We start from the raw sequence: 144,179 nt of genomic DNA, 5'->3' as shown, positions 1-144,179 counted from the left end.
AAGTTTAATTTTACACAAACACTGTAAATGACACAAAACGTCTTTTCCCTGCTCAATTCTTGGTTTTCTCAGTGTGTATTTGCACTCTTCATTGTCTTTAAGCAAAGTGACAGTTCTGCAGTTCAACCAGGTTTATCAGTCAAGAAGTACTGCAAATGAGACAAAAAGACTTGTTCTGACTGATTTACAACATTTCCCACTTAGTTCTTGCAAGTTTCAAACTGTTTTCTTACACTGACACTCTTGCAGCAAAAAAGACTTTCTACCTGTTCAAAAGACGTCTCTTGCTGAGATAAGCGTTTTAGTGCAAGGCTTTACTCCAAATGAATGTTTTACACACGAAAAAGCTTCCTTTCACACAAACACTGTAAATGACACAGAAAGTCTTTTCCCTGCTCAATTCTTGTTTTCCTAATTGTGTATTTGCACTTTTCATTGTCTTTAAGCAAAGTGAAAGTTCTGCAGTTCAAAGAAGTTTATTAGTCAAGAAGTACTGCAAATGACAGAAAAAGACTTGTTTTGACTGATTTACAACATTTTCCACTTAGTTCTTGCAAGTTTCAAGCTGTTTTCTTACACTGACACTCTTGCAGCAAAAAAGACTTTCTACCTGTTCAAACGACCTTTCTCGCTGAGATAAGCGTTTTAGTGCAAGGCTTTACTCCAAATGAATGTTTTACACACAAAACAAGTTTCCTTTCACACAAACACTTTAAAATGAAACAAATACTCTTTTTTCCTCTACAATTCTTTGTTTTTTCATTGTGTATTTGCACTTTTCATTGTCTTTAAGCAAAGTGAAAGTTCTGCAGTTCAAAGAAGTTTATCAGTCAAGAAGTACTGCAAATGAGACAAAAAGACTGGTTCTGACTGATTTACAACATTTCCCACTTAGTTCTTGCAAGTTTCAAGCTGTTTTCTTACACTGACACTCCTTTAGCAAAAAAGACTTTCTACCTGTTCAAAAGACATTTCTCACTGAGATAAGCGTTTTAGTGCAAGGCCTTAATCCAATTGAATGTTTTACACAAAAAACAAGTTTAATTATACACAAACACTGTAAATGACACAAAACGTCTTTTCCCTGCACAATTCTTGGTTTTCTCAGTGTGTATTTGCACTTTTCATTGTCTTTAAGCAAAGTGAAAGTTCTGCAGTTCAAATAGGTTTTTTAGTCAAGAAGCACTGCAAATGAGACAAAAAGATTTGTTCTGACTGATTTACAACATTTCCCACGTACTTCTTGCAAGTTTCCAACTTTTCTCTTAAACTGACACTCTTGCAGCAAAAAAGACTTTCTGCCTGTTCAAAAGACCTTTCTCGCTGAGATAAGCGTTTTAGTGCAAGGCTTTACTCCAAATGAATGTTTTACACACAAAACAAGTTTCCTTTCACACAAACACTGTAAAATGAAACAAATATTATTTTTTCCTCTACAATTCTTTGTTTTCTCATTGTGTATTTGCACTTTTCATTGTCTTTAAGCAAAATGAAAGTTTTGCAGTTCAAACAAGTTTATTAGTCAAGAAGCACTGCAAATGAGACAAAAAGACTTGTTCTGACTGATTTACAACATTTCCCACTTAGTTCTTGAAAGTTTCAAACTGTTTTCTTACACTGACACTCTTGCAGCAAAAAAGATTTTCTACCTGTTGAAAAGACGTTTCTCACTGAGATAAGCGTTTTAGTGCAAGCCCTTAATCCAATTGAATGTTTTACATAAAAAAGCAAGTTTAATTTTACACAAACACTGTAAATGACACAAAACGTCTTTTCCCTGCTCAATTCTTGGTTTTCTCAGTGTGTATTTGCACTTTTCATTGTCTTTAAGCAAAGTGAAAGTTCTGCAGTTCAACCAGGTTTATCAGTCAAGAAGCACTGCAAATGAGACAAAAAGACTTGTTCTGACTGATTTACAACATTTCCCACTTAGTTCTTGAAAGTTTCAAACTGTTTTCTTACACTGACACTCTTGCAGCAAAAAAGACTTTCTACCTGTTCAAAAGACGTCTCTTACTGAGATAAGCGTTTTAGTGCAAGGCGTTACTCCAAATGAACGTTTTACACACGAAAAAGCTTCCTTTCACACAAACACTGTAAATGACACAGAAAGTCTTTTCCCTGCTCAATTCTTGTTTTCCTAATTGTGTATTTGCACTTTTCATTGTCTTTAAGCAAAGTGAAAGTTCTGCAGTTCAAAGAAGTTTATTAGTCAAGAAGTACTGCAAATGACAGAAAAAGAATTGTTTTGACTAATTTACAACATTTTCCACTTAGTTCTTGCAAGTTTCAAGCTGTTTTCTTACACTGACACTCTTGCAGCAAAAAAGACTTTCTGCCTGTTGAAACGGCGTTTCTCGCTGAGATAAGCGTGTTAGTGCAAGGCTTTACTCCAAATGAATGTTTTACACACAAAACAAGTTTAATTTTACACAAACACTGTAAATGACACAAAACGTCTTTTCCCTGCTCAATTCTTGGTTTTCTCAGTGTGTATTTGCACTCTTCATTGTCTTTAAGCAAAGTGACAGTTCTGCAGTTCAACCAGGTTTATCAGTCAAGAAGTACTGCAAATGAGACAAAAAGACTTGTTCTGACTGATTTACAACATTTCCCACTTAGTTCTTGAAAGTTTCAAACTGTTTTCTTACACTGACACTCTTGCAGCAAAAAAGACTTTCTACCTGTTCAAAAGACGTCTCTTGCTGAGATAAGCGTTTTAGTGCAAGGCGTTACTCCAAATGAACGTTTTACACACGAAAAAGCTTCCTTTCACACAAACACTGTAAATGACACAGAAAGTCTTTTCCCTGCTCAATTCTTGTTTTCCTAATTGTGTATTTGCACTTTTCATTGTCTTTAAGCAAAGTGAAAGTTCTGCAGTTCAACCAGGTTTATCAGTCAAGAAGTACTGCAAATGACAGAAAAAGACTTGTTTTGACTGATTTACAACATTTTCCACTTAGTTCTTGCAAGTTTCAAGCTGTTTTCTTACACTGACACTCTTGCAGCAAAAAAGACTTTCTACCTGTTCAAAAGACCTTTCTCGCTGAGATAAGTGTTTTAGTTCAAGGCTTTAATCCAAACGAATGTTTTACACACGGAACAAGTTTCCTTTCACACAAACACTGTAAATGACACAGAAAGTCTTCTCCCTGCTCAATTCTTGTTTTCCTAATTGTGTATTTGCACTTTTCATTGTCTTTAAGCAAAGTGAAAGTTCTGCAGTTCAAAGAAGTTTATTAGTCAAGAAGTACTGCAAATGACAGAAAAAACACTTGTTTTGACTCATTTACAACATTTTCCACTTAGTTCTTGCAAGTTTCAAGCTGTTTTCTTACACTGACACTCTTGCAGCAAAAAAGACTTTCTGCCTGTTCAAACGACCTTTCTCGCTGAGATAAGCGTTTTAGTGCAAGGCTTTACTCCAAATGAATGTTTTACACACAAAACAAGTTTCCTTTCACACAAACACTTTAAAATGAAACAAATACTCTTTTTTCCTCTACAATTCTTTGTTTTTTCATTGTGTATTTGCACTTTTCATTGTCTTTAAGCAAAGTGAAAGTTCTGCAGTTCAAAGAAGTTTATCAGTCAAGAAGCACTGCAAATGAGACAAAAAGACTTGTTCTGACTGATTTACAACATTTCCCACTTAGTTCTTGCAAGTTTCAAGCTGTTTTCTTACACTGACACTCTTGCAGCAAAAAAGATTTTCTACCTGTTCAAAAGACATTTCTCACTGAGATAAGCGTTTTAGTGCAAGGCCTTAATCCAATTGAATGTTTTACACAAAAAAACAAGTTTAATTTTACACAAACACTGTAAATGACACAAAACGTCTTTTCCCTGCACAATTCTTGGTTTTCTCAGTGTGTATTTGCACTTTTCATTGTCTTTAAGCAAAGTGAAAGTTCTGCAGTTCAAATAGGTTTTTTAGTCAAGAAGCACTGCAAATGAGACAAAAAGATTTGTTCTGACTGATTTACAACATTTCCCACGTACTTCTTGCAAGTTTCAAACTTTTCTCTTACACTGACACTCTTGCAGCAAAAAAGATTTTCTGACTGTTCAAAAGACCTTTCTCGCTGAGATAAGTGTTTTAGTTCAAGGCTTTAATCCAAACGAATGTTTAACACACGGAACAAGTTTCCTTTCACACAAACACTGTAAATAACACAGAAAGTCTTTTCCCTGCTGAATTCTTGTTTTCCTAATTGTGTATTTTGGACTTTTCATTGTCTTTAAGCAAAGTGAAAGTTCTGCAGTTCAAACAAGTTTATTAGTCAACAAGCACTGCAAATGAGACAAAAAGATTTGTTCTGACTGATTTACAACATTTCCCACGTAGTTCTTGCAAGTTTCCAACTTTTCTCTTACACTGACACTCTTGCAGCAAAAAAGACTTTCTGCCTGTTCAAAAGACCTTTCTCGCTGAGATAAGTGTTTAGTCCAAGGCTTTAATCCAAACGAATGTTTTACACACGGAACAAGTTTCCTTTCACACAAGCACTGTAAATGACACAAAACGTCTTTTCCCTGCTTAATTCTTGGTTTTCTGACTGTGTTTTTGCACTTTTCATTGTCTTTAAGCAAAGTGAAAGTTCTGCAGTTCAAATAGGTTTTTTAGTCAAGAAGCACTGCAAATGACACAAAAAGATATGTTCTGACTGATTTACAACATTTCCCACTTAGTTCTTGCAAGTTTCCAACTTTTCTCTTACACTGACACCCTTGCAGCAAAAAAGACTTTCTACCTGCTTAAAAGACGTTTCTCGCTGAGATAAGCGTTTTAGTGCAAGGCCTTACTCGAAATGAATGTTTTACACACAAAACAAGTTTCCTTTCACACAAACACTTTAAACGACACAAAAAGTCTTTTCCCTGCTCAATTCTTGGTTTTCTTAGTGTGTATTTGCACTTTTCATTGGCTGTGTCTGAAATAGCGTACTACATACCACTCGCATACTAATTTTGACGTAAACGTATTAAGTAGTATGCAATACGTTAAAAATAAAAATTTTGTAGTACACGACAGTTACCCGGATGATGTAGTATTCTGGCGAAAAATTGCAGTATACATTCAGAGCTCACTTCGTCGGGTACTGCATCCCATGAAGCAACGCGGTGATTTTCAACTGTCAAAAAAAGTTTAAAAACATCGCGGACAGCAACAGAAGTGGCTTCAACTTCAACTGCAGCTGCAGTTCCGAATATAAATGTATCAGTTGCATATTTTGGTGTAATAAGTCTTCATACGCTTTCTTATAGGGCTACTTTTGATAGATATTTGTTGTGGTCGTGTGTTGTTCGATTTTAACAGAACAGATAGCCCAACTGATGGCAAAGGTGTAGTACACTACACGAAAGTTCTCATAATTGCATACCATACTGTATACTAGCGTGTGGAGTAGTGTGCAGTATACAGTGTATACTAGGCTAGTATGCAGTATGCAGTATGCTAGTATGCCATTTCAGACCCAGCCATTGTCTTTAAGCAAAGTGAAAGTTCTGCAGTTCAAACAAGTTTATTAGTACAGAAGCACTGCAAATGAGACAAAAACATTTGTTCTGACTGATTTACAACATTTCAAGAGACGTTTCTCGCTGAGATAAGCGTTTTAGTGCAAGGTTTTACTCCAAATGAATGTTTTACACACGGAACAAGTTTCCTTTCACACAAACACTGTAAATGACACAACACGTCTTTTCCCTGCTTAATTCTTGGTTTATTGAGTGTGTTTTTGCACTTTTCATTGTCTTTAAGCACAAGTTTTGTGCTTAACAAGTTTTCTTTAACAGAAATTTTGTAAATGACATTAAAAGTGATTTGCTTGCTGACGCTCATAAAACATCGAATTCATCAGCAGAAACTCTTTCTATATGATTTGCAACATTTCTTTTGAAAATAAACTTGTTTGGCATTTAAGAGATTAATTTGGTGTAAAGTACTGCTCAAAAACCCTTTTTAATGAAGAGTTGTTTTAACTGTAAAACCCTCAGTTTGCCTAAAAACATTAAAACTTGCAAACTTGTTTCTGTGATACAATTACAATTCACAATTTGGTATTTCACAGATGATTTTCAACCAAAGCAATATACAATTAGTGTATCAATCAGGTTTAGCTAAATACCTCATGACCAAAATATCGCACACTGCAAAAAAAACACAAAAGAAAAACAAACAAACAAAAAAAAGATTTGATAAAATACAAGAAATGAGCACTGAATTTGAGGGGAAAATGACTTATTTATGGTGAAATTGTCTGTCTATGAAGCAAACTAGTTTCAGTTGAGAAGACATATTAAAATAATTTGGTTCAGTCTAGAAATAATTAGGCTCTGATAAGTGTTCAAAGGTTTGATATAGAAAATGCTGGTTTTTAGATCCAATTACTTCAGATCAGACCTGCTACAGCACAGTAGTAGGTGAAATACACTGAATATTAGCAAATAATCCTTAATTCATTTTTTTTCATTCTTAATTTTATCACACTGAAAAAATGAAGGCCAAGGAACAAGAAAATAAATCACTAATTGAAGTGGAAATGACTTAATACTAGTGGAGTACGATTATACTGTAACTTGAAACAAATTGGCATATCTTGAAATAGGTAGGCCTAAACCCATATTTAATTTAAAACTAGTCCTTAATTTCAGAGCATACATCTTAAAACAGGAAATTAATTTTACTGCAGTCACAACTACAACTGCAAATGAAATTTCTGTCAACATTTATTGACACTTTTTGTACAAGGGGGAGAGACAGAGAGAGAAAGAGAGAGAGAGAGCGCGAGAGAGAACGAGAGAGAGAGCGAGAGACAGGAGAGTGAGAGAGAGACCAGGAGAGAGATGACATTGGACCACTGATGAACAAAAAAAGCTTATGCTGTTTGAACATCACAGAGAAAAATATTTCGGAATGAAATAAAGCTATACCCTATAACAGGGAATGGAAAAACCTCAGCAGAGTAAACTTAAGAAAACTGGATGTCGTAGCTAGCCAAGTCAGGTACCAGTGTATGACAACAAATGACTGAAAGGCAGTGCAAACAGAAAGATAAGCGCACTAATAACAGACCTGAAATTCTATGCATTTATACTTGTATGCACTATCTGTTTCTCAGTGAATGATTTCCTCTCAGTGTTTGCTTTCTAGGGCGGCACGGTAGCGCTGTTGCCTCACAGCAAGAAGGTCTCAGGTTTGATTCCCGGCCGGGCGGCCAGGGTCCTTTCTGTGTGGAGTTTACATGTTCTCCCTGTGTCTGCGTGGGTTTCCTCTGGGAGCTCCAGTTTCCTCCCACAGTCCAAAGACATGCAGGTTAGGTGAATTGGAGACACTAAATGCCCCTAGGTATGATTGTGTGTGTGAGTGTGTTTGTCTGTGTGTCTGCCCTGCGATGGACTGGCGACCTGTCCAGGGTGTTTCCCCGCCTTTCGCCCTATGACCGCTGGTCATAGGCTCCAGCACCCTCCGCGACCCTAATCAGGATAAGCGGTTTAGATAGTGAGTGAGTGAATGTTTGCTTTCTTATATGAGCTTGTGGCAAATTGATCATGGATGACATCATCTAGTACCTCTGTTTGAAAGACTGAACGAATTTGAATGCCAGGTGCAAAGTGTAGTAGTACGGCATTAACATTAACATTCCGTCAAAGAAATCCTCCTTTGGTATAGTGCTCACAGGTATGTTTCCCACAGCGAGGATGCAGCCGTTCTGTCGAAGAGTAACACCTGGCTAGAGAGAGGCCACTTCTCTAAGAAAAGTGATGGATCCTCCCTGTTATGACCCTGAGTCATAAATGTGTATTGTTTTGTGTGCTGCTGTTTTTTTTCCCCCTGCCTGTGTGTGGTGCTGTTTCCTCCCCTGTCTGGTGTGTTTTCCCCGTGTGTCTCTGTCCCTTTTAATGTGTTCATTTGCAGGTGGCGGTCGGGGATTGGCCCACAGCTTGACGGCGCCGGTTTTAAAAAGACGCTACATCCAGATGCCGGTTGCCCCCGCTTTTCCTGGCCAATTTGACCTTGTCTTTTCGTTGTGCTTTTTGCTAACTCGTTGTGTGTGTCTTTCGGAGAAATATTCGTTGTATAGATTGTAAATCTTTATTTGTGTGTTTGTAATTTTCGTTGTGTTAGGTTCTGGTAGATGTTCGTTGTACATATTGTAAATAATTCTCATATGAACAGTCCAGGTAGTTGTAGGGGGTGTTAATTTTTGTTCGTTCTTCTTTTCTCCTGTTTTTCATTAGGGAGTTAGGGAAGAATTCTGTATTTTCTTTTTCTTTTTTTGGGGGGGTAGTTTAGTTAGCTTGGAAATTATAGATTGTTTTGTTTGTTGTTTTGGCCACGCTCACCCCCGAAGCTTTTTACGACCACCTTTGTAAATAAATCACTTTTGGATTGTATTCCCTGCCACGGGTCATCACTGGGAATAGGGAAAGGGGAGTCACTTTTGTTATGCTCGGAAGCTCCTAGGCTGGGCATAACACTCCCTTGGCTAGAATTGAATGACAAGGACAAACAGTTCAATGTGGATTAGAAAAGTTTCAAGAGAACACCAGTAAGGTAGTAAATGTAAGGACACATTGCAGTGCAGTGCACAAAGATGGTCCTTCAAAAATAAGAAATAAAATAATTCATACAAGGTGTTTTTTGCTAGTAATAGGTGAAAAAATCTGCCAGTGGAACCAGTGAAAATACACTTGTTAAAATTTCTTGATTAAGGTGTTATAGTTAAGCATTTCTTAGATAAAAGATCTTAAAGTTAGCTGGAAAACTAAATTTGAGCCATTTTTAAAGTGATAGTAGGAAGTGTTTTGGTCATACTAAGCCTGTATTTCTCAAATGTAGCATTTTTTTCCCACTATTCTTCTCATCCTCTTCATTTCAATTCAAGATTACTTAACTTACTGTAAGCTCTGTAACAAGAATACTGTTCTAGATTTGAGACCATAACCTTCTTGAAATAAGATTAAAAAAATCAAACAAACACAACAAAAAACAAACAAAAAAAACAATAAAAAAAAAAAAAAAGTCAGACAATGGCATTCAACCAACTTTATTCTCTGAAGTCAACCAACTGCCAGAAGCCAAGAACACTAACAATTACATTTGCATTAAAATTTGTGACCATTGTTTTTGCTGTCCAACAAAAGCCTTCCAATCAGCAATGGCTTTTTTGTAGGAGCTTGTGAAATCTTGGTCATGAATAGTATCCAAGAGGACCTCAGTCTGAATTATGGACAGTAGTGTTGCTACTGCAATTTTGGGTAAGTGAGAAGGAGAGCATAGCAATATGCCATCAGGTATAAAGCACCCTTGTGGAGCATCTCTTTTGGGAATGTTGTTATTGGTTGTTATCTCCAAGAGCCAGGAGGCAATCTGAAATACTCAAGATTAACACTAGACAGGGGAGAGGACGTTTCTGCAGGAAAGTCCTGGGATCTTCTTTTACTTTAAGGAAAAAGGGAAGTAGTGTTACAATAATGAACCATATTATACAGACACCCTTCTTTCGGGGTAATGCACTTTTGGAAAACATACATTTTTACATATCTCACCTCAAGGACCTCAAGGAACCAGAGCCTCGTTTGCATCTCTTAGCCTCTTTGGAGGAGCAGATTTAGAGGGGAACAGTGATGGCAGTGCACGCAGTATCCTGACGGCCTGCTGAACTGTTAAGGAGAAGATCCATTACTTTTACCTTTTACATATAGACAAAATGCATTTAAGAGGTCAAATCTGATCAGCAGATAACACCATCCTTTAAAAAACAACATTATATATACTATAGCATATGGTGAACAAAGGAGAAGAAGAAAAGCACACCAGATACTAGCACATGAACTTGACAATTAATATGCCCTGATGTCCACCCTTATCACTAATAATACACGATAAAAACAACATTGTTTATCTTTGTCCATTCCCATTTTAAAAATCTTCTTCCATACCTCATAAAACTGGACCTTCTGGCAAAATTCGGCCCATCTTCCTTTTACTACATCAATGTACTGGCAGTTATCCCTGTCCAAAATCCGTTGAAGCTCATCCATCACCTATGAAATGCCAAATTTACACATAAGACATTTAAATGCATGGCTAAAAAGGGAGAAATTGTTATATACAGCATTTTTTCTCCATGGTACTATGTTTTGAATTATGCTTACTGTTGTGAATTCTTAGCAACATCCACTTAAGTGCACACAACTGTAACAAAAACAGTATGCACTTGTTGCAAAGTAAACACACAGGCCTCACAGAGAGAGATTTAAACATATACCTCTCTGCCATTCACTGTTGAACTGCCTGTTTTCTGAGTCAACTTTTCATTTCAAATGTAGAAAGAGACATTTTGTCTAACTAACCAGGCTAACGTGTTAGCAAGAACAGGACCACAGGCGCCGAGAAGAGAGTGTGGAGATGCAAAAGTGGAGAGCAGCGTGTGCGTCAGTTAGGTATGATTCATTTTTTTTTTTTAGTATTGATAGGTCAGGGACAAACAGGGATAATTGTGACACTGTGGCGGGACAAATGGGATGGGAAATAACTGTGACACAGGATCATACAAAAATTATAAACTTCAGTTATTTACTTATTTTTTAACTAATTACATTTTTTAGAGCAATAAATGGCCTACTCAAAGTGCCAATACAAATCGCCTCGCGGGCTGGCCCAGGGCCACCGTTTGAATATTCTGGCTATAAAGCATTCTTAAAAGTGGTCTGAGAGTTTTCTGGCTTGTTGTTGAACTTTGTGAGCATTTTAAGGTCTGTTGCGGTGTGGGGATCGTGCGAGAAAGGCCAGGATCATCTTGCTCGACGTGAAGTCAATGCACCTGTGTGACCGTAAGTGATAGAACTTGTGTGATTTGAGTGACAGAACCTATGTGACAGAGAGGGGCAGAACCTGTGTGACAGTGAGGGGCAGATGTTGTTCTTCTAGTGGGAACCAGCATTCTGATTCCCACCAGGCACTTTTGTCAGATTATGCTATCTTACTGGGGATTTACTAGTCCCTAGAAAGATACCAATACACACACACACACACACACACACACGCGCCCATTCATGACTTTTTCTCCACATTTCCTGCTTTCTGCAGCTTCCTGATAGTACAGAGTAATGTTTTCAATATTTCAATAGTTTCATCTGTCTGCTCATAGACTGAACGTGAGATCTACATAATCACCTCTAAAATGATAAAATGACAATGGGGGAGGGAGTTTGGTATGTAAAATTCATATCATTATTCTCCTGTCCAAATGCCCAATAACCCAACTTCATAGTGTGAAAGCTGTCAATGATATGCCTTTCTAACAAAGTTGTACATATTTATTATTTTCTGTTAAGGGCCATTTTTATGCCTTTTGCCATACTGATAGCTCGGCTGAAACATTTAGCTAGACTCAGTAAATATGAACATGTCTTGTACACACTCAGTGATCCACTATTGGCAAAGGTAATTTTTACAAGAAAATTTCCATACTCCTGCGATGGACTGGCAACTCGTCCAGGGTGTTTCCCTGCCTTTTGCCCAATGGGTGCTGGGATAGGCTCCAACACCCCTGCAATCCTAATTAGGATAAGCAGCTTAAAAATGAATGAATGAATGAATGAATGAATGAATGAATGAATCTCCATTCTCTTGTTCATTTGGGCTGAACAGAACTTCTCTCTCTTAGAGTTAGACCCTTAAGTGTGCAATCACATTTTTTCAATGTTTATGTCCCAATGTTTCTTGTTGTAAAGAGGAATTTTGGTATGTCGAGTGTGTGTAATAATAGAAGTGTTTTTTTCTGGTAAGTGTGTGATTAAGTTTTCACATCAAGTTTATTCCTCAGCTGCTAGCTATTTAAAATCCTACACTGCCCTCCAGTGCCTGGACACAGAATTTCAGGTTTAGTTTGCATGCATTATTTTGTATTATTACAGTGGCTAACAGCCAAGATTCAAGTTCACAACTTTCATAGTTTGAGTTTGCAGCTGAGTGACCTTAGCCATCTTAGATCATGAGTCACTGCACTCTCAGAGCAGGACTGTGAGATACTGGGGAATTACAGGGACACCTGGACGGAGAACTCATCACGCATCAAAGAGACCCGCTCCACTGGGGTTAGCGGACTGTATTTCTGCTGTTACAGTAACAGATGGCATTCACAGATAAAATCTACTGGCTTGGTATTAACCATGCCAGGGGTTCATTCTAATATTAGAATAACATCTATTGTTTTAGTAACAGAGGCTAACATTAAGGCATAGACAAAGTCTTATTTCATTGGCAATTTTGGTTTATAGAGAACTATTGAACTTTATGTTTCCTTTATGTTTCCCTTAATCCATTAATTCCATGTACCCCCTAACAGTAGCCTGTATATGTTATAATGTTAATACATGTTATAAATTGATAAGGTCACACATGACCCAAGGAAGTGTCAGACAGAATCCAGAATCTGTTCTTTCACACTTTCATCTGTTCTATCTTTTTGTTCAGAGTGTGGCTGGGAAATGAACAGTCTTGAATGTACATTTTGTGTATTACAGTAATCTGGCAGCTGGTGATCTTTAACACCCTCCAACAATAAGAAATATAATTGACCAAGTTCAGAAAAGTGGGTGAGACAGCATTAGTTTTAGTGAACTGCTGCTTCACAAGCTCAAGTTCAAGCTTAATTAGTGATATTGGACACTAAATAAAGTGGGCTTTACATGCCCACAACAAACGAAACAGGATGGCACCCCCTGACTTAATCCTCATAGTAAGCAAGAACCCCCCCCCCCCAAAAAACCCAGGTGTAACAGGAAAAAAACTGAAGAAATCTTGAGAAGGACCACAGAGAGTGGAGACTCCTTCCTTCCTCCTTTAGTAGCACTGTACCACCAAATAGTCTATAGCTCAGCTAGAACAGCTCTTTATAGATATATTTTCTTCTTTTTTTTATGTCCATTGTTTTGTGACGTAGCTTAACTCTGAATGTTAAGTTAACATATAGAAAAACTCACTGATTTTTTCCTGCTAATGCTGATGTTACCCCAGAGTTCAGAGGTCTCAAAAATTGACCAATACATCATCATATTTCTTCTTTATAATAGTTGTATGAGAAAAAGAAAGAGTATTTAGGGGAAAAAAATCAGCCTCTCTGCCCCCCCCCCTTCTCTCTCTCTCTTTCTCTCTCTCTCTCTCTCTCTCTCTCTGGTTAGTGTGAGACTGTGTCTGTGTAGCCCAGCTGAATGTGCTCTTCAGTGCCTAATGGAGGCAGCGCCTGTAACAAATTCATTCCCTCACCATCTGCTTCCCCTATTACCATGTAAAGACATTGTGGGTGGGGCCAAGTCCAGCTTCTTCGATTAATGCTCCCTCAGAAAAAAAAATATCATCAGTTAGAGGGAGGGGGATAAGCCAGTATTTGTCTTTTACAAGATTGTATCGATGTCTGTGTGCCCATGCAGAAAATGAAGTGTCACGCATGCAGGCGGTCACATAATGAAGGCCATTAATACATGTGGACAGAAAATGGACTTGCACACTATCAGTGCGCGTGCACACACACACACATACACACACACACACACACACACAGGCCTCCATTTTCAGGGAAATGAGTGGGCCTGTATTTGTGTGTGAAAGGGACTTGTTAAGAGGATTTTAAGAGGCTAGGGACCTGCCTATCAGTGGAGTGGCTTCAGATGGCTGACTGTAATAAAGCCAACAATCATTGCCCCTATTCAGAATGCATTAGAGCATCAGAACATCAGGGTCCAACAAGCCAATCACAACTACTGTTTACAGTGCAACCAATCAAAAGCACTGTTTGCAATGTAACCAATCAGTGCTGTTTTCACACCTCAGTTATGCCTCAGGGAACATTTAGGTATATACATCAGAGAAGAAGAATATAAAAGAGTACATTTTTTTTAAAGCTTTTCTGAACAATTAAACTTTGGCAGGGACCTGAGAGGAGGCGCAACGTTGGTTACTCAAGAGACAGACACACACACACACACACACACACACACCACTCTACAGTAGTAAAGCTTCGCCCATCTGTCCTTCTAAGTCTGGAGTCCATGACTTTGCCTGTGGGCCACAGTGCAGGCAGTTTTAGAGCAATCTGGAGGAAGAAGATTACATCAACTGGCCTCATGTTAGAAACAAGATAGAGAGAGGGAGGAGTAGATGGGTAGTTAGAGATAGAGAGAGATACAGAGAGAGAGAGAGAGAGAGAGAGAGAGAGAGAGAGAGAGAGAGACTGCATCCAGCAGGGTGGTTACAACCAGCCACACCACACTGCCAGATGAGCTGAACGAGTTCTATGCTCACTTCGAGGCCCTCAACACGGATCAACAGAGAGAGGCCATGACCACGGAGAGCACACATAACTCATCACTCACCGTGTAAGCGGCAGATGTGCATAAAGCTCTGAGGAGGATAAACCCATGGAAGGCACCTGGCCCAGACAACATGCACTAAGGGTTTGCTCTGGCTGATATGTTTACAGACATATTCAATCTGTCTCTTGAGCAAGCTTCCGTGCCTTCCTGCTTCAAGTCCACCACCATTGTGCCCCTCCCAAAGAAAAGCACCGTGACCTGCCTGAATGACTATTGCCCTGTGGTACTCACTCCAGTTGTGATGAAATGTTTTGAAAGGATAGCCATGTCTCACATCCAGGAGATCATCCCAGACATTTTAGACCCTCTGCAGTTTGCTTACCGACAGTCCACTGATGATGCAGTCAACACTGCCATACACACATCTCTCACACACCTAGAGGGCAAGGACACGTATGTTAGAATGCTGTTTATCAACTACAGCTCAGCATTTAATAAGGTCATCCCCCACAAACTCTCTGAAAAGTTCCTCACCCTTGGACTGACACCAATTCTCTCTAACCTGGTACTAAACTTTCTAACAGACAGACCCGAGTCAATCAGAGTTGGCAGCTGCACATCTAGCACAAGAACTGTAAGCACTGGAACCCCCCAGGGCTGTGTGCTGAGCCCCCTGCTGTACACACTCTTCACACACGACTGCTTGGCCTCCCAGAACAACACCAGCGGCATCAAGTTTGCTGAGGACACAACAGTCACTGACTGATCACTGATCACTGGAGGGGACGAGACGGCGTACAGGAGGGAGGTGGCAGGTCTGGTGGCCTGGTGTCATGACAACAATCTCTCCCTTAATGCAGACAAGACTAAGGAAATATTGTTGCCCCAAGGAGAAGGGAGGAGCTGCACACACCACTGTACATAGGTGAGACAGAGGTGGAGAGGGTGAAAACCTTCAAATTCCTCTGCGTTCACATTAGTGAGGATCTCACCTGGTCTTACAACACACAGCACATCATCAGGAAGTCCAAGCAACAACTGTACTTTCTAAGAAGGTTGAGGAAATTTGGCATGCCAGCCAAAATTCTTGGCAACTTCTATAGGAGTACGATCAAGAGTGTCCTTACCAGCTCCATCACAGTCTGGTATGGAAACTGCACTGCTCAGGACAGTAAGGCTCTCGAGCGTGATTAAAACTGCACAGTCCACTTTAGGAGCAGCCTCCTCCCGGCTGCAGGACGCTTACAACACCAGGGTCATCAGGAGGGTTCACAACATCATCAGGGACAGTACATACCCCCTACATAACCTCTTCACACTTCTACCCTCAGGCAAGCGCTACAGAAGTGTGAAGTCCAGGACATCAAGACTGACAAACAGCTTCTATCCACAGGCAATCAGGCTTGTAAATGATTCTTTCATTCATGGCCCCTTCCAACCTCTTTGACTGGAGGATCATTGACTGACACACACACATTACATAACGAACACTACTCAACTCCTCACACACAACACAGTTACTGCTGTCCCACTACTGTCACCTTGCAATAATGCACAAGTGCACTTTATGACCGCTGCTCTCTGCCCCTTTGCACACACTGCACATGTAACTGCGACATTGTACAGTGTACCTGCCTGTTTTGCTGTGCACATGACAATAAAACTCTTGAATCTTGAATTTGAATCATACTGTGTTAAAAAGCAGAAATGTAAGACTCAGTATCATTGGATCTTACAGCAGTATCAACTGCTCCTTCTCTCCAGACCTTTTCTCTTTCAGGCCGCTGTTTTCCTCAGGAGTATATGCTTTGTGTGCTAGTCATGTACTGCGTGCAAATTTCAGGTTATGTATGCATGTAGCAGTGTTTGTTTCAGAGTGCTGTTATGTAACAGAGCCATTCTACCCAGCATCCCAGCATCACTTCAGAGAAGACTTACTATTTGTCATGTGTTCTGAGAAGGGGACCATAAATTGTTAATTAGGGGGGAAAAAAAACACAGTCAGATGGACTCTATGAGGAATATTCTCTACCGCACATGAGAGTTCAGGGCTAATACTGCTTGTCCTGTTCAATGAAATATCTATTTGATCTGAGATGCAGTTTTGGTTTGATCTGAGACATAATGTCGTTTTGGTTTGTTCTGAGACATGATGTGGTTGTCGTTTGGTCTGAGACATGATGTGGTTTTGGTTTGGAGTGAGACAGAATGTGGTTTTGGTTTGGTCTGAGAAATTATGTGGTTTTGGCTTGATCTGAGATGTTATGTTGTTTCGGTGTTGTCTGAAACAATCACATCTATTGTACACTGAGTTTCCACATATCAACTGTACACTGAGTCTCCACATATACACTGTACTCTGGGTTTCCTCATATCAACTGTACACTGAGTCTCCACATATACACTGTACTCTGCGTTTCCTCATATCAACTGTACACTGAGTTTCCACATATCCACTGTACACTGAGTCTCCACATATCCACTGTACTCTGGGTTTCCGCATATCCACTGTACTCTGGTTTTCCTCATATCCACTGTACACTGAGTTTACACATATCCACTGTACACTGAGTTTACACATATCCATTGTACTCTGGGTTTCCACATATCCACTGTACGCTGGATATCCTCATATTCACTGTACTCTGGGTTTCCTCATATCAACTGTGCACTGAGTTGACCCATATCCACTGTACTCTGGGTTTCCTCGTATCCACTACACACAGAGTTTCCTCATATCCACTATACTCAGGGTTTCCTCATATCCACTGTACACTGAGTCTCCACATATCCACTGTACACTGAGTTTCCTCATACTCGCTGTACACTGAGTTTCCACTGATACACTGCACACCGAGTTTCCTCATATTTACTGTAATCTGGCTTTCCTCATATCAACTGTAAACTGAGTTTACACATACCCACTGTACACTGAGTCTCCACATATCCAATGTACACTGAGCTTCCTCATATCCACTGTACACTGAGTTTCCTCATATCCACTGTACTCTGGGTTTCCGCATATCCACTGTACACTGAGCTTCCTCAGATCCACTGTTCACTCAGTCTTCTCATGTCCACCGTACACTGAGTTTCCTCATATCCATTGTACACCGAGTTTCCTCAGATCCCCTGTGCACTGAGTTGACCCATATCCACTGTACTCTGGGTTTCCTCATATCCACTGTGCACTGAGTTTCCTCAGATCCACTGTTCACTCAGTCTTTTTATAGTTAGATGCAGTTCTTCCAATGGAATAGGATTACCTAATTCTTCAGATTCTAGTTGGCTTAGTTTGTGGAGGTCAGCTGTGTCCAAAAACGAATTGCATTCCTCCATTTCAAAAGTTATAGCAGAAGAGTATAAATCTTGATAAAAATGTTTAAACGCAAGATATTCTTTGGATCAAACAATAAGGGTCCTACTGTGGTGTAGTGTGTTGCAGTGTGGTGTAGTGTGGTGCAGTGTGTTGCAGAGTGGTACAGTGTGGTACAGTAAAGAGTAGTGTAGTCCAGTGTGGTACAGTGTGGTACAGTGTGGTATAGTGTGGTACAATGTGGTACAGTGTGGCACAATGTGTAATGTGGTACAGTGTGGCACAATGTGGTACAGTGTGGGGTAGTGTGGTACAGTGTTGAACAGTATGGTGTAGTGTGGTGCAGTGTGGTGTGCTGTGGTACGGTGTAGTGTAGTGTGGTATACTGTGGTACAGTGTGGTACAGTGTGGTATAGTGTTGTGTAGTGTGGTGTAGTCTGGTACAGTGTGGTCCAGTGTGGTGTAGTGTCGTGCAGTGTGGTACAGTGTGGTGTATTGTGGTACAGTGTGGTATAGTGTGGTGTAGTCTGGTACAGTGTGGTGTAGTGTAGTACAATGTGGTAAAGTGTGGTACAATGTGGTGTAGTGTGGTACAATGTGGTGTAGTGTGGTATAGTGTGTTACCGTGTGGTATAATGTGGTACAGAGTGGTCTAGTGTGCTACAGTGTGGTGTAGTGTGGTGTAGTGTGGTACAGTGTTGTGCAGCCATGGTATAGTGTGGTCCAGTGTGGTACAGTGTGGTTTAGTTTGGTACTAAGTTGTGTAGTGTGGTGTAGTCTGGTGTAGTGTGGTACAGTGTGGCGAAGTGTGGTACAATGTGGTAAAGTGTGGTGCAGTGTGGTATAGTGTGGTGTAGTGTGGTGTAGTGTGGTGTGGTGTGGTATAGTGTGGTACAGTGTTGTGTAGTGTGGTGTAGTGTGTTGCAGTGTGGCACAGTGTGGTATTATGTGGTGTACACTGCGTGAAAAGTGGTGTTTTCGGAAATGTCTGGACAAAGTAAACTTCCGCTAAACCTGCTGTTTTCTGGAGGTATTCGGATGCCCGCAGAACTTTGTCTTGCGGACCTGAAAACTCCCGCAAATGTCCGAATACAGCTGTTAGACGGCAGTTTTCGGGCATCCGTGTGACCACAGTCGTTAGCTGATGGCTTGGTCTTTCAAATGCTAATAACAGTCAGTGGTCTAGGTGAGACTGGGTATAGAAACCTGCCCCCCTTCCTCGCTGTAACTTTCTATCAGTTAGCCTATAATATTTAGGCTATATTTTGATAACCACACAAACTGGTTAGGTGTTGCATGGTGTATAATACAGCAGTGTTAGGCCCATGTAGCCTTTAATGTCATTGCTCTGTCGTGCAGCTAAATCACAACGGACACTTCAAATGGAGCATACAAAAACACACTGAAAACATAATTTAAAAAAAGTCTAAATGAGAGGTTCATTAATTACATATTTGATGGTTATGCAACTGTCCTTTACTTGGGGTCAATGGTACAGGGTGACCAGATGCAAACAGACCAAATGGGGGACAAGTAGTAAGTTTGTGTGGGACAATGTGGGACATTGTTACTAATGCTGAGAGATGATGTAAAACTTAGATATAATGTCAGTCTAACTGAATAAGAAACACTTGTATACACTTGTATTGATAGACATCCAACATGCATTGGCCATTACAGGCCCATCAAAGGCAACTGTACTTAAGCAAAGCAGCAGGCATCAAACAGTTCAAGTCTTTCAAGTTAAACCCCTGACCAAATCCAACTATAAGAATAAATAAGGCTCAAAATAAAATATTACATAAAATAAAACAATTTCAATGTAAATCTTTATATCAAGCCAAAATCTCTATTGGATGAGTAGCATGGTCAGAAGGGATAAAACAACTTTTTCCTTTCTTTTGACCATGATGTCGGCTGACAGCGTTTACCTTTATACCTGTAAAGTTTTACTAAGTTTGGTTTTTGTGACGTAGCAAAGAAATTCGTCGGCCCCACAGCTGCACAGTTTGATTGACTGCCGCCACAGGCTCAATGCTCTCCTCCCAGCCATTTGGTGAAAGCAAGGCTTTTATTTAAAAAAAACTATGTTGCTATGTTGCATTTTTACTGCTTTTGACATAACGCTATTAAATAGATTAGAAACTATGCCGCAACGGCATAAGCGGCTCATGTGCGGGCGGGTAAAATAATGGATCCATATATTTTTTATTTCTGACAGTTAAAAACCAAACGACCAGCGAAAATGCGGGGCATTATCTCAGTATGAGGGATGCGGGACAAAGGATACAGGAGATTTTTTTTTTAGGTTTACAGGAAATAGGAGTTTTTGTTGCTGTTCCTCGCTTAGTTTGGAATGTTTCTCCTCTGTACGAGGACGCGCCCCGTTTTCAAACCACCCACTCAGAATCTAAGGTTGAGTCCTGTCCAATCAGTTTTCATGGCGTAGAGTAACAGTAACCAATAACATTGTATGCAATTGCAGCGCGAAATTTGCTTTTGGGAAGGGGTTACCTGTAAGTAGGAAAAGCAAATCACAGAAGGATTACAGAAATTGTACTCCGTATTCTGTTGATAGTGTGCATTTGGAAGATGGCTTGCAAAAGAACACTTGAGTTTTCGAACGGACAGCGGAGTGGAGAGGCTACTCGTGCGCCGGGAATATCCAATTTTTCCGACGCGGAATCCGAACGAAAACAAACAACTGGTGTCCCCGTTAAATGCATTTTTAAGATGTCTTAACAGCAGTAAACGTTAATGGAGAATGTTATTCGGCGGTTGGACAGGATGGAGTCCCATCAAAGAGGCGCAAGAGGAGTCTGCCCAAAAAAAGAAGACGAGCGGGGAATAACTCTGTTTCGGTAAGTTTATTTCTGTAGCCTTCTGGCTTTCGTCTTTGACTGCCGCGCATGCTGAAACATTCACATATCTGTATCTGCTTTATCCCTTAATGTGGTTGAATTTAACTCTTGTATTAATTTTGCTTCTACAGGAAGCTGTGCGGAGAATGCATAATGCTGAAAACAACACGCACAGATATGATCCACGGACAAGGTAAGACAACATGTTTTGTTGGTAGACTATATCGTCACGATTGTTTCATAGCAGTGCCTGGAATTCTAAACAAACTTTTAATCAATCTTCCTTTCTTCTCCACTTTTCTTTCTCTATTGCATCCTGCAAGACCTATTGAGACTATTCGAAAGAGTTACCGGGTGAATCCAGAGAACAGAGGGGAGGCAGGATCGCCACTCGAACGAGGCAAAGGAGGAGAAGAGTAAGTCAAATCACCATTTCCCCAGTAGTTCTTAGACTTTTTCTCCATTTGCTGTTTTCAGCGATCTAATTTCTGTTTTCACTGTGTTTTGCAGCAGCACAAGGCCAGAGCTAGTGTTCTCTAAACTGAGGAAGAGGTTGCCATATGGAGGACCGCATCAGTAGACATCATTTCTGACGAGGACGCCATCTTGGATGGAAGGCCAGCGTGGATCCTCCCGCCTAGTACAGAGTTGTGAGGTGATACAGAATAGACTGGACAAAGACTAAAAACATGTTGTGAATCACCATGCATGAGCTGGTGTGGATAGATTCACAATGGACACCACGGAAGCTGGGTTGTTCTTGGGAATGCTTAACATTCAGAGTTTCATTTATGCTCCCAAAAAGCATTTGTATTATATACTATGATATTACAGTATATTCTGTTCTAATGTATTCTATTCTGTTATATGTTGTGTGTGTATGTATCTATCTATCTATCTATCTATCTATCTATCTATCTATATATATGTATGTATATGTGTGTGTGTGTGTGTGTGTGTGTGTATATATATATATATATATATATATGTCAATTTATATGCCTTATAATCTATATTATACTGTATTTTCTTTATTTATAATAAAATTTGTGTAATTCATTTTTGTTTGCCAGACTATCTATACAATCTACCTATGAACATAAAACAACACCACCACCAATAATAATAGTAATAATATTAATAACAATAATAATATTCATAATATAAACCATATGAATTCATGTCTGGGGACCCACAATGGACCAATGGGGAAGGGTTTTAGAGGAGGGGCAAGACATTGCTCCACCAATCTAAAGAAAGACTTTTGACCAATTGCAGGATACCTGGTGGCCCAAGGTGTGAAGTGCAAATGTTCCCTTGCAAGCACCCCCAAGGGATTATTCACCATGGCAACTAAGGGCTCTAGGCAGACCCCCAAACACGGTACATATTCAGGAGTATTCCATGCCGCGTAACAGAGCTGCAAACTGCCGGATACAGCTGATTATCTGTGGAGTATCTGGGAATATACAGGAGTATTCCAGGCCGAATACACCTCTTTTCACGCAGTGGTAGTGTGATGCAGAGTGGTACATTGTGGTACAGTGCAGAATAGTGTGGTCGAGTGTGGTTTAGTTTGGTACTAAGTTGTGTAGTGTGGTATAGTCTGGTGTATTGTGGTACTAAGTGGTGTAGTGTGGTATAGTCTGATGTAGTGTGGTACAATGTAGTATAGTGTGGTATAATGTGATACAGTGTGGTATAGTGTGGTGTAGTGTGGTACAGTGTGGTGTAGTGTGGTACAGTGTGGTGTAGTGTGGTACAGTGTGGTGTAGTGTAGTACAATGTGGTAAAGTGTGGTACAATGTGGTGTAGTGTGGTACAGTGTGGTGTAGTGTGGTACAGTGTGGTGTAGTGTAGTACAATGTGGTAAAGTGTGGTACAATGTGGTGTAGTGTGGTACAGTGTGGTGCAGTGTGGCACAATGTGGTATAGTCTGTTACAGTGTGGTATAATGTGGTACAGAGTGGTCTAGTGTGCTATAGTGTGGTGTAGTGTGGTACAGTGTGGTATAGTCTGTTACAGTGTGGTATAATGTGGTAAAGAGTGGTCTAGTGTGCTACAGTGTGGTGCAGTGTGGTCTAGTGTGCTACAGTGTGGTGTAGTGTGGTGTAGTGTAGTACAGTGTGGTATATTGTGTTAAAGTGTGGTACAGTGTTGTGTAGTGTGGTACAGTATGGTCTGGTGTGGTGTAGTGTGGTACAGTGTGGTGCAGTGTGGTATAGCGTGTTACAGTGTGGTGTAGTGTGGTACCGTGTGGTGTAGTGTTTTGCAGTGTAGCACAGTGTGGTACAGTGTTGTGCAGAGTGGTATAGTGTGGTACACTGCAGAGTAGTGTGGTCCAGTGTGGTTTAGTTTGGTACCAAGTTGTGTAGTGTGGTATAGTCTGGAGTAGTGTGGTGTAGTGGGGTGTAGTGTGGTACAGTGTGGTGTAGTGTGGTGTAGTGTGGTATATTGTGGTACAGTGTGGTGTAGTGTGGTACAGTGTGGTGTAGTGTGCTGTAGTGTGGTACAATGTGGCGCACTGTGGAATAGTGTGGTGTATTGTGGTGCAGTGTGGTACAGTGTGGTGTAGTGTGGTACAGTGTGGTCTAGTTTGGTGTAGTGTGGTATAGTGTGGTACAGTGTGATCTAGTGTGGTATTGTGTGGCACTGCGTGAAAAGAGGTGTATCCGGACAGGAATACTCCTGTATATTTCCGGAAACTCCACAGATAATCGGCTGTATCCGTCAGTTTGCAGCTCTGTTACGCGGCATGGAATACTCCTGAATATGTACCAGGTTTGGGGGTCTGCCTAGAGCCCTTAGTTGCCATGGTGAATAATCCCTTGGGGGTGCTTGCAAGGGAACATTTGCACTTCACACCTTGGGCCACCAGGTATCCTGCAATTGGTCAAACGGCTTACTTTGGATTGGTGGAGCAATGTCTTGCCCCTCCTCTAAAACCCTTCCTCATTGGTCCACTGTGTTTCCCCAGACATGATTTCATACGGTTTATATTATTAATATTATTATTGTTATTATTATTATTATTGGTGGTGTTGTTTTATGTTCACAGGTAGACTGTATAGATAGTATGGCAAACAAAAACGAATTACACAAATTTTATTATAAATAAAGAAAATACAGTATAATATAAATTCTAAGGCATACAGACTGACAATTATATATATATATATATATATATATATATATATATATATATATATGTGTGTGTGTGTGTGTGTGTGTGTGTGTGTGTGTGTGCGTGTGTGTGTGCGTGTTTGTGTGTGTGTGTGTATATATATCAGTGTACAACATATAACAGAATAGAATACATTAGAACAGAATATACTGAAATATCATAATTTACAATATAAATGCTTTTTGGGAGCATAAATGAAACTCTAAGTGTTGAGCATTCCCAAGAACAACCCAGCTTCCATGGTCTCCATTGTGAATCTATCTGCGCCAGCTCGTGCATGGTGAATCACAACATATTTTTGGTCTTTGTCCAGACTATTCTGTAGCACCCCACACAGTGCAGACAACTCTGTGCTAGGCGGGAGGAACCACGCTGGCCTTCCATCCAAAATGGCGTCCTCCTCTTCAGAAATTACATCTGCTGATGCAGTCCTCTATATGGCAGCCACTTCCTCAGTTTAAAGAACACTAGCTCTGGCCTTGTGCTGCTTCAAAACACAGTGAAAACAGAAATTAGATCACTGAAAATAGCAAATGCAGAAAAAGTCTAAGAACTACTGTGGAAATAATGTTTTGACTTACTCTGAATTACTCCTCTCCTCCTGCCCCCCTCTTTGTTCTCTAGATTCCCTTCTTGGTTCATCCTGTAACTCCTTTGAATAGTCTCAATAGGTCTTGCAGGATGCTAAAGAGAAAAAAAAGTGGAGAAGAAAGGAAGATTGATTAAAAGTTTGTTCAGAATTCCAGGCAGTGCTATGAAACAATCGCGATGATATAGCCTACCAACAGAACACATTGTCTTACCTTGTCTGTGGATCATATCTGTGCGTGTTGTTTTCAGCATTATGCATTCTCCGCACAGCTTCCTGTAGAAGCAAAATTAGTACCCCGAGTTAAATTCAACCACATTAAGCGATAAAGCAGATAAAGAAGTGCGAACGTATCAGAATGTGCGGCAGTCAAAGACAAAAGCCAGAAGGCTACAGAAATAAACTTACTGAAACAGAGTTATTTCCTGCTCGTCTTCTTTTTTTGGGCAGACTCCTCTTGCGCCTCTTTGATGAGGCTCCATCCTGTCCAACCGCCGAATAACATTCTCCATGAACATTTACTGCTGTTCAGACATCTTAAAAATGCATTTAAAGGGGACACCAGTTGTTTGTTTTCGTTCGGACTCGGCGTTGGAGAAATTGGATATTCCCGGCGCACGAGTAGCCTCTCCACTCCGCTATCCATTCGAAAACTCAAGTGTTCTTTTGCAAGTCATCTTCAAAATGCACACTATCGACAGAATATGGAGTACAGCTTCTGTAATCCTTCAGTGACTTGCTTCTCCTACGTACAGGTAACCCCTTCTCCAAAGCAAATTTCGCGCTGCAGTTGCACACAATGGTTACTGTCACTCTACGCCATGCACGCCATGAAAACTGATTGGACAGGACTCAACCTTAGATTCTGAGTGGGTGGTTTGAAAACGGGGCGCATCCTCATACTGAGGAGTAACATTCCAAACAAACAAGCGAGGAACAATAACAACAACAACAAAAACTGTGCCCTGTAAACTTTAAAAAAAACAAAAAAACAACTCCTGTATCCTTGGTTTTTAACTGTCAGAAATAAAAAAAATATATGGATCCATTCTTTTACCCGCCCGGCATGAGTCGCTTATGCCGTTGCGGCATAGTTTCTAATCTATTTAAAAGCGCTATGTCAAAAGCAGAAAAATTGTAACATAGTCGAGTTTTTTTTAAAAGCCTTGCTTTCGCCCAATGGCTGAGAGGAGAGCATTGAGGGCGGTCATCAAGAGGCTGTAGCGGCCGTCAATCAAACTGTGCAGCTGTGAGGCTGACGAATTTATTTACTACGTCACAAAAACCAAACTTAGTAAAACTTTACAGATATGAAGGTAAAGCTGTCAGCCGACATCATGGTCAAAAAGAAAGGAAAAAGATCTTTTATCCCTTCTGACCATGCTACTCATCCAACAGAGATTTTGGCTTGATATAAAGATTTGCATTGAAATGGTTTTATTTTCAGAGGTTTAACTTGAAAGACTTGAGCTGTATGATCCCTGTTGCTTTGCTTAAGTACAGTTGCCTTTGATGGGCCTGTAATGGCCAATGCATGTTGGATGTCTATCAATACAAGTGTATACAAACGTTTGTTATTCAGTTAGACTGACATTATATCTAAGTTTTACATTATCTCTCAGTGTTGGTAACATGTCCCACATTGTCCCACACAAACTTACTACTTGTCCCCCATTTGGTCTGTGTGCATCTGGTCACCCTATACTTTTGACCCCAAGTAAAGGACAGTTGCATAACCATCAAATATGTAATTAATGAACCTCTCATTTAGACTTTTTTTTAATTATGTTTCCAGTGTGTTTTTGTATGCTCCATTTGAAGAGTCCATCGTAACTTGGCTGCACGACAGTGCAATGACATTAAAGGCTATATGGGCCTGCCACTGCTGTATTATAAACCATGCAACACCTAACAAGTTTGTGTGGTTATGAAAATATAGCCTAAATATTACATATAGGCTAACTGATAGAAAGTTACAGCGAGGAAGGGGGGCAGGCTTCTGTACCCAGTCCAACCTAGACCACTGACTGTTATTAACATTTGAAAGGCCAAGCCATCAGCTAACAACTGTGGTCACGCGAATGCCCGAAAACCTCCGTTTAGCAGCTGTATTCGGACATTTGCGGGAGTTTTCAGGTCCGCATAACAAAGTTCTGCGGGCATCCGAATACCTCCGGCAAACAGCAGGTTTGGTGGAAGTTTACTTTGTCCGGATATTTCCAAATACACCACTTTTCACGCAGTGTGGTGTAGTGTGGTACAGTGTGGTACAGTGTGGTCCAGTGTGGTAAAGTGTGGTACAGTGTGGTGTAGTGTGGTACAGTATGTTAGAGTGTGGTACAGTGTGGTGTAGTGTGGGAGACGTTTATGCAGTACAGTGTGGTACAGTGTGGTATAGCGTGTTGTAGTGTGGTACAGTGTGGTATTATGTGGCAATTAGTAGGACCCAAAACGAACCCCTTCGAAGGTGATCTAACAGAAAAATATTTTTCACATTGTTTCAATATAAGCACAAGTAACTTACTGGGCTTATTTCTATTATAATAATACCTTTGCCTGACTCTATGGATAATGAACTCTCCCTTTCCCAACTCTGTTTTAAATGCCATGAGATTATGCTCCACTGACTGGTTGTAGTTCTTTTTGAGTTCCTGTTCCAACAACTGGCAAACTGGTATTGTTCTTCTAATGTGTTTATTTTATGGAGTCTAGATTTATTCAAATGTGAAGCAAAGGAGAGAAAAAAAAATCCTAATGAAGCCTTTGGTTGCCATCCATATTAAAATAGGGTCATCGATGGAACCTTTGTTAATAGACAGGAATTCCGTTAACCCTTCTTTGAACTCAGAAACCTTCTTTGAAGACAGAAACCTTTAATTTTGTAAAAGCGTATTATTAAATCTTCATCTGGGTGATTTTCTGATTTTAAACCCAACCTCAATTTCCAGTTGTACCGGACTGTGACCTGATGTTGACATTGGAAGAATAGATCAAGATTCAACGGATGTACTAAGACTACTCGAGAGTAAAATGTCATCGATTCTGGAAAAAGTTTTATGGCACAAGGAGAAGGTCCCTAGCACCTGGGTTATGTGACCGCCATGCATTGAAAAGATTCAAATCGATCTTTGGATGTTTGGAGCTGCAAGGGAGATGCCACTTGCGTCGACTGACCAATGCTCATATCAAAAACCGCATTCATATCACCCGCAATAATCAATTCATACTCTGAAAATCCTAAAAGTTCTGCAGACAACCATGGAAAGAACGAAGCATCATAAACTTATGGCGCATACACCGACACAAAAGCTATTTTTTTTCCCTCGAATAGACATGCAAAGACAAGACAGACTCATTTTGGCGTGCATTCACTAAGTTCATCACTAAGTTCAAATTCCGTCTCACCAGGATCATTGTTCCCTTTGTTTTAGATCCATCACTTCACGAAGCTGCAACTTTATGCATCCTTGCACACAAGAAACATCCTCTGCCTTTAAATGAGACTCCGTAATACATGCTATGTTGGCATTACTCCGTCTTATAAACTCCGGTCATTTCACATACTTTGTCTTCATATTCAATCCCCTAACATTCCAACAAAAAAAACAATATTTTAACCATTACCTAATAATATTATTCTTATGCTTTTAACAAAATTGAGAAAATTTGAGTCCATTGAACAGTCATTTACATGTACAACCCTTTCTTTATATCTGAGGTTTCCTACTACCTCCCAATCCCTAAATCCCCCTACCCATCCCCCTCCTTAAGTGTATAACAGATGCATGCAATCAACATAACACAGTCAAAATTCTAAAACTCTCTCATTCCCCTTGAACAAAAATGCCTCATTTGAACATTGGGCCCTATAACAGATCAGTGTGCCTTCATCAACTAAACCCGTTAGTTGATTCCTGAAATTCTCGGCTTCTTGTACAGTTTCAAATGACAGGTGTCTGCCTTGATGTATCAGACACACGGTGGCTGGGTAAAGCATGAACGTAGAAATCCTTTTTGCCCACAGATTTTTACGCACGTCTTTAAATGCCTTCCTCTTTTGGTTGGTGTGTGTGCTGTAGTCAGCTTCTGTTTTCTGTCCATGATGGGAGTGTTGTTTTTCTTAGCAGCCCTAGCCCCTTGCAGAATGGCGTGACGAACTTGATAATTAGGAACTTTAAATATCATAGTTTGTGAACTGTTGATCTTCTTTGATGTCGAGTGGTAAATTCTGTTTGCTCTTTCAAGTGGTATTGGTTCAGGTCCGAGGGAAGGAATCCATTGGGGCCGCATCTTCCGCAGAAAACTGATGACATCCCCTCCTTCTCAGTTTGGTGCTAAATTCACTAGCAGCACGTTGTTCTGTCTTTCACGGTCCTCCAATGTTGCCATTTTCTCCCGTAGCATGTCCGCATCCAACATCACAACACCCAACTCTCTTTTTAGCCCCCTTGTTTCCGATTGAATATGGTCCACTTTATCGCCCAGACCTGACTGTTGCCATATGTTCCATCAGATCTTTTTGTAAGGCATGTACTGAATCCTTGACACCTATCAGAGCTGTCCTAACCACCGTCTTCACCGTCGCCTAGAGCTGTTCTCAAGTGCTTCTAGAATAGCGTCGGCTTTTGTCGCAGATTTCAAACGGGAAAAGCAGCCAGAGATGAAAACTGTTTTTTGCTCTTTGACATGATCTTGATATTCTTATGACTAAATTAGATCAACTGCAAGTGTGCAGAGCCTGTAAAAATAACAAAATTAGGGGATTTATGAAAGGCATAGAATTCTCTGACCATTGCGCTTGCAGGTCCCACATGAAGTTGTTCAGTTAAATTTTTACTTGAGTTAAAGTACTGGAGCACTTGCTTTTAAAAATACTTATTCAAAAGTACATTTTCTTTTTAATGTCAACACATTGTTGTATTGTCGCCACAATGCATTTACATAGCCTAATGACTTTTAAACAACCCACTGAATGCACTGACTTGCTTGTAGAACCTGTAGAATAAAAAGCTGGTGGAATATGCTACAAAGCCTATAGAAACACAGTTGAATCGATTGCTTCCTCTATAAAAGACAGTTTATAGTTTCAGTTAAATAGGCCCTAGGTTAACTCAGATTGACCTTAAAAGGATAAATACATCATAATGTTGTAGGTTAGTTTCATTTTGCTTCTACTACATAGCATTGCCTGAAATGTGAAACAACTGGATGACCCTCGTCACCGCTTGATTTGATTGGCATTTTCGCTAGCTAACTATTAGTATGCATCAGCAGTGGATTCAAACAGGACCCGGTGTTTCCAAGCCAACAGGTTTTTTCGTACGTGTTCACGTGCTGTGTTAACAGTAGCAATTGTGGTCTGCCTCTGTCACCAGATTTGTCATACATTCACAAACGTATTAACGTATTAACATTCACGATTTTCAAGTCGCATGTCATATTTTACTGCGGCGAATATGATTGTACGTGAACAGTGTGCACTACATCACAGCAACCTACAAAAAAAAGTTAGGCAAACACAGCGCACAGATGCGCACGGGAAGCAGTTAGCTTGAAAATCAGTTGATTTCAGAAATCTTAAACATGGACTTAAGATATGGCGATAGGTGCTCTGGTGAGGAACCTTTATCATCTTTATCCGCTGTAGTAGCAGCCATCAGTAAAACCGCCAAGTACAACTGTTAAAATAATGCAGCATGCACTTGACTGACAGCATTGGAGTAGTTTACTGTGATTGGTTTTTCTCCTGTGATGAACACAATATGGCCTATCGCATTTTAGAAAAGAAAATTCATCCGCTGACTTCAAAGCTATGCTTCAAAGTAGTGAGTAATGAGAACCTTCATAGAAATGTAGTGGAATGAAAGGTACAATATTTGTCTTTCAAATGTAATGGAGTAAAAGTCAAAAGTTTCCTAAAGAAATAACACTCAAGTAAAGTACAGATACTCGAAAAATGTACTTAAGTACAGTACTCCAGTAAATGTACTTCGTTACTGTCCACCCCTGCTCATGAAGGGTTAGTCGGATATAGACCTGTAATTACTAAGCACACTATAGTCTAGATTTGGTTTCTTCATTAAAAGTTTCACAACAGCAGTTTTAAATGCACTGGGGAAAATACTAGTCTCAAGAGATGTGTTAATTATTTTTAGAACAGCTGTAGAGACATTATTAAAGGCATTTTTTAAGAATTTAGTGGGGACAGTGTCAAGAAGTTGACTGTTTATTCTGCTCTGCTTCAGTGATGCTTCTAAAGCTCCTCATACTTGCCAGCCAATCACAGAGCAGATCATATGGGTTACTGGAATTCCTGACAATATCAGCTCTTATAGTTGTTATTTTGTCGTTAAAGAATTGTGCAAATTCCTCACATTTTGAGGAAGGGGCTAGGCTAAAAATGTCAGAAGCTGGAGCGGGATTTAATAATTTGTCGATAGTTGAGAACAGTACCCTAGAGTTGCCACAATTCTCTGCAATGATCTTTGAAAAGTGGGTCCTTCTTTCAGTACGGATGGCATTGTTATAGGTGGAAATACGCTCCCTCAGAACTCTGTGGTGGATCTCAAGTTTAGTTTTTCTCCATGCACGTTAAGCTGTTCTATACAGCCTCTTAAGCTCACGGCCAGTGTTATTTATCCATGGTGATATTTTATTATGTGATCTCTTTTTCATCTTAACGATGCAACGTTGTCCAATGTGTTTCTTAAATTGCTATTTAAGGCATCAACCATTTCATTTAACGAACAGTGTGCATTACATAGATCAAAGGAGTTTGTAAGTTCAGAAATAAATTTGTTCTGCGATGGCATCTAAGCACCATTTTTGAATTATGAATTCTCATCGAGACAGAATTGTTATTAATGTGGATATTCATATCTCCAATGAGGATTATTGGGTCATAACTAATAAGAGAGATGGACATAAGCTTGGCGTCATGACACTCCAGTCAGGCAGCAGGGCTCTCTGGGAAAGCTGGCAATCAGTGACAAAAAGTAAACATTTGCTTCAGATGATAAGCCCCAAGGATTTGAGCTGGATTGTGTCGGAAATAGGGCATACGTGGCCAAAGTATGTACTGTGACAGATTTACTACTCATATGCTTCATATGACAAATTCATATGTAAATTTATACACGCACATTGCACACTTTGATCTGTAAAATATGTATTTGTGTGTTGTATCTACAGTACCCAAACTCTAAGCATTTTCATTATATGTTTAGAATGTTTTAAACATGATAAATATTACAAAAATATTTTATAACCACATTTCCTTCAGCTGGTGTATCTAGAAACATGTACCTGACAAGGGCCTCCTTAGCACAGTAGATAGTGTGTCAATCTCATAACCTAAAGATGTAAGAATCTGAAGGTCGTGAGTTCAATCCTCACATTGGGCAATTGTTGTGTCCTTGTCAGTATAGTGGTAAGTATCCCTGCCTGTCACGAGAGACAGGAGTTTGATTCCCTGATGAGGAGCAGCTACAGCTTTTTATATACAGGGTGCACACACACACACACACACACACACATATATATATATAGAAATTTTCAAAAATCCAGACTAGCACAGGTGGTCTACATACAGGTTGTATGTTTTTTTTTCTTTTTTTTTTACAATATTAGATAGGTTCTCACTCAGTCTTCCCTCAGGTACACCACCCCTTGTCTCACCTGCCCACCTGATGAAACAGAAAACAACTTCCTTGAACATCAACAAACATCTCTATGGTTTGAGTTTTAGGCAGGGTTTGATGTATCATGAGAACTGTACAGCACACACTGGTATGGCTGGTATGAAAGCTGAAATAAGAACCCAGAGGAGGTCCCAGCTGCGACCGGCCCCTGGATCTATGCCAGGCCAAGGTTGCACGCCACAGCTCCTCTGTAAGGAGCAAGGAGTCAGACATCTGATTTAGTATTTAGTGCCTGGATGGTACCTGGCATTATAAGCTACAGGGAGTTTAGCAAGGACAGAGAGAGAGGGAAAGAGAGAGAGAGAGAGCGAAAGTGAGAGTGAGAGTGAGAATGAGAACAAGAACAAAAATGCAACAGGGGAGTCAGACTGCTACAAAGTTTTGTCAGAGGCCATTGTTGCATGTTGTGTTTTGTGTCAGTTATACTGTGTGATGTTTCTAAATCTATCTATAACAACAGAGTTTCAAACAGCTCATAAAGCAATAACTTCATAATGCTTAACAATTGGAACTTGCGGAAGACACCAGATTCATCATCCATTTTGTACATCAGCACTGAATCCGGCACCTCTGTCCTCAGTTGATACTGGGGAACCAATATCACAACAGTGTTCAAAGAAACACCTGACCACAGTAATGATAAATCATTTATTCCACCCATGATTTGCTGATAGAGAACACAGAAATAAGATTAAAACAAATGCTGGGTCAACTTCCTCATCCTAAAACTGTGACTCATCAGCCACACGGTGAAGATTTCAGAGGGTGCTACGAAAAATGCAACATGAGCAGGTTCTGACACTGAAAAAAGATCAAACAGATCCAAGAAAAGAGAACCATGAGACTCAAGACTGATAGAACTGTCTCCCTTATTTATAGATCACCAGAGTTGAATGGGGGTGAGGAAAAAGGGCTGGGTATTTTCTCTGGATAACTGTCAATATGAAAGAAATTCCAATACAAAGCGCCATGATGAGACTCCAGACCTGCCCCAGTGCAATTCTGCATAGACTCCACACATGTCTGATGCTCCCCCAGGGCTATGACCATTCTCCCATGAGTGGCAGAGGGTGCGATGCTGGAGTTTGAGCATGCTTTCTTTTCTTTTTAATGGATCTCAGTGTTTGGCACTATGCATGCTGACACTCTCTAAATTGTCTCTAAATTGATTATGAAAGGTGATCTCATTAACTAGAGCTGAGACTCACTGATTACTCCCACAGAGTCTTGGAGTGGTGAAATTCTGCTTCTGCTTTGTGTAAAAGTCAGAGAAAAATTTCCACTTCGAGGGAGATAAAATATAGCCCACTCTAATGTTCTATAATATTTTCAACGATTCGATTTACAGTCATTCTTTTGTGCTTTGTCTATCAAACCAATGCACATGCTCCATCATGGTAAAAGAGGGTGCACTTTCGACCAATTGATCAGCTTAGCGTCTGTTTCTACTGAAATATCAACAATTTAGCCAGGCTTCATTCATGGCAATCCAGGCCAACAATTATCCTGCTTTCCAAGTCTCTGAGGTTTCTTGCTTTACTGGATCGCTAAACTAAAGGATCATTAATGACTCCTGCAGCATTCTCTGCACAATCCCACACAAATTTTCTATCCCTTATTGACTCAAAACTTTCTGCACTTTGGAAAGTTAGCTGTACCTGTTTAGGCAGTTTTGCCTAACAGCATTAAAAAAAGAGAGACAGAGAGACAGAGAGGCCACGATTGACTTGTCGGCCATTATGTTTCTTCAAATCGATGCATCTCATTGTGGATGGCAACAAGATTAAAAAAATGCTCATTCTGTTTGCAACCTACCAATTATTTCATGGCTATTTAAACAGACAGCAACAAGTTCAAGTGACAGCAATAAGTGATATGTGAAGTTAGCAATGGACCCTGCAGCAACCCCAGCCAAAAAAAAAACAAAACAAAAAACAATCACAAAACAACCAGTGCTATCTGGGAGCATTTTAAAATCAGTCCAACTGATACAACTAAAGCCACCTGCAAATTGCAAGGCCACAATAAGCAGAGGCAGGGATGTGAAACACTTGTCAACATCTGTAGTGTACAACCATATGCATTTCAAACATCCCATTGTGACCACATCTGCCCAGGCCCCCCAAACAAGGGCTAATACACAGCCCCAACCAGCCTCCTCTTTGTCATCAATAATGGCTCTGTTCAATTCAAAAACACTGTACCCAGATGACCACCCAACGACACCCGACTGCCAAGCAAATTACAGAAACTGTAGGTGAAATGATTTGCCATGACCTCTTGCCCTACTCAGTTGTGGAGAACACAGGTTTCCATAAGCTCCTAACTGTCACTGCACCACGCTACAGGGTACCCTCACGCATTCATTTCTCATGTACAGTCGTGCCAAACCTCTACAGTGATATTAAAGCAAAGGTGAGGAAATCCCTGTTAAGCATGGAGGACATTTGGACGAGCAAGTTTTCCTCTAATGCCTACTTGTAACTCACAGGACATTGGGTAGGACGTGAGATCACTGGATCTGGGGCAGTGACACACAGGCGGGTCACTGCCCTACTCATCATTGCCATGATCAGTGTGGATCACACTGCAGTGAATATTAGATTAGCTCCAGAACCTCATTGTAGCATGGCAAAATGAGGTCAATGGTCAGTTTTCTGTGCAGTTTTTTGTAACAGACAATGCCTCCCTGCACTTGGTAATTTCAAATGTTCTGAAACAGTACCAAAGAGTAAGCCATGCCATCACCATCGGCAGGAAAATCACAGCGTTTGAGCATTGCTCAAACAAGGCTACATGAAATCCAGGAGGAGATTGTCCTCCTTGTGAATGCCCTGGTGCATGACGTGTCCACCAGGTGGAATTCTATATTCAACATGCTCCAGTGGCTGCTAGAGCAGAAAAGGGCAATAGTGGATGCCCAAGTCACTTGTGAGTCAGACTTTAATAGGCTGAAGGCTGATGTTGTTTCTGAGGTGGATCACATTGACTCAGAATCTGCCACTGCAGCTGCAACTGCTATTGATCTGTCTCCAGGTATGGAGCAAGGAGAGGACACTCACAGCAAAAGCCTCTTTTGGGGGGCTATGCAAAGTATGTCAAAGAATTCTGAGACAACTGTGTCAGCTCACAAGTCCTTTGGTAGTGTAGTAGATAACTACCTAGCAGAGTGCAACACAGAGTCACTATCCCCAGATCCACTGGTCACCTACTGGTCAAGTAAAGTGGTCACACATCCAGCACTGGCGTACATAGCTGTGAAGTATTTGACCTGTCCCCCAACAAGCGTCTCATCAGAGAGACTATTTAGCACAGCAGGAGATGTTTTGCCTGCCATTGCTCCAGACTGCTCCCAGCTCATGTGCAGCAGCTGGTTTTCACCAAATACAACTCAGGAAAGTTTGAGTAATTGCACAAAGATGGGTACTATTTGTACCCATACATTAAGATGGGTGCTCTTTCAGTTTGTCATTTATGTCATTTATCAATGCAAGGTTATAGTTCAAGAAAAAGTCTGAAGGGTCTTTGAAAGAAAGAAAAAAATGGAATAGCAAAAAGAGTTAATATACTGTTACTAGTTTTCATTTCCAATGCGAAGCAGTGTTTTGATTTTTAAAGCTGTTTTTCTTTTGGTTTTGCTTCCCAGTCCAAACTGATTATTTATAGACCCATGTTAGGAAGGTATAGACTGAAAAGAGTTCAGTGAGAAAATGTTTAAAAGACTGTTTAGATTTATAAAGCTTCATTTCCTTGTTCAAACTGACTGGTTGGTGTCCCTCAGCTAGTTTAAGGGAGTGGCGGTAGGTTTCAGATGATCTGAAATCTATCCAAACTTGGTTCAGTAGGAGAAAAAAAATAAACAGGTAAGAAATATTCCTGTATTACTGTTATGTAATTACTGCTGTAAAGTAGTAATTCAAGTTTCCCTAGTGAACTGCAGTAACATTAACACATCGAGAATTGTGAACACAGCATCATTGGAATTTAAGATTATTCTCTTCAATTTAAGGATATTTTTCTATATATCTTTACTGTAAATAGTTTCTGTTTCCAATGCAAAACAAAAGTTTATAAAACATTTTTTTTTTTTCAGTTTCTGATTGTTCAGTATCCCCCAGTTAAAGTGGGGTGGTAGTGTTCAGACAGTTCATAAAACTTAGTTTAGTTAAAAATAAAAATAAAGAGAGAGAGAGAGAGAGAGAGAGAGAGAGCGAGAGAGAGAGATGAAAAGTACAGTATGAGGATGTGGAGATACATTTCATGATTAATTATATGCCAATATTAGCTCAATTTGATGCTTTGAAGGCACAAAAAATGCATTGCCAATGAATATTAAGTTTATTAAATTGTTGAATATTAAGAAAACAGCATTTACCCAATTTAACATGACTTCAGGTATAAGCCACCTTTGTGTGTGTGCCTGTGTCTACACACCCTTGTGGCTCACCCTCAATCATATTCTTATCTAAACATACATGAAACATAAATTAACTCAACCATTTCGTCTGTGGCTTCCACATTTCCGTACGCCACAACTCCACTTCTATCTGATTTCATATTTACATTCTACTCTTTCAGCTGTCCCTCCTTTTCACTCTCCTGGCAGACAGTCCATCACTCTGATACACAGCTTGACTACTTTCCTCCCCTGAAACCTCAGCCCCCCCAAAACAATCAGCAAAGCTCTCACAGTTATGCAAAATCAATGCATATGACCAGCCTCCTCTTTCATAGTGTCCGAGGTTCTATTAATAAGACTGCAGTGGCCATAACAAAACACTGAGAGGGAACTACCTGAGCCTCTGTGGCTTGTTTGGCTGCAATTAGGAATGCAGCTTGCAGAGCTGGCTATGCATCATTGGCCTAGAAAAGTGACGAAGGAGAATTCAGTAGCCAGGCCAGCAGTTTCTGCAGAGAAGTGTTGGCTTCAGATAGTGTTAATCAGATGGGGAAAGGTGGGGAGGGGGCACTAACACCTCCCACTCCTTAAACTATACCAACAAATGACATGTTGAGTAGCACCTGTTGAAGAAGGAATGAATTCTGTCAGTGCATGTTGCATTTGGAGTGTGTACTTCCAAATCACACTCTGACACACACACACACACACACACACACACTTTGTACAATAGGACTATCGCAGTCTCTGGAGCTCAGAGAAAGCAAAGGGGGGGTGGGGGGGGTGGGGGCTTGTTGTATAAGGATGGACAAATACTAAGACACAATGCTTAAAGTCTGTAGCACAGTACATTTCAATAGGAATTTATAGGTACATGTTTTCCATAAGGCACCTCGCTTCCTAGAGTAACTTGATAGTGTTTGACTGTTTGCATCCTGATACAAAGTATGATAAAATTGTACGATTGCTCGGAATGGGTTTAAAACCACCTCCTCCTCACACTGGTCACGAATTTCCCTGCAACACCACCCAGGCAACCAGTGTATTACGCTCATCAGCTTTGGCATCATCAGTTTGGTTGTACTATTTCGCTGTCATATTTCTGTTTAACTTTGGCCTTATGTTGTCTGATGGCTACCTAAGTCATTAAGTTACTGTCCTGTACAGAATCAAGTTTATTTGTGTTGTGTGTGTGTGTGTGTGTGTGTGTGTGTGTGCTGGTAGACATCATCAGTTTGGTTGCACTATTTCGCTGTCATATTTCTGTTTAACTTTGGCCTTATGTTGTCTGTTGGCTACCTAAGTCATTAAGTTACTGTCCTGTACAGAATCACGTTTATTTGTGTTGTGTGTGTGTGTGTGTGTGTGTGTGTGTGTGTGTGTGTGTGTGTGTGTGTGCTGGTAGACACTTCTCATAAAGCATTTCCATCCACACTTCTTCTGGCATTTGTTCTCTCATTGTGATGCCTCCCACGTTTGTCTTTTCCATGGATACAGTCAGACTTCCACACTCTTTATATTGGTTTTAAGTGGTGTAGGGGTTGTCAGGCCCGTATACCATAGTACCCATAATTCCCTGCTTGACCGCATGGGTAATCTGTACCCATCTTCTCAGATTTCACTGTAACGGTATTGGATACAGCAATGGAGCCAGATACCATATACAGTGATGACGCAATTTTCGCCATAAAACCGCGGAAAATTCCAAACTCTTTCTCTTTCCAGCTCCGCAATTCGGCAACTCCCTAGCAGCGGCTCGCTCTAGCAGCAGCTCGCTAGCAGCGGGTGTCTCTGTTTCTCTGCCGAAGAAAAGGACAAAGTAACAACGAAGCGAGATATGTGTACAACCAAAGTTTAATTTACTTTCTCTCGCGCAGTTGCAACTTTAACTTCTACCGGCTAGTTACACTGTAACGCACACAGTATTCGACGGAAGAAAAGGCGACCAGATCCCTTTTTATTTCTTTAAACGTCGATGAACTAAATCAAGAACCCTTAAAGATCATCGGACGAGTAACGGATCCCCGAGGATCTTCAAGTGACAAGGAAAGGAACTTCTCCCTGGACCTGCGAATCGCACTGCTCATCAGGCCACCAAAGATGCACCTTCGGTCGCCACGCAATGAGCTATTCAAAGTAAGGCTGGCATCTGGGCACACTTTAGTATTAAGATTATATGCGGTTAACGTGAAGAAAGTGTTATCATTTGAATTCTTTATGATTTTAATGTACACATTGTATTTCATGTACGCTACGGTTTTTAGCCGTTTATTATTTTCTTATGAAGGATAGATCTGGCATGCGTTCTCTCTCTTTCTAACTCCCTTTCTCTGATTGCACACCAACATTGGGATTACTACATCCACATACCACGCATACCTCTTGCCTGTGCACATGCGCACAGCCTCTCTCCCTCGCTCCTCCTCCTCTTTTCTGTGCGCCTGTGCACAGCCTCTCTCCAAAGAACTCCTCCCTCTCTCTTCAGTGCACAGCTGGGCACACGCCCACATAGACGCACGCTCTCTCTCTCTGTCTCTCTCTCTCTCTCTCACACACACACACACACACACACACACACACACTCACTCATCTCTGGTCTAACATTCATTCAGTCCTACACTGAATATCTGTACATGGACTCATCACCATTTTGTTACCATTTACTCTTTGATCATTCTATTTGCTGCTGATTATTGATTGTACCATATCAGTAGTAGTTTGCCAAGTAGTATTGATTAGGTTAATAAATAGTATCTTTGAAATAAACTGTTGTCCTGTCTGTTTCTGCCGCAGTATTCACCGAATGCCAACCTCTGCCATCAAAGCACTCCCAATTACCTTTACCAACCTGGTTGTTCATGAGTGTTATGGACTTAGTAGTGTAATTGTAGTACATTAGTACTGCAATACTCTCTAAGACTGTAGCACAGTGTTACAGCTAGCTTATTCCATTAATCTTAGTTGTTTAATTAACAAAATATTGAACACCCAAATTAATGGTTAATAAATTATATGAGACTGATTTTATGAGACTGATTTATTAATCCTATCACACCTACATCTTTTGGTGTCCCTGTGTTAGGATTGCAATTGTACCTACACTGGTGAACAGACATCAGCCTGGGAGATGCCAGGTGCATAATAAAGGCAGGCACCCCCCCCACCCTCTCTCTCTCTCTCCTTGCTGTGAAGACATGACATCATGCCGTTATGCATTTTGCATTATACATTTATGCTAATGTTTACCATTGGCAGAGATTGTCAAGGAAGGCATGTTTGTTTCATCAAAGCTGCCTAAACCATGTTACTTTTGTCCTATTTACTTCTTCTTCTACTTCTTTTTTTAATGGTTACACCTATTAATCATTACAATAAAACTGTTATGTGTGCGTCATAATTTAGTATTATAATTTATGTGCTGTCATTGATCTCCCAATCCAAACGCATTTCTTTGATTCAGTATCACAGCTGTGACTTACTCAGCAGGCTGTGTTTCTCTTCAAGCCTGTTACCATAACAATTGTGTTTTCAGACAAATTACATATTACCTTAAACTTGAAAATCAATGCTTGTGAGCATGAGAACCATTCTAACAACTATTAAATAAACCAGAAACAAAAAAACATACAAGATAGAGATATGAAATACCATAGGTAGACCTATCTCAGTAGGCAAACAATACACAAAGAACACAAACAAAAGACAAAGCATGAACAAAGATGAGAATCTACCACACTCCGGTTTTGTAAGAAATCTGAGGCAGACATTTGGATTAATGATAGTTTTTTTTTTGTTGTTGTTTTTGTTTTGTTTTTTGGGGTTTTTTTTCGGTCAATTACATTACTAAATAATTACTGAAGGTATTTGCTTTCAGCATTGTGCATATGTCACTGTTTGGTATACAACAGATTCATGTACATTCCAATCAAACCATGAGGCCAATTCCTAATTATCCAAACATGGAAGGCATGGACCTAAAAAGCGACTAGCTGTCTCATGTCACAAACAAAAATGGGAGACATAAAATATCTCAGTGACCTCTCTACCCACCTCAAATGAGGCAGCGCTTTCTCTAAGAGAAGCTAAAATAGAATCTTCTGATCCTCAATCAAAGTGTCCCGAGTGAATTCAGGACCTTCCATGCCCCCAAATAATTCTGCGGGGAAAGCACTGGCTAATCCAGCATAAGGCTGGCTGCTTAGCTGAGGAAACATTCTGCTGATGGGACTGGGCCAACACACACCGGGAAAGCTTCAGGGTGTTCCTGCATCAATTTCTGTATTGTTTTCCCTCAAAGGGCTCCTGGCTCAGAATCAGTTCTACATCCAGATTTAATCAAGGCATGTGTGGTGCATGTGAGGTTCTGAGTTTGTGTGTTATAGACAGTTTTATGACAATGTTAACCAAAAATTCTGCTGTGTGTGTGTGTGTGTGAACACTGGTCTGGTATGGAGGGATAAGGTCTCAGTAGGGGGTCTGGATTATCCCTCTCCTGCTGAAGATGAATACAGGTGCCTGCAGCTAATTCGCAAAAATGAAAAATGAAAAATCTTCTGCTTCATTCTCTTTTTCTATCTCTAGCTCTTCATCTCTTCTTTAAAGGTCAAAGCCATGCTCTGTAACATTTTCAGGTTGTTCACCGCACTCTTTAATCAGTGAAAACAGTAAGCTAAGACAGCTCTCACAATACATACATAGCATACTGAATGAGAGTCGCTTTATGTTCAGAGAGAATTTTCACTGTACCTTAATGTTAATGTTGATTTTCCCATGCACACTGGGTATATTTCACAAAGACCACACACACACACACACACGCACACACACACACACACACACACACACACACACACACACACACACACGCACACATACTGTAAGGGAAATTTGAAGTCTCCTGTATGGAGAGTTGCTATGTCTCAGAGACTACACACTTCAGTTATGATGAATCATTTCTTCTTTATTTTACATGCACGGGAGAAGCACATCCTAGAGATGAAGCGCAGTTCTCACTGAAGCTAGCTAAGGAATACAAAGCTTTTTATAGGTTAGGATAGGCGTCTAAGGATGTGTCGGGGCCCCAAGATGACCTCTCAGAGAGCAAAGGATAATTGGTGTTTGCTCCCTAAGTGGTGCAGACACCCAGTTCACTGCTCGCCGAGTCGTACAGACTAAACACTTTTACTCAGACCTTGTCTTCTACATGATACATGCTCTCTGTTCTCCTGCACAGAAACATTCCTACAACATATAGTAATTGCTCTAACATACATATACATTCTTGCAGCATTTAATAATTAAGTAAGCACAGATCCCTATCATATTTCTGCTTCATGATGATGATAGTCATGCAGGTACAATAGCAATCCTAACACGGGGGCACCAAAAGATGTAGGTGTGATAGGACTATCAAATCAGTCTCATATAAACCAGTCTCATAAAATTATTAACCATTCATTTTGGTGTTCAGTATTTTATAATTAAACTGCTAAGATTAATGGAATAATCTAGTTGTAACACCGTGCTACAGTCTCAGAGAGTACTGCAGTACTAATGTATTACAATTACACTGCTAAAGCTATAACACTCATGAACAACCAGGTTGATGAAGGACAACAGACAGGACAACAGTTTATTCCAAAGATACTATTTATTAACATGATCAACACTACTTGGCAAACTAATACTGATATGGTACAATCAATAATCAGCAGCAAATAGAAAGATCAAAACACAAATGGTAATATGATGGTAATGAGGCTATGTACAAGTGTTCAGTGTAATACTGAATGAGTGTAAAGCCCAATTTATACTTCTGCATCGAAACAAAGACGTAGGTACGGCGTAGGCTCTGCGTAGCTGCGTACCCTATACCATAGCTTACGCCGTAGCCTGACGCACACCTCCCTAGAAGTACGTGTCACTGTGACATGCGTCGAAGCAGACCACAACAACTGTGATTGGTCCACTTGGTAGGATCACCCTTCTTCTGCTCAATCGGTTCAATGGTCGTACACATCTCCTTCGATGTCTTCTCTCTTTTCTGTGTTGCAGTCATCTCAGTGAAAGTAACTGTTGTTCAGCATTTATTAGCTCCAACTCCAACATGATCCACTCAGTTTCAGTCGCGACTGAAAATTTCCGGCAAATGCCGATCTGAACGCTTGTTATTTTGAGAGCTCCGTTTGTTTGTCCCCAAAAATTTAAAGACTAGTCCTTCTTTTAAACGCAAAACTTGTTTTACAGATACTGCTGTGCAATGACTGAATTCCAACTTTTTATTCAACATTACTCCATCGTTTGTAATGCACAAGGAAATCAACACAGTGGCATAGAAATCCCACTGCAAGCTAGCATTTTTGAAGGTTTCATTACAGAGCAAAATCATCCTTAAGAGTGGAGATGTGTGCGTGCATGTGTGTGTGTGTGTGTGTGTGTGTGTGTGTATGTGAGAACGTGTGTATGTGTGCGTGTGCCCAGGTGTGCACTGAAAACAGAAGGAGCGAGGGAGAGAGGCTGTGCACAGGCGCACGGAAGAGAGAAGGAGGAGCGAGGGAGAGAGGCTGTGTGCAGGTGCACAGGCAAGAGTTATGTGTGGTGTGTGAATGCAGTGCGCAAGTGTCTGTGCTGGCACCAACGAGAGTGGGGATGGGCAACAAGAAGCGCGTGTGTGAGAGAGAAACAAAAGTATCTAAAACTTGAGAGCTAGTCTCAAGCAAGTAGGCCCTAAATTCAACAACCCTATCCAACCCTTAACTCGCACTGTAATCCCAAAGTTGAAGTGTGTGTAATCAGACAAAAGGAGTTAGAGAGAGGGAAAGAACGCATGCCAGATCTATACTTTAGAAATCGCAAACAAAAGAAAATAAAAAGCGGACAAAAACCGAACCGTCCGTGAAGTACAGTGTGTACATTTAAATCATAAAAGAATTCAAACAACAACTGTCGCTGTTAGAGACAGAGCTGGAGAGAGAGAGAGTTTTGATTTTTCCATGGTTTTATAACGAAACTGCGTCATCACTGTATCTGGTATCTGCTTGCACTGCTGTATCCAATACCATTACAGTGAAAACTGAGATGATGGGTTCAGATTACCCATGGGGTCAAGCAGGGATTGATGGGTAGAATGGTCTATGGGCCTAGCAACCCCTACAGTCATAAGGCACTTTTTCCTTCTAAGAGTCACAGCTATAAGGCAGAGCGATATTTTTCCCACAACACACATGTACACACGTGCACACACACACACGCACACGCACACACACACGCACACGTACCCACACTCACACACACACACACACACACGTCAGCTAAAAAAAATGAAAAAAAAAAAAAATAAAAGGCAAATCACTTTCTGAACCCCATACCTGTGTTCAGTGTGAATGTGTGTGCTAGTCTATGTAATTAACCCTGCAGTGAGTTAGGGATAAAGAAAACAGAGAGAGAGAGAGAGAGAGAGAGAGAGAGAGAGAGAGAGAGAGAGTCTGTTGTGTGCACTTGTGTTTGTATGTGAGAACAAGGAGAAAGAAAAAAGGAGAAAGGTCGTGTAAAGTTTCCCAATCACAAACCCAATATGCGCAAGAGGATGTGAGAAGGTGAACATTAGAGCCTTGGTAATGACTGCCCTCCCCAAAGACATGAGTGACTGCTGATGCCTCACTGGCCGACCAAGGTTACTTACCAGCGTTCTAGAGCTGGCCTCATGGCCTGAAAACAGCCACCAGCCTGGAAAAAAACAAAACAAAATGGTACCTCATTTCATACCAACTACCAGACCGTTTACTGCCGCACAGCTCTAAAGCACCATCCTCGTTCCCTGCTATCCTCAACATCCATTTTTATTTTGTCAATATCTGTGAAAAGCAGGCTGGGAAATGTGCAAATTAACTAGACATAAAACAGAACACATAGAACAATTGCTATGGTACTTCGAGATCTTGGCAGATAAGCAGGTAACGGTTAACCAATGAGATACAGTGGTAATACGTGAGGAGAAGAAAACAGCAGCAGTGATAAATATGATGGTAGTGTCAAACAGAGGGAATGTGAAAAAGAGAAGCTGGAGAAATATCAGGGACTGAGGGAGGACTAAGAGAGTGTGTGAGGTGAAAACCAAAATAGTTCCACAGGTGACAGGTGTTCGTAGGGCCATCGTCCCCAGAAAGACGATATCGATCTCAGTCCAGAGGAGAGCAGTCCTATGAAGAGCTTAAGTACTGTGCCAAATCCCAAAGCTTCCAGAACTGAATCTGAGGAACGTTATGTGATTAGCCTCTTCTTGCTTTGTTGTAACTGACACCACCTTGTTAAGAATGCACACATCACTGTTTATAATGAGTATTTTAATAAACTCATAATTCATTTCTCTCTCTCTCTCTCTCTCTCTCTCTCTCTCTTTCTCTCTCTCTCTCTCTCTCCCTCTCTCTCTCCCCAGCGTTCCTATAGTGATCTTGATGGAGCACTCCTCTGCTGTGAGCAGAAGAGACAAAGTAGTGCAGTGACATCAAATGACCAGGAAAATAAGGGATAAGGGCTGGAAAAGAGAGAGTAAGAGAGAGGAGAGAGCAGTCTAAAGTAAGTATCCACAACTGAATGAAATGCCTGTGTCATTTATTCTTATTTGAGAAAATAAAAAATGAAAGAGGGATAAAGATACCAAGGAGAAAAGAAAAATCTGAAATGGCAAAATGATGACCTACTGAACAAAAAATCCTCCCCAAAACATGCTGAGAAAATCTCTTCATGCACTTTCAGTTACTGGCTCAGTCACACTCCACTCCCAGCTGGAGGCAGTAACAGCTCTAAGTGGTATACATGCATTAAGTAATGCACACACATTAAGTAGTATACACGCATTAAGTATTGTACATGCATAACAGTTTTTCTCGATTCCTTTAGCACAAGAACCCATACCCTTACGTCATTCCCAAAAACACACATACATTTCCCATATCTGTGAACACTATTCACCTGTTTCCACATGTTTCAATATTCAAAGCTCTGTCTGCAAAACCTTAAACAAAAGTGGCTAAATAAATCATTCAGTGCACTACATGTTCATTCAGCAAACACATGCTCTCAATATAATACAGTTTTTTTGAATCACTAACGTCCTTTTGTCCAATCTGTAGTCACATTTTCAAAACTCTAAACACAATTAGCAGAACATCCGTCTGTTGTGGACCATGCCATTGACACAATTCATGCTGTGTTCACAGAATATGCAGCCAATTGACACATTTCTAAAATGCTTAATTTTCTTTACATACAAGCTTACCTAATACCAAAATTATGGATCTTTCTTGTCTTATTTACAAATGCTCCCAGAAATGACAATCTACTGTTCAAAACCTTAAATATAGTATTAATCCTCTACCTCTGCAACAACAGCAGCTCAAAAGCTATATTGAAACAGCTGATACACATTTTTGAATGAACAGATCATTGAAACATTGAAAATTGTTCACTGTAAGTTGTGTAAAATAGACCAACCACAGCTGATGCCAGTCTTAGTCGGAGACTAAGAAGTAAATACTATAAAGTAAAGACAACTCATTCGCTTTTAGATAGTATGTTGACAAAAATGCACACATTTGACACTCAACCAAAAATATCAAGTGGTTTACAGTAAAAGGAAACTGAATTATTAAAAAAGAAAAAAAAAAAAAAGGATTTCATATTGTCTATTGTATTCCAGTACCTGTAGAACTGAAACATGAAAAGTAAGTAAGTAAGTCACTGTGCTACGATTGACTATATCTTGGATAGAAAACACGTACTAATATTTTGAAATAATGATTTGATATTGAGGTTGTTTGCTGTGTTTTGAGTCAGTGTATGTAGAGAATTTTTTTTTTTGTTTGTTTGTTTTGTTTTGTTTTTTTTGTTTTTTTTTCATTTTGAAATGTAGAGTTGGTGTTTAATGAACAAAATGTGGTTTTGAGCAGCAAATTAATTATTTGGCTAATTGTGTGATGTAGGTATGTTGCTGTGTTAAGAGTTTAGAGAAAGTATCTGAAGTATAGGTTAGCAACAGTAAGAAAAAATGTAACTCAAGTCATCAGAACCTAAATTCAAAGAGCACACCTTTCTCCAGGTGCAAACACTAAGCCTCAAAATTGTTAACACACCAATCAGAATTACAGGGTCAGTAAATAGTTTTTTTCACTTCTGTAAAGAATATTTGAGCTGGATTCCAGGGCTTACCCACATGAGTACATCTTCACTGACAAGGCAGGGATCAACCTAACAAAAAGGCGCAAAAGGGGGAGCAACATCATTGGTCACCGTGCCATCATACAAGTTTCTGGCCAGAAGGGAGGCAAAATCACCCTATGTGCAGCCATCAGCAATTGTGGCGGCCTCCACTGCCATGTTAAGGTGGGTCCATACAACATGGCACAACTCCTTCAATTTCTAGATCAGCTGCACAATAACATTCTTCAACAGTAAGAGGAGCCAGGGCAACCAAAGCAAGCCCAATATACTGTCATTTGGGATAACGTGAGTTTCCATCGGCTGCTCTGGTTTGCACCTGGTTCAATGACTACCCCAGGTTCACCGTTCTTTTTTGGCCAGCATTTTCCCCATTTTTGAATCCGATTGGGGAATTCTCAGCATGACGGTGGGAGGTGTATGACCGCAACCCCTACGCACCGCAAAACCTCCTGGAGGCAATGGTGGATGCCCGTGGTGATGTGTCTGCACACAAGGGCATTTTCCCACACTGCCTGGCAAGAGCAAACAAAATGTGTGATGGCCGTGGCCCAGTCCTGAGACGAGATGATGAGAATGCTGATGCTTATACTGATGCTGAGTAACATGTACATTTGCTGCATTTGGAAATAAAGCTTTTGGAAATTAGGTATTTTACTGTGCATGGACTCTTCCTTACATGTTTTGTCAGTGCGACATTTCAAAGGTCAGGTTTTTGACCCAAACAACATATACAGTAATATTCCCTTACCAACTAATGTAAGAGTTATTAGAGAACTGTTTTGAATTTCTCTCACCAGGGTGTTCCTGAAAGGGTTATCTGGATAGTCAGAACTGTGATTTTACAAAGTTCCAGATTATTTCTCTGAAAACCTACTCTAAACATTTTGGTAGCAGTGTTATGAATTAATTCCTCAAGTGTGTAGCAAACAGTAATGCAGTCTGTTTTTGACAGCTTCTGACAGGGGAAAGTTTGAATTGGGGCCAGAAGTTTGTACTGTTGGGTGTGCGTTTTTAAAACTGTGTGTGAAGAAAATGATGAATTGTTCCAGGAACTGGATCTAAGCAACTGAGGAAAACTTCAGTAAGTAGTGTAGATGCATTAAGTAGTATACACGGCATAAGTAGTGTACACTGTAGGTACAATTGCAATCCTAACACAGGGACACCAAAAGATGTGGGTGTGATAGGATTAATAAATCAGTCTCATAAAATCAGTCTCATATAATTTATTAACCATTAATTTGGGTGTTCAATATTTTATAATTAAACAACCAAGATTAACACTAGAAGCGCCGAGCGCCGGTCATTTGACCGCTGTGACGTCTTACTAGAAGCGCCGTGCTGGTTTGACGTACTTATACCTAGAAGCGCCGAGTGCCGGTCATTTGACCGCAGTGACCCAAAAAAAAATAAAATCTTTGCACTCGGTCAAATTCCAGGACCGTCCTTTCATGACTTTTCCTAGATTTGTGCATTTTATCACCCAGTATCCTTAAATTTTCAAAATCACCCCGGTACAAGCTAATTTTAAGCTATTTTGCTTCTAATTCTGTGAAACTGCTGTCAGCCTCGCGTTCGGCCATGTTGTTTCCTGCCTTTCAAGGCTGCGATTCTCTTTTCTCGCAGCAGATGGCGCAAGGGTTCGCTCGTCTTTATATATATATATATATAAAGACTCTCGATAACTCTCGATAACTATAACTCTCGATATATATATATTAATATATATAAAACCCTGATATATATATATATATATATATATATATGGCGCAAGGGTTCAAAAATGACGACAATTTACTAACTGTGAAGCGCATTTTTGTTTCATGTAGGCCTACATGGGCGTATCAATTGTCACTGATTTTTGCAGTAGCCTACTTGAACCGTGCGTAATTAGTCATCATATGACTGATAGTTCGTGTGAAAACTAGGGTAAGCTTTATTCTCATGTCATGACATTACATTATTTTAGAGCTGCAAAAATAATTTACAGTATTAAAATGCAAATGTTTTGTAAAGCGGACAAACGTATAATAAACGCATTTTTGTTTCACGTAGAGGGGCGTAACTAATTATTATATGACTTAGATAGTGAGCAGGAATTTTGCGAATGCTAATTCATTCAATATAATAACACCCTACGCAAGAGACGGCACAGTATGGGTTGAACAAACTGCTGCCGCGAGAGTGCAATATCATGAAAGAAACCCCAGGGCCCACGTGTTATGCCAAGGACAATATTACAAGTCCATTGGGCAGTTTAGTGTGTTTGACTGACACAGAAATGTGGTGAAAGATTCAGAAATACTCTGATGCAGAAACTGATCGAAATGATGATCGAAAATGAGTTCAAACTGCAGGTCTCCTTTATTTGGGAGGTATTACGGGCGGTAAATTCATAAACCCGGACGACTACTGGTCTGCTAACGTGGGAAATCCCATTTTCAGAGACGGATGTCTCGACAGAGATTCCACGATATCATGCGCTATCTGCGCTTTGATGACAAGAATGCAAGGGCTGCCCACCTTGTGACAGATAAATTAGATTTTCGATAAAGTATTGCTTCTTACACACCTACTGAGAACATAACTGTAGATGAACAACTGTTCTCTATCAAGTTGTTACTGTGTCGTTTCACACAGAACATGGCCATTAAACTAATTTGCTATTAAATTCTGGGTGGCCGCTGACGTTGAAACAAAATACATGTTGAGCGCAATTCTCTATCTAGGGAAAGATGACATTAGGCCGGCAGTAGGCCGAAAATTTCTTCACCTCGTTGGCACTGGCAAACAATCTTTTGGTCTACGTTGAAGGGAACTTCTGAGTTGGTTGACCAAGCTATTCATGACGCGGTCGTTGGGAGGGGGTTGGGATCACACCTAGGCTATTGTTCTAGGCTGTCGGTCGAATATCTCTCCACTTGAATTGGGAACACAAAACATCGAGGTACAACATTCCCTACTTGGACAGGCTGTGTAAAAGTGGTTACAGCATCCCGACACACAGGATACTAAATAGCTCGAAAAGTACTTTATCTGTTTATTTACTTAGTGCATTTCACTGTATACACTATCTCGTGTATCTATCGTGTGTAATGTATATTTCACTCTTTTTAAGAATTTACTGTAAATAAACTACACAGCTGTCGATTTACCAAAAAGAAGGGCTTTTTCGTGCTGTAATTTAGTTTCAATAAATGGTAAAAATTCGGCCATCTTATGCTATGTTATTTACTCTAAAAGCCTACACACCTGACACAGCTTTGTTTACGAAAATCCATTGCGACATACATATTTTGTAAAAACAACATCCATGCATATTTATTCATTTCCACGCGGTGCCTACATTTTCTATTACATGTGTGGAATTAGATTTAGCTGAGACTCATGATAGACGGTGGTAGGCTACTCGTGGTATGAACTAGTTTTGGCCAAATCATTCTAGTGCGGGAAACTAACAATAGACTATGGCACTTTATTGGGAGGGGGTTGGGAGGTGTTACTCATAGGTTGCTTGGCAGGCTAGGTGTTAGGCTTCTCATAGCCCACTGAATGCCTTGAAAAGTCGTAGTGTTTGCTTCTATCATGGCATAGAATGATCTGTTAGTTGTGGTAGATAATTAATTTATTAAAATGCAAGTGTAAAGCTTGATATACTCGGCTGGGCTTATTATGGGGTATAAACGATAATTTCACGGAGACAGACGAGTTCGGAACTGAAACGCTTTAGTCTACTCCTCCAGCGCCACCCAAAGCAGTCTCACACTCAAAACTTTCACGAGTTTTGATTTACACTCATTGTAATTCTCAACCAATTACTGCTTGTCTTGTAATTCCGATAGGTTGTTCTATTGAGTAAGCATAGAGTCCAGTTTATAGGATACTCCGTCACCCGACATGTCGCCCAACAATTAGAATGTTCAAATCTGTAATCGCTCCCTACAACAGTTAACTTACAATCACAATTGTCTCTGATTTATGCACTACCTGGACCGTGCCCTTACAATAAATTAATCACTAGGGACAACGACGTGATCATTGTCAGTCGACAACTGAATGTTGATACAGTCGGGCTACGCATTTATAGACCAACCGCAGTCTAGCTCGCAACGTGTGTGACATCCCGTATAATAAACTAATTCTCCAAGGTAGAAGATTAAATGTTAAAAAACAAATACTATGAAAAAGTTGCCTGAACTAGTCTTGTTCAGATGGTTTTCTCAGTCGAATTTGATCAAGACTTCCTCCGGAATTTATGCCTTTGAAAACACGGTTGCCACAAAGAAATAATCAAAACATTATGTTGAATGATGGAAGGGCTGGACAATAAACGTTCTAATGAAATAATAATCGACTGCTAACACTGAAATGAATGATACATTGGCCGAACGCGAGTTGATCTTGTAAGCAAACTATTTGCTTCGTGCAAGAAGCGCCATCTAGCGATCATTATGTGTCAGTAACAGTGTCCTTGTCTAATGACTCGGCGGTCATTTGACCGCCTTGCCGCGCTTTAAGTAGGTAAAACTAGCACGGCGCTCCTAGTAGGTAGTCACAGCGGTCAAATGACCGGCACTCGGCGCTTCTAGGTATAAGTAGGTCAAACCGGCGCGGCGCTTCTAGTGTTAATGGAATAAGCTAGCTGTAACACTGTGCTACAGTCTTAGAGAGTATTGCAGTACTAATGTATTACAATTACACTACTAAATACATAACACTCATGGACAACCAGGTTGATGAAGGCAATTGGGAGTACTTTGATGGCAGAGGTTGGCATTCGGTGAATACTGCGGCAGAAACAGACAGGACAACAGTTTATTCCAAAGATACTATTTACTAACATAATCAATACTACTTGGCAAACTAATACTGATATGGCACAATCAATAATCAGCAGCAAATAGAATGATCAAAATGTAAATGGTAATATAATAGTGATGAGTCTATATACAAGTATTCAGTGTAGGACTGAATGAATGTTAGACCAGAGATGCGTGAGTGTGTGTGTGTGTGAGAGAGAGAGAGAGAGAGAGAGAGAGAGAGAGAGAGAGAGAGAGAGAGAGAGAGAGTGTGCGTGTATGTGGGCGTGTGCCCATCTGCGCACTGAAGAGAGAGGGAGGAGCGAGGGAGAGAGGCCGTGCGCAGGCGCACAGGAAAGAGGAGGAGGAGCGAGGGAGAGAGGCTGTGCGAAGGCGCACAGGAAAGAGGAATGTGTGGTATGAGGATGTAGTGCGCAGGCGTTTGTGCTAGGCACCAACAAGAGTGGGGATGGGCAACAAGAAGCACATGTGTGTGAGAGACCAAAGAATCTCTAACTTGAGAGCTAGTCTCAAGCAAGTAGGCCCTAAACTCAACAACTCTACCCAACCCTTAAGTCACATTGCAATCCCAATGTTGGAGGTGTGCAATCAGAAAAAGGGAGTTAGAGAGAGAAAGAATGCATGCCAGATCTATCCTTCATAAGTTGTATCCAAAAGAAAATAACAAACGGTTTACAACCACCATGTACATGAAATACAGTGTATACATTTAAATCATAAAATAATTCAATTAAAACACTTCCTTCATGTTAACCGCATATAATCTTAAGACTAAAGTGTGCCCAGATGCCAAGCTTACTTTGAATAGCTCATTGCGTGGCAACCGAAGATGCGTCTTTGGTGGCCTGATGAGCAGCGTGATTCGCAGGTCCAGGGAGAAGTTCCTTTCCTTGTCACTTGAAGATCTTCGGGGCTCCGTTGCTTGTCCGATGATCTTGAAAGGTTCTTGATTTAGTTCGTCGACGTTTAAAGAAATAAAAAGGGATCCGGTCGCCTTTTCTTCCATCGAATACTGTGTGCGTTACAGTGTAATTAGCCGGTTGAAGTTAAAGTTGCAACTGCGCGAGAGAAAGTACATTAAAACTTTGGTCGTACAAATATCTCACTTCGTTGTTACTTTGTTCTTTTCTTCGGCAGAGAAACAGTGTCTCTTTCTCCAGGTAGGGTCACCCGCCCGAGAGATCAAATACCAGGGAGTAACGGAGTCTCTGTAGGCAGGGAAGAACACCCGCTAGAGACACCCGCTGCTAGCGAGCTGCTGCTAGGGAGTTGGAGAATTGAAGAGTTGGAGAGAGAAAGAGTTTGGAATTTTCTGCGGTTTTATGGTGAAAATTGCGTAATCACTGTGTCTGGTATCTGGCTCCATTGCTGTATCCAATACCGTTACAGTGAAATCTGAGAAGATGAGTTCAGATTACCCATGCGGTCAAGCATAGTATAATGACTTTCAGAATACAAACAGTTGATGCCATTACAAAAACTGCATTACTTTTCATAGACAATATGAAATCCATTGTTTTTTATAATTCAGTTTCCTTTTACTGTAAACCACTTGACATTTTTTTGGTTGAGTGTGAAATGTGTGCATTTTTGACAACATACTATCTAAAAGTGAATGAGTCATCTTTATTTTGTAGAATGTACAGTAGAAAAAAATAGTAAGTGACAAGATTGCTGCAGTAAAAGCTTCATTAGTAATATGAAATTGCTGGCAGTGATCAACAAAATATCCAACATACCTTTGGTTCCAAATGCCTCACTATGAGTTTTGAAAATGTGACTACAGATTGGACAAAGGGATGCTACTGATTGTAAAAAAAAACCTGTAAGTGGTATATATGCATTAAGTATTGTACAGTATGCCTCATTTCGCATGGTTAGTCACGGCATTACTACAGTTTCAACTCATTTCTATCTGAATTGACAGTGTCATTGTTGCAACAGAAATGTTTAGCAGTACTGAATCAGAGCCTATAGCCAGGCTGAGTCACTGCGTGGGTCTCTCAGTCTGAAAGAGGCAGAGGTTTCAAAGCAGGGACGTAACATGAAGTGTGACCTTTGGTCGGTCGCCTAGTAACCTGCGCTAATATATTCAGTGTTGTGCATCAGAACCCTGCTGGTTTAAAGTTTGTTGGGGACAGAGGAGACTTTGCTGTGCAGGGCAGGGTGCAAAGCCAACAGTTATCAGAGGAAGACTTGTATGCCTGCACTAACACACTAAATACGGCTGCTTCCGAGACAACGATGATGAGTACCATATCAGCAGTGAGTCGTTTCAATGAGACAGTGAAATCATGGAAAAAAGAAAGGTACAGGAGGCTGAGCTAAGGACATAGTGGAAATATATAGCTGGTTAAAGGGCTGAAAGGCTCAGAATGATTTTACAGATTCTCATACAGGCGAGAGGCATGTTGAGCTCAAGGCAATGCACATGAAAACACTGCATTTGTAAACAGAGAAGAAGAAATACATTTTCTCATTTTCCAAAAGAAACAAAGATGATGGCAAACAAGGTAACTGCAGCTGAAACTGACAGCATTACTCTGTTTAACGCAGACATTTGGATGTGGTTTTCTATGGCAAAGGTCACACAGCCTGACCGCAGTTCAAAAGCATTGAAAAATGGTCATATTAATGAATACAGCACCCTAGGGTGGGGCATCATGATGCCTTGCATAAGATGAGCAAAGAACAGATTGTGTAACCACTGCAGGGGATATATCACTGTTTATTTTCATTCCTGTCAAAGGCTTGAGTATTTATTTTTAAAAGTATGCCGGTTTCCAAAAGCAGCCCCCAGTAATTGTTTTTATTACTGGTGCCACAGACCAGCTGATCTCTCCAGACCCGGCAACAGAATCCAATATCACAGACCAGCTGATCTCTCCAGGCCTGGCAGCAGAATCCAATATCACAGACCAGCTGATCTGTCCAGGCCTGGCAGCAGAATCCAATATCACAGATCAGCTGATCCCTCCAGGCCTGGCAGCAGAATCCAAAATCTCAGGGGCATTTAAGCCCAGCTGGTGGGCGGGACTACTAAGAGAAGTCTAAGATGGACACTAGTAATGTCTCCAGCAGGTCCAGAGTCCAGCAGGTTTGTTTTACGTGGCTGAATCCTGGTTTGGCGTGGCTGAATATTGGTTTTGCATCGCTGAAATTTGGTTTTGCATGGCTCAGTCTTTGTTTTGCATGGCTCAGTCTTTGTTTTGCATGGCTCAGTCTTGGTTTTGCGTGGCTGAATCTTTGTTTTGCATGGCTGAATCCTGGTTTGGCGTGGCTGAATCCTGGTTTGGCGTGGCTGAATCTTTGTTTTGCATGGCTGAAACTTGGTTTTGCATGGTTGAATCTTGGTTTTGTGTGGCTGAATCTTGGTTTTGCGTGGTTTAATCTTGGTTTTCTGTGGCTGAATTTTGGTTTTGCATGGCTGAATCTTTGTTTTGTGTGGATGAATTTTGGTATTGTGTGGATTAATTTTGGTTTTGCATGCCTGAAACTTGGTTTTGCATGGCTAAATCTTGGTTTTGTGTGGTTTAATCTTGGTTTTGTGTGGATGAATTTTGGTTTTGCATGGCTGAATCATGGTTTTGTGTGGCTGAATCATGGTTTTGTGTGGATGAATTTTGGTTACGTGTGGCTTCTAGAATAATGCTTACAGGTACGGTGTAATTTCAACAAGTATATTGTGTGACATGAGCTGGAATCACAGGCTGGTATGTACTATGATGGGCTGTTATATTACAAATTGAGAACTGTAACCCAGGTTTACCAACAAACTAGTCATGCTGTTTCTCTGCACTGCGTCTACCACAATTATTGCAGCATCCATTTTTGTGAGTTTTACTCACCTGTGGTGGTTAGTCTATCTGAGAAACTGCCCAGTCTTCACTGATCTTGTAGGACCTGTGAAATCCCAGCAAGGCCTGGACCTGTGATTTGAAGTGCAAAAGATCTGGAATGTGAAGGCCCAAATGATCTCAGAGCCCCAGGCAGCCATTCCCCAGATCTGAACAAACACCTGGGATGCCTGCCTGGAACACACAAGGCAGCAGTTTATGAAACATTTAACAGATATACTCAAAAATCATTTCCACATCGTCTGAAAAAATTCTCCTGATACTTTGCATGTGGACCTAGGCACTATTACTGCTTGTGAGTGACACAACTGTTATTTGTTCAGAATCAGCAGTGAAAGGGAAGCTTTTCAAAACCTCACAGATATACACCTTAATAAAAAATCTTGCCACCTTTATCATAGCTTCTTCAAAATATAATTACAAAGCTAATTTTCCAGGAACATATAGAGGAAAAAATGTGTTCCACTTTACAGGTTCATAATGAAACAAGCTGTTACAGTTGGCGGCACTGCTGTGGTATTTGCACCGCAACTAGAACTTTCAAAACATTATGATATCTCAGTACTGCTCAATTTAATCATGTCTCATCTTTAACCATATAATTATCTGTCTTCATAAAGTTGGTTATAGGACATCACAAAATTGACATAATAACCTGACCTGCAGGCATTGTCTAAACAGTTTGCATGGTGCGTAGCACAGTGGCCTCACAGCAAGAAGGTCTCGGGTTTGATTCCCAGCCTCTCATTAATATGTGTGTGAGTATGTTTGTCTGTGTGTCTGCCCTGCTATGGACTGGTGACCTGTCCAGGGTGTTTCCCTGCCTTTCGACCTGTGAGTGCTGGGATAGAAGACCAGCCTCTCTCACGTTACCTGAAAGACACGTGTGCTAACCAATTAGATTAGTTGATTACATCCGAAGGACACATATGTTGCCTATCAAATTGCTTTATAGCGTCTATAGACATGTACATTTCCAATCAGAATATCTCTTTCCAGTGAGGATAAGAGTGGTCTGCCGCAAAGGTCCGTTTTTCTGCTCTGTGACATGAAACAGGAGACATGCCACATACTCTTTACTGCCAAAACATGATGTTGAGACCTGAGATTCAACTGGCGTAATGCCAAAATATAAATGCTACACTCACCATAGCCATGAACGAGGGTTAGATTGCATTTTCATTGTCAGGAGAACAGACGTAATTCCATTCCATTTTTTTTTTTTTATCTGTTACATTCGTCATGGACCGGATATTTCTATGACCATGTAGAGAGTCACAGATATTATACGTCATTGGATCTATTTTAGGCCACAGTCATACTTTTTAACGAGTCTGATACAGGTTGTAAATCTGCGAATGTTAGCTGCATCTAAAATGCCTGGACTGAATTCCTTCATCAGTATTTGCAAATTTACAGTCTTTGGTTGTCATACACATTTAGTACGTTATCATGACAACAAAGACAGCAGAGCTGTTAGTCAGTGGTCTTGCTGTGACGTAACACAACCCATTACTTTATGGGTGGACGAGGCAGTGCATGCAAAAATTGTGAATTCAAAAAATCACGTGAAAAGATATAGCAAGGCCCACAGGAAGAATCCATAGCTAAAATGCCAACAGAGAACAAAAAGCTCAGAATCCAGACAGTGCGCTGATCATCTCTAAAGGCACTATGGGGGAAGTCGGCAACGATTAGACTGGGACAGAGTTGCCATTTCCCTTTATTGACCAGTATTCGACCACCACATTTAACCAGTGTCACTCATTGTTCATGAATAGTCAATATAAATACAATTATTGCATATGGATCACTTTGGAAAGCAAATGTGAATGATCAGGTCATGAATACTGATATAAGTGAAAGATAATAAATAAGCATCGACACTAGACGTACTATACACACTATTTTCTTTGCCATGAGAGGATAAGGGCAACAGCACTGAATTCTAAAAAAAAAGGATCACAGTCTCACTATTTACATTGAACTTTTAAGAACTTTTCCCAGAAATTGATATAAGGGCCCCCTTTTAAATATTAGATGCTTCATATCACTGGATGTGAGGGCTGATCAAACAAATTTATTTGAGCAAGTACAGTGCATATGAATCAAGATTACATTGTGACGATAAGAGCCATGTCTCCTTATAATAAAATTAAAAAAAAAACAAAAAAAAAAAAACATGGTGTCTGCATACGGATCATGATCCATATCTATAAATACTGGCCCAGGTAACATTGCGGGCTCTCCCTCACTTCCTCTACCTGGTGTGTCGCACCTGTGCGCTTATGGTACACCTTCAGGAGGCTGCCCTGTCTGGACGCGCTTAGCTGGTTGAGTGTCGTAGAGAGAGCAGTTTTTTTTTTATTCTGCGGCCTTTTGAACTCTTCATGTTCCACCGGTAAGCCGGGATCATTTTCTGCTTATGATTTTACTGGGAATTTTTTAACCGTATTTAGCAGGTGACACGGCAACGGTGGGGCAAATCTTTTTTTTGTTTTTTTGTGAGTCCAGTTCTATAGTGACCGCTCCTTTAGGAAGCGTAACCTTAGGTTACGGCTTTGGTTTTTCTTCCGGAAGGGTTTTTAACCTTGGGATAGCTGTTCTGTTTTCTGTTTATTTAAATTTTGTTTTATTTTCTTTTTATTTTCCTGTGGCGCCTGGGTTGCCCTGTTATTGATGTGTTGAAATTGTATTTAATGTTATTCTGTTACGGTAATTTTAAAAGTCAGAATACTGCGCGTATAATTTTGATCTTAAAATTGTTTGAAATTGTTTCTTTTCGAAGCAGGGGCTCAAACGGACTTTGAAGAAAAGGGTTTTTTTTTTTCTTCTTCTTCTTCTTTTCCTTTTTTCTGGTTGGTTTTCGTTGTTTTGTCCTCTCTTCCCCAACTTCCTAACCCGAAAGAAACTTTGTTACCACACACCGACTAATGGAATACAACGCATCTTTGGAAACTTGCGGTCTGGAATTATTTTCTTTAGATAAATAAATAATTAATTAAATAGCTGTATTTGTTGTGTTTGGTTTACGATAGCTAAGCCAGCATCATTAATATAAAGAATTAAAATAGTCCTACTACCGCCACAGATATTGGCGCCTGAACAGGGACAGACTTGGACTTGAACTTGAGCACAACTCTGTAAATGGTTTTTAGTTGCAGTGTCTTTCGAATTTCATCACTGAACTTTATACACGCATTGAGGGTAAAAGGCCACTGTAATGTAATTTGAATGTAATTTGAAATTTAACCTATTGAAGTTTTGCATCAATATTGATTGTAACATTTTGTATTTTGTATTCTCTTTGAATCTGGTTATCCTGCTTTTCTATTGTATAACTTTAGAGAACAAAGCTGGAGGTCGTGGCAGAAAACCCAGAAGATCTGCTGGTCTTTGGTGAGACAATTTCAGATTCTGTAGATATGTCTCTTACTGCCCCTTCAGTTTCTACAGTTTTTACACCAAATGCACAGCCAGACTCCCTGTTAGATGTACCTGTCCCAGATGAACATATTGATTTGATGCCATCTCTAGCTCCTGACAGTGACCTCCAAGTTTTTTCTCATGCCATTGAGTCAATGAAAGCAAGTGTTTGAAAACACAATTGAATGTAAAAACAAATGGCTTTCGGAGGGCTTGAAGCATGTATCCAAGGAGGCTGTTGAAACTAAAGGTGATGTTGCTCGCTTAGTTGAGAAGGCCAATGATGACCTACTCAATACTGTCACTGAGCGCAACAGAGATTTAGTAGCAAAATGCATAGAAGGTATCCAATGGAATTCTAAGCAGATGGTGACTGAATTTCAGGCCATGTTAAAGGATTCAAACACTGTTTTGTTCAATTCTCTCTCTTCTCCAATCCCAGAGCAGCTGGATAGATTAGTTAAGTCTGAATTGAAGGACATAAGTACACAGGTTCATGCCATCAAAGATTCACCCCTCTTGTTGATGTTGGTTATCAGCAGTCTGCTGCTTTTGAGCCTGTACTTCTTGTCCCTTGTCATACCAGTGAGGTTTTTCACACAGCTGATCGGCAGTTGCCAATTAAATTAATTTTCCCTTCTTTTGGTGGTACAGATGATGATACTGACCCCCTCTTGTACATTTCTAAGTGTAAGGACTTCCTCGCTATGCGCCCAATGTCTGATTCTGAGATCTTGGCCACCATGAGAAATGTCTTGCATGGTACAGCACGTCACTGGTGGGAGATAGCCAGGGAAAGAGTATGCACTTGGCCTGACTTTGAGAAGCAATTTTGGCTGCTTTTTTATCTGAAGATTATGCAGATGAGCTGGAGGAGAGGATCCGTAATTGAGTTCAGTTACCCCATGAAAGTGTGAGGGACTTCACCTTTTCATTTCAGGCCTTGTACAAGAGATGGAAGCCTGAAGCAATGGAGGATGAGATTGTTAAGATGCTTTATAAAACAATGAATCCACAGTTAGTTAGCCAACTGCATGGACACACGCACACTGTGGAAGAAATTGTTAGACTTGGGCAACAGCTAGAGAAAGATCTACTACATCAAAAGATGTATGAACAGAAGGTCCTTATGGCTAAAGTTCCTAAGGCTGAACCACCTGTCCAGATCTCGGAAACATCTAAGAGAAGTCAAAAAGCTGACTCTAAACACTGGCGCCACCTATAGCTTAATGAGTTTTGATTTGTGGAGCAAAATTAAAACTCCACATGAGAAATTAGAGCCATGGAGTGAGGGGCCTCTGTACCCTGCAAATGGCACAAATACTCATCCTGTGGGTTGAAAGGCATTAGAGTACAGTATGCATGGCCATAGTTGGAGTGTTCTGACAGCAGTGCTTGCTGCCAGTGTCCTTGCCTATCCTCTGGTCCTTGGACTGGATTTCATCTCAGTTAGTGGGATCCAGCTTAATGTGAGAGATCAAGCCTATTCGATTTTAGGTGACAAACAGGGTAGAGTCTTCCCTTTCCAAGTTTTGGCAAGACCTGGTGATAGCTGAGGTATTTATTCTTCTCCTACTATCACCGTTGCTTCACTCATGGCGTGACACTGTGCTCAGAGCCTATCATGACAGTCCACTAAGTGGTCATTTGGGACATTATAAAACATTGAAAAGAATAATGGATGTGGCTTACTGGCCAAAGATGTGGAAGGATGTAGGACACTATGTCCAGTCCTGTCACATTTGCCAGACCTATAAGCTAGAGTCTGTAAAGCCTGCTGGTTACTTGCAGCAGACTGAAGTCTCAGAGCCATGGGAGATGCTTGCAACATTCTCATTCCAAAGAAAATAAGATTACACTGCATCTCAAAGAGGCCAGTTCAGTGTCCTGAGATTCCAGTTCGACTACAATTTTACAATTTAGTTATTTGGCAGATGCTTTTTACCAAAGCGACTTACAATCAGTGCATCAGTCAGAGTCAGATTTCTAATACCTTGTGAGCAGAGATCACAATAAGACCGAGCGTAAAATTGCCCCTTCGTATTCGCGCCCCTGGAATACTTTGACAAACGCAGATACAAGACAAAGGTTATTATTATTTTTTTATTTTTATTTTTTTTTTTAGGAAAGGGAGGTTAGGCATTGGGGGACAGGTGGGTTCTAAAGAGGTGGGTTTTCAGTTTCCTGCGGAAGATGGTAAGAGATTCCGCAGTCTTGACTGCATGGGGGAGGTCATTCCACCACCTCGGGGTAATGGCGGAGAAGAGGCGTGGTCGGGAGGAGTGGCTGCCGGGTTCCCGAAGTGAGGGGACCGTCAGTTGTCCAGACGTCATAGAGCGGAGGGTCCTAGTTGGGGTGTATGGAGTTATAAGAGCCTGAAGGTATGATGGGGCAGAGCCTCTAGTGGCCTGGTAGGCCAGTACCAGTGTCTGGAACTGGATGTGGGCTGCTACCGGAAGCCAGTGGAGTGCAGTAAGCAGTGGCTCAGTAGATTTTCAGGATGGCTGTCGTTCAACACCCTGTCAAGATGGCTGTCGTTCTCTGAACTCTTCCTTAAATTTAATTTTTTTGTTAATTTATTCACAGTATTTTATGCAATAACTATATTTTTGAACATCATGATCACCTACAACAGATAGACTTTGATCGACATCCGATCTGCAATGGATACACATTTTATAGCCAAAAATTATTCAACAGACTTCATTTGTTTAGATTTAAATTGTTTAGCCTACATGCTACACCTTGTAAACGGAGCCGGAGAAGGAAGCGAGGCAAAAGAGCTGGAGCACTGGTCGGGCAGAGACAATAGAAACAACAAGAAAACCGTTGCCCTCTTCGAAGTATCCTTCTACGTATAATGTATACGTATAACAGAAATTTTTCCCATTAGTGTACCTTCAGTCAGACAGACCATTTTCGAAGCAGTAGTGCTCTATAATCCCCTAGGGCCCTATAGTCAGTTTCTAGATGAGTTCTCTGAATTTATCTCTGTCATTCTAACTAGAGTGGATAAAATCCTGATACTGGGCAATTTTAATATTCGCATCAATAACAGTTCTGATTCTCTTAATAAAGCTTTTAAAGCTATTATAGACACTTTTGGCTTTAACCAATATGTCCATGAACCAGCTCATCTCACTGCCACCACTTGAATAGATCTTATTCTTGCTCGCGATCTTATTCTTATTTGTAGCTGCTGTTACATAAATGCTTCCACCACTGCTGTGCTCGCTGACCTGCTTTCTACTGCTCTCAACTCTTTCAATGATTAGCAAAGATCTTTCAACGACTTGACAGACAGCATAAATTCTACCCTCCATAATGTACTAGATATGGTAGTACCATTAACTACAAAAAATAGCCGTGAATGGTCAACACCTTGGTTTAATAATGAAACCTGCATGCTGAAGCAGGTGTGTAGGAAATTGGAACGAAACTAGCAGGCAACCAAACTAGAGGTTTTCCATCTCGCCTGGTACGACAGTCTGATAGATTATAAACGCACTCTCTACACAGCCAAATCCAGGTATTACTTGAAAATAATTAATGTTAACAAAAATAACCCCGGGTTCCTTTTTGATACAGTATTTAAATTTACCAAGAATCACTCCCCTCAATTTCGCCCTTTTACTGCAAATGATTTTGCTGAATTTTTCTTGCAAAAGATAGACTTAATTCGTCATTAATATTCAAATTAATTTATGAAATCAGACTGCCTGCACATTCTCCATCAATGCGACTGAGATTAATCATGATGTGCACCCTTTAACTCAATTTAACCTTATCTCTCTAGACATGCTGTCCAAATTGGTGCACGCTAAACCAGCCTCTTGCCTCCTTGAACCCCTACCTGCTAAACTTTACATACAGCTTTTCTCAGTCCTCGGCCCAACAATGCTAAACCTTCTAAATATGTCACTTAAATCTGGTGTTTTACCCTCTGTGGGGGATTATGGGATGTCAAGTTGCGGGTCATACACCCACTGGCCTAATTCTCCGGTTAGAAATAATGCAGCTCTTCAAAGGAGATTATGTTGACAATTTATTTGTAAGCTTGGAGGTGTGTATGCATATGTCTGTGGTTTCTAAACAAGAAATAAACAATGTACAATTATTGTAACATACTAAACAAATAGGCATTGTCCATTGACAAATACGTAATAGAAACTAACAGAATTAGAATGCAGTAATAATTACACCACTAGATGACAGCGTAAGGCATCATGTGTAATAAGGAATAATGCAACGTGACTAAGCAGCTATACATTGTGACGGTTCGCCGTTACGAAATTATGTTGTCGAATTACACAGGTAAAGTGCACACAGTAAATCTCAATGAATATTAGCAGATAACAAGATAATCGTCGTAAATATTACATCAACTGAGTCGTAAAACAGGCAGATTGTTCCCACACTTTGGGCTAACTGCTCTCGTACTCGCACCCATTATGCTAACATGTTGTACGATATATACAGGGAATAAACGGTCATTTGACATATGCAAACATTTGTGCATGTACAAACATTAACAGGGGATCTTAAAGGGAAATCGGCAGGGGATTTTGTACACCCTCCGCTTTTAAAACAGCCTGATCAGGCATTTAATTAAAAAACCAAACCTTGAACCGTAAGCCTTGAATAATTATAGGTCGATCTCTAATCTTCCGTTTCTTTCAAAAATACATGAAAAATTGTAGCTGCTCAGCTGATAGCCCAGATGTCCTCTAACAGACTGTTTCAAATACTTCAGTCAGGCTTCAGGTGTCTTCACTCTACTGAAACCGCGCTTACTAGAGTAACTAATGATCTTTTATTAGCCATGGATCCTGGTGCTGCTTCTGTTCTTATTCTGCTTGATCTGAGTGCAGCATTTTACACAGTTGATCACACTATATTGTTAAAAATCAAATTGGAATTCGTGGCCTGGCGCTCTCTTGGTTTAAATCTTATGTCTCTGAGAGAAAGCAGTGTGTCCACTATAATAATCTGACCTCTGAGTACCGTGAGCTTAACTATGGAGCTCCTTGACCCTCTTCTATTGTCTATTTACATGCTCCCTTTGGGTGACATTACGCGTAATTACAACATTAACTTCCATTGTTATGCTGATGATACTCAGATTTTCTTACCTATCCAGTACAATGATCGCTCTGAATTGGGTAACCTTGAGGCTTGTCTTTATGCTATTAAGGGTTGTATGTCTTCAGGTTTCCTGATGCTTAATGCAGGCAAAACTGAAATGCTGGTCATTGGTCCCCCTACGCATAAGCATCTTTTTAGTGATATTACCCTAAATTTTGACAACTGCATCATCACTCAAAGCTTTTCAGCTAAAAACCTTGGTGTGATTTTCTCTTGCTAATCAGTCATGTCAAAAACACAACCAAGACTGCCTTTTATCACCTCTGTAATGTCTCTAAAAGTAGGCCCTTTGTAAGTATGGCTGATGCAGAAACCATTGTTCACACATTTGTCATGTCTCGCCTCAATTACTGCAATGTTCTTTACTCTGGCCTGCCTACCTCTAGTACCAAAAGGCTTCAGCTGGTCCAGAATGCTGCTGCCAGAATTCTGACCAGAACAAGGAAGTTTGATCACATTACACCTGTCCTGGCTTCCCTTCATTGGCTCTCAATTCATGCAAGGGCAAATTTAAAGGTCCTCTTATTAACATATAAAATTTTACATGGGCTTGCGCCTACCTGTCTGACTTAATTACACCCTGTAATCCCCCTCGAATCCTGCGCTCTAAAGATTCTGGACTATTAGTCGTTCCAAGAGTTAAAAAGATGTCCGCTGGCAACCGAGCCTTTCCTACCACTCTTCCTTCCTCTGGAATGGTTTACCTACAGAAGTTAGGGAGGCAAACTCTCTTGCCAAACCAGACTAAAGACTTATCTATTTTCTCTAACTTGTGGATAATATAATTTTGCTGATGTTGTTATAGACATATAAAGCCCTTTGAGACTATAAACAGTGATATTGGTCTCAAAATAAACTTATATTATTATTATTATTATTATTATTATTATTTATTTATTATTATCATTATTATTATTATCCCAGCTCTACGTTTAACGGACCCAAAATCTGAACACTACAACATGTTGCTGCCAAAAAAGCTTAAAAAAAAGCCTGTCCAATGGTATATATCTAATCAACTTGCACACATGAACTCTGTGAATGCGACAGGGTACTTTCTTCACAAACTGAGGTCTATCTTGATGCATTACTTCCTGGCTCCATGTGGTGGCAGTCTTTTCAGTCTTTTTTCCAATACAAACAATTAGTGCATGTGGGAGCCCAGCAAAAACACACTGACCGATCATGCTGCTTTTTTCATAGCGCAGAGCCGGCCATGGAAGATCACACCAGAGGTACTCACAGTCTACGAACATGAGCTGCTCACACGCAATCTTCTCAGAGATGGGAAAACGGCACCTGCAGGGAATAGGGGGAACAAAACAGCGCAGACTTGTCTCAGCACTGAATGTCTCTCCTTATGGCTGGATCTTGGCTTTGTCTGGATAAATGCAGCCAAAAGACTGACTCCTGCCGGTTGGCTTTACTGAATAAAATCTGCCAGAAGCTTCTATTTCACCCGCATGGGGTAAGAACCCCATGCTTGGGATGGACCCTCTCTTTTCAGAAGTGTCTTCACAAAACAATCCAGTGGCTTACAAATGTACACAGCTCTGCACTGACTGCTGAGAAATACTGGACCCAAAACTCAACCTGAGTTGACATACTGACTATCTTGAGTGTAAGGTGACATATAGAACAATCATTAATAGACATTAGAAGATATTAGGGTTATGCATCTCTCCCTTATAAGAAGATCCGATACGTATCTAGGTACATGGGCCACTATACAATTCAGGGACGACACGTTGTAATATGGAACGATTTAATGCGATTCAAATCAGTGCAATACGATACGATGCAATCTAATACAGTTCTTAACATTTATTTAATGTAGACACTCATTTTCCATTATAAATTAAAATAAGCTAATTCCATAAAGTGGCAATGCTTATCTTCAAATAGACATATTTCATAAAAGACCAGGGAATCCCAAGTATTTTTGTTACTTTATGGCACGGGAAAATATGGAAAACAAATGTATCATTTCAGAATTACATGTCATTGTGGTTAATTATTTTTCCAGTAGACACAGACAAAAAAGACTTACTGCATGAACAAACAAACCTTACAAATGGCCAGACTTTTGTCCAATTTTCCATACATTTTGTAAAATCCAAATGTCTTCCAAAATTTAGATTTTAGATTTGATGGTGCACTGTAAACCGTGTCGGTGTTGTTGCTCTTGTTTGTATCTCGCAAGCAATGTTAACATTGCCTTCGTAAAAGGTAAAAGGTCAACACAACACACTGCAGATTTATTAGCGAGTGAGAGGCGGTCATTATTATTTTGAAAGTAACATGACTTGAAATGTTAGATCAATAAGTCTTCTGCAGCAGCTTAGTTTACTCTAAAGTAGAATTAGCTGGACAGCTCCAGTCAGCCGATTCTTAAGTTAAGAATTGGGCCATCATCCGGTTCATGATACATTTAGGTCGATCCAGGGGCCGTGTATCAATGTAGTCACATCTTTAGTGTTAAAACCGATGCACGGATGTGAATTGGTGAATCTTACCATCCCTAGAAGATATCATCATACGACTTTGTTTAATACTCGATTCTGACCGGTCAATCTACAGCGCTGCTATTAATAATTACGGAAGCACACTGCATTCACAAAAGAAAAAAAAAGGCACCTTATTTCGTAATTACGAGATCAGGATCTAGTAATTATGAGAAAAGATCTCATAATTACGAGATCAGGATCCCATAATTATGAAATGTAGCGGCCAGATTTACGGCTCCTTCCAGAAGCATGCGCACACTATGTTACATTTTGAAATGTGTAGTGTGGCAGGGGAAGACTTGTGAATATTCATAAAAGAAGTACCTGTTTGGTCGACACAACATTCAGGTAGCTCTTTCTTTATGAATATTAATGAGTCTTCCCCTGCAAAACTACATTTTGAAAATTTGCTTCCGACAATGCCAGATCTGTATTGTTCATGTGTAAACATTTTAAGGCACAAAAATGCACAGTGTTTTCACTGAGACAGCGGCTCCCAAACTTTTTAGGTCACGCACACCCTTCCACATCCTGACCAAGCTGACCCCCCCCCCCCCCCCCCCCCCAAGAAAAAAGCCGCAACATAGCATAGTTCATTGCGTGAAAAGTGGTGTATTCGGAAATATCTGGACAAAGTAAACTTCCGCCAAACCTGCTGTTTGCCGGAGGTATTCGGATGCCTGCAGAGGTTTTCAGGGATCCGTGTAACCACCGTCATTAGCTGATGGCTTGGCCTTTCAAATGCTAATGACAGTCAGTGGTCTAGGTTGGACTGGGTACAGAACCCTGCCCCCCTTCCTCGCTGTAACTTTCTATCAGTTAGCCTATATGTAATATTTAGGCTATATTTTCATAACCACTCAAACTTGTTAGGTGTTGCATGGTTTATAATACAGCAGTGGTAGGCCCATATAGCCTTTAATGTCATTGCACTGTCGTGCAGCTAAGTTACGATGGACTCTTCAAATGGAGCATACAAAAACACACTGGAAACATAATTAAAAAAAAGTCTAAATGAGAGGTTCATTAATTACATATTTGATGGTTATGCAACTGTCCTTTACTTGGGGTCAAAAGTATAGGGTGACCAGATGCAAACAGACCAAATGGGGGACAAGTAGTAAGTTTGTGTGGGACAATGTGGGACATGTTACCAACACTGAGAGATAATGTAAAACTTAGATATAATGTCAGTCTAACTGAATAGGAAACACTTGTATACACTTGTATTGATAGACATGCATTGGCCATTACAGGCCCATCAAAGGCAACTGTACTTAAACAAAGCAGCAGGCATCATACAGCTCAAGTCTTTCAAGTTAAACCCCTGACCAAATCCAACTATAAGAATAAATAAGGCTCAAAATAAAATATTACATAAAATAAAAAAATTTCAATGCAAATCTTTATGTCAAGCCAGAATCTCTATTGGATGAGTAGCATGGTCAGAAGGGATAAAATATCTTTTTCCTTTCTTTTTGACCATGATGTCAGCTGACAGCGTTTATCTTCATATCTGTAAAGTTTTACTAAGTTTGGTTTTTGTGACATAGCAAATAAATTCGTCTGCCTCACAGCTGCACAGTTTGATTGACGGCCGCTACAGCCTCTTGATGACCGCCCTCAATGCTCTCCTCTCTGCCATTGGTTGAAAGCAAGGCTTTTGAAAAAACTCGGCTATGTTGCATTTTTACTGCTTTTGACATAGCGCTTTTAAATAAATTAGAAACTATGCCGCAACGGCATAAGCGGTTCATGTGCCGGGCAGGTAATAGAATGGATCTGTTTATTTTTTATTTCTGACAGTTAAAGACCAAACGACCAGCGAAAATGCGGGACATTATCTCAGTATGAGGGATGCGGGACAAAGGCTACAGGAGGTTTTTTTAAAAGTTTACAGGGCACAGGAGTTTTTGTTGTTGTTGATGTTGTTCCTCGCTTGTTTGTTTGGAATGTTTCTCCTCAGTACGAGGACGTGCCCCATTTTCAAACCACCCACTCAGAATCTAAGGTTGAGTCCTGTTCAATCAGTTTTCTGTGGGTGCATGGCGCAGAGTGACAGTAACCAATAGCATTGTGCGCAACTGCAGCGCGAAATTTGCTTTGGGGAAGGGGTTACCTGTATGTAGGAGAAGCAAGTCACTGAAGGATTACAGAAGTTGTAATCCGTATTCTGTTGATAGTGTGCATTTTGAAGATGACTTGCAAAAGAACACTTGAGTTTTTGAATGGACAGCAGAGTGGAGAGGCTAAAACATAGCCTCGTTGGTGCAGGTAATAATTGGAACGGCCATAACAGTGTTGAGGAGATCAATAATATAATATTAATGGATCAACATTCCAATGCATTTACAGATTGCAACAAAGTTATGCACCGGTCGGAGCATTTGAAGAGTGAGTGAGGGTAAGGAACACGCGCGGGCTTTGATATTATTATCAAAAGGGGGAAATACATGTGAATATTTACAGCAACATTCAAATATGTGCATCAACTTGCATCGCGCTCAACATGCATATGAAACCGATCAGCAATGTTTAAAAAATAGCGAAAAAAATAATGCAAGGCACAAGCCGCAGAACAAAGAATTTTCGAGGGTGAGGAGAGGGTTGGACCATACACAGCGACAGATTTGCCGCGACATTAAATATTTGCATTGAGTTTAATAATAAATTATTTTTATGTATCGTTCTTTACAATCATTAGAACACTCCAAGGCTAACAAATTCCATTAAGAGACAATGCAACAAAATGCGCTTGATTGACATTTAGCGCTGCAAAAATGTTTCAACAAACTGGCCCTTCGCTAAGCCCCTACCTAGAACAGCCATTGTCCAATCCTAAAATAGCAACCATAGCTAGGCACGGGAGGTCTGTCAAACTATCAGAATAAGGGAAAATGCCGAAAGGGTGTGCATATGGAACCTGCAAATCCGACAACAGGTATCCTCAGAGTTTACAAGGGGGTGTCTATTTTTCGCTTTTCCAAAGCCAAAAACGCTAGAGGAGAGATGTCGACTGTGACAACATTTAGTAACTAAACTCTATCTCTGCGGTGATTAACGACAGCCGAGGCTAGCATAACACTACACACTGGCAAAGAACTCTGTGTAGTCTTTATTTTGAGTGATACACTACTAAACAAATGTAGCGGACTTCTACTCACTCCACCACACGAAAGAATTGAGCAACAGCACTGCTTTGCCTTCAGATATTTTACTGCAAAAATATTCAGTGTGAGAGGGACAAATCGGTTTCAAATAGTTCTTCTCATACATTTCTCTTTCACAGGTGCTTCTCGCAGACTGAGACTGAATTACAAATAAATTAACTACATAATACAACATAGTAAAATAAAATACTTCTGCCATACATATAGTGTTTGATCGTAGAGTGGAATTAATCATTAAGGCAAACAGACAAAGGTAAGCAGAGCATCAATATCCTCAGGCATTACATAGTAACACAGGAAAATACAAATAGAAAAATGTAACTGAACAGTTTCATACCTGTAAAAATATTCAGCATGAGAGGGACACATCGGTTTCAAATAGTTCTTCTCATACATTTCTGTTAAAGGAGCACACAACGTTAAGACAATAACCCTCTCACTCATACATACAACAAGTCTGTGAAACACTCAACTTCTGTGGCATCCACATCTCACTACAAACGCTCCTGAGCGCGTGAATTAACAAGCCCGCACCTAGTCAGTTCAACTCGTTATGAATTTGCCACATTCAATAGAACGAGCGATCAAAGCATACACTAACACTTTCCAACTCATGAACAGTTCTACTGATTCACAACTCTCAACTGGGACATCAAACGTGTTTTATCATTGGAGGGAAATCTTTAATGTTAGTTTTATGTTGCTACAATGAGTCCGCAACGGCGCTAAACTTAGTCCATCGGCGCTCGTAATGCTAACACCTCTTAACTGCTTTTACGGCTATAAAATAATAATTGACTAACTTCAACATATAACAGTCAATACACGTAACATTCAACATACAACATTGTTAATTCATTAAACAATCGTTTCCTAAATGTTACAAATGCTTCACAGGGTCAATTTGTTGCCTATTATTATGAACACATACCTCTTTCACAGAAGCTTCTCGCACACTGAGAAGCAACGGCTTCGTGGCATCTACCAAATCACTAACAGGGGGCGCTTATCCATTAAACCCTAGATGGGACGCCAACTTATCCTTACAAAAGAACATTTTTTTGGACTCTATAAAAAAATAAATGTCACCTGCTAAGCAATAACACTAACATTCAAACTGCAAAAATGAAACAAAAACTCTTCACGTATGCGTGTATTTATAATCACCCCTCCAAGGCTTGTAGGTTTTAGTGATGTATACAGTGTTACTTCAAAAAGTTGGCTCTGACAGATACTACTAGTAAACATCCTTAACTCACTGGGTTAGTTTTATATATTTTGTTTTATTTTGCATTTTATATGGTTTGTACTTGTTTTAATCGTTTCATTGGGCTGTTTGATTTTATTTTATTTATTTATTTATTCATTCATTCATTCATTCATTCATTCATTCATTCATTCATTTATTTATTTATTTGTTTATTTGTTTGTTTGTTTATTTATTGGTTGGTTTCGGCGCTGCTTCACCCGACGAGGCGAACCCCTCTAGTTTGCGGTGTATAGTGTGAGTAGCGAATAGCGCAGTCAGTTCTTTCTAATGATTTTTTCACATATTGGTATAGCTTGTTTTTTTTTTTTTTTTTTGTCAGGTTTTCTTTATTTTCACTTTTACTGACTGACTGCAATTTGATTGCGTTTGCTGTGACCATGTTTCTGGATGTTTTATTTATCTTGTCTTTTACTTCCTGGTTTGGATGAGGAGGTTGTTTTAATTTACCTCCGTGGGGGCAGCACCTTAGAGCCTTGACATTTTAGCCCATGGTCTTAGTTGTATTACTTGTGTTTTACCATTTTACGTGTGTTTTTTTAAAACCTTGTTTGTAATAAAGCATCTTTTCAATTGCACATCTGAGATTGCTCTGGCTGGTGTCTCAGGGATTTTACGTAGCCTGAATTTGAGGGGAGAGTGCGACTATACAGTAATATAGTTGCACCCCCACTCCTAGTTTGTGACTTGTGCTTCGATCAGTAGCTCATCCGCGGCCAAACTATCTTTTTCCCTCGATTTTAATGTACGCTTCATTCACAATTTTCAGCCGATTATATTATTTTAATATTAATTATATTATGAATGTACCTCTCAAATGCATTTTATAGTCCTTTCCGGCTACTTCTCTCTAAAATTTCAGAAATTTGCTATTATTTCCTTTGGAATATCTCTCATTGATATCGCTGAAAACGCTATAGATTGACATGCCGAGTGTGAAAGCTTGACAGGAGTAGCAACAGTAACCAAGGGGGGCGGGACTTAGCGAAGGGTCAATTGCAAGAAAGTCATGTACGGCATGAGCCGTGGAACAAAGAGAATGTATGAGGATGGCGAGGAAACCTGGGCCATACAGGAACAGATCTGGAAATTACTATTTTACTGTTTATCTTATTTTAGATTTTTTAAAAAAATATTATTTTAATTTCTGCCATTACAGTTTTTTGTCTTACACACTCCCTGGGGGCAGTCTGCACCACACTTTGGGAAACCCGGCACTCAGAGAAGGAGTACTTAGCCTGTAATTCTAATCATGTTATTAAAGTACTGTACTGTGGTGTTCTGCAAAGATTCAATGTAGCCTAAGCAGGACATTCACTACTGGCGTGAACTGTTTATGTACTTTCCTATATATATATATATATATATATATATATATATATATATATATATATATATATATATACATTGTCCTGTCAATGGTATGAGGAAAATCTGGTTAATGGTTCACTGTGAATATTAGACTTAATACTAATTGTTATGATGTGTGTGAAGGACTGTATCTGGTTCACAGGGAGTGTGTGGCCTCTATGACCCATCCAATTAGAATGTAAGACAAGATGTTTCTTTAGTGATTTTTTATTAAATAGAAATGGAAGGTACAGAGAATGTGTGAATGTTTTGTGTGTATACAATCACTGTGTATACAGAGCTGTTGTTTGGGGGTGTATGTATTAGGGTGTAGTGCTTGTGTGTGATGCTGTGTGTGTTCTTTGTGTGTTCTTTGTGTGCTCTTTAACAACTGATAACAGCACCAAATTAGATACACAACCAAGTACATACATACACACAGCTAATGTCAAGACTGAGAACGCAATATTACACTTGGAATGAATATACACATGCCTATGGCAAAACTAGCGACTGCATAGCGAGTAAACCGAACATACATTACTGCGAATACCGACAGACATAATATCCGCATTATAAAGCATGTATTACTCACAATATGCTACATTTACAGACACAAGACATGGTAAAAGGTGATACTACGTACAGAAACGACTGAAAACACAGCAGACATACAGACAAACCAACACATGCCGTCATTACGAGAACAAAGGATCTTACAAACTTAACTACATAATGGCGGGCATAATCACCGAACGATCGGACACAAAGTAAACTCAAAGCGCGCATATTTTACCAATGCAAAGTTTACTTACTGGTATCCGAACGCACACAAACATTCTGATGAACGCAGAATGCAACCATACTCCGCGATGAATACCACAGCAGCAGTCTCTCCAAAAGTGTACGAACAATCACAGTCTCCCCACAAGTCTGCTCCCTTTTGAATTTCACGCCGACAAAGATGACTGCTTTTACGGCAGTATTTGAGGAGACTCGTGCGGCTGTGACTGGCGCATCTGATGGAGAAGGACAACCAATAGCGAATGACTGCTTGGGCTATTGGTTGCTGCTGGAAACCGGAGGTATTACTCAAAGTCCTTTGTTACACTAATATCACTTAGCCGTAACCATAACCTTATTTTGGAACCTGAACCCAGTGAAATTACAGATATTCTGTAAAACTCTATTTATAGCTCAGCGCTCTGAACACTGAACCTAGAGATTATTCTGAATACCTCTTTATTAGCCGTACATATAATAAATAACAGCATTAAAGTAGCAGGTACAATAATACTCTTTGAATTTAATACTTCTAGCTAACTAAGTTCCTGGATCACCACATTCAGTAACTAGGAAATAACTTATCACGTACTCAAAGAGTAGGAATACGGACGTACACGTTTATTACAACGATCTAATTCAAACGGTACAGAATGAATCTAATGTTGAACAAATTGGAAATCAGGTGGAATTAAGGCACAGCATCTAAACTACTAACAAGAAGACAAACAACTAACGGTAGACAATAACAATATCCTCGTTACCTAAAGTACGTATGAATGAACAACTACGTGAGCATGAGGCATTACTCACAAAGAGGCACACTTAACCAAAAGAACTATCTGAGTGATATTCTAGTGGAGTTACTTACACACAAAAAGGGGTTGTGAGGAAGGGAGAGAAAAGGGATGAGGAAGATGAAGAGCAGGCCCAGCCACATTCAAGTAGGAGAAACCGGAGTTACCGAGGTTGGCAGTTGGAAACCGTGGGCGAGACTTCGTGTAGGTGCCGGGAAAGTCTTTTAGCGTCGCGGATCTTCTGTAGCGCTGAGCCTGGGCCGCTTCTTTGTGGAGACAAGCAGGGCAGAATGGACAGACTTATGGCTGATACAACCGGAGCTCAACTGGAGCTAGACCGTAGTGTTGCTGAACTGAGCTGTAGGATAGCACAGATTCTGGCATTTTATCTGATTTGCAGATGGCGGGGTGCTGCTATCCTTTTGGGGGTGTCTCTGCCTGAAAGGAGGAGACACTCCTTGGAATTTGGGAAGTATTAATTTGAGCTCAGTTGAAATAATTTTACATAACTTTTTCCCATTAAAGAATTGTAAAATCACATCCACATACTCGAATCTACTGCATTTTATGCTCGCGAACAAGACCAAATTTTGGTTTCCTTACCGTTAAAAACAGCACAGTTACACCGATGGTCATACAATTAGCTGCTCATGTCTTGGCTCCTGGCTATTTTTTAAGTTTTACCGCGCATTTATGACTATACGAACAGATATGACTCGATATGCGTATTTGATTGATAATATCGTATGGTTAGTTTCATCTTTCTTTTGTTCTACATAGTTTGTACCCAAATGGAGCAATGCAGATGGGGCCTGTGACATGGTCTGAATTCCATTCTCATAGGGAAACTAACCTCCCAAGGTCATCTAGTCTCCCTCGCAATTAAACGTTATCAGCAATTGACCAAATGGTCTGGGGGTTGCTGCACTAAAACATTGAGCCTGGCGTCTGTCAGGTGTTACCGTGAGTGGTTTCTGCTTTGGTATGCATTGGTCCTACACGCAGGGAGGCCTGGGCCATAAAGAGAGAACTGGGATCAAAGGGGATAGGGATAGAGAGGCAGAGTGAGAGAAATAGATAAAGAAGGGTGAAAAAGAGGGAGAGAGTTTACACAACTGCAACTTTGATTACTAAGGAACACTTAAGGTTAACAAATGTCCTTTTCTTTCTGAAAGCTGCGCAGTGTCCACCCGACAACACACACACAAACACACACACATACATATATATATATATATATATATATATATATATATATATATATATATATATATATAAGTAGACTCTTTTTTCTTACATTAATACTTGCTTTGATGTACAGTTTGATCAACAGTAAATCTCCTTATTTGCTCTGGAGCCTCTGTTTGGATAGCATCCCAGACAAGGATTTAGTCTAGCTGTTTGCTAATTTTGGGGGGAATTAAGGATTTAGCCTAGTTGTGAGCTAATTTTTGAAGAATAAGGAATTTAGTTGTGCAATAATTTTTGAATAGAGAATTAAACTTATCCTGGGTCACTGATTTTAAACTGATTCATTTGCGTGTAACATTCCACTTCAATTTAAACATTTAAACACTCAACAAGAGGCCATCCAAACAGATGATGAGAGACAGAGATGAAAATTACATTTCCTTTGAGTATGTGTGTGTGTGTGTGTGTGTGTGTGTGTGTGTGTGTGTGTGTGAGAGAGACAGAGAGAGATAGAGAGAGAGAGAGAGAGAGAGAGAGAGAGAGAGACAGTGTCTTTATACCGGAGGTGCTTGGCTACCCCAAACTCCCTCTCTCTCTCCCTTCTCTCTGTCTCTGTCTGTACCTTGAACTTGCAGCAGAATGAGAACAGGCTGTGTTATAACCCTGCCCTGCTGGCCACTGACCTGTAACCTTGACCTGACTCTTCACATCCTCCACATAGTGAAAAAGAGCTTCCTATCTCAAAATACAATGCTACCTTCTGCAGCCCAAACAAACATGGCTTTACACCTCCTGGTCGGTGGAGACTTCTCTGATATTTTGGGTGAGTGGATGGATTATGGACAAAAGGACGAAAACAGAAATGAGATCTGGTAGACTTGCTTATAAAAGATGTTTGCTGGTATTGATCCTTTCAGTAGTGACATAGTAGATCTGGCTGTTCTGTGTTGGATACACCGGCCAGACGCCTCTGAGCAGGACCATTCTACGATGACAGATTGTGTGAGTGTAGCATTGGCCGTGGAAGCTCCAGTTCATTCCTGTTAACGCTACACTGTCTCCATGCCAACCAAGGGCATATCTTTAGCTAAACACTGTCACTCACTTGGTATAGAGTCTGACTCCTCATCCTGAAATGGGTAGTTTGGAACCTGGTTTGGGTGAATGTGTCATAGTGGTGCAGTGTCCCAGACTTGGAGGGAGATTGACAGGGTGGTGTAGTGTAGTGGAGGTGAGCCAGTCAAGGGTGACACTGTGATCAAAGAGGTGTGGTTTACTGCACTACTAACTGGAGCTTTAGCTGACTTGTTAGTTCAATATGAGTTAAACTCTAGGATGAGTCAAACTCACAGGCTTCCATTACGGTTCTTCCCCCGTTTATGAACCCACAGTAGTGTTTAACTGTAATTGATTGTACGGTTCCTCAGAATGCTGCCGAAAGTTCCATTGAATTGAATGGGCCATCCCAACGTTCGGAGGTCCAATATTTCTTGATAATGATCGCAGAAAAAAAGTCCAGTCCTGTCGGGATTTATTTTTCGATAATGACAGGTGGACTATGCATTAGCCTTTACGTCATGTATGATTCAGTTTCTCCTGTTGGCAGTTCTCTCGCATTTTTTTTTTTTTTTTTTTTTAAAGTTATGTCAGTGTTTAAACATTGTCTCCACTCTACAGTCCGTGAACATATTTGTAAAATGTCCTATTCAGTAAGATACTCCCATCATTCGTGTACCCACACAAACACAGTATAGGTCTCTGATAATAGAAGGCTACTGGACATATGTCAGTGTTGGGAGAAAAGTGGATGTCATTTTTGTAACGGAAATGTCATAAGTTATCTCAGAAATCATTACTTTGAAATTCTTAGTCAATGCTAGTACTGCACCTTGTATAAGTTCCTGGAAAATCTTTCATTTCATGGGAGTGCCACTTCACTGCAGACTGACTTCAGAGTGCTCATTCATTCAGTACCTGTCCTTCCTCTTCTCTACCTCATTGCACCCCCACTCTAGATCATATCTCTGGCTCCTTCGTTAAAAAAAATATTAGCAAAAGAATTTATCCAAACTTGGTTAATGATGAAGCAGTTCAGATCTCCAGAGGTGCTTGAAATTGATCTCAGAGTTCATTATGCTCAGCTCAATCTGTCTCAAGAGAGTTTTCATCAGCATTTAAACATTTTGCCCCTTTTTTTCCACCCAGTTTCCCCTGCACTGCAGAAAAAAGCCCCCTGTCTTATATCACAACCCCTGCATGGAATTCAGCAGTGTACAGACTGCCCCATGATTTCACTATGTCATGCAGAGTCAGCAAACCTCATTTTATCTGGTGTATAATTGCCTCCCCTTGAAGAGGGTGCTGCTTTGCATTGTGTTTATCTGTATTGGTAACAGGATGTTAGCAGCTGTGATTATGAGGAACATGCCTGCTTGGGCTGAGGCTTGCAGAACATGGGCAGTTGTGTTTTGGAACGATTTCAGTATGAAATGAACTTGCAACCCAACACAACTGAACACAGAAATTTGCCACAATGCTACCTGAGCTCTTCAACCAACACATTGTAAAAGGATGATCACATAATAATTTGGCTCAGGTTCCAATGCCGCAGTATTCAGAATTCAGACTGCTTACTGTATTGATTACAGATGATGTAGTACTGACAGTTCTGATAAATGCCAAACCAATGTTTGTCCTCATCTGGAAAAGAAATATCTCCTCTCTCTCTCTCTCTCTCTCTCTCTCTCTCTCTCTCTCTCTCTGTTTCTCACATGTGTGCATTCTCTCTATTGTTACAAAAGGTGTTCATCAGTCCAACTCTGACAGCAGGGAGTTTTGCAACAACAAAACAAAGACACAAACAAACGAAATAACATTGAAAAGGCAGAACCACCGAAATGAAATTCACTAACGGGTACAATATACTTGTTATTGTTACATTAGTCATTTTATTGTTTAGGGACCTTGGTGATTGGAGCTCGTTGAGCAGGGGGGGTGTTCCAGAAAGCGGGTTTAGTGAAAACTCAGAGTTAGTTAACTTAGAGCAAGTAGTAAACCTCCTAATAGAAGAGCCCTATGACTTTGTTTTGCTAGGAGAATGAATCCATAGGGCTCTTCTGTTAGGAGGTTTACTACTTATTCTGAGTTAACTAACTCTGAGATTTCACTTCACCTGCTTTCTGGAACACCCCCCATGTACTGTCTCTAACGACTTTCAATTTCAGAGATGCCTCTGGCCCTTCAGTTCTCAAACAGCCAACCAACCACACACTCCACCCTGCTGAAACAGGTCAATCAATCATGTGCCCCACCCTGCTAAAACAGCCAGCCAAACATGCCCCACCCTGCTCAAACAGATCAACCAGTCGCATGCCCCACCCTGCTCAAACAGAGTAACCAATCATGCGTCCCATCCTTCTCAAACAGGCCAGCCAATCACGTACCCATCAAGGTGTTGCAGGGAATATGAATGCTGGATCCCGATTAATCCGAAAACCATTACCCTCCATGACGGGGACAGGTAGACAAATGGATAGAAAGTTTGACACAAACAATCTATACCAACTGGCTGGACCAAACAAGTGACAAAGTTAAAGTTTGACACAAATGGTCCATGCCATATGTCTTTTTACTGTGAATTTTTTCTTCATGTGGCTGGACTGAGGTGGAATCCTCATCACTACCCCTAAAAATAAGGCGGGCACTCCCGCCTGCATTGTGGTTAATGGTAGCTAATACCATAGCAAATTTCTGAATAACCAGGCATTTTCTGAATGGCCACAGTTAGTGGTCACTCAGACCTGCTGCAAGCAGGATAATAATGGACCGGGATAATAGTGACTGATTGGAGAGGGGACATTTCCCCGTCCCTTCCAGCACACACACACACACACACACACACACACACACACACAGACATATACTAAAGTAAAGGTGGTATAATTGCAGAGCTGCTGTTCCTCTGACTCTCCGTAATCACCAGTCTGAAGGACAAATCAGCTCTTATTAAGGCCCCTTATTTGCAGCCTCTCTGGTTCTACTGTCTCTCTCTCTCTCTCTCTCTCTCTCTCTCTCTCTCACACACACACACACACACACGCACGCCAACATGCGGACACACGCACACACATACAAACAGAAAAAGAGAATGAGAGAGACACACTAACCGAATAGGGAACACATAGACAAGTCTGCCTGAGCCTTTTCACTAAACTTCATCTCTATCCACTAAAGCTCATCTCTTTTCACTAAACCTCATCTCTTTCCACTAAACCTCATCTCTTTTCACAAAACCGTAATCTCTTTTCATTCATTCATTCATTCGTTCATTCATTCACTCATTCATTCATTCATTTTCTAAGCTGTTTATCCTAATTAGGGTTGCGGGGGTTGCTGGAGCCTATCTCAGAGTTCACTGGGCGAAAGGTGGGGAAACACCCTGGTACAGGTCACCAATCCATTGCAGTCTTTTCACATAATGATTCAGCTCAAAATCAAAAATTACTTCACATAATAATGGCCAAGTGAGTTGATTTTTAATTGTGTGGAAAATTTGATTTAAAAAGATTTCAGAAATTGTTTTCATTAATGCAAGAAGTAAATGTACCTCAAACTACTGCCTGCTTTGTCACTTTTGACAGTACTCAGATCAGAGGATTTTTCATTTTTCATTTTTGTTATTCTGTTGCTTTTTGGACAACACTGACACATGACTGTGGAGTTTCTGATTCTTCAATTCATTGTGGTGTGTGTGTGCGTGTGCGTGTGCGTGTGCGTGTGTGTGTGTGTGTGTGTTTGTGTGTGCGTGTGTGTGTTTGTGTGCGCACATGCACATGTTTGTGCACTCACTTTGTGGATATGTGTTGTGTGAAACACACTGTGATAACACATAAAAGCCAGGTTCCTTCTGATCAGGGACAATTTGTGCAAAAGGCTATACTAGATAAGTAGACTGTCTGAGTAAATGCAGGTTTCTGAATATGATGTCTCAATCTGTGCGTGGTCAGCAGATATGGCCTTTGGGTTGGGGTTGTTTCATTTCTGAAACAACTCTTCGTTATATAACTTAAAGTGTTATCTAGTCTCATGTTGTCTTTGGTATCTCTAACGTTTAATATAATTTAGAGCAAAATTCTCTCTTTATCTCCAGATTCACAAAATAAATGTACCATCTGATTAAACATATGACACTTTTAAATTTCTAGTTATACAAAGTGGTTCCCCTGTGGACTAAACCTGTTCCTCACTCCATCTTCAACTAAATACTTAACCCTCTTTTGACAACCGGCTTGTTAATATTCAGCTTTCTCTATTTAAACAAGAGACAATAGAAGTAACAACCTCTGAACCCCTGAGTTACTTTGAAATACAACATTTTCCAAACTGTAACTTTTCATGTTGCTGTAGGTCATCTTTAATGAGTGACTCTATAGCAAAATTGTGTTGGCTTCTCTGCTTCCATATAAAAACAAAGATCTCAACTAGAAATAAGTTTTATTTTAAGAATGGGATACACACGTCATGATTCCATCTGCAGAAAGGGAAAGAACTTTCCATGGCTCCTCATACTGTTGCTCTTTGACAAGAGTGAAAGGATTTGGTAAATGTTCCTCGGCTTACACAGGATGACAATAGAAACACTTTGCCTTGAAATATTTAGGAGAACAGTAAGTAAAACACAAACACATACTTAAATTGCTTTGACAAGTCAGTACACCGTATCATATTCCTTTCAAATGTGTTATGATATTTCTATCAACTGTGTCAAAACTCTTGATCTCTCACAGTTTTCACAGATACCATGCTGTCCCCATGTTTTATCTAATTTAATGAAATTTACATCATTTATCCATTTTGTTTTCCTCAAAACACCATCCTGAAAAGCATGCAGTTGTTTATATTTTATTTATTTATTGTTGCTGTTGTTTTGTTGTTTGTTTGTTTGTTTATTTTTAAAATTAAATTCAAAACAAATAAATATATAAATAAATATTAAGACTGGTCAGTAATGACACACAGACTCATCTGCCTGACATACACATCTGTGATGAAAGATTCTTCCGAGAGATAGAAGAGTGACGGTATAACTGAGTGAAGGGAAAAGAAGGTCAGAGCGATAGAAAAGTGAAGGTATAACTGAGTGAAGGAAAAAGATGGTCAAATAAAGACAGCTGCTTGCTGTTTGCCCGATTCCTGTCTGATTCCTCACTCTGTTGGCATGTCAGTTTTGGCCAGTGACAGTGGTAAAGGAGTGTGAGATGGTCTGAAGAACATTACATACAATAAACAGATCGCCCATCTGTGCCAATTGGCATCTTCAATGATTGAAGCTTTTCTCTTGCTTATTTAGTACCATATTCACCAGGTCTTCACTGAGAAACAAATAAATGTGATTGAGATGTTTATAAAATCCTGTTCCTTTATTTAATTTCAAGTTTCAGAGAGCACATTCATGTATGATGAGTTATATCTAGCCTTTTCAAAAGAGAAAACTCAGCAGTAGCTTTTGTCAGTTGTGGTCCCAAGTTAAATACCTACACAAAGTGATTATTCACTCTCTTGGCATATCCCATGTGTAGTGATTTACTATTACTTAGTGGGCACTGGTTCATGTTTTTTTATTGCATATCTCTCCAATCTCGTGGCATTGATTTCTCCCATGAACTCCATCCTACATAATATCTCTTTTCTCCAAAAACACCTTTCCCTCCTCTTTGTCAACAGATTGGCTGTTTGTTAGACATTGGCTTGAGTGCTTTTGTGTCAGTCAGAATAGAATGCCTTTAAAAGAAGGGATTGCGGTTACCAGGCAACAAGTATTTGAACCAATCAGAGGCTGAAGGAAAACACTGACAGTTTCATACCTCTCTAACTTGCTCTCTCTCTCTCACTCTCTCTCTCTCCCGATTACATGCAAACACACACACACACAAAAGCATGCACATATACACTGTTGGTGTCTTGCTAATGAAAATGCGTATAAATCACTCTGTGGAGTCAGACACATTTATTCACATGGAAATAGCACCATGTGGTGTCGTTCGAACATAGTCAATACAGTGAATCAGACTCACAAGGCATGAAAAGGTTACACTGAAGTTGTCTGAGAAATTGATGACTTATTTTGGTAGCTGTTTCTTTTACTAATATTAATAACAAATCCACTGAATTAACATACTCAGTCACTTTTAATGCTGTGGAAATGCAATACGTGTTAGATGTGGGAGTGTGTATGTTGGTGTTAGTATATACTATAGTTTAAATCAGCATAATTCAGCTCCCTTACAGACATTTGGACATTTGGACATTTGCAAAAACTCAACTTAAAACACATGGTGTTTCACTGTGGCCCTAAAACGGGCACATGCTTAATCATGAACGCTCTGTTGAACCATACAGGATGAAATAAATCCTTATTCCTCCTTCTGCAATTTCTCCAGTCTCTTTGCATTCAGTACCAGCCATTATCCACTCAACCTGAGCTCTGAGATATTCACAAGGTGTGATGATGGTGCAATCTTCCCTATGTCAGAGAAAAAAAAATCATTACTTCTCAATGTAGAATTTTTTTTTCTTTTCTTTTTTTCTATGACTGATAACTAAGAGAGAGAGTGAGAGAGAGAGAGAGAGAGAGAGAGAGATACCTTCATTAATGATGCTTTATGCGAGACTTGTATTGTATAGAGAGTCTGGCCTCTCTGCTGACAGAGTGCCAGAGTAGTGGAGCAGAGGCAATACAACAAGAATTTATAATAAGTCTAGTCAGTAGAACTCAACTCTTATGGTGAACTTGAAAAATCACTGAAGCGTGGGGTGTAAATTAAATAGCGTATCTGCTATTGAGCACACTAAAAAAGAAAAAAAAAATGACAGTGAGAGAGTGAGTGAGGGAGAGAGAGAGAGGGGGGGGGGCTGCTGAGAAGAGTTAATTTCCTGTGTGATGTTTGTACTTGCCTCGTACATGAGAGAGGACATACTCTCTAAGGAGACACTGACATGTGTGAGGCTGCTATGATCTCCTAAGAGCTTGGCAGAAAGTGTCCTTTTGGATGTTTTCACCCCAATTTATGACTTCTGTTCAGGGCTCAGCAGTGCACCCTGTGATAAAGAGCTGGGCACTGCCTCCTGTGATATAGGTTATACCCAGCAGGTGATTTGTAGAGGGATGAGGAGGGATGCCATCTCCCTTGTTAGCAAAATGACCAAAATGCATCCCCCTTGTTAACCTGCCATCCCCTTGTATACTCTATAGACTAGTGTCAGTGACCATTTGGCCACCCTCCCTGTTAAAAAGAACAAATCACATGCTGGTTATGACAGTGTACCCTGTGATAAAGATTCCTCTCAAAGGGAAGTTACACAGCCACAAGTGGCATTCCTCATGATCTGTGAAAAACAAAAAAAAAAAAAAAAAAACAAGAACAACAACAAATGAATAGTATGAATAGTAAGTATGCATATTCAGCCACCACAAACCTTAGCTTACAGTGGATAGCAATTCTGAGTGCAGTTTTGATTCTGGGATGAGATAATTCACATGGTTTCTCATTGTCTGGGCACTGAAGATATGAGTCTGTTAATGAACACTTGGCTGGGAGGCAGGGGCAAATTTGTTTTGAAGACAATGCCTGTCTGTGCCAGTTCAGAGTTTCTGACAGGAGAAGAGAATAAGAATAAGAATTTTGAAATAACATTTAACAAACATGTTGCTTTGACTCATTAACTGAGCAAGAATGTATACTCCACTGGAATAATAACATGCTGTTTTGTCACACGGATTATGGGTATTATATCACAGCTGGCATTTTATACATTGTATTAAACCTTGAACACTGGAAGTTTTTGTGGGAAACAATGTGTCCTTATTTTCACATACTCATAAAATATCTGAGCAGCCTTATGATAATATGGAAATGTAATGTTCAGAAAGAAGCCTTGTGAAAAACATAATCCAATTTAAAGTCATATGAAAGCAGGGGGAGTCAGCCTCAGAGAATAGAGACATGAAATTGGCCGAAAAAGCCACAAAGAGAGGGACCTGATCAAAAGAAAATCTCTCATACAGACAAACACAGATCAGATAGAATGTCTGGACTCTTGTCGTGGAGCCAGGCAAGGCACTGAGGAGACTGATTGAAGAGGGTGTTCATGTCTGAGATGGAAATTTGAGTACTTATGATCTAGGCCTCTCGTTTGGTGGGGAGGACTTCAAAAGAGTAATTCCAATGTGCTACCACCTCGCAAAAAGAGAGAGAGAGCAAGAGACAGCAAGGAAGAGAGGGAGAGAGAGTAAGAAAGAAAGAGAGAGAGTGAGCTCACAGATTCCTGAATGAGGTAAAGTAAGTTCCAAATGAGATGGAAGCAGTTTGTGATATTGTTGTACTGATGCATTATAAATATTTGACTTCAAATGTATTGAAATGTACAATTCTATATATTTTAAAGAGCAGATGTATTGTTAAAACAGATATATCAATGCTATATAGTGGATGTAGTTGCACCACTGATTTTAATATATTATGTATGGACATGTCTCCTCTCAGACTACATGTGGATACACAGTTTATAGTATAGGAATAATACACTGTTACGACCCTCGGTCGTTAGTTCTTTTGTATGTTTCTGTTGTTTCGTTGTGTGGGTGTGTGTCTTGCTGCTGTTGGTTCGTTGTGTGGGTGTATGTCTCTCTGCAGATGTGCGGCGACGGGATTGGCTCCATGAGGCACGTGGGATACCATCGTTTTTCCTGTAGGCTGCGGGGAAAGCTTTTAAAAAGGACCAACGGACCAGCGGAGAGGCGAGGAACAAACAGAGAGAGATTTTGTTGTATTGGAATAGTGGGTTATGTGTTATTTGTTAAGTGTTCCTCCTTTGTAAAAAAAAAAAAAAACGTTCGTTGATTGTGTAAGTGTTCTGTTAGTTTCTGTTGTGTAAAATCATGTTATCAGAGTGTTCATAATTTTTGTATGTGCGGTTAACATCTGTCTGTTTCCGCCCTGGGAGCTGTAGGGGTGAGCTGCCATTTTTGTTAACTTTATCGTTTTCTCCTGTTTTGGTTAGACAAGGAGTTAGTGTAAGGCTTGTCTTTATTTTGTCTTTTCTTTCTGTTAGAGTGGGTAGTTCTTTTTTTTTTAAAAATAGTTAGTTTTCGTTTTGGTTATTATTTTGGCCTGGGCAAACCCCGGCGCTATTCTCCCCTCTCTTTTCTTTTATTTTTGTGTAAATAAAATTGTAAATATCACTGGTAATCATATGGTCTCGGTCACTTTTATGTTGCGCCCCAGTACCCCTAGAGCTGGGACGTAACAACACCTAAATCTGTAATTATTCAATACAGAATCGCTCTGTAGGATTCAATGCAATATCATTTGGTCCATATGTTGCAGAATCCTTTTTTAACCAGCTTGAACTATATGTTATTCAGAATTCAGGTACATAAAACAAAATGGAAAATAGTCAATATGTTTATCTGTGATTATTTTGACACAATTATTCATTTTGCAATGAACAAACAAATAAAAACACATCTGTTAGTCCATTTCTACCCTTAATATTCACCAAAATGTTCCATTACCTCAGAAAGCACAAGCCTTGAAGCATTTTTCACAGCAAAACATCTCTCAAGAGTTTAAATTCATGAAGAGAGTGACTCCCATGTAGAACGAGCTTTAATAGTAACTGGAGGGGGTTGCATAAATCAACAGGTCTACTGTATTTTGTGTTTTTAACACTTTAACCTCTGTCAGACTGAAAGGCTGCGAACGTGTGAGTATGAGCCTTACAAAGAGAGCCTTACATTTGTATTTGTGGTTTTCAGGATGAGTGTTGTGCCAGCTAATGGGAGCAGCAGGTGAGGGGCCAAGTCTGAGTGGAAATGTAATTGCTAAAGCTAGAGAATAGAGTACTTAGAGGGAAAATTAGCCCTGTGGTGGCATTGCAATCGGCCACCAACTTTGATAAAAGAGCCTCTGGATTGCAGCAGACAGAACGAGTTAAAGAGAGGAAACTCTGCAAATGAGGGCTGCCTCTTTCAGCCTTCAACCACACCCTTGCTTCCAGTCAGGACATCTACCCTAGGCACTGCCACTCTCTTTCCCAGGTCTCTCTCTTCCCACTCATCCCCAAACGAGCCGTACACACCTCTCAGTTTTAATAAGTGTTCCGTTGATGAGTCTGTGCTGTCCCATTATGGCTTATACTCCTACCCTGAGGGAGTATTGCCCAGGGCTGAGTTAAAAGGACCCATCCGATGTGTACAGGGAGATTGGTGAAAGTGGTGAAAGTATCTTCTCCAGAATAATCTCCTGGACCTGAACAAGTCAGGATTCAAAGTCAGCCATTCCACTGAGACAGCCCTCCTCGCAGTCACAGAGTAGTATCATTTAACTCAGCTCTGTCCTCATACTTCCCAACCTCTCTGGAGCATTCGACACTGTGAACTTCCAGATTCTTCTCTTGTCCCTTACTAGGATGGGCTTCTCGGGATCCGCACTCACATGGTTCAAATCCTACCTGTCTGACTGTTCCTACTGGGTTTCTTGGAGAGAATCGGTCCCCTCCCCCGCCCTTTCCAGACCGGGGTCCCACAAGGCTCCGTACTTGGCCCACTCTTTCTCCCTTTACACTAGATCACTTGGACAAGTTATCTCTGCCAACGGTCTCTCCTACCACTGCTATGCTGATGATGCACAGCTGTTCTTCTCTTTTGCCTCTCTTCCCTCTGACTCTCAGATCCAGCCACACATTACAGTCTGCTTAGCTGACATCACCTCCTGGATGTCTGCTAACCATCTCAAGCTCAATCTGGAGAACACTGAGTTTCTCTTTTTCCCATCAAAGAGCTCCCCAACGATCGATACTCCAATCACCATTGAGGGTTCTGTGGTGTCCCCCTCCAGGTCAGCCAAAAACCTTGGTGTGACCCTGGATGACCAGCTGAACTTCTCAAGCCACATCGCAGCGGTCACCTGGTCCTGCAGATTCTCCCTCCACAACATCAGGAGGATCTGCTCTTTCCTTACGCAACAAGCAACCCAGCTCCTAGTACAAGCACTCTTCAGCTGGTTCAGAATGCTGCTGCATGCCTGGTATTCAACCTCCCAAAACACTCACATGTCACTCTGCTACTCACTATACTTCACTGGCTTCTGGTAGTGGCCCGCATGCAGTTCAAAACACTGGTGCTGGCTTACCAGGCCACAAGAGGCTCTGTCCTTCAGTCTCTGATCACTCCTTACACCCCATCCAAATCTCTCCGCTCGACCAACCTCCACTGGTCAGCTGGCAGTCCCCTCACTTCGGGAACATGACAGCCGTTCTTCTCAGACACGTCTTTTTTCTGCCCTTGTACCACGGCGGTGGAATGACCTTCCTCAATCAATCTGAGCTATGGAATTTCTCACCATCTTCCACCTGTCCCCCAATGCATAACCTCTCTTTCTGTGTTTTGGTATTAAAAAAAGAAAAAAACAAACAAACAACAACAACAACAACAAAAACACCTATGTACTAACCTTGTCTCTATGTCGCAGGTCTTGTTTATTGTTTCTCTCTTCTATCGTCACAGAATATACATAAGCGTGGTACTGAGAATAATCAATTTGCATTCTTGCCGCAATATTTTGCTTATGAGGTAGTTGAACCTGATTGACGTACTTATTGTAAGTTGCTTTGGTTTAAAAGCATCTGCTAAATGCCAAACTGTAAACTGTGAACTCTAAAACAATCCGGTGTGTACAGGTAGACTGGTGAGAGTGTGCGGAGAAAACAGTCACCACTGGTGTGAGGGCTTTGATTCTCTGACTGAGAGACCTGTGCCCATTCCCCTTTTCACTCTATGAGTTTGACTGAACTTGTGCATCTATCACGATGATCCTGAATGTGATGTCCAGTGGAAATTGATGACTTCTTGATTTCAACCTGTTCAATTTGAACCTGTTAACTGAAGCCTGTCCTGATGCTGCAGCGCTAACGGAGGTGGTTCAGGTTTACTGGGGAAGAGCAACCTCCAAATTTCATTAAGCATCAAAACACACACCCTCAGAGTAAAAACTGAGCAGTCAAATTTGACATATGTAAATACCAACTAAATATGGCAGCAGCACTGGAAAGGCAAATCCTTGGTCCCTAATCCTTGAGGATTTGGGGGAACCAGTAGCAGTGGGCTAGCTCTTGCGTTGTGCTTTCTCTGCCTGATGCGTAAACAGTGTTGGGATAGTGAGACATTTAGTGTGTGTGTGTGTGTGTGTGTGTGTGTGTGTGTGTGTGTGTGGCAGGTAACATTCAGGAGCCAGCTGGAGAAACACACAGAGTTTTGGATGAATCAACCACTTTCACTGGGCACTATGACATCATAATAGCTGTTTCTTAATGATAGAGGGCATTAGCTGTGTAACCAGCCAATGGGCTGTTAACTTGACTTCATCATACACAGTTATTATCAGAGGTCAAGTCTGTTTGACCCTCCCACCCCATTACTCTGGTGATTAATATGGGCAGTGAGGGTGATTAAAAATGATCTACACAATAGATGATTGCCTGACTTTAGGTATGTCCAGTATTATGGTTGAAAATGTATTCACAGACAGCAGGTTTAGGTCTTAGGTGTGTGTGTGTGTGTGTGTGTGTGTGTGTTTGTGTGTGTGTGAAAGTGAGTGCCCGTGTACCTGTGTGTGCGTGTGCACACGCACACACGTGTGTGTATGAAAGAGAACAGGTTTGAGAATTTTCGTCTTACTGCAGGGTATCAGACATAACACACTCATTTCATAAACATGTAACATGCCCACGTTGCATTCATGCTGCTACATACACTCATATGCCAGTAGCCATCCCCTCCTCTCTCTCCTCCCTGAGTCAGGACTTACAGTACTGTGAGAAGACATGTCCTCTCCTCTGTCATGTGTGTGACATTGCCGTTCCAGTTTTACTGCTGTCACATGTGGAGCCTGGCATTCCCGCTTAACCCCTATCACTCTGAGACATTTCACACTCTCAGAAGTCCATACACTTTCCATAGCTTTTTAAATGATATGTTTATGGGGTGCACGTGGGCAGCGATAATCTCTTTTGTGTCTTCCAGAGATGACACAGTTCACAGCTGGCACTCTGTAATACCAAACCGCAGCCAGAGATAAGGTGGTATTGCTGCTGTACTATTTAATCCCTAAGCAGTCTGAACAATGGTACCTGAGGGTTTGGGACTGTCACATCTCCCTGATGTCTTTGTATTACTGTATTTACGTTTCACAAGAACTGCTCAAGGCACCTCTCCTTGTCTCACGTTCTATTTTCCAGTCAAAATTGAAGAAGATAAAAAATGTGCAAAGTCAAAATATGAAACATAAATGATACTTTCTGAGGTTTTGTGCTGCATCTTGTATTAAGATTAAATTTCAATACAGAATCTCCAAGACATTAGTTTGCCAGAGATGCAAGAATGAAATGAGACTTCTGCAGACTTCTCTGTGTCCCTGTCTCTCCCCGGTCATTCTCAATTCAGTGGGATTATAAATGCATACAAAACAATCCTTTTACAATAATCTGGGTTGCATTTGAGGGTCAAATATGCCTTTGAAGGGCAAATATAATGTAAGATTGACAACTTTCCTACTAATCCTTGTGATAAGAAGACTATAAAGCAAATTAGATCATCAAATTGGTGAAATGTATATGCTTCTACTATGAACAGGGTTCACATTCCACTTATTTTGCTCCAAACAATCCTCTGTCATATGTTCAAATAACAGAGACACCTGTGAGTTTTAGACAGGTCTGGAACCATCTGTTCTAAACAGAAAGAAATGTCTGCTGTGTAAATCTTCTGAATTATTATTCCCACTTTTTCATTTAACGTCATGATTATCTCACTCAGTTTTCTATATGTGATACAGAAATTAAACCAACTGCAAGCACTACTCAATTCATGTCAGATGAGCCTTGATCAATCCTTTTTTCTACATGAAATTCATTGGTGAATTAAAATTAAAATGTGATAAGAGAAACAATCACAAACACTTAACACTAAACAAATATAACAAAGATTTATAATGATCGATAGAACCAGGTACAGCTGATATTCAAATAACATAAAGAGAAACAAAGTGCACACAGTGAAAAGAATGGATGTGAAATAAAAGAAATGCATCAATCTAGGAAGGACAAGCAGACACAACCAGCTATGAAACAGACTGGTAATAATAAAATTATGACAAATGGGAAAGGGTTTAGAAGAGGATTTAAGCTATTCACAGTCAGAAAATACTGTTATCAAGACTAGATAAATGACACTACATGAATGGGATTGAGAGGGTGATGGACGAATGTTTAATTTTCACGGTGGAAACCTCCACATGGTGTCCAATCAGAACGCAGAAAGGGGTACGTCGTTCAGAGGTAGAGACCCACAACATGAATGGAATGAAATAATGGTGTGGTTCTATAGTAAAGGAAACGAAAAGACAATTGAATTGTATCCTTCAGTAAACCGACACTAAGTCATCTCTAAACAGGACACGAGTGCACGGCCAAATACCAAACAAATACAAAATCACTGAATGTGCAACTAAGAACATATTGATACAAATATGCGGGTGCATAAATGAGGCTAAACATGATCCAAATCTGAGGAAAAATGCTAATCGCGATTAGTGTATTAGCATGACAGTTAGCATCTACAGATTAACAGTGCTTCAAGTTAATGAGCAAACATAAATCCCGAATAGCAGTAGACTCAGGGGCGGATTTGCCATACTGTCTCACTCACTTCAGCCATGGCGCAGGATATGGCCCGCCTATAGACAGCGCACCGTCAAACAGCAGACTTCACTTTTTTTTTTTCAATTTACCATCACTGATGGTTAGAGAGTACTTGGAGTGGAGCAGCAGAGGATCTGTAAATACTTACCGAATATTCTTTATTTGTACAAATTTGTATATATTTATTTATTTACTTAGCCAGTAAAACTATGGTCATAACATAAGTTAGTTAGCAGCTTTGTTTGCTGATTTAATTCTGAAATGTGCAATTGTGGCAAGCTAGCTCACGTTACAGCACATTAGTATTAACTAACCTAGACTTGAGCACTGAAATATTTCCCCCTTAAGTTCATACAAGTTCTTTCTTCAACTACATTTTCCCACATTTCTGTATATCTGGGGTACAGTAAGAGGGGGCAGAGGATGTGGCATGATTTAGTTCCCACCATGGGTGTCGCTAGACCCCTTTCACTGGGGCACGCACCCCAGTACTGATCTGCTGTGCCCCAGTAAAATCTTATGTTCAAGTTTTAACAAGCACCTATATTTGGCAGTGGATTAATTTAGACTGATAACAGGAAAAGAATAGATTTTTTTTCGAATCCACAATGTCAAAGTAACGCAATTTAACCCAAAATGCAAGCTAAGGCATGCACCTTGTGGTCCGGGTCGCGAATTTTTGAAATGTAGTGTGGCAGAGGAAGACTTTTTAATACCCATAAAAAGAAGCGCTACCTGATTGATGTTCCCGCTCTGACTCGTCACGTGCCTGCATTAAAGCCTTTTAAAAACCATGGCAACCCTAAACTGCTGTCAGTACAGAATTTGCTCCTGAGGAGATTGGCAGCAGACATCCTGAAGTGCTTCAAGTAAGGTATGAGGGTATGTACACATCAATGATGCATTGTTTTTATGAACTGGTGGTTAATGATGCATTATTTTTGTGAACTAGTGGCAACTTTAAAGTTAGTGTTAATGTTTTTAAATTTTTTCAGCTTAAAATTTGATCACTTTTCCTTGAGTGACCCCAACGTTACAGAAAGTGAAACATAGCCTTTGTTCATATTTCCATGAAAGCTGTACTCCACCAAGACTAGTATTTTGTAGTTGAATTCCTTATTGTGACTATATTAATTAAGATTATTAATCAGTGACTATATTAATTGAGACTATAAGGGCTAAAGTTAGCGTTAAGTTAGCATTAGGCAACATTTGCCTGATGTCATGTCTTAGCTGACAAATTGATAAATGGTAACATAGTCTAGTGCACAAGAGATTCATGATAACAATGTTTTAAAGTTTCAAGATGTGTCAGAGTGGGAATGTTGTATTGGCCATTCAGGCAGCACTTCTTTTATGAATATTAATGAGTCCTCCCCTGCCACTAGGGCTGTCCCAACTAAGAATTTACATAGTGGAATCTGATTGGTCAAGTCTTGGTTATCATCGACTGATCGTCAAATCATGTTTTTTCCCCCTCAGTGATCCATATTCTCATTTGAGACGCTGGCTTCCACTTTTTCCACAACAGACAAAAGAGCTGAAACATACAATTAAGCAATTCGTCTTCTTGAGTCGGCATAAGAATTTATTTTATAATAGGACATGTTCCATCCTTTTTCTCACTCATTATTTGAAAGGTTTGCATTACGGTGACCTTATAACGATCATAACTGTGCCCATTTAGAATATACAAGGCCCATAAATTACAGTAAAAAAGAAACCTGAGTAGGTAGGTACAATACTTTTATTTTTTCGTTTTCGCACACATAAACAACTTGATGATGAAATGACCAAAACTGAAATGAGGCCACTATCAAGTGTGGCATATAAAAAATTACTATAACAAATTGGCAAACACATGCCTTGGATTTTTATCTTTTTAAGTTAAGGTGAATCAATACAAGCTAATTAACACTAGAAACGCTGAGCGCCGGTCATCTGACCGCAGTGACCCCCAAAAAAAAAAAAAAATCTTAGCACTCGATCAGATTTCAGGACCCTCCTTTCATGACTTTTCCTAGATTTGTGCATTTTATAACCCAGCATCCTTAAATTTTCAAAATCACCCCGGTATAAGCTAATTTAAAGCTATTTTGCTCCTATTTCTGTGAAATTGCTGTCAGCCTCGCGTTCGGCCATGTTGTTTCCTGCCTTTCAAGGCTGTGATTCTCTTTCTCTCAGCAGATGTCGTAAGGGTTCGCTCGTACTAGTTGTCTGTCTTTATAAACATATATCAGGTTTTATATATATCTATCCAGAGTTATAAGAGTTATAAATTAATATTACATAATGTGCAAAAGTGACGACAATAATTTAATAATTGTGAAGCGCATTTTTGTTTCATGTAGGCCTACATGGGCGTATCAATTGTCACTAATTTTGCACTAGCCTACTTGTACCGTGTGTAATTAGTCATCATATGACTGATAGTTCGTGTGTAGACTATGGTAAGCTTTATTCTCATGTCGTGACATGACATTATTTTAGAGCTGCAACAATAATTTACAATATTAAAATGCAAATGTTTTGTAAAGTGGAGAAGCGTATAATAAATGTATTTTTGTTTCATGTACAGGGGCGTAACTAATCACTATATGCCTTAGATAATTGGCAGGAATTGTGCGAATGCTAACACATTCAATATAATAAAACTCTACGCAAGAGACGGCACAGTATGGGTTGAACAAACTGCTGGTAACCCTCGGGGTAGAATGCGAGAGTGCAATATCATAAGAGAAACCCCAGGGCCCACATGTTATGCCAAGGACAATATTACAAGTCCATTGAGCAGTTTAGTGTGTTTGATTGACACAGAAATGTGGTGAAAGATTCAGAAATACTCTGAAGCAGAAAGTGATCGAAATGATGTAGATGGTAACTGTAGATGAACAACTGTTACCTATCAAGTCGTTACTGTGTTGTTTCACACAGTACATGGCCATTAAATTGGGCTAATTTGCTATTAAATTCTGGGTGGACACTGACGTTGAAACAAAATACATGTTGAACGCAATTCCCTATCTAGGGAAAGATGACAGTAGGCTGGCAGTAGGCTGAAAATTTCTTCACCTTGTTGGCACTGGCAAACAATCTTTTGGTCTACGTTGAAGGGAACTTCTGAGTTGGTAAGTTTACCAAGTGATTCATGACATGGTCGTTAGGAGGGGGTTGAGATCACACCTAGGCTGTTGCTCTAGGCTGTCGGTCGAATATCTCTCCACTTGAAATGGGAACACAAAACAGCGAGGTACAACATTCCCTGCTTGAACAGGCTGTGAAAAAGGAGTTACAGCATCCCGACACATAGGTTTCTAAATAGCTCGAAAAGTACTTTGTTATCTATTTATTTACTTAGTACATTTTTCACTGCATACACTATCTGTCATGTTTTTGGGATGTGTAGTTTTTGTTTTGGGCGGCACGGTGGCGCAGTGGGTAGCGCTGTTGCCTCACAGCAAGAAGGTTTCGGGTTCGGTTCCCGGCCGGGTGCTCAGGGTCCTTTCTGTGTGGAGTTTGCATGTTCTCCCCGTGTCTGCGTGGGTTTCCTCCGGGAGCTCCGGTTTCCTCCCACAGTCCAAAGACATGCAGGTCAGGTGAATTGGAGACACTAAATTGCCCTTAGGTATGAATGTGTGTGTGAGTGTGTTTGTCTGTGTGTCTGCCCTGCGATGGACTGGCGACCTGTCCAGGGTGTTTCCCCGCCTTTCGCCCTATGTGCGCTGGGATAGGCTCCAGCACCCCCCGCGACCCTAATCAGGATAAGCGGCTTAGATAATGAGTGAGTGAGTGAGTTTTTGTTTTGGCCATGTGGTGTCCTCAGGCCTTGTTTGTGCCTGTTAATTCATCATTGATGTATTGTTTTCACCTGTGTCTTGTTCTGCCTGTCTATTTAAGTTTCTTGTTTTCTTCAGTTCCTTGCTCAGTCTTGAGTTGTTACCCTGCCTTCAATTCTAGATCAAGCCTTCTTGTAAACTCTGTGTATTTTTGTGTTTTCTTGGACTGCCTCCTGTTGCCGAACCTGTTTTTGCCTGTTTAGCTGGACTAAGATTCTGCCTGCCACTTTTCTTGGATTTGACACTGATTTTTCTCTGCTTTATGGTTTTGACCTCTGCCTGGATTTGTTTGCTGATTTTTGCATGACCCCCTGGATACCTCTGCTCTGATTCATCTATTAAAGGAATCACTTGATCTGCACAATCTTTTGTCTTGCTTTCTGCAATTGGGTCTTTTATTTGGCCCCAGGGTAAGGCTCTGGGCTTTCAAGCCAGAGCTCTGGGTTTGATTCCCAGGTCGATCGTTACACTATCTCGTGTATCTATCATGTATAATTCATTCTTTCTTAAGTATTTACTATAAATAAACTACACAGCTGTCGATTTACCAAAAAGAAGGGTTTTTTTCGTGATGTAATTTAGTTTCAATAAATGGTAAAAATCCGGCCATCTTATGCTATGCTATTTACTCTAAAACCCTACACACCCAACACAGCTTTGTTTACGAAAATCCATTGAAACATACATATTTTGTAAAAACAACATCCATGCACATTTATTAATTTCCAAGCTGTGGCTACATTTTCTTTTACATGTGTGGAATTAGATCTAGCTGAGACTCATAATAGATGGTGGTAGGCTACTCGTTGTATGAACTAGTTTTGGCCAAATCATTCTAATGCGGGAGACTAACAATAGACTATGGCACTCTATTGGGAGGGGGTTGGGAGGTGTTACTTGTAGTTTACTTGGCAGGCTAGGTGTTAGGCTACTCGTAGCCCACTGAATGCCTTGAAAAGTCGTAGTGTTTGCTTCTATCATTGCATAGAATGATCTGTTAGTTGTGGTAGATAATTCATCTATTAAAACGCAAGTGTAAAGTTTGATATGCTCGACTGGGTTTATTATGTGGTATAAGCGATAATTCCATGGAGACAGACAAGTCTGGAACTGAAACGCTTTAGTCTACTCCCCCAGCGCCACCCAAAGCAGTCTCACACTCTAAACTTCCATAAAGTTTTGATGTAGACACATTGTAATTCTCACCCAATTACTGCCTGTCTTGTCATTCCGATAGGTTGTTCTACTGAGTAAGCATAAATTCCAGTTTATAGCTTACTCTGTCACCCGACATGTCGCCCAACAATTAGAATGTCCAAATCTGTAATCGCTCCCTACAATAGTTAATTTACAGTCACAACTGTCTCTAATTTTTGCACTACCTGGACCGTGCCCTTACAATAAATTAATCACTAGGGACAATGACGTGATCATTGTCAGTCGACAACTGAATGTTGATAAAGTCAGGCTATGCATTTACAAACCAACCGCAGTCTAACTCGCAACGTGTGTGACATCCCTTATAATAAACTAATTCTCCAAGGTAGATTATTAAATATTAAAAAACAAATACTATGAAAAAGTTGCCTGAACTAGTCTTGTTCAGATGGTTTTCTCAGTCGAATTTGATCAAGACTTCTAATGGAATTTATACCTTTGGAAACACGGATGCCACAAATAAGTAATCAAAACATCATGTTGAATGATGGAAGGGCTGGCCAACAAACGTTCTAATGAAATAATAACCAACTATTAACACTGAAATGAATGATACACAGGCCGAGTTAATCTTGTAAGCAAACTATTTGCTGTGTGCAAGAAGTGCCATCTAGCGATCATTATGTGTCAGTAACAGTGTCCTTGTCTAATGACTCGGCGGTCTTTTGACCGCCTAGCCGTGCTATAAGTAGGTAAAACAAGCACGGCGCTCCTAGTAAGTAGTCACAGCGGTCAAGTGACCGGCGCTCGGCACTTCAAGGTATAAGTAGGTCAAGCTGGCACAGCGCTTCTAGTGTTAAAGGCAATATGGAATAAACATCATTCATTAAACGTTCATCCTTTGTTCATAACCACATTTTATGACAATTCAACTGTGAGACTGGCAGTCGAATCAGGCCCCTAAGATCGAATGGTCCTATCATCAACTATTTGTGGTCACCCTTACCTGCCACACTACATTTTGAAAATTCGTGTTGTTAGAAGGTGCACTGCAGCACGCACGCAGCAGTTTGTGTACTGGCATGCAAGATATGAATCAGGATTGAGGAATGATAACATGACGGGACTAAAGTAAGCATTTAAATAAGACTGATGAGGTTATTTTGACTTCAATTTGACTCAAACATTACTGAATCATGTAGATGGACATCAGAAGATTCTTTGGACGTAACAGAGACAGGGAAACAGTAAGAAGAGATGAGACTGAGAGAGGTAAGACCTGGCTGTAGTTGGTATTAAACAAGCTAGCTAGCTAACCTACTTGCAGGTCTGGCAAATGTAAAAGCCTGAATGATTATATGAATGTTGGGAGGCAACAGTTGATCAGATTCAGTTTTTTAGATGATGCACCAGAGAAAGAGGAGCAGAATGCAGGAGAAGGAGGGGAGATGGAGCTGGATGAACAGTTGGGGAAAAGCGAGAGAGATGAGAGAGAGAGAGAGAGGTGAGAGACAGACAAAAGACAGGAGAGACCATACCCCAGACATGATTCTGAGGGAACAGTTGCCACAGTAGCAGAGAACATCACAATTTACAATTTACAATTTAGTTATTTGGCAGACGCTTTTTACCAAAGCGACTTACAATTAGTGCATCACTCAGAGTCAGATTTCTAATACCTTGTGAGCAGAGATCATAATAAGACCAAGCGTAAAATTGCCCCTTCGTAATGCGCCCCTGGAATACTTTGACATACTTTGACAAACGCAGATACAAGACAAAGGGTTTTTTTTTTTTTTTTTTTTTTTTTTGGGAAAGGGAGGTTAGGCATTGGGGGACAGGTGGGTTCTAAAGAGGTGGGTTTTCAGTTTCCTGCGGAAGACGGTAAGAGATTCCGCAGTCTTGACTGCATGGGGGAGGTCATTCCACCACCTCGGGGTAATGGCGGAGAAGAGGCGTGGTCGGGAGGAGCGGTTGCCGGGTTCCCGAAGTGAGGGGACCGTCAGTTGTCCAGACGTCATGGAGCGGAGGGTCCTGGTTGGGGTGTATGGAGTTATAAGAGCCTGAAGGTATGATGGGGCAGAGCCTCTAGTGGCCTGGTAGGCCAGCACCAGTGTCTTGAACTGGATGCGGGCTGCTACCAGAAGCCAGTGGAGTGCAGTAAGTAGCGGAGTGACATGAGAGTGTTTAGGGAGGTTGAATACCAGGCGTGCAGCGGCGTTCTGCATGAGCTGGAGCGGCCTGATGGCGCAGGCCGGCAAGCCAGCCAGTAGCACGTTGCAGTAGTCCAGGCGGGAGATGACAAGCGCTTGGACCAGGAGCTGGGTCGCATGTTGTGTTAGGAATGGGCGGATTCTCCTGATGTTGTATAGGGAGAATCTGCAGGATCGAGTGACTGCCGCGATGTGATCGGAGTAGGTCAGCTGTCTTCAGGGCAGAAGGAACCGTGCCAGTAGATAGGGAGCTGTTGATCAAGGACGAGATGAAGGGCAGAATGTCGTCCGAGATGGCCTGAAAGAGAGGAGAGGGGATGGGATCAAGAGGACAGGTAGTAGGACGATGGGATTTTATAAGTAGGAGAGCTTCAGCGTCAGATAGAGGGGAGAAGGAGGAAAAGATAGTGGAGGGGGGGAGGGTGCAGGATCCGAGGTGGGAGGGGAAGGGGGGAAGGAGTCGCAGATGTCATTGATCTTCTTCTCGAAGAAGGAGACAAAGTCATCAGCAGATAGGGATGAGGGAGGAGGAGGAGGAGGAGGAGAGAGGAGGGAGGAGAAGGTAGAGAAGAGTTTGCGGGTGTTGGAGGATGCAGAGTTGATCCTAGAGTGGAAGAAGGCAGATTTGGCAGCAGACAGGGTAGAGGAGAAAGAAGAAAGAAGAGAGTGGTAGTGGGATAGGTCGTTGGAGGATCTCGATTTCCGCCATCTCCGTTCAGCCGCGCGAAGTTTGGTTCTATCAGCACGAATACTATCAGTCAACCAGGGACTGGGAGCGGAGAGGCGAGCCGTCTTGGTGACTGGGGGGCAGAGGGTGTCCAGGGAGGAGGCCAGCGCAGAGAGGACCGTAGAGGATTTCTCTTCCACGGGGAGAAGTAAGAAGTCTCCTACAGATGGGAGAGAGGAGCAGACCACGGAAGAGAAGGCACTAGAGGAGAGGGTGCGAAGGTTCCGTCTAGCTGCGACTGGCAGCTTGGGCGCTGAGGATTTCTGGGAGGGAGAGATCGAGAGAGAGAAAGACACGAAGAAGTGATCTGAGGTGTGAAGCGGTGTGACTGTGACATCAGGAACTTGGCAGCCTCTCGTGAAGACCAGGTCCAGTTGATTGCCACCCTTGTGCGTTGCAGGGGACTCCACGAGGGTGAAGTCAAAGGACTGAAGGAGGGAGAGTAGGCCATCAGACTGGGTAGAATTCGGAAGGTTGAAGTCTCCTAGTAGCAGGATGGGAGTGCCGTCCTCAGGGAAGGCGCTGAAGAGGATGTCCAGTTCATCTAGGAATGACTGCAGAGGGCCTGGGGGGCGGTATAGAACAGTCATGTGTAGTTTATAAGGGGAATAAACAGAAACAGCATGAAATTCAAAGGATGTTGGGGAGATAGAAGGGAGAGTGGTTGCTTGGAATCTCCACGAGGGGGAGATCAGGAAGCCAGTTCCCCCACCTCTCCCCGAGGATCTGGGAGTGTGGGAGAAGGAAAAGGCAGTGGAGAGGGCAGCGGGAGTGGCTGTGTTCTCCGGCATGATCCATGTCTCGGTGAGGGCCAGGAAGTGCAGGGACAGCAGGGAGGCTTGAGCAGAGATGAAGTCGGCCTTCAGCACCGCCGATTGGCAGTTCCAGAGGCCACCTGAAATGCCAGCAGCAGTGTTGGCAGAGCGTGGTACATGGATGAGGTTAGACAGGTTGCGTCCTCGAGGATGTATCGGACGCCACCTGCGGAGATTGCAAGAGGAAACTTGGACAGGAATAGGGAGATGACACATGATTAGTGAGGGGGGGACAAGGTATTTTAGGAGGTGGGGAAGAGACACAGCTCAGTACAATTACGCAGATAAAAAAATGAAAATAAATAAATCAAGATGAAAATAAATCACTAAGGGTACGGCAGACAGGTAGTAGTTGTCTCCGCTTCCTCGTTGTCCTTCCTCGGTGGACTCCCGCAGGTAGACTCCCTTGTCTTAGTCCGACCGAGTCTTCGTCCGACGAGACAAGGGAGACGAGACCGCTACAGCTGCCGCTGGCGGAAGCACTATTAATAAAGGGTCGGGTGACTAAAGCGTTCACGGCTTAAGGGCTGACTACAGCCCCGCCCCCTCAGAACAACGCGTAAATTGGCTGTGGCCGAGAGTACCAAACAAATGCAAATCAGCAACTCAACAGCTGACCGACAGGAATTCAAAACAAACTCCCTAGTGAAATAAGCTAGCGCACACAATTCTAACTGACAGAGAACCTAAGGTACAGTGAACCCTGACAGAATCTAGCACGGAGTGACGAAGAAGTTATACAGTGTACACAGAATCTAGCACGAAGTGACGAAGTAAGTTATACAGTGGAGCGACAACAGAGTACACAGAGCAAACAGAAATCGCGGCTACTAAGGCAAATAACACGCAACGAGACAAGAGAGAAACCAGAACTCGCGGCTACTAAGGAAAAATAAAGCAAAGTCTTACTAGGATCCTGCTCTGAAGGAGAAGCAATCTGTCTGAAAAACGATGCACACACATCACATTAGGGGCAAGGGGAAAAAAACAGTCTCCACAATGTAAAAGGGAACATTAGTTACCTAGGGGAAAAGCATTGTGATCCAAACCAAGTGAAGTCATTCCAATATCCCCAGCACAACTTTGGCTTAAAAAAGTGATCCTTTAATTCTAACTGGACTGGAAGCCTTCCATGGTTAGAATATTCCATATCTAGAGATGTCGCCTTTTGTTTTCCATGTAGGATGTTTGGTAAACACATGAAGCATAACACTTTTGTAGAAACAGGCCTAACATATTGGAAAAAAAAGCTCTGGATCTCTTTAGAGAGCATGAAAAAAACACCTGCCCATAAAGCAAGCATGCTTCCTGGCACAGCTTTAAAGCCAGTGCTGCTCATGGTAGTGTTGTTGAACCGTTACACTCGGCAAGTGAAGCAGAAATCAAAGAAAGACAAGATTACATCAGCCAGATTGTGGCTGTCACACAGATCTTAGCTAAACAAAACATTCCATTCTGTGGCCACGATGAAGGAATCTCCAGCTACAATCAGGGAAACTTTCTTGAGTGTATGAAAGTCCAAAAACAGTTTGATCCATTTCTGCAGTCATACTCAGCCCCATCACACAGTACATATTTATCACCTTCGTCTCAAAATGAAGTAACTGAGAGGTAACAGCAACTATTGTCAGTGAAGTAAAAGATGCAGGAATGTTTTCAGGTACAGCAGATGAGGCCAGAGATGGAAACACTGAGCAGCTGGCTATATGTGTCTGTTATGTCACTGTAGGTAGAGTGAAGGAGTGTTTAGTGGCCATGACAGAATTGAAAGAATTTGATGCAGAATGCATAACTGCTGCAATTGAAGAACTCCCCTGGCAAATTGAAGCTAATAATGGCATTGAACACCCTAAGTGTGTTGCACAAGCTTATGATTGTGCAGCAGTAATGAGTGGGGCAGCTGGAGGTGTCCAAGCAAGCTTTAAAGTAAATTATCCACAGGCCATTTATGCGCACTGCTATGCATATCTACTAAACTTAGTACTGTGCCACACCTGTCAAGCAGTACCAGAAGCTAGGGATTTATTTGACCTGTTACAGAGTGTGTACTCATTTTTCAGTGTTTCACTTGTGAACCATCACAAAGTCAAAGATGTTCAAAATCAGCTGGGGTTACAGCCATCTGAACTTGTGCAGCTCTCAAAGACCCGCTGGTCATGCAAGTTGCGGTCTGTAAATGCCGTCTCCCTGCAGTCCTTCAGTGCCTCTCCAGCATCAACAACTACATGGCAGTAGGACTCCATGTCAAACTTAGTAGTTTGTCCATAGTATACCTGTTGATTATGTTCAAGACTTTTCTGTCTGTAACCAAGAACCTGCACAAATATCTGTAGTGAAATAGTAGACCTTGCTAAAGCGTCAGAGTACAAAGGAGCTGTGTGTGACATTCTAAAACATCATCATCATCATCATCATCATCATTTTCTGATGCTTATCTGGGACCGGGTCGTGGTGGAAGCAGGCTGAGGAGGGTAGCCCAGACATCCCTTTCCTCGGCTACATCCACCAGCTCCTCCCGGGGGATCCCAAGGGTCTCCTCCCAGTTGGTCACAGGGAGGTGTCCAGTAGGCATCCTGACTAGGCAGCTCTACTTCAGCAGCTCTACACCGAGCTCCTCTCAGATGTCTGAGCTCCTCACCCTATCCCTAAGGGTGCGCCCATCCACCCTGCGGAGGAAACTCATTTCTGCCGCTTGTATCTGCGATCTCATTCTGTCGGACACTACCCATAGCTGGTGACCATAGGCGAGGGCTGGAACAAAGATTGACTGGTAAATGGAGAGCCTTGCCTTCTGGCTCAACTCCCTCTTCACCACGATGATCCGCCTGTTGATCTACCGCTCCACTTTACCCCCACTCGTGAACAAGACCCCGAGATACTTGAACTCCTCCACTTGAGGCAGTAACTCAGTCCCAACTCGGAGGGGGCAAACCACCTTTTTCCGGCATAAGACCATGGCCTCGGACTTGGAGGTGCTGACCCTCATCCCGACCACACTTGGCTGCAAACCATCCCAGTGTGTCCTGGTGGTCACAGTTTGATGAGGCCAATGGAATCACATCATCTGCAAACAGCAGAGATGCAATCCTGATGCCACCATACTGGGCACCCTCCTCACCCCGACTGCGCCTTGAAATTCTGTCTGTGAAAATCAAGAATAGGATTGTTCTTGCACCCCCCCCCCCCCCCACCCCCCCCACCCCATTCAACTCACCACCAGGTGGTGATCAGTTCACAGCTCTGCCCTTGTGAGCCTCCTTATGTTTGAATATGGTGTTTGTTATGGACAATCCATGACTCGCAAAGAAATCCAACAACAAAGCACCACTTGGGTTCAGATCAGGTAGGCCATTCCTCCCAATCACTCCCCTCCAAGTTTCTCCGTTGTTGCCAAGTTCCTGCTTCTTCCCCCCCAGAGAGGTGACATTACATGTACCAAAAAGCCAGTTTCTGTACTGTAAGTCCAGTCCGCTGGGGCCCTCGGCCCAACCTGCCATCTGTGTGGCATTGCAGCCGGCCCCTATTTCTTCCCTTGCAGGTGTCGGGCCCACAAGAGGGCAGCTCCACATGGCTCATTCGGGCTGAGTCTGACCGGACCCCATGGCAGGTCCAGCCACCAGGCGCTTGCCTATGAGCTCCCCTCCCAGGCCTGGCTCCAGGAGGGGGCCCCGGTCTCCCTATTCTGGGCAAGGAGCCTGTTTCTCTGTGGGTTTGGTTCAGAAGGACTTTAAGAATCGCTTTTTGTCTGGCCTGGCCCCTCCCCTGAGACCTCTCTGCCTTGGGTGACCCTACCAGGACCTGCATGCTCCAGGCAGCACAGCTCCCAGGATCACAAGGGCTCGCAAACCCCTCCACCACGATAAGGTTGCGATTCCAGGAGGGGCACTCTAAAACAAATGCGCACATATGAGAAGGCTGCTAAACTGTGTGATACAGTAAGGAGCTTTTGTGCAGCAAATCAGATCCCAGAGCCATGTGCTGCTACCAGACAAAGGCAGGAGCAGAGACGCATGGAGGTTTATGTGGTGGACTCTAGTTGTGGAGCAGTGAGTGACCTAGGTGATGCAGAGCAACTAAAAAGGAACCTCTTTCTACCTTGCCTTCACAGGATGGTTGCTGAGATGGATGAATGTTTTTCATCTCTTAACGGCCAAATTCTAAGAGGTGTTCAGGCCTGTAATCCTGGATCAGACAGCTGCTCTGTGAGGAGCACTTCAGAGGTCTGGCAGATCATTACGAAATTGACATAAAATCTGAGGAGGTTTTAGTGGCCAAAATCTGTCTGGTCTGCAACAAGGAAAGTCTTCCAATAAAAGATATGCAGTATGTTTTCAACTTGCTGGACAGAGTCATGTTCCCAACCTTGACACAGGTCATTCAGATCTTTCTGACAATCCCAGTTAACAGCTGCAGTTGTGAATGATCTAGGGCTGCAACAACAAATCGATGAAATTGCTAAAATTCGATTATAAAAATAGTTGGCAACAAATTTCATTATCGATTCATTGGCTCAGGACACTGTGTCACAGAGCTAGCTAAGAAAACCATTTGAAACATGGCAAAGGTGGAGAAAACTGTTCTACCAAAGTCGTCTATAAGCCTAGAATGTGAGCGCTTCACACTGAATTCGAGTAAAAAGTGTGCAAGCTGCAAACTATGTAAAACTGATTTCACGTGGCACGGGAGCACCACGGTAATGAGAGAACACCTGAAACAAAAACATGGTGGAACCATGGATGAAGGGGACTCAACAGCAGGGTAATTTACTACAAAATCTTAATTAAATGAGTTTAGATCATTGGTGATTTTAGCCTCTTTTTAGGGGTACTCCAGCACACCTAAATTTCATCTCAGCACCTTAGCGGTTTTGTTCAAACTAAAACAGCGTTTTTGGCCACCAAAACACTTCAAAAACGCTTTCTGAGGTGCATAAATTTGAAAACACAGGGTTTGCATTGTTACGTGGACAGGGAAAACAGAGAGTTTCAGAAACGATGATGGTTGTTATGACACTGGCGAGAGTTTGTGCTCGGGACACCAAACCAGACATGACAGGTGAAATGCAGTCAGTCCAACGTAGAAGATGAGTTTTAAATTGGAAAAGATGGTGATGGAAAACAACCGCAAACCCTACATGGAGCGTTGATTTTGGACACAACCTGGCCAAATGAATTTGGTAGGACAACTTCGTAACCCAAGCCATACTACCTGTGAGACATTTCAGCTTTTTGGTGTGGATATAGAGCATTTGGAAAACAGCACAAAAGCGATCTGCGTTTTCAGATTTATCCGGATTAGTGGACATAGGCTTATAGTTCCATGGTCTGAATAGTGTCAACACTTCCTAAAGGTGTGATCATAGAATCGCTCAATCTGGTTTACATTCATGGCATACAATGCTTTTTGAAGTGAGGAATCATTCGTCTCACAGCAGGTAGTTTGCTTGCGATCCAGCTTGAATGGTGTATTAAGTCAAATTTACTTCAACAAGTTATTGCAACAAGTGTATTTAACGAGCTGGCATAACATCAGTGGTAGAGCAGAAACGGAACAGCTTACGTTAGTCTGTTATTATTTTAACAGCTCAGGTCTGTTCAAGCATCATAATAAACATCAGTTTTTTGTGCACCATATCAAAATAATGAGTGTATATCTTTTGCACATCATGTATAACATACATTTAGGTCTACTTGTGTTAATATTGTCAGTTTGGAAATACATTTTGTTTTTTAAATAAAATGATGGAAATATAATTTGTTTTTGTGTTTTTATCCAATTTATTGATTAATTGAAGAAATAATCGAAAGATTAATCGATTATCAAAATAGTTGTCAGTTGCAGCACTAGAACGGTCATTCAGTGTGCTGAGACGGCTCCACACTTGGCTGAAGTGCACAGTGGGACAAGACAGGGTTCACCATCTTGCAGTCTTATCAGTTGAGAAGGAAAAACTTTAAGTTGAGTCACAGTCAAGTGATTGACCATTTTGCCAAAATGAAAAGCTTAATGCTGAAAAAATGAACAAGCTCAGTTTGGATTATGTATGCTTTATTTTAAATGGTTGACTCAACTCATGAAATGATTTTGAAATGTTCTTCGTTCTGAAATTGTTTTTATTAATATTATTATTGTGGAATGCAGAAGAATGCATATGTGCAATTGTTTTGTTACAATTAAGTTAATGTGTTAGAAGTATTATTTTGTTTTCTTAAGTAATTCTTTGTGTTTCTGTATTTCGTTGCGGCGACTTTAAGAATTACAGGATGTTATGTCACGTGACCAGCAATTAGGAAGTAGGTGAGCATGATACTAAGAGCTGTTGTTTTATTATATCTGAGATAATCCAGCGACATCTGCATACATCTCATGCCTTTGGTAGCATCGTGGGTATGTACTGATCGTTTAATTGTTATCTGTGGTCGCAGACCATTATTTTTTGGGTCAGTGTTACATTCTGTGAGGTTAGATTCCAGAAATCTATTAGTTACAAGTTACTATAGCTATTGACTGCATTGTTCCTAGGCCACTGGAAGTTCATACAGGAATAATTACAAATAAATAAACGAAGAGATGACTGATTACATGTTAAAATATAATGCCATATATTACATTTGGAGTTAAATCTACAATAAATACATACAACCTCTCACACTAAAAAATGAGAGGATTTAATTCACGTTAAAATTTGATTGGTATATTTACATTGTCAATATCTGTACATGTTAAAAGCAAGCATAGCGTTGATTATGCTTTGTATGTTTCAGTTTCACCCTTCTTTGCAACGTCAATAAACCTGTGGACAAGGGGTTGACAGTCTTCAGAGTCTTGATGTTAGGAAGGCGTTTATCTGACTGTCAAGTTATATACAGTACATATACCGAGGACAGAACAGTAATAGTTTAAGGACTTGACTCGCATATGACTTGCATATGCAGGGTGTGACTTTTATGGCTAAAAAAATGTTGAGAATGTTTATAATATATGTTGAAATAAATATTTTCATAACAACTAATATCTCTACATTTTTACCTTTACCAGTAATTGTTTCAGTTTCAGCAGCAGCAGCAGTATGGAAGTGGCAGTAATAATGGGCTAAGCAAGGGAAGTTCATATAGCACATTGCATAGCACGTTTCATACACACAGCACACATTCAAGAAAAAATATTGTGTGATTTGAGTAATAGGGGACCTGTGCCCCAGTAGAGCTTTATGTCTAGCAATGCCCATGGTTCCCATGCTAGGGACCCCTTAAGTCTTCATGTAACCCACTGCTCTACCTCTTTTGTGACTGTCACGCTGAGGTATGCTCCCATTTTTAAATCTTTTTAATATTCCTGTAATATGCTTGAGTGACAGTGCTCCTTCTGATTGATATTGTAATCTTTTGTGTCACTGGTTAATGTATGTTTCATTAACTGCACAGCTGTGTATTTTTAATGTTTCTTTTTTAATTGTTTTTGGTTCCCATGTTGCCATTACTAGCAGTGCAGCAGATGCGGTGGGATGCTAGTTAGCTGGTGTAACGTTGCAAATGCTAAGTAACTGGGATGAGTATTGTGTGCAGAGCAAATATTTCTCTATGGTAACGTGCCGTCAAGATGGCTGTCGTTCTCTGAGGTCTTCCTTAAATTGAACTTTTTTGTTAATTTATTCACACCATTTTTTGCAAGAGCACTATAATTTTGAACGTTATGATCACTTACGATAGGGAGACTTTGATCAATATCAGATCTACAATGGATACGCATTTTATAGCCAAAATTATTCAACAGACTCAGCGGACATCCATTTGTTTAGATTTAAATTGTTTAGCCTACATGCTACACCTTGTAAACGGAGCCGGAGAAGGAAGCGAGGCAAAAGAGCTGGAGCACTGGTCAGGCAGAGACAATAGAAACAACAAGAAAACCGTTGCCTTCTTCGAAGTATCCTTCTACGTATAATGTTCATCGTAATGAACATCATAATGTTAAGACTAATATGACTATGTATATAGCTAGTAGTGATATTTTTTCCATTAGTGTACTTTCACACCCACGTAGCTCATTTCAGTCTAGAGTCAAACAGACCATATTTCATAGCAGTGTAGTTCCAATTCAACTGACTCCCTCCTCCGATGTGATTACTGTAAGCCCGGTCACGCTGAAGTTTTATCAATATCAGATCGCTTTCACCTAAGGCGTTGCTTGTTAGCAGCCTGATTAGTGATCTTAGCCTTGACATGATGGGTTTGTGTGAAACTTGGTTAAAGCCAGACATTTTTCTCCCTTTAAATGAAGCTTCACCCCCCAACTATTCCTTTTCCTGTGCTGCTAGGGCAGCAATGAAAGGTGGGGGTGTAGCTCTAATCTATAATACTAAATTTACTCTTAACACCCTTAGTTTACCCAATTTTGACTCCTTTGAGTTGCTCTCCGTGAAGCAATATGGTACTGCCTCATCTTTTCTCATAGCAGTGCTCTATCATCCCCCAGGGCCCTATAGTCAATTTCTAGATGAGTTTTCTGAATTTATCTCTGTTATTCTTACTAGAGTGGATAAAATCCTGGTACTGGGGGACTTTAATATCCACATCAATAACAATTCTGATTAATAAAGCTTTTACAGCTATCATAGACACTTTTGGCTTTGACCAATATGTCCACGAGCCAACTCATTTCAGTGGCAACACTTTAGATCTTATTCTAGCTTGCGGACTAGATATCTCTCACGTTGTCGTCTCTCCTTACTCCGCTGCCATCTCAGACCATTTTCTTATTACTTTCCAAGTAACTCTTCTGTTCAACGCCAGTTGTCTCTACCGCGGTTCATAGCTGCTGTCGCGTTAATGCTTCCACAACTCCTGTGCTCGCTGATCTGCTTTCTACTGCTCTCAACTCTTTCAATGAACAGCAAAGATCGTTGAATGACCTGACAGACAGCATAAATTCTACCCTTCGTAATGTACTAGATATGGTAGCACCTTTAACTATAAGAAATAGGCGTAAACACTTAACACTTTGGTTTAACAATGAAACCTGCGTGCTGAAGCAAGTGTGTAGGAAATTGGAACGAAACTGGCAGGCAACCAAACTAGAGGTTTTTTGACTTGCATGGCACAACAGCTGATAAATTATCAACGCGCTTTCTACACTGCCAAATCCGCGTATTACTCGAAAATAATTAATGTTAACAAAAATAACCCCAGGTTCCTTTCTGATACAGTATCTAAACTTACTCAGAATCACTCCTCTCAATCTAGCCCTTTTACTGCAAATGATTTTGTTTAATTTCCTCGCAAAAAATAGACTTAATTCGTCGTAATGTTCAAATTAATTTATCAAATCAGACTGCCTGCACACTCTCCGTTACTGCACCTAAGATTAGTCAGGATGTGCACCTGTGGGTGAAATTCTCAGCCTGGGCCAAATGAGACTGAGTCCCAACGCCACACGACACCTGTTCTGTGACAAAACAACAGGAGTCTAACAATGAGTCAGATGCAGTGTAAGTTTATTGTATAGTTCAAAAGGCATACAACAAACTGAGTCAGGTCCCGGGGAGTGACTGACTCCATTTCACAAAGCACTGGCCTTTATACACGTTTTCTTGAAAAAATACACATTCCTTAGTCTCTTTGTATGTAGGGCACCTCGGCCAGCCTGTCTTCACAGACTCCTCTTATCATCACTATTTTCTAGCACCTTTTACTCCTAGCATAAGTTGTCACCAATAGTTACTGCCCTGCTAAGACGTACCATGAGACCTTGAACATTTCGCCATCTGCCTGCATTGTTAATGACAACAACACTCTGGCAGGGGCTCCCTCCTTATCTCACAGGCAGTCCTTAGGAGCCTCACTGACCTCTTCTTTTTGAACACAGAGAACGTGATATTTCTTGTAATACAAAAGATTGTATAGTTATAACTTTTAATATAAATGATTACATTGATTCACCCCTATAATAATGAATACATTGTGGTTACATTGTTTATCATGGTTACTATGGATAGCTTAAAGGAGAGTAATAATTTTCCAACACACCCTTTAACTCAATTTAACCCTATCTCTCTAGACACGCTGTCCAAATTGGTGCACTCTGCTAAACCAGCTTCTTGCCTCCTTGATCCCCTACCTGCTAAACTTTACACAGAGCTTTTCTCAGTTCTCGGCCCAACAATCTTAAACACTTTAATTATGTCACTTAAATCTGGTGTTGTACCCTCCTCTTTTAAAACAGCTGTTATTAGGCCTTTACTTAAAAAAACGAACCTTGACCCTGAAGCCTTAAATAATTATAGGCCGATCTCTAATCTCCCGTTTCTTTCAAAAATACTTGAAAAAATTGTAGCTGCTCAGCTGATAGCCCATATGTCCTCTAACAGTCTGTTTGAAATATTTCAGTCAGGCTTCAGGTGTTTTCACTCTACTGAAACTGTGCTTTTTAGAGTAACTAATGATCTTTTATTAGCCATGGATGCTGGTGCTACTTCTATTCTTATTCTGCTTGATGTGAGTGCAGCATTTGACATGGTTGATCACACTATATTGTTAAAGTGCCTGGAAAACCAAATTGGCATTTGTGGCCTGGCGCTCTCTTGGTTTAAATCTTATCTCTGTGAGAGAAAGCACTGTGTCCCCTATAATAATGTGACCTCTGAATACCATAAGCTTAACTATGGTGTTCCTCAGGGATCAGTCCTTGGCCCTCTTCTATTCTTTATTTACATGCTCCCTTTGGGTGACGTTATTCATAGATACAACATTAACTTCCATTGTTATGCTGATGATACTCAGATTTTCTTACCTATCCAGCACAATGACCGCTCTGAATTGGCTGACCTTGAGGCGTGTCTTTATGCTATTAAGGGTTGGATGTCTTCAAATTTCCTGATGCTTAACGCAGGCAAGTCTGAAATGTTGGTCATTGGTCCCCCCTACGCATAAACATCTTTTTAGCGATCTTACCCTAAATTTTGACAACTGCATCATCTCTCAAAACTCTTCAGCTAAAAAACCTTGGTGTGATTTTTGACTCTAGACTCTCGCTAGTCACTCATATCAAAAACACAACCAAAACTGCCTTTTATCACCTCCGTAACATTGCTAAAATTAAGCCCTTTCTAAGTATGGCTGATGCAGAAGCCATTGTTCACGCATTCGTCATGTCTTGCCTTGATTACTGCAATGTTCTTTACTCTGGCCTGCCTGCCTCCAGTACCAATAGTCTTCAGCTGGTCCAGAATGCTGCTGCTAGAATTCTGACCAGAACTAAGAAGTTTGATCACATCACCCCTGTCCTGGCTTCCCTTCATTGGCTCCCAATTTATGCAAGGGCAGATTTTAAGGTCCTCTTATTAACATATAAAATTTTACATGGGCTTGCGCCTTCCTACCTGTCTGACTTAATTACACCCTATATTTATATGCCACGTTTTCTGTATTTACTTATGAATTTAAGTCTTGACATATATTTTTTGCGGTTCACAACCGCGGTAATTGTGTGACGTGCCTATTTTGCGTTTCTGCACAGGAGCAGCGCAAGTCTGTTTTTTTCTCTGCCTAACTTTTGTTTATTTAGGGCCTGAGCACCGAAGGTGCTGCGCCTTCGGTGTCCACCGGAGGGTGCATGCACTGAAGGTGCAAGGGCCTATTGTTTTCAGAAGAATTATTATTATTGTTATTAATATTAGTATTGTTATTATTTTCTTTAAGACTTGGGCATTTTTGAGGTGGTTCCCATTGGCGAAAACTCATGACAGTTATTCAGAGACGGAGGCTTGGCCCCGGGGGTGTGGCACGGGGACTCCATAGTGCGCCCATATGGCATTGAGTCTTGTGCGCAGCATGTAGTCTCACCTACACGCAACAAATTATGTATGCATGTGGGTCTCCCCAAGATGAACAAACTTCACATTGTATTAGCCATTCCCAACAGAAAGTGAGTTATTTTCGGATTTTTGACACATTTTGACACGTTACATTTTGACATACTCCTCCTAGATGGTTCATTGGATTCATGTCAGGTTTGCTATGTATGATGCCAAGATGTTGGAAATTTTAAATTGCCGAGGGATTTTTGATATCTTGCATGGTGAAATGATGACTTTATATGTCTTGCCACGCAGGACAGCAGTGTGTCACACATTCTGCATGCATTGCTTGACACGGCTCAAACTTCACAGGTTATTAGTTATGATGGGTATGATGATATCCGCATGCTCAGAGTAACAATCTGGAATAGCACCACCATCTGGCAAAAGAAAGAGTATTTTATTCAGTCATCTTGGCTACCGAGTTCATTGGATTCATTTTAGATTTGGTGTACATGAAGTCACGGGTGTCCTGATTTTACACTGTGAAGGAATTTTTGATATGTTGAACAGTGAAGCTATGGGTAGAGGATGAATTTGGGCACCCCTGGGCAGATTTTTTGGATTGTTCCAGCAGTATGATGAATGACAAGATGTTTCACCTGTTTAACCAATCAAATGAATGAGTTGTAGCATGGGGTTTGGTCTACGGGTTCCTACATCATGACGTGCCCCTTGAGACTCATTCAAACAAGGGTCGCCATCATGTTTATGTGTTTAGCGCACATTAACAGTGTTGCTAATTCACCGATGTCTGAAGGTATTTCTCATGCTTAGTGAATATTTAATTGTGGCGTTGTGTTAATTTCATGATTAAGTCAGGGATAATGGTTGTAAGATTATAGTAACATCTGAACAGACATGGTTCAGAATAAGAGAACTGTTGAACCTAACAGTCTTATTACCATAGTCACAAAGAAAGCTTCACACCTTTGGCGCCACATTACAGTTGGAGCCAAGAGCAATTGAGCAAACAAAATACATGAGCATTACAGTCATTTTATTGCTAGGAATGATTAGCATGTTATGCTAGCCTGCGGTGTGCTTTAAACATCAGGTACTTGTACCATTAGCTTGCTATGGTATGTAACAACAAACTATGCCTATGCTATTAGCTGGCTTAAGTTAAAGCCATGTCTCCAGGCTATTGTGATATGGATTGCTAAATTAGCATCTACTCCAGTACATGACAATTTTAAGCAGTAAAAGTATGATGAGTCTGTTTACGTTATGTGGCCTATGCTTATGACTGTCACTTTTAATTTTTCGAAAAGCAAGTCACTGCTTTTAGTAAGTATTCGAAATGCCTTCCGACTTCGTTGAATTAACACCGCTAACATGCTCTAAACATATGAACAAACAAGGCAGTGACCCTTGACCTGTAGACCAAGCCCAACGCTATAACTCATTCATTTGATTGGTTAAACATCCTGTAACTCGTCAGACTGGTGAAACAACCCAAACATTTGTTCAGAGGTACCCAAATTCATCCTTTCCCCATGGCTAAACTGTTCAACATATCAAAAATCCCTTCACAGTTTAAAATCAGAACATCCAAGACTTCATGTACACCAAATCTGAAATGAACCTGATGAACCGTTCAGGAGCACCACAGCTGGGATGGGTGAAAAGGTTGTGCAACATGCATGGAAGTAAATAAAATTTGTAAGATGCATATTTACACGTCACACAAAAGGGGTTGTGGTACTATTGCAGGTTACATGACCAGCTTTTATGTAAAGATGTGTTAGTGTATGCAGTTATTGGGACATACACCTTTTACATGTAAATGTTATTTCCTTTTTTTTTTTGTAGTTCTATTTAAATCATGACATTGATGTCTATATTGTCTAAGGACACACACGAACATTAATTTAACAGTAAAACTGTGTTTATTCGACAACACCTCAGCAAGTGTATTGGTCATATTTTGTGGTTTTGTGGTGTAGCTGGGAAATGTTAAAAAAAATTGCACATATTAATTTAGAAACTTTTATAAGTAAGGGCTTACACTGTGCATTTGCGCCTATGCTTAGATGCATAGGAAGAGGAGGAAATGTTACGGGTCACGAATTGCCAAAGGTGTGCCGCTTGTGGCTATATTTCTTTTTGGTGTCGTAGCTAATAACTAGGTAAAGTTATTTAGTTTAAAGCATGAGCTACGTATATATGTAACAGCCAGTTTTGGCTCTTCCTTATTGTGTAGTGTAGATGGTAAAGATGTGATGCCACAACCAGTCCAGGTTGCACTGCTTTTATTGCTGAAAATGTGACAGTTGCCAGCTAGGCAACCCTCAGCTTCCCAGAGCCATTAGCTGGTGACATCTGAAGTATGCTTTGAGTAGTTAGCTTCGGTTAGCTCCCATATAGCAAAAATTTGTCCTCTTAACGGCAATTTAATTTAATTTAAACTGTAAAGTACAATTTAATTTTAATTTAACATTAAATTCTAGAGAGATTCTAGAGAAAATTTACAAGATTTTTCGTTCCATTTTAGATTTCCTCCCTGGCAACGATTGGGGGCCATGACACAAAACGTGTCAAATATCCTTGCCCGAATGTTCCATCGTGATGTTGGAAGTAGTTTTGTGTCGTTCGTGAACAGTTCGTTCATTTTGAACTAATATTTTGTATGACTCGGGAGTAACAAGTCATCTAAGTGAGTGATTCGTTAATTTTTCCCCTAGGCCACACATGCGTGTCACTCAGGCTCAGCTTCATTCACGAATGGTCTTTCGGGTCTTCCGTTCACTTGTCACATAACCGCTGTGCAGGCTCAGTGTAGGAATGAGTGATTCGTTCACAACTCATCACTACAGGTCTTTGTGTCCTGAGTCTCTCGTTCACTTGTCACATGGCCACTGTGCAGGCTCAGTGTAGAAATGAGTGACTCGTTCACAACTCATAACTATGGGACTTTGAATCCCGAGTCTCTCATTCACTTGTCAGATTGTAACGATCAGCTATCAACCAACGATCATTACCAATAAACACACGGGTTAAAATTGATTCTCTTTTAAGATGAGACTGACGTTTCCTATTTTGTGAATTGCGACAATTTCGATTTGTTACGTAAAATAAAGAGGCCGTTATTTAAATGTATTGCCTGGATCGAAAATTCAACACAAACATACACCCAACACCTCTTATTTACACACACAAACTAAATGCCAGTCTTAAAGTTCCCTCCGTCTCCGTGCTCGCCGCGCCATCAATATAGACAGTCATTCAACAACAAAAAAAAGTAATCCAACGCAATACGGAAAAAAAAGAGTCCCCCAAAAAATCAACGAACAGCAAAAAAAGATAATCCACCATGAATCCAGAAAAAAAGGAAAAAAAAAAAAAAAAAAGAACAATCTCACCGCTCCGGCAAGAATAGGGATCAGGAGATATTACCCACGTTTAGCCGTGAAATGCGGTGATTGTAAGTTTTTCAAGGAAACGTCCACGCCGTTCCTTTTTCAGTTTAATTTATTTTCAGTGCACCTTAAATGTTCAGGTCCCCCGCAGACTCCCTGACTTTCTTTTTCGCTCTCCTCGCCTGCCACACCCGTGTCTCCTTTTAAAAGTATTTCGAAAGTTCCCGGGTTGGCGAGTCAGCTGACAGGTGGGTCAGCTGACCGGTTTGACGGCCAGCTGATTTCCCCCAACACAGCAAACTAAAACAAAACAACAGACTGGTAAAAAATTAAAACAACCATAATACATCTTGGGGATGGAATGTTACCTTATAGGGATTCCCTTTATTGGTGGTCAACCGTCATCCTGTTAACCTTGAATTTAAAAAAAGGAATCCTAAAACCCTTATGTGGCGGTGCTACAAGATGGCTGCTGCACAGGGTCAGTGTAGGAATGAATGGGGTCTTTCGCTCATTATTCAGGTGGTTGCAGCAGTAATGACCAATACTATTATTACTGGTGAGGAGAGCCATCTAACGTTAGCTGGAAAGCTAATGTTAGCTATGTAGCTATTGAATGGACGTTTAATTTGCCTTTCTGTTGGGACGAGTTCATACACTATGGGTCTTCAGTGACCAGGTAGGCTAAAGTCAGTAGTTGCATAGAATGATAATTTTTTACTGATAGGCGTAGCGCTCTCATATGGGCAAATTAAGTAATCAGTCATTTCAACTGAATAACTCAGTAGACTATGGTCCAAGAGGTTGCTTAAGAGCTTAATAAAAAGTGAACTTGAGTATTATACTTTACCAAGTGAAGCAAACCATGTTGCTCTTAGTGTCTGAGAACTGTCTTTCTGTCATCACTCAGATGACAGCTACAGTTCCAAAATAGTTCAGATGAAGAAAATGAACGAATGACTTGAAAAAAGATTCATTCATCTTACTGAGTGAGATTCAAAGATCCGAGTCAGTTAAAATACTCCAACTTCCCATCACTAGTTGGATTGGAGAGGGAATACATGGGAGGAAGTCTTTCAGCCAGATGGCATTAAAGATGTTTCCCCTGCATAAGTAATTGTAATAAATATTAGAAACAGTCACACAGCAGTCTTAGGCAGTTTTCAAACTGACATTAGCACTACATTTCAGGTAGACTCTGTGACTTTATTGTATACATTACGTTTGTTTTCACGCAAGATAAAATACTTTCTAGAGTTGTAAAAGACATCCAGTAAGCCTTAAAACGCTTAGAACTTTCACTCTAACCAGCCTTCCTGGATCCTATTGCAGGGTCTAACCAGCACATGAGGACACAAGCCCGCACCAACAAGTTTTTGAACGCAGTGCTTTTTCTCAGTCTGAACACAGACTTAAATTAAGTAAATTCTTGATATCTTACAAGTTTTCTTCTTCTCAAAAACGTGCAATATGAATTATAGTTCTGTGGATTTACATGTTGATACTAATGACTTAAAGCCATGATTATCTGACAGCACTGATCAATCTCATAAACCCCCTTAAGTGTTGTGAAATGTTTTACCATATTTTATTGATACTAGCATTGTGGCGAATGATGGCCAATCATGGGCCGTGGAGGGCCAACAGTCAGTAGGTTTCATTCCACCCACTGATTGGCATTTCTTCTAATAGAGAACTCCTCAGTGAGATCCCCTGCTGTTAGTCCTCTGTGGCGCATGATTTGATACCCCGACATGCAGTAGATAACGGAATCGATTGCCAATCGCTGATACCGTTGCCAATTCAAGATCAAGTGAAAAGCTGAAGTGTAAAAATGACAATTTGCTGTTGTCTCTGGGAACAGTAGCTGTTCTGATGTCTCCACTGGTTGCAAGGCAACAGGTCTTAGCCAAAATATAGTCCATTACATAACCCCTCTATACAGATTTTTTCAAGATTAAATAAACAAAATATAGTGTTGATTAGTGAGCTTTAGAGGAGCGGTTAAGGATAAAAACTGGTGGTTGCAATGGGGGTTCATGAAATTTTGTATGAAAATCTGCTCGTGTGTTTACAGATGCTTTGAGAAAGAGTCATATCTCCTGTGCTGCCACTGATGATGAAATACTCAAGCATACAGTATGATTGTTCAATCTAGCAGTGGACAGGGGAACCTCAAGGAGGTGTGCCACTGTCCCTGTCCAAGGAGATCAGCCTTAAATTAAGGTTTTCATTAAATAAAAAAAGTTTTTCATACTATTTATTATTTACTGGCAAAAATTTCAAAACATTTCCTTTTCAAGTTCCAAGTTTATTTAGAGCCCAATATCACTATTTACAGTCTCAAAGGGCTTTACATGCCACAAAAAACAAAACAGGACGTCATCCCCTGTCTTAAAAATCATGGTGGGCAAGAAAAAATCTCCCAAAAAACCCAGGTGTAACAGGAATAACAGGGAAAAAATGGGAGAAATCTTGAGAAGGACCTCAGAGGAGAACCCTTCTTGGCCGGAGAGGTGAGCAATAGGTGCCAACTCAGCAGCACAAACAAAGAGGATGGCGATGCTGACAGGAGGCTGACAGGGGGATGAAAGATGGGAACACCAGGATGGATCGGTCTGGAGGGGAGGAGGAGTCAGGATCACTGGTATCTCAGGAGTAGCATGTGTTGCTCCACAGAGAGAGAGAGAGAGAGAGACATTGTTAGATATGTTCATATGTCCACATAATGGTTAAGGGACAGTGTACATCGTGTGCCAAGTGCAGACAGGGGCTAAGCAAGACTAGTTATTACACCATAGCTAAAAGGGAGAGCTATATGGTAATACGGACATGAGGGCACTCTAGGACACAAGGCGGCCACCCACTCGACCGTCAACAAACCTGAGTGAACGGGGGGTTGACAGCATCCAAACATTCCAGTTCACCGAACACCCTATGCCCAAGAACCCTCCAGATCTGCTCCTTTACCTAAGGCTTGACTAAACAGATAAGTTTTCAGCTTTGACTTAAACATAGAGACTAGTCTCTAACACTAATTGAGAGGCAGTTCCATAACTGTGGGGCTCTATAAGAGCGCTTTTCCACTAGGACGGTGCTGGTGCCCGTGCCAGTGCCGGTGCAGAGCCAGTGCTGCCTTGGTGCCTTTTGAGAACCGGCCCGCATTTCCACAGGTTTGAGAACCGAACGCTACATAGCGAAAGTTTGGGTAAATTCTGTTCTGTCAGACAGAACGTATCTGCTTGCTTTTTACTTTTATGCTAGGCTTCCACACAGCGAAACACCTCATGAATTTTGCCCAAAAACTTTTCGCTCTGGGGCGAAATTCATGAAAATAGTAAGCCTGTCACCTAGCTCAAAAGTTTAAAAGAGTGGTCAAATGATGGTCTGCAGTGGTCTATTTGCACCAGCCAGAGCCGAGAGAGTGAGTGTTTTTTCTACCATTCTGGGTCTGACTACGTTCATGTAACATGTAAACAACAGCCTGTGTTGATGTAGACACAAATTATTGCCCATACATCTTTTAATCATATACCTATTTTCATGTTACATATAGCCTTTAGCCTACCGCTATCTTGGTCAGACTTTTTTTGTTACTCCCGCCTCTCTAGAGAACGTCACGTAGCAAACACATCAAACACTGAACTGATTGGTTCTCGTGTGGTTTTTATTTGCATAGCCTCTGATGTCAGCAGTTCCAAATTTTAGGACCAGCAATTCTGTGGTGCCATGCTGGCGCCAGCTTTTCGGCACCGGCACCAGTATTTTGTCAGTGGAAAAGCGCAGCCCCGGGGCTTGATTAGGCACCGGCACTGGCACCGCGGCAGTGGAAAAGGGGTATAAGAGAAGGCTTGGCCTCCTGCTGTAGCCTTCGCAATTCGAGGTACCAACAAATGGCCTGCACCCTTTTGACCTAAGCAGGCATGGCGGATCATAAAAGACCATGAGATTTCACTCAGGTACTGTCGCACAAGACCATTCAATGCTTTATAGGTTAATAGTAAGATCTTATAATCAATGCGATATTTGATTGGGAGCCAGTGCAGTGTGGATAAGATAGGGATGATGTGGTCATATCTTTTGGTTCTAGTAAGAACTCTGGCTGCTGCATTCTGGACTAACTGCAGCTTATTTATACACCTATTAGAACATCCAGATAGTAGGACATTACAATAGTCTAACCTAAAGGTAATGAAAGCATGAACTAGTCTTCCAGCATCGTGAAATGACATTGCATTTCTTGTCTTGTTAATATTTCTGAGATGAAAGAAGGCTATCCTGGTAATAATATCTACATGAGCCTCAAATGAAAGACTAGAGTCAATAATTACACAGAGCTCTTTTACTGCCGCACATGATGAAAAAGAAAGGCCATCCAGAGTTACTATGTGATCAGAAAGCTTACTCTTAGCTGCATGTGGTCCAAGTACAAGTACTTCTGTCTTTTCAGAGTTAAGTAAGAGGAAGTTAGTAAGCATCCAGTGCCTAATATCCTTTACACATTTCTCAATTTCGTTAAGCTGGTGTCTCTCGTTTGGCTACGCAGAGACATACACATGTGTGTCATCAGCATAGTAGTGGAAGCTAATGCCGTGTTTATGAATAATATTACCTAGAGGTAGCATATATAAATAAAAAAGCTGTGGGCCTAATTCAGAACCTCGCAGAACACCAAATTGTACCTCAGTATGTGTAGAGAAGTTACCATTTACATCAACAAACTGATATCGATCAGTCAAGTAGGACCTAAGCCATAAGAAGGCCATTCCCTTAACTCCAACACCATTTTCTAGTCTATCAAGGAGAATATTATGATCAGTGGTGTCAAGGGCTGCACTAAGGTCAAGCAACGCAACCAAGGAGACACAACCCTGATCAGAGGCCGGTAGTAGGTCGTTTACAACTTTAACCGGTGCTGTCTCTGTGTTATGATGAGGCCTAAATCCTGTCTGCTACATTTCATGAATGTTATTCCTATGTAGGTATGAGCATGCTGTGCTACAGCCTTTTCTAGGATCTTGGGATATTGGCCTATATTTGGACAACAAACAGGGGTCGAGGTCAGGTTTTTTAATTAGTGGGTTTGATAACTGCTAGTTTAAAGGATTTAGGTACATAGCCAGTGCTAAGGGAGCAACTGATTTTTTTTTTAGGAGAGGTTCGATGACTACTGGTAGTACCTGTTTGAGGAAACGTGTAGGTAAGGGATTTTTATGTCCCAGCTCTAGGGGTACTGGGGCGCAATACAAAAGTGACAGAGACCATATAATTACCAAAATATATTTACAATTTTATTTACACCAAATAAAAAAAGAAAGGGGAGAATAGCGTCGGGGGTTGCCAAGGCCAAAAATAACAACCAAAACAAAAACTAACTATTTTGGAAAAAAATCTACCAAGACAAGCACTACACTGGCTCCCTATCTAACCAAAAACAGGAGAAAACGATAAAGCAAACAAAAATGGCAGCTCACCCCTTCAGCTCCCAGGGTGGAAACAGAAACAGATGTTAACTGCGCGCGCAAAATTACGAACACTCTTACACACAAATTTAAACAGCAGAAACTAACACAACGGTCACAACAACTCACACAATCAACGATCCGTTTCTTTTATAGACAAAGGAGGAACACTTAACAAACACCATATAACACCACTAATCACTCAAATACAACAAATCTCTCTCTGTTTGTTCCTCGCTCTCAGCTGGTCTGTTGGTCTTTTTAAAAGCTTCCCCCGCAGCCTACAGGAAAATCGACGGAAACCCACGTGGCTTCGTGGAGCCAATCCCATCGCCGCACACCTGCAGAGAGATACACACCCACACAACGAACCAACAGCAGCAAGACACACACCCACACAACGAAACAGCAGAAACATACACAAGAACAAGAACTAAGGACCGAGGGTCATAACAGGATCTAATACACAAGTTGGTAATTCTGATGAAGAAATTAGTGAGGTTAATTCGGTCGCTTGAAGGGGAGAAAAACATTCCAATCTCTGATCTGATATAGTTATATTGTTATCTACAGTGTTAGTGTCACAGCCTGCACCTCCATTTTGGACTTTTAGTTTGACATGTCTTTGTGCGCCTGTTCTGTCTGTCTCCGCCCCTCACCTGTTCCCGTTTGTCCCAATTATTAACCTTGTTAATTTCTACCAATCCTGAGTTGTCCTGTTTAGTTCTCCCTCTATTTAAGTCCTAGTGTTTTCCTTGTCCATTGTCTATCGTTGTTTGTGTTTAGAGCACACTGTAACACTGTACCTTTTTTTGTTACTCAGTTTTTGTTCCTGTTCTGCACATGTATTTTGATCTTCAGTTCCAGTAAAGTCCTCCTTTTTTCCACCTTCGTCATTGTGTTCTGCACTTGGGTCCTGCACCACACCACCAGCGTGACAGTTATCAAATTATCTGGTTTTAAATTTATGGTCTGAATTGTTTGCCTGATATTTTCAATTTTGCTATTGAAAAAAATTAGTCGTCACCACTGTACATTGTGGTGTGCATGTTTCTGAGGTGCTCTTATGCCTAGTTGGTTCTGCCACAATATTAGAATAAAAATCTAGGATTGTTTTTGTTAACTTCTATTAGGGTGGAGCTAGTTTTTTTTCTCTGTGATTATTTTCCTTTTAAATGGGGCCACATTTTCTAAGGTGTTGTGTAATGCTAACTCTAAGGATTCAGTTGCCTGATCAAGTTCTGTGGGGTTGTCACGCTGGTGGTGTGGTGCAGGACCCAAGTGCAAGACACGATGATTGACGGTGACAAACGGAAGGCTTTACTTAAAATGAAGACCAAAATACAGGTGTAGAAAAGGAACAAAAAACCAATAACAAAAAGGTGCAGCATGACAGTGTGCAAAAAAAACACAAACAACGATAGACAAAGACAAGGCAAAACACTAGGACTTAAATACAAGGGAGAACTAAACAGGGCAAAACAGGATTGGATAAAATTAACAAGGTAATAATTAGACAAACAGGTACAGGTGAGGGGAGCGGAGACAAACAGAGAACAGGAGCACAAAGACATGTCAAACCAAAAGTCCAAAATGGCGGTGCAGGTTGTGACAGGGGTGTGACAGTGATCCAATCAAAGTTGATAACTTTGGAAGATTATTGATAAAATCCTGCATAGTAGTTGACGTAAACGTACGTTTATTACGATAGCGTGGTGAGGTACATATATTACTAAGAAACATTTTGAATGAGAAGATAATGATCTGAGATTGTGGAAATATGACTATATTTTGTATATTTAATCCGAATGTTAGTGTAAGGTCGAGGGTGTGACCACCATAATGAGTGGGCCCTATGACCGTCTGATTAATCCCTACTGAATCTAGAATGGTCACGAACGCTGTTCTCAGAGGATCTTCTGGGTTATCAAAATTGTCTCAGACAATTAGAGCTTTGTCTAAAGAAACAACGAGATTTGAGATGAAATTTGCAAAGTCACAGAGGAATTCAGAATACGGCCCAGGGGGTCTAGTTTGGGTTTACATTTCTTGTAAGGTCATAATGCATGAGTTTTTTTTGTTTGTTTGTTTGTTTGTTTTTTTAAAGGGCACAACATATTCAATCTGGAAAGATTTCTTAATCAGCTTAATTCATTGGTTACATTAGCTTGTTTTGTTCCTTTGTTTTGTTTGTTCAGTTGTCTCAGAATGCAGCATCATTAAGTGGTTACTCAACATCAACTCTTTTGCCTAAAAAAAACACCTTTTCCCCATTATTTCCTGTTATTTTCCAGTGGGGATGATAAATAGTGATGTAGTAATGATGCTAGAGTTCCTGAACTGTAGAACTGGCTAGCCTGTGCCTAGATGTGACCCAGAATTTACTTGGAATGTCCTTCAAAATTAGGATGACACCTTTCTGAAGCCTGACCATCCAAACGGCAGTGTTTCTGGACATTGTTTTGAATGTAATGTTCAGAATGAGATATCTGTCCTTTCCCTTCCTTTCAAAGATAACCAATAGAACAAGGCAGTGGTGAAGCAATGAATGATTTTTTCGGACTCAGACTAAACTGCATTTACACACAGCTCCCCTCCACTCATCCTCAACAAAGCCTGTGTTACCTCAATTAACAGTGAGTCTATAGGTGCCTGGCAGCTCCCTTTTAAATGAAAGTTCTGATAAAACCAAAGTCTACACACGTTCCCTGTCCCTCTGTAGCCTTAATCAAAACCCCTCAGCCGTATGCACTCCAGAGACCTGGTGGGGTGGAGTGAAGCTTGCTGGATGAAAGGTAGGCCTGGCGTCAAATGTTTTGCAGATTAATTGGTGATGACAGATGTGAGGGGTCAGCAGGAGAATGAGGCACCCCCTGGGCCCCCTCAGTGAGGAGTTGTGTTGGCTTTCAGAGCCCTTCGTCATGGATTTGGAGCATGACAGAAAATTCACCCTGAGTTTCCTTTTAAAAAGTTCCACTGAAGCCACCATCCTAAACAACGAGGATAGATGTGCAGCCTATAACAAGGTTTGAAATCCTGAACAGAGCAGGACAGCTAAGAGACCCTCAAAATGATTCTCCTTCCCCCACAATCCTCTGTGTATTAGCTGAGATATGTGAAAGGCTTTGGTGGTCAGGTCTTATGTTACATATGTTATTTGATGAAAACGTCTGAACATAGAGAGAGGTTTACCTATGGTGCTACGAGTTGCCCTGAAGAGAAGTCATAGCACTAATCTCCTTGAAACCATCATAAAAACGTTAAAAGTGTATCACTGCCCACTGTTTCCAGACAGGTTGCTTTTAAGCATCTGCTTTTACAATGGTAATGGCTGGTAGTTGTCGATGTTTTACTGACTTCAGAAAACAACTTTTAAATGAGTGTGTCATGCCAGGACACAGGAATCAAGCATTTGTTGGCAAATGAGTTGCAAACTGACATACAATGTTATCATAAAAAAAAAGAAAAAAAAAAGAAAAAAAAAAGACAAAACAGTACTCTCGATGAACACTGCAAAATAAGCCTCACTGCCACGCACAAATGATGAGCTGATTCATCCTGTGTTGTTCAAAGAGATGCGGAGTGGCTGAGGAGAAGCACAACAAAGCAAATGAGAAAAGAGCTAATCAGCCAGTATTTGAATGTAGCCAGTGATTCATGACAGCAATTAACTCAATGTCTCGAAGTAAGAGGGAAAAAAAGAAACAAGGGGTGAAAAGAGAGGACATAACAGCACTCACATACTGAAGTAAAGGATGAGGCACACTCATTCTAACCCCAGCAAATTGGACTGCCCAAACCCTTTTGTCTGCACCCGACTCATCAGGGGTTGGTGGGGATGAGAAGGTGCTAGCAGCATCTGGGGAAAGACACTCACGGCCATGTGAGCCAAGTCTCTAATTCTTGGCTCCATGATAATTAAATTAAAAACAACACCCCCTCACATGCAAATCAACCCCACAGTTAGGGTGGCAGCACACACATCTGTGCATAAATAAATAGCTGTGTGGACAGATAAAGCATTTCATGGATGCTCATTTGACCAGATAGGGAGAGTGCCCAATCCATGTCTACCAGTGTTTTGGATTAGAGACATCGTTGCTGATGATTTTTTTTCTTGTCTTAGTACATTCTGTTAATAACACCGGGGGCATTGGTTATTTTTAAAATTTGTGTAGAGAAAAAGGATGAATTCCATACAAAATACATATTTTTGTATAATACAAATCTTTTTTTCTTTCAATTCTAAAAAGATTTATGAATAATCAAAATTCAGCCTCAGGTTTTCACCACCTTGTTTAAGCCACTGTCAATACACTAATGTACTTACATATACTCCACTGTCAATACACTAATATACTTACAAATACTCCACTGCCAATACACTGTAAGGCCATTTGTTCCTGAGAACTGTTTGAACCATAGGAGTGAGCAATACACATCTGCTGTTACCTGTGAACAGTCACTGTATATTGCAGTGTACCTCTGTTTCCTAGTGTTTGTCTACTGTTTGCTTGCTATTCTCTCTCCCTGCTTCCAGGACACAAGACATCCTGCTGTCATGGTGGTGGATGTCAGCATATTGGGGTTTAGGGGTAAAATTTATTTAATGAATGGAAAATGTCAACACATGGAGTTTAGTATCATTTTAATAGTTTCAGTGCAAGGAGTCCAAGGGTCTCAGTGGTAAAGCAATAGGATAGGTTTTATAAGGTTTTACAAACCTGGGAGAATATTATTTCTACTTCAGCCTGGTGGCACAAAAAGGCGGCTCCAGCATCATATCTCCTTCCTAAGGTCCTCAGATGTGTTAATTCACTATACATGCAAGTTTCCATTTGGCCGGTAACTTCTTTGTTCTGGATAGGTATTTAAGGGAAAGAGTCAAAGTTGTGTATTGAGCTTTTTCTGTACGCAAAACTCCCATACATATCCTTGTGTGTAGTCACTCTTGCCAGGCATTATGAATCTTTAACTTTTTGGTTTTGCCTTGTATTATTATTACTTGCATTAAACCGTTTTATTTCTAATTTGGTCAAGTGTTTTGTGGTTTGAATATTTAATCGGATTTATACAGTAATTTGTTATTCCTGGCATATAATAAATTGTTAATTGTTAATCCGTAAGTATTGCCTCTTTTGAAGTTACTAATTTCACTCATCACAAGGAGTTTGAGTATCAGGCAACAGGTAAACAGGATTAATTCTTGTTCACAGCAGAGTTGGGTGATGGTCTAAAACACACAAGCTGACCGTGCTAGACTAATCACTTGTTTAGTTATACTGACAAGGTTATTCCCTTAGTCCCTGACCTAAACTAAGTGGTCGTCCTCCAGTCCCTGAACTAAACTAACATAGTTATACTGAACAGGTTATTCCCTCAGTCCCTAAACTAAACTAAGCGGTCGTACTTCAGTCCCTGAACTAAACTAGTATAGTTATACTGAACATGTTATTCCCTCAGTCCCTGACCTAGACTGACGGGTCATACTTCAGTCCATGAACTAAACGGACTGCTGGCAGTTTGTGTAAACGCAAATAAGTCCTTGGTGAATGAGTAGTAGATTCATAAAGAGGCATAATAATATTAATATCATTTTGATAAATTTTGGGCGATAAATTATAATAAATGGAGTCAGATTAGTTAAGGGGTGGTTTCAATCATATAAGCATTCTCAGCAGGATGCCGGATAAGACAATCACGCATTAAACCTCTGGCCGTTAGATTAGTTACCATCTTCGGGCCAGCAGCGGCTTCCCTACAACACTAATGCACTTACATATAGAAGTATATGTGTACTGTCAATACACTAATATACTTGCATCCAACTCACACTTCTCCATAAAAAACCTACAAGATGTTACAAATTATGAACTGTGAGTCAGTGGAACAGCTGCATTTCTGTCATCAAGTGCTTCATGCTCTACAGTTATTTGTTCCAACCAGTGAGCTTGATTCCTGCTCAAAGTGATGCCTTGTGCTAGAGAGGCAGGCTAATTATTTAAACAAGTGTGGTAGGGAATTGTTGGAGCAAGTACTCGTGTCAAGTGCAGTAGGCAGAGGTGGGTAGAGTAAGCAAAACCTGTACTCAAGGAAAAGCATTGTTACTGTATAATTATAATGACTCAAGTAGAATTAAAAGTACTCATCAAAATAAAGACTTGTGGTTGTCTAATAAACATAACATAAAATAAGCTCATTCAAGTACCAAATCATATCCCAATTGAAATAAATAAATAAATAAATCATATATTTACTGAATAACATAAATTAAGGCAATTTATGCCACAGGTAGTTTCATAAATCTTCCAAACTAGCTTTATGGTAATAAACATCTCTTCCATTTTTCTTAACATAAATCTTTGTGAAACCAATCTCTTACATTTCTTAAAACTTAACATAGCCCTGGTTTTTATTTATGTTTGTCCATTTGTGTCCTTGTGTCTTAAAGAATCACTCAAAGTGACTTTTGATCTCCAGTCAACATAAAGGTAGGCCTCAAAATAAAGACAGCCTCAAATAGCACGCCATTCTATCCTATATGCTTAGTAAAAGTGTGTGCTTAGATGCACTATTGAAATATCAGCAGTGCAATAGACATTCATTTCAACCTCATCTAAAGTTGGCAACACCTTGTCTTTCAGTGATTTTCTCTGTAACTTTACGTTTATTCTAAAAAGGTATGTGTGCAGGATTGTGGCTAAGAATACTGAGCCCTCATGTTCTATTACCAAGGGGTGGGTGTGGCTAACAACCTTTTTTGAGTTTATTTCATAATATAAGAAACTGGTGAGAAGGTTTTTCTGCTGTTATTTATTTAGGAGCGTTAGAATATGACACGGAGAATATTACTACCACTCCGTCACAATAGACAGAGACCAGAGGATGCAGGTAGAGAGCTTATTGAAAGTCTGGTGCAATATCCAAAATCTCCGACATCTCTTCTCTCTCATTGAAATGAGCGCTGTAGCAACACTGTTTCATGAAGCTCAGTTAGCTGACGCAAGCTCCCTCTGTGCTCTCTCTCTAGCTCATAATGCTACTGTGCTAACAATGTGTGTAAGTACTGCTGATTAGCTTATAAATATGTATCAGAGCAGTCAACATTGTAAAAGCCGTGCACATGTGAATAAAATTAATTTAATACATTAAATAAAAGTAGCGAGAAGTGTATAGTTTAATGTAACGGAGTATGATTTTTTAAATCATAAATGTACTCGAGTAAGAGTGAAAAGTATAATGCATTAAAACTACTCCCACAAGTATAATTCATGTGTCCACTCTAATTTAAAGGTTTTAGGTATGAATTCAGGATTATTTTTTTTTCTCAAACTGATTATTTTATACATATTGCATGTTTAATATGTTAAAACAAGGGGTCACGTGTATTCTTTGAGAGGAATATTCTAGACTGTGTCCATATATACATATAGTAGATATATATAGAGTAATATATCTATAAGATGTTCAGTGTGATGGTAGCCCATGGCCTAAAGGTTCAAGAAGCGGCCTCACATCCAAAAGGTCGCCGGTTCAGTTCCCTGGAGTAGCAAGAAACATCCAAAGTTCAAGTATCCTTGAGCAAGGCATTTAACCCCCAGTCGCTCTATGGTCCAAGACAGCAGTGTGTGTGAAGTGCAGCAGCTACTTACCATGAACCTGTGGACACACAGTTTTATCCACTGTGTATATGGTTGGATGACAATAAAGAGAATCATTATTATTTATTAATATATATGCAGATGGTGTATAGACCACAAACGTTAACACTTCAAAAACATCACCATCATGTAGTAAATGATCCTTGGACCTGGCCTCTCATTTGGAGATTCATTTGGAGATTTGTTCCTGTGGACTCAACTGGTAGACCAACAACACCAAGATCATGGGTTTGATACCCAGGGAAAAACACATACTGATGAAAATGTATATCTGTACTGTAAGTCACTTTGGATAAAAGTGTCTGATAAATGAATAATCACATCACCTGTTAGGATGATTTCCATGTTTAAATCAGAAATCACATACTAAGTAAATACGGATGATATCAAATAGGCATACATCTAAGAGATGCCAAGTATATACCACCGTGTCTGTGTTTGTCCAGTTACATTTGAAGAAAGAACTTGCTGCTGCTTTATGGTCAGGTGAAAATTACGCCATGGTTTTCATTTCAGTGTCTGGAGGAAGCCCTCTAGCCAAATCCCCCATCACTGAGCTGATTAAGTTTACTTTTCACTGTGAGTCAAACTAGCGGTGCGATCACAACTTCAATCAGGCTTGATGATAGCATCGGAACAGATGTAACTCAATTTGGATTAGCTGCTGGAGCCATTGTCTCCACTGTCTGAGGAGCCATCTAATGCATTAATCCAGCTCAGTGTGGACCGACAGCAGGTAGGGAATGTACTGGAGGTGCTGGATCAGTGCACAGTAACGCGCCCACTCTAGTATCTTCTCTTTTCCCTTTCCTCGTTTTATGAAGGAGAGCTAACATGTGGACAAATATCAGCAGACATCCACCGCTGTATTCTAATTGCCATCCCTTCTCTTTTTCACTGTTATTGTCTTTTTATGATCTCATAGATTGCATTTCATTCAGAAATGCTATAAACAAGCAAAACTTCATCACTTTTTGGATGACCAGTTGAATAACTGAATAGCTGAAAAACAGAAAACTGTGAAATCTGTCCTTAAGTGTAAGATGTGCCATACTTTCAAAATCTGTAATGATTTTAAAAATTTCATAGCACCATCCCAATATGAGGGAGCAAAAGTTATTTACTCACACATCACTTCCACTGGAGCAACTGTAACACAGTACATTTGTCAAGAGGAATGAGGAGATAATGCACCGCTTGTAAAGCCTTTTTTACTAGATTTTTCAGGAGTATATAGTATAGTGTCATCATGTGACACAGTCTGTGCCAATTCCAACTGTGCTTCCTTTCCTGGAGAACTGCCTTGCACATTATGGGCTCAATATTACACAGTTGTTCTGTGAGTTTTTGTTATTATTTCTATGTTACTGTATAGCATGGCTTGGAAGGAAGATAACATCTTAGAGCAGGAATCTCTAAAACTTCTGCCCCTGAGAGGGATGCAGACTGCACTCTCTCTCAACTCCTTTTTTCCTTGACATCCTTGTCAGACCATTAATGGGAAACCCCCCTGTCTGAGAGATGTGGTCTTTAATAGAACCATCCTGAACAATGACGGTCCATTCATTCATGTTCATTGGACAGGTTTTTAGTCACAGATGCTGCTCACAGAACTGACAGGGCTCACTGGGAAGTAACCTCGCTTGTCACCTTCCTTCAAAAGGTTCCAGCACATCTTCTGACAACTTCCCCTACCTCTCACTGAGTCTGTGGCCAGCGTTGGCTATGCCTCCACTGGTCTGCTCTACAGTGGCAGTAATAACACCTTTATGAGCTTTGGAACATTATTAGGAAGATGAGGGCTAGGGTTCAGATCCGATCCAATGCCGGGGATGGAGCAGAGCCTGCCAATCTGGCCCAGTCTTCCATTCAGTCTCCTCCTCAGCCCCCTGCCATATCACTGTGTGTAGTACTGCTCAGAGAGATCTTGTGCTCTTTGTACTTTGGTTATGCTGATTTTGTTTTTAGGCTGCATAAAATGGTCTGTTTGTGTTCAATATTTCTTTGAATGTGGCATTTATTCAGAAAGAAAGACTGTTCTCAGCTTGAATCTTTTATTTATTTATTTATTGTGGATTAATTTTTTTTCAGTTGACCGAACCTGTTGCTTTCAACACAATCATGACCGTTCCATAAAGAGAGAGTGGGATAAACAGACAAATCTGTCCTCACAGACAGCCTCTGTTTCCCCAGACTTTGGTTTTTGTGATAGCTTTTCAGGCAGAAAGGATGTATATGTGTGTGTGTGTGTGTGTGTGTGTGTGTGTGTGAGTGTTGCGGGTGTGGGGGTTGTGGGTTTGCGTAGGAGCATGAATACTTTTGTCTCAAATGATTCTGGGAAACATTGGAAATCAGACACTGGCACCCACGGTTCCTTTCCATTACAAAAAAAACAAAGCAAAACATATATATATATGTCTTGGGCTCCTGCTCCTTGTGTTTCCACCCCTCACCTGATCCTATTTGTTGTATTTATTAACCTTGTTCCCCCCTTGTTAATTTCATCCAATCATGTTAGCCCTGTTTAGTTTTCCTCTTGTATTTAAGCCCTTGTGTTTCACCTGTCCTTTGTCTATTGTTGTTTGTGTTAGTTTGCACACTGTTAGGCTGCCCCTTTTTGTTATCGGTTTTTGTTCCAGTTTGCACCTGCAAGTAAAGTCCTCCTTTTTGTTACCACAACCTTCGTGTCTTGCGCTTGGGTCCTGCACCACTCCACTGGCGTGACAATATTATGCATAAGTTCGAGAAAATAGATAAGTCTTCAGTCTCGTTTTAAAGGTATTGAGAGAGTTTGCCTCTCTAACTTCTGTAGGTAATATACAGATCTAATACTGCTGTATTGAGTAAATAATTGTTCTTTTACAAAGTAGAAAAATACAGTTTATGTAATGTGGAAAAAAACCTAAAGTGAAAACCCCAATGGATAAAGAAACAGGGCTTGATGCTTACTTTTTCCCAAGGAGCGCATGTGCTCTTAAGTTGGAAAATTTAGGGGTGCATAAAGAACTTTAGGGGCACAATGAAAATTTACCAAATGATGTGCTTTTACTTAATAAAGGGATATGAGGAGACATTTACAAGCAAAAAGATTTAATTCATTTTAATACAAAAAATAAACTGGGTTTTCAGTTATATCTGCTTCAAACTGTGTTTATTTAATAATTATGTAATTATTTATACTTTAAACTGTATAAACAGTATGAATGGTATGAACCCTTCTATTATAAGGTCGTTCTTCTTAGTTCTAAATGCTAAAACATCTGTTCAGTCTGTTTACAAAGGGTATCACTGGTCCAGCAGCTTTTGTAAGCAGGTCACCTGGCCTGTTTTAGCTCAGCCAGCGGTCCAGAAAAAGTGGTTTCTAGAGAGCCCTTTATGCTGATGAGTGGATCACAGACAACATTGGTTCAGCATGGACAACATTGGTCTAGGATTAGATTCAACAGACAACATTGGTTCAGTGCTAGTTGTGTTGTAACAACCTCGCCTCCTCCCTCGCTGGCGCTCAGTGTCACCGGTTTACTAATCACCAGTCTGATCACCCTCCTTCTGCACACCTGCCCTCACTTTAGTTCCCAATGATGCCTCGCACTATTTAAACCCCTCCGCCGGATCAGTCAGTGTGAACTCTACACCTTCCATGTGTTTACTGAGCCGTCTTGTGTTCCGTGTTCATTGTTCCTAAGTTTGCTTGGCTGCCTGTTAACCCGTTTTTGCACTCTTTCTTCGGTCCCCTGTTAACCCTGTTTGAGTTGAGCCTCTTTCTGTTTGTTTATTCGTCATTAAAAATCTTCAGTTCACCCCACTTGTGTCTTTTTATTTGCACGCGTGCTCCTAAATACATTTTATGCTGGGATCAGACTACACGATATTTTTGTCTTTCGTGATGGTCGCCATGTCAGATTAGGCAATCATAGCGCCATGAACTCTTGCGGTGTCTTGGCTTGGAGACTGGCAACACTACAAATATGACCCGGATTAATCATCGTATGTTGCCTTTCACAACCTTGCGCGAGTTGATATGTCGTCGGGGAGGACGACTGTCATTCATCCTTTTGGTCAACGTCAAGGTACATGTTGTAGGAGTTGTCAGACTAGGCAGAAAAAACAAAACATTCTGACATGTTGGGTGTTGTGGAGCATCCCAGATGATTGCTGTTCTTAGATTATGTCACCCTATGAGGGGTAAAGATGCCCATTCGTCGTTCCCTACATTCATATTCAGGCTCGATGCTGGCAGTTTATCCCTGACGACAACATTGTGTCAAAATTGGGCTGAAATCGTGTAGTCTGAACCCGGCATTACTGTTTGCACACATCTATTTTTAGTCGCAAATGCCAATATAACGCTTGCACTGTTGAGCCCTGAAAAGTGTTCAGACATCACATAACACTACAGTAATCCCAGTTCAGGAGAACCAAGTTGTAATATCAGCAAAACTGATATGAGGAGGCCGATACCAATATGGACCGATAAGTGTCAAAAGGGGCCAATAGTGGCCGATACTGGCAAAACCAATATATTGGTCGACCCCTAATGTTTATTGTTGTCTGATGTTGACTGTTGATGACTGTCATTTGATGCTGACTGTTATGTGTGAGCACTTCACACTCCACAACCTTCATTTGTGACAACTGCTATATGTCTCGGGGTAAAACAGACAGTAAGCTGTCAGTAAGTCAAATATCAAATTTTGATATTCAATCAATTTTACACTCCAAGAATAAGGTTAGGTTTCAAGTAGGATTAAAGGACAGCTCGTCTGGCCTTCTGAGGACTAGTGATGTGGAAAATAACACATATATTATTAAGGTCTTTTCTTCAGATCACAGTAAAGCAATGCAATGGAGCCTTTGAAACCAGGTCATTCACAAAGTGTAGGTATTGTTTACAGCACCACGTTCAGGCAATAAACATGTTCCTCATAATGCTGTGGACAAATATATTTATTATTGTTGCAGATGAAGCTTAAATGGAACTGGAAAAAGGCATTTTTATCTAATTTGGTGATGCAAAAAAGTTGTATCTGTGAGTTATTTAGTTAAAATTTAAATTCAAGTTCCATCAGATGAACAAAGTTAGAGGTTAACATTTTTTAGTTGTCTGTAATATGTTTCCATGAAAACCAGATAACTCTTTTAATGAACTTGCTTTTAGAGTCATTCAAACTGAGCCTAAATCATTAGCTCTTTCATTTCCCCTTTGCAAGTCACCTGCCTCACCTTCTGTAAAATCACCAATCAGTGCCAGATAGGAAGACGAGGCATTTCCCTGTCACAAACTTGTCTCCTCCCCTGGCGATTGTAGCCATTCAGCGGTGAGCATCGCCGGTATTACTAATCACCAGTATGCTCATTACTTCATCTCTCACACCTGTGTTCATTCTGTTACTCATCTGCAATCTCTTTTTAATCCCCTTAGTTCTACCTGTACTTCGCGGAAGTCTAAACACTTATCCCATGTGTATTGTGAGCGATATTTTGTTATGCTAACTGTTAGAATCCAGTTTCTATCCGTGCTCTTTTACTTTGATTGATCTAGTCCTCCTGCTTGTTTTTTTGCCTCGTCCAGCTCTGTGTTTTGCCCTGTCTGTTTTGTTTTGTTTCGTTACTTGCCTGCCCGACTTTGTCAACCGTTTATTTAATAAACTAGTCATCTTCGCACCTGTGTCCAGCTGTTTAGTGACATTTGTGACAGAAGATTTCGCCTACCTCATGAACGCAGCAGAGATTCCTTTACCCATAGAAGAGAGTCCAGATCCTCTCAGAACTCCCTCGTAGAGGCTGACTCTCACACAGGTGGTTGCGGAACAGCAGCGTGAGATTTCCCACATTCAGGCTACCCTGGGTGAGATGCGCCACCTTCAGCGACTCACTGTCATGCCGCCTCTTCCTCCTCCTGCCCCGGTTCCTCCTCCAGTGCCACCGGTACATCCACTCCATCTTCAGGACTCTCCAGTTAAACTTCCTCTTCATTATGATGGTTCACGCTCAGGTTTTCGAAGCTTCATTACCCATTGCCATTTATATTTTACTCAACATCCCTCTTTTCCAGATGAAACCAATATATCAACCATAATAAATCTTTTGTCGGGGAGAGCATTGCAGTAGGCTACCGCTGTTTGGGCTCCTAGAGGGGAAGAGGTGCGATCCTACCAGCGGTTTTAAATCACCCTGCGGAGGGAAAGGAGGTTGGAGAGTTGCTGCTGCAGCTTACTCAGGGCACCAACTCAGCAGCAGACTATGCACTGTCCTTTCGTATCACCGCCGCCGTCAGTGGATGGAATGAGTCAGCTCTGTGTTCTATCTACCGGCGAGGACTGAGGGATGGATTCTGGATTCAAAGCTGGCCACTCCACCGAGACGGCCCTCCTTGCTGTCTTGGAGGAGCTCGACTCGGCCAGAGCGAAGTCGCTCAGCTCTGTCCTCATACTCCTAGACCTCTCCGCAGCATTTGACACGGTTAACCACCAGATTCTCCTCTCATCCCTTGCTGGGTTGGGCTTCGCAGGATCTGCACTCGCATGGTTTGAGTCCTATCTGTCCGACCATTCTTACCAGGTTTCTTGGAGGGAATTGGTGTTACACCTCCCCCCGCCCTTTCACTGTGGTCCCACAAGGTTCTGTACTTGGTCCACTCCTCTTCTCTCTTTACACCAGATCACTTGGACAAGTTATCTCCACCCACGGTCTCTCTTACCCCTGTTACGCTGATGACACACAGCTGTTCTTCTCCTTCCCCTCCTCCGACTCTCAGATTCAGCCTTGCATCGCAACCTGCTTAGCCGACATTGCCTCCTGGATGTCTGCTAACCATCTCAAACTCAACATGGAGAAAACTGAACTTCTGTTTTTTCCCGCTAAGAACTCCCCAACGATCGACACTGCAATCACCATTGAGGGATCTGTGGTGTTCCCCTCCAGAGCAGCCAAAAACCTTGGCATGACCCTTGACGACCACCTGACCTACTCCAGTCACATTGTGGCAGTCACTCGATCCTGTAGATTCTCCCTCTACAACATCAGGAGGATCCGCCCCTTCCTCACGCAACAGGCGACCCAGCTCTTGGTCCAAGCACTTGTCATCTGCCGCCTTGACTACTGCAATGTCTTACTGTCTGGCTTGCCGACCTGCGCAATCAGGCCGCTCCAGCTTGTTCAGAATGCCGCTGCATGCCTGGTGTAACAAAGGACTTTGAGTAACACCTCCGGTTTCCAGCAGCAACCAATAGCGCAAGCAGTCACTCGCTATTGGTTGTCCCTCTCCATCAGATTCGCCAATCAGAGCCACACAAGTCTCCCTAAATACCGCCACAACAGCCGCCGTCTTGGTCGGCACGAAATTCAAAGGGAGAAGACTTGTGGGGAGACTGTGATTGTTCGTACACTTTTGGAGAGACTGCTGCTGTGGTATTCATCGCGGAGTATTGTTGTATTCTGCGTTCATCAGAATCTTTGTGTGCGTTCGGATACCAGTAAGTAAACTTTGCATTGGTAAAATATGCGCGCTTTGAGTTTACTTTGTGTCCGATCGTTCGGTGATCATCCCCGCCATTATGTAGTTAAGTTTGTAAGATCCTTTGTTCTCATAATGGCGGCATGTATTGGTTTGTCTGTATGTCTGCTGTGTTTTCAGTCTTTTCTGTACGTATTATTACCTTTTACCATGTCTTATGTCTGTAAATGTAGCGTATTGTGAGTAATACATGCTTTATAATGCGGATATTATGTCTGTCGGTATTCGCAGTAATGTATGTTCGGTTTACTCGCTATGCAGTCGCTAGTTTTGCTGTAGGCATGTGTATATTCGTTCCGAGTGTAATACTGTGTTCTCTGTCTTGACATTAGCTGTGTATACGTATGTACTTGGTTGTGTATCTAATTTGGTGCTGTTATCTGTTGTTACAGAACCATACAAAGAACACACATAGCATCACACATCAGCACTACACCCCAATACATACACCCCCAAACAACAGCTCTGTATACACAGTGATTGTATACACACAAAACATTCACACATTCTCCATACTTTCCATTGCTATTTAATAAAAAACACTAAAGAAACATCTTGTCTTGCATTCTAATTGGATGCGCCATAGAGGCCACACACTTCCTGTGAACCATATACAGTCCTTCACACACACATCACAACACCTGGTATTCAACCTCCCAAAGCACTCTCACGTCACTCCGCTACTTACTGCACTCCACTGGCTTCCGGTAGCAGCCCGCATCCAGTTCAAGACACTGGTGCTGGCCTACCAGGCCACAAGGGGCTCTGATAACTCCTTCAGTCTCTGATAACTCCTTATGTCCCTGCTTCCCTCACTTCGGGAACCCAGCAGCCATTCTTCCCGACCATGCCTCTTCTCCGCCATTGCTCCGCAGTGGTGGAATGACCTCCCTCACTCAGTTAGGACTGCAGAATCTTTTGCCATCTTCTGCAGGAAACTGAAAACCCACCTGTTCAGAACCCACCTGTCCCCCACTGCCTAACCTCCCTTTATATATATATATATATATATATATATATATATATATATATATATATATATATATATACACACATATATATACATATATAAAAATACTAACTTTGTCTTGTGTTTATCATTTACTGTCACAGAATTCCAGGAGCGTAATATGAAGGGTAATTAATGTACAGCCTTATTGTGATCTCTGTTTATGAGGTAATAGGATGCACTTATTGCAAGTCATTTTGGCTAAAAGTGTCTGCTAAATACCAAATTGTAAATTGCAAATTGTAGATGAAATTAGCCTGTCGAGATGAAGATCTGGTCTGGGCTCTCTTATAGCCCTCTCCATCCATAGACTGCTAGACTGCTTGCTCCAGGAGCACTGTCCAAAGCCACCAGACTGCCCATTCCCTCCTGTTCGCATCCGGAGCCTGAGCCTATGGAAGTCGGCAACACCCGCTTGTTCATCCATGAGCGCTGTCACCACATCGACCGAGGTCTCTGTCTTTACTGTGGAGAGGGGGGGTCACCTAGTGTCAAGCTGCCCAATCAGACCAGTTCATCCAGGTGAACTCAGGAAGGAAGCGCTCCCCTGAAGCCTGACCCCCCCATAATAAAGTGAGCGCTCCTTCCTTCCTGATGTCTGCAAAGCCTTTCGTACTACCAGTGATGGTGTGCTCCGGTGATCCTCCTCTTTCTTTGGCAGCCTTGTTAGACTCGGGGGCGGCAGGGAATTTCATCAGCCACTCCCTGGCTCGGACTCTCCATCTTCCCATGCATTGCCTGGCAACTCCTGTCTCCGTTCATGCCCTCGCTGGTCTCCCGGTGGGAAATGGCTTGGTTACACACATCACCACACCTGTCCAACTCACTGTGGGGGCGTTCCATCAAGAGGTTCTCAAATCTCTAGTTCTCCCATCCACCACCCACCCTCTCATCCTTGGACTTCCTTGGTTCCAGCTCCACAACCCCCATATCTCCTGGACGAATAAAGAAATCTCTGCCTGGTCTCCATTTTGTCAAGAACATTGTCTGTGATTGTCCTGTACCGTCACCTCAGTTGAAAGCCCTCCTGTATCTGCACCTCCTGAGATCCCTAGTACATATCACGACCTATTAGAGGTCTTTAGTAAACAACAAGCCACTCATCTCCCTCCTCATCGCCCATGGGATGCCATTGATCTTTTGCCCGGTACTTCACTTCCTCGTAGTTGAATTTACCTCCTCTCAGCAATCGAAACCAGCGCCATGGAAGAATATATCGAGGAGGCTTTACAGCAGGGATTTGTCAACCTGTCCACATTCCTAGCTTCAGCAGGCTTCTTCTTCGTCGAAAAAAAGGATGGGGGTTTACGTCCCTGCATTGACCACCGAGGTCTTAACTCCATAATGGTGAAGCCCTCTTTTTCTTCCATTTTAATTTCACTATTATGTTTCGTCCAGGATCAAAGAACAGGAAAGCTGATGCTCTGTCACGAATCCACAGGTCGAGTGAGATATCAGCTGAGGACAAAACCATCATCGCTCCCTCTTTGATAGTCTCTCCTATTCAATGGGACATCGAGGAAGACATTCAGAGAGGACTCGCTAGTGAACCCGCACCATCTGATTGATCTGTGGATAAAATCTATGTTTCATCAGCTCTTTGTGACAGACTCATCACCTGTGTGTGTAGAGGATTGAGAAATTGCCTCTATTTATAGTTTCAATTAATAATAGATACCCCCCTAATTTGTGATAATCAGAGCTATTCTAATTGCCTTTTGAAGAGTTTATATTCTCAGGGAGTGATATCATCCAGACAGTAGGTGGCGTTCCGCACTCTTGTGGGTCAGCTAGGGAGACATAGCTTCAAGCTCTAAGCCCGCTCAGTTCAAAAATAAAATGGCGCTGGCTATAGTTAGACACTAAAGAATGTCGTCTCTCTTCATTGATTCACAGGTAGAGAAAAATAACTTTATCCTTTTATGAAACACTATCGGAATTCTCATATAAATGTTTTGTAGTGTTTTGGTGTGATTGCGAGACATGTCTTTGTGCTATTAAGGGTTGGATGTCTTCAAATTTCCTGATGCTTAATGCAGGCAAGACTGAAATGCTGGTCATTGGTCCCCCTATGCATAAGCATCTTTTTAGTGATCTAACTCTAAATTTTGACAACTGCATCATCTCTCAAAACTCTTCAGCTAAAAACCTTGGTGTGATTTTTGACTCTAGACTCTCGCTAGTCACTCATATCAAAAACACAACCAAAACTGCCTTTTATCACCTCCGTAACATTGCTAAGGTTAGGCCCTTTCTAAGTATGGCTGATGCAGAAACCATTGTTCATGCATTCGTCATGTCTTGCCTTGATTACTGCAATGTTCTTTACTCTGGCCTGCCTGCCTCCAGTACCAATAGTCTTCAGCTGGTCCAGAATGCTGCTGCTAGAATTCTGACCTGAATGAAGAAGTTTGATCATATTAGCCCTGTCCTGGCTTCCAGTCATTGGCTCCCAATTCATGCAAGGGCAGATTTTAAGGTCCTCTTATTAACATATAAAATTTTACATCGGCTTCCGCCTTCCTACCTGTCTGGCTTAATTACACCCTATAACCCACCTCGCACCCTGCGCTCTCAAGATTCTGGATTATTAGTCATTCCAAGAGTTAAAAAGAAGTCCGCTGGCAACCGAGCTTTTTCCTACCGCTCTCCCCTCCTTTGGAATGGTTTACCTAAAGAAGTTAGAGAAGCAAACTCTCTCAATACCTTTAAAACAAAACTAAAGACTTATCTATTTTCTCAAACTTAGGCATGATATAATTTTGATTTGACTTTGTTATAGACATGTAAAACCCTTTGAGACTATAAATTGTGATATTGGGCTCTAAATAAATATTATTATTATTATTATTATTATTATTATTATTATTATTATTATTATTACTATTACATGTAGAATGTTTCAGTCCGTAGTTGCTATTTGGTTATGTGCTTCGCATGCCGCATTACTCCTGGAAAAGCAATGTTAGCTACGTTATCTAGAAATTTCTCACTGTACCAAGTGTGTTTGCAAATTTCAACATTACACGGTATGTTTTGTCACACAAGAAGATTTGATGTTAATATCACAAATGTCTTACTATTCTGAATGTAATTCACATTGTTAAGCTAGAGAAATGCCATGTTAGTTCCGTTTAGTCATTCGATGTCTGATTGTATCTACCAGTTTATATATCTTGTTAATGCAGTACAGTTAAGTACGTGAGTGCAGGTGTCCTGATCGCATTTATGTTTGTCATCAGCAAACCGGAGTATTGGTAACTGTTGATTATTTTGCACTTGTTTTCTTTTTTTGGTGTATACTTTCATCCAATGTACGTTCTAACCAAAGCATTTTTTTTTGCACAGTAAGAGAATTCATTCATTGTAATCCCGTTGTCTTAAAATGTTTATTTTTCTTCATGTTAAAATGTAGACACTGATACAAAATGAAACAAGATTGAGATAAAATTCAAGAAAGTAATGATTCTGCAGTTCAACAATAAAATGGCGCCGGCTATAGTTAGACACTAAAGAATGTCGTCTCTCTTCATTGATTCATAGTGTTATCCAGCCTGTGCATCACTTGCTGCCGGTCCAGATATCCCCTAGGTCTGGGGCCGGTAACATGTGCATACATCACTTTCCTTTAGCCATCCTGGTATTACTTGCACCATCCAACTCCTCACTGAAAATTATTGGTGGCCCACCTTGGCCTCTGATGTTCGACAGTTTGTTAGATCCTGCTCCATCTGTGCCACTACCAAGTCACCAAGGGAGGTCCCTGCCTGTAAACTGTTACCTCTACCCATACCACAAAGACCTTGGTCACACGTTGCCATAGACTTTATCACTGACCTCCCTTGGTCTGATGGTAACACCACCATCTTGGTAGTGGTTAACAGATTTTCTAAAGCTTGTCCATTAATTCCGTTTGCCTCTTTACACTCTGCTCTCCAGGTTGCAGATGCCCTCTTTCATCATGTCTTTCACTGTTTTTGCCTTCCAGAGGACATCTTATATGACCATGGCTCCCAGTTTACATCCTGGGTCTGGAAAGCATTTATGGAAAGATTGGGAGTCACGGTGAGCCTCACATCTGGTTACCACCCAGAATCCATCCAGGACCTGGGGAGGTTTCTTAGAAGCAACTGTTACCATAAACAACATCCCTGGTCTCCATTTTTGCCATGGGTTGAGTATGCACAAAACTCTCTTTGCCACTCTTCAACAGGACTAACCCCTTTTCAGTGTTTTCTCGGTTACCGCCCTCCCCTGTGTCCCTGGAACCCAAATCAGACCGAGGCTCCTGCAGTGGCCGATTGGTTTCGGCAGGCGGAGAGGGTATGGCACATGGCCCATGTTCACCTCCAGAGGGCTGACCGCCGACAGAAAGTCCAAGCCGATCACCAACACTGGGACACTCCAGTTTACCACCCCGGAGACCGAGTCTGGCTCTCAACTTGGGATCTCAAGCTCCGCCTGCCTTGCCGGAAGCTCAGTCCCCGGTTAGTGGGGCCCTTCAAAATCCTCTGGAAGGTCAATCCAGGTACATACACCCTCCAATTACCTTCCAATTATCGTATTTGACCCTCTTTTCACATTTCTCTTCTCTGGCCGGTGATTCCTGGTCCACTGGCTGATGCGGTGTCCCATGACTTGCCACTTCCAGCTCTTGAGGTTGACCCGCATACTCTTCTTGATTCCAGATGCCATCAGGGCCGCATTCTCCGCACCTGTGTCCAGCCGTTTGGTGACATTTGTGACATTCCCTCACCTTTATTACAAACAGCCATGTGATCACAAACAAACTTAAAACGGAATTTATCCCAACCCGTGGCAAAATCTGCTTCATCCTGCTCTTTGAACACTGGAATCATTTAAAGACATTCCCTGAATACCCAACAGCCTGACATTCTGAGAAAGCTGTATTTCAACACATTTTGTATGTTGCACCCTTAGAAAGACACTCGCGTGGCAGCTCTTTCTTTGCAGGCAACTTTTTAATAAAGGCCCAGTTTTTTTTTTTTTTCTTTTCAAAAGATCCTGGCCACTACTAATGTCGTCACACAAACTTAAAGATTTTAAAGTGACCGTACCTTTTTTAACAGCATTACTAAACATTCAGTTCAAACATGTAAAATATTAAGAAATGAAACAAAAAATTTTAAAACGTTTCCTTTTCAGTTTAACGTTTACATTTCTTCTAAGTCTGTAATGCATGTTTTTAAAGGGCACAACATGTAGCTTGGACCAATTGCCTTACCTCTGTACCTTAGAACCACATTTCAGTGAGTGAGCTTTGTACCCTTTGTACACTAGACCACCTGTGTGTGTGTGTCTGTGTGGGCAGTATGACATGTCTGCCCCTGTTGAGCTGTGAGCTGTGCTTCATTAATGACATCTTGAGGAGAGATTTTGGTAGGAGAAGCTTGACTTAAGTCAAAAGGGTAAAAGCCAGGGCCAGGATTACACTGAAAGCAGCTGTTTACAGCAGCTGGTTTGCTTTGATCTGCACACACACACACACACACACACACACACACACACACATACACCACAAAACTCCTTTTAGCACATCTGCTTCACTGTATATTCATATGAATCAAGTGTTAAGCTTCAGCAAACCTCAGTTGAATTGTATTGGTATTTTCCACCTTTCCCCTTCTTTTGTCTTTTGAGAAACACCCAATTTAAATGAACATCATTATACTAATAATGGGCAGTCTATGGCATGAATTCGGTTTGCCTGGTCTTCTCTATTTACCACACTGTCACAGAGGTCTCTAGTCCTCTGGCAAAAGCCATTAACATCTATGACAGCTGTGGTGTTAATGGTGTTGCTTGGCCAATTTGTGTAACAATCCCAGTGACGTTCTTATCAGCTAGAAGTTACACTAAAGGTTCGACAAAAAATACCCTGTTTCTGCTTAGAAGTTGTATGGCTAATTACAAACGTCAGTCAGTCAATTTATATTCTCCCCAACAAACTGTATTGTGCGAACTGGTGAACAAGCAATGACCAGAAAAAAAAAAAAAAAAAAACAAGCACAAAACCAAATCACCCCACACAAACAATACCAAAACCAGCACAATCAAATACAAGCAAAAAAGAAGCAATGCATACAATACATACATCTCCCTTCACCAGTTTTTCAAAAGTCCAACCAAAACCAGAAAGTCCAGAAGGTCTTAGCAATGCATTGCAAAAAATAAGCAAAAATAACCAGCTGGGTCTCACCAGCTCATGCAGGCCTGACTTCTCAAGTTTCCCCAAGAGTTTGAAGAGTGATCTCTAATTTTTGGGTTCCTCTTGATCTTGGATCTTGGATCAGGGCTACCGTGCGTCGAGTTGGTCTTATAGGGTTAAGTTTGTGGATTTGAGATATTGAGTATTACTCCCAAACACACCAAACATGGCAGTGCAGTGTGATGATGAACATGTGTCTGCTGTAGTAGTATCATACGTATGACTCTAATCACATCACATTTCTCAATAAGAGTAAAAATACAGTAATATAATTGCCATACTATTCAGTATCCATAACATGTTCCTGCATCCAACAAGCATCAGATTTACACACACACATGCTCATGCACACAAACACACACTCACACATAAACACACTCAGACGCTCACTACAATTTAAAAACTCTAGTTCACAACAACTAAAATTCTCTAGTGCTCATATAAATTCCCACAGCATCTACACTACTAACAAGAAGACAAACAACTAACGGTAGACAATAACAATATCCTCGTTACCTAAAGTATGTATGAATGAACAACTACGCGAGCATGAGGCATTACTCACGAGAAGGCACGCTTAACCAAAAGAACTACCTGAGTGATATTCTAGTGGAGTTACTAATACACAAAAAAGGGGTTGTGAGGAAGGGAGAGAAAAGGGATGAGGAAGAAGAAGAGCCGGCCCAGCCACGTTCAGGTATGAGAGACCGGAGTTACCGAGGTTGGCAGTTGGAAACCGTGGGCGAGACTTCGTGTTGGTGCCGGGAAAGTCTTTTAGCGTCGCGGATCTTCCGTAGCGGTGAGCCTGGGCCGATTCTTCGTGGAGACGAGCAGGACAGAACGGACGGACGAACTTACATTACGGCTGATACAACCGGAGCTGAACTGGAGCTGAACCTTAGCGCAGCTGAGCTGAACTTAGGCGCAGCTGAACTGAACTGTAGGATAGCAGAGAATCTGGCATTTTATCTGATTTGCAGACGGGGGGGGGGGGGGGGGGGGGGGGGGGGGGGGTGTGCTATCCCTTTGGGGGTGTCTCTGCCTGAAAAGAGGAGACACTCCTTGGAATTTGGGAAGTATTAATTTGAGCTCGGTTGAAATAATTTTACATAACTTTTTCCCCATTAAAGAATAGCAAAATTACGTCCGCGTACTTGCGAATCTACCACATTTTATGCTCCCGAACAAGACCAAATATGGTTTCTTTACCATTAAAAACAGCACAGTTTACACCGATGGTCATACAATTAGCTGCTCATGATTGGCTCCTGGCTAATTTTAAGTTTTAACGCGCATTTATGACTATACGAACAGTTATGCGTATTAATATCGTAACTGATAATATCGTATGGTTAGTTTAGTTTTTCTTTTTTTCTACATAGTTTGTGCCCGAGTGGAGCAATGCAGATGGGGCCTGTGACATGGTCTGAATTCCATTCTCAGAGGGAAACTAACCTCCCGAGGTGATCTAGTCTCCCTCGTAATTAAAAATTATCAGCATTTGAGCAAATGGTCTGGGGGTTGCTGTGCTAAAACATCAAGCCTGGTGTCCGATTAGTGTTACAGCGAGTGGTTTCTGCTTTGATATGCATTGGTCCTGCATGCAGGGAGGCCTGGGCCATGAAGCGAGAACTGGGATCAAAGGGGATAGGGATAGAGAGGCAGAGTGCGGG

The sequence above is a fragment of the Chanos chanos genome, chromosome 1 (genome assembly GCF_902362185.1).
Source record: "Chanos chanos chromosome 1, fChaCha1.1, whole genome shotgun sequence".
In the NCBI taxonomy this organism is placed as follows: Eukaryota; Metazoa; Chordata; class Actinopteri; order Gonorynchiformes; family Chanidae; genus Chanos; species Chanos chanos.
This window is presented reverse-complemented; position numbering follows the sequence as displayed.